Source organism: Melozone crissalis, unplaced genomic scaffold, assembly GCF_028551555.1.
Source record: "Melozone crissalis strain CALT ecotype California unplaced genomic scaffold, PUWL_Pcris_2 ptg000056l_1, whole genome shotgun sequence".
Classification (NCBI taxonomy): Eukaryota; Metazoa; Chordata; class Aves; order Passeriformes; family Passerellidae; genus Melozone; species Melozone crissalis.
Genome location: NW_026535834.1, coordinates 2,755,194 through 2,899,059, shown reverse-complemented (window position 1 = coordinate 2,899,059; position 143,866 = coordinate 2,755,194). Strand labels below are relative to the sequence as shown.

General features: G+C 44.1%; 1 protein-coding gene across 1 annotated transcript; it reads left to right on the top strand.

Moving 5' to 3' along the window:
* Positions 1-34,308: 34,308 nt before the first annotated feature.
* JAG2 (jagged canonical Notch ligand 2) lies at positions 34,309-102,548 on the top strand. Its single transcript, XM_054286935.1, has 26 exons — positions 34,309-34,656; positions 34,939-35,262; positions 60,062-60,116; positions 66,692-66,946; positions 67,908-67,968; positions 78,390-78,520; positions 78,892-79,011; positions 80,909-81,022; positions 81,866-81,979; positions 82,541-82,654; positions 83,183-83,229; positions 83,505-83,678; positions 86,041-86,191; positions 86,463-86,627; positions 87,205-87,318; positions 88,339-88,452; positions 88,819-88,932; positions 89,880-89,996; positions 90,655-90,682; positions 91,540-91,625; positions 93,826-93,939; positions 94,140-94,255; positions 95,452-95,697; positions 96,133-96,264; positions 97,271-97,427; positions 100,250-102,548. The coding sequence occupies exons 1-26, from the start codon at positions 34,309-34,311 to the stop codon at positions 100,720-100,722; spliced, it is 3,984 nt and encodes a 1,327-aa protein (XP_054142910.1). The 3' UTR covers positions 100,723-102,548.
* Positions 102,549-143,866: the final 41,318 nt, after the last annotated feature.

Sequence of the window (143,866 nt, the reverse complement as noted above, 5' to 3'; positions counted from 1 at the left end):
TGCATTGCAAATAGCAGTGAAAAAACTGACAGCAGGCTGGAATGCTGAGAAAATTGCTTTGCTAAACTAAAGTGTTTAAAATAAACTTTAATGTTATTGATTTTAACCCATGTCGGGAAGCTGAAGCAAGGAACATTCTTTCTAGTGTAAATGAGTTCAGCTTCAAGTCTCTGTAAAATTGAAAAAAGCCACAACACGGGGAGTAAGAATTAATCTGTGAAAAACTGGAGATGTGTGAGCACGTCAGGAGAAAATAAGCACAGGCTGGGCATCCCTTAACACTTGCTCTGCTTTTATTATTTTCTTTCACCAAGAAATATGAACATCCTAGCTAATGCTATGTGCCCCAGCTGGATGAGGGATGCAGGCAGCCAAACCTACAATCCACTGTCCTTTGGGCAGGGAGAGTTCATGTAAAGCTTGTGCCAGGCAGAACCAAAGGGTCTGTCCTGGAAGTGAGCCAGGAGCCTTCCAGAAAACGTGTTTCAGGAGACATCTCATTTGGTTTCCATTACAAAGCCACCTCCATGTCTTTGGAAGCTTCTGTAAGTGCCACAGGGAGATGGTGTTCCATGGTTCAGGCACTGAATCTGAGCTGGCACAAGCATGTTCATCACCAGGGAAGGGCAGTGGGGAAGGGAGGATGCTGAGATCACATGAAATTTTCTATTCAAGCTGTGAAATGAGAAATCAGCACTTTCTGGCCTTCATCTCCTCCCATCTCATCCCCATCTCGTTGGGGATGTGGGAGTTGTCTTTGCACCACTGCAGAGAGGGAGGAACAGCAGTGACAACCTCAGTGGGTGTGTGAGGTAAGTAAGTGTGGGGTGAGGCTTAGACCGAGCAGTGCCGGGGGTTCCTCAGCCCGGGGACAGCCCCGGGGCCTGGCAGGTCCAGCCAGAACCAGGCAAGGAGGGGGCGGTGCCGGGAGCAGCCGAGGGAGGGGCAAATGGCCCGGGGAGCAGCGAACGGGCAAAAATGGACAAAAAATGGACAAATGGCCGATGGGCAAAAGGGCAAGAAATGAACTCATGGGCAAATGGGCAAGAAATGGGCAAAAGGGCAAGAATTGGACTAATGGGCAAACAGGCGTGGCGCACGGCCCAGCAGCATGCCCTGCCCTTGGTCCAGCAGTTTGTAGGACAATTTGCGGGGCACTTTGCAGGACAGTTCACCTGGCAGTTCGAGAAGGGCTCCTCTCTGACCATCCCAGAGCAGCCAAGAGAGGCAGCAAACAGGCTCCTGGTCTGGAAGGATGAGCATGAAGAGCTCCTTCCAGCCCATCCCATTTGCATTCTCAGTGGAAGCTGCCCATGGATGCATGGCTGAAGGCTGTGCCACACTGGGATGAGAAATGGGCCTGGTGGGTCAGGCTCACTGAACAGCAGTCCTGCCAAGCAGAGTGGAGGGCAGCCGGAGCCATCCCTGGGATACCCCCTGTAATAGCTCTCTGTGTCCTCTGGATCATCCTTCTTGCCCCATCCTGGCACTGATGGAAGCTGCCAGGGCTTCTCCAGCCGTGTCTGTTTCTTATATAAGCAGCCAGTGACTTGCCTTCAGGGGTAAGAGTGGAACACATTACACTCTTCCAGGAGCTTTTCTACTTTTCAACCTTCCTCTAATCCCATACCCCCTTTCTGGCTGGGCAAGTTCCATTTCTGCTCAGGGCTTTTGTCATGGCCATCCACCTCCATTCGATGGTGACCCAAGCTAAATACACAACGTTTAAAGAGCCAAAGAAACTCTGGGAAATGCAGCCTCCTGTCCAGGCCATGTCACAGAGCTGGGCTGGGAGTGAGGTCTTTGAATTGACCTCGCATTTGAGACTTTAATGCCCCATCCTGCCTCATGTCCCAGTCTCCTTGCAGGGGCCCTGAACTGAGAAGAGGGTCAGATTTGAAAACGCTGCTTGCTTGCTTCTTTTTCCTGGAAATTTCCCAGCCAGCTGCTGCTGCGGCCTTGTCTTGTTTGGCTCACAAGGTCTGATAGGATCAAAACCCAAGATAGTACCCAGATAGGCCAAAATGACTGCTGTCACCTGCTCCTTGCTTGTAGGAACAAACTCTAAGACCTAATGGTGACAGGTCTGTGAGGTCCCTCTTTGGTGTCCCTCTGGCTGAAACACCCTTCTCTGCAGAGAGGATGTTGCCAACACATCTTCTGGGTCTCTCCTTTCAAAAGAGCAGAGAATAACCCTGCATTTATCTCCAGGCTTTAATAGACATTGTAATGCAAAGCAGCTGCTCAGCCCCTGAGGGATCTGTGCTCTCCTTTTGGCTCAGTCTCAGGATGTGAAAGCAAGATAAAACCAAAATCTCCTGATGAAACATCCCTGCTGGACTGAGGAACTGGGGACCCATGATGGGAGTGCAGGACACCCAGCCACAGCCCCTTCTTGGGTTGAGCAGCACAGTGGTGTCATCCCCTGTTGTGACTTGATCTCTCTCTGCCATAACTCCACTCCACTTTCCTGCAGCAGCTGAAGCTTTGATGCTTTGATTTTTGCACATACAATAAAACCATGCTGGATGTTAGATCCTACCTCAGGTCTGAGTTTTTTAAAATACATATCAGTGTGCATAATTTCTGAGAGCCTGTTTGCATCAGCAAAGCCCAGGTGTTGGATTACAGGGATGCTTGATAGGAAGATAATAATAATAATAATAATAATAATAATAATAATAATAATAATAACAATAATATCTCCAATAAACTTGTTTAGGATCAGGACTAGTCTGTGTGTGGTCACTGCAGTCAGGGCCCCATGTGACAACATCCCCCCCATCCTGTCCCATCCCAGAGTGTGCTTGTGGCTGTGGGACTACCTCCATTTGGAATCAAATTGCCAATTGTGGGCCAAAAGTGGCAGAGCACAGCATAAAAAGAGGGTGTGATTTGGCCCTGGAGATGTATTTTTAGACTTTCTATTTTGGACTACTCATCTCTAGCATAACATCTGTTGGATCATTTTATAGCTGTGATTGTTTACTGGTGACCGGGTGCCACTGACACTGCAGGGATTTGATAATAGTAGTTTTTCTGTGGATCTGTGGATATGTATTACTAGAAGGCAGTGGGGATGGATGAATGAGCTGTTTTTAAACACCACAGCAAAGGGAATAAATTTTTAAGTCAATCATTTTCTTGCTACTTTGTCTGCAAAAGACAAAAGAAGGGATCTTTACACTTATATTTGCTGTTCAGAGATTACCTTGAATTTGACCCTTCTGCTCAGTTTACTTTGTTGAAGCTGCTGAAATTGTCATGTCCTAATGCCACAGAGTCAATTAATCCCAACTGCACAGTTGCAACTCTGGCCAGGGACTCCATGGTTTCTGCACTGCCGGTTCCTGTGAAAGCCTTATCTGCAGGGCACATCAGAGAAAGGAGAGTGATGGGGTTTTAAATTATAAAATTGTGGTTTATTACAACAAAAATGAGAGATAGAGAGGGAGAAAGGAAGAGAGGACGGGCAGTTGCCATGAGAGGAGAATCAATCCGGGCAGAATTTCCAGCAAGGCACATTTAGAAGCAGTGTGTAATTGAGATTACATTGATTTTCCTCCATTTACTGTAAGGTAACTGCGAGTGAAACTGTAACAGGAAACTTAGAAATGCTCTTCACAGAAGCTATATTTAGGCAGACACACTGACATGATACCACTGAATAAAATAAACATGCAGGAGACAACCAGTCCTGAGAGACTTTCAGCTCCATCTGCCTGACATGAGCAAGGGGAATGCATTATTCCCAAGCCATCTATGTGACCTTTACAGTAGGAACCTATAGAAGCCAGCAGGCTGCTGGGCACTTTGGGTAAACTGGGAGGCATCTCCTTTAAACACCAGGGTTTTGCCTTTCCCTGCTAAAATAAAATGCCTGCTGGCTGATTTGAGCACAGCTCCTCTGGCTGCTGTTCCCTTTTATAATGGGATAATTTATGGCTTGTTGTCAACAGAAAGAGCAACAATTTGTTTGCTGCACAGGCTGGAAGAGATGAGTTTTCTCAGAAGTCTGGGTGAGTTTTGGAATTAGGGGGCAGCTGCTTCTTTAAAGTCCCTGGCACGGTTTCCTGGGTGCAATTAAGCCGTGCATGAGGTACAGTTGCCTGGTCTCACTGATGCTATCACAGAGTACACAAGGACCTGATTTTTTATGGGGCACCCAAAGCTTTATCCAATTGTCTATGCCAAATTCCCTATTGCTCCTTTACCCCTGGCAAGGGACACCATTTCCCAAAAGCGTGGCTCCCAAAGTCCCAGGGAAAGAGAGCAATCCTGTGCCCCAAGAGCTCTGATGGATTTCAGGTCCTGTTAGGGTCCAGATGAAGCATGGAAGTAGTCACTTAACTCCCCTGTAAGAGGGAGGGATGATACCTTCCCTCCTCCCCATCTACACGTGACACACACTATGTAAATATTTAGTATTTGAGCGTACTCAAGCTTGCCGGAGCAACACAAGTGAATATCAGACCTGCAAATATTAAATCCAGGAATGCAGCTGAGAATGCTGTTTATTTTTATCAGCTAAGTGCACACCTTCTCCCCTTGGCTGCAAAGACTGCTCTGTGATGGGAAGTGAAAGCATAAAATACCTGAAAAAAATTCAAGCGATTTTTCTTTGCAAAGTGCCCACACTGATCTTACCTTCCACAGGCTTCTCAGCTAAATCAACTCTGAATCAATAGTCTGCTTCTGCATCTGGAGGAAAAATGCAGCAGCAAATCTCACTGCTGATACAGCAGCCCAGTTTCTGTATCCAGCATGCCCACTTTGACACCAGACCCCTGGCAAGGCCATAGGATGACTGATGCACTAAAGGTAGAGAAATTCAGCAGAAATTAAACCCTAATGAGTTGCAGCTCATCATGTGAGATAAGATGGGCAGAGTGCAAATAGGTTGAATTTCTGATTAGAACCAATTCAGCACAATAGGGCTGGTGGACTACAGTAAGAACTTGCACAATCCAGATTCTGGAATACTATATTTTATTGAGAAGACAGGAAAGCAGGGATGAATACACTAACTCTCCCTACTGAGCATCTCTCCACTGACAGCATAGTAACTAATCAGTTGGTGGGGGATAAGTGCACTATCTACATATTGACTACTTAAACATGAACTACTCCTAATATACTAATACTAACCTCGTTAGGTGTGAGCCCCCACAAGCTCAGCTCTGTGTGTTGGGACTCATCTCCAGGACTTTCTTTGTCACAGCATTGTTTCCTTCGTCTTTTGTGGTCTCATCCACATTGCTGCTGGATGGATCTGGCCACTGCTCTGTGGCTCATGGCTCCTTTTCTGGAGGAGAAAGCAGAGCACCAAGAGCAGGACCAGGGCTGCAGCAGCAGCCCAGAGCAGCCATTGCTGCAAGGCAGCCCAGAGCGTGACTCCCCAGGAGCTGCCACTCTGCTTCTGCAACAGCTGAATCCTCTGCCACTCCTGGCACTTGCACACACTTCCATGCAGATATGTCTCCTTCTCCAGCCCTTCACCAACCACCTGTGCATACTGGATAGGGCTGTGCACAAGCCGGACCAGGATGATGATGGCCGCCATGGCCTACAGGACAAGGGATACAAAGGATGAGGGATGAGGATAAGGCTCTAAGGGATATAGGAGGAGGGGAAGTGGGAGCAGGAAGAAGAGAGAGAAAAGCAGCTGGCAGGCACCAAAGCCTGGCCACTGCTACAGCTACAGCCACAGCCACAGCCACAGCAGCAGCCGTCCTGAGTTGTGCCCAAGAAGCTCTTGTGAAGGACTGGGCTCTGGGTGCAAGAGGGGAAGCTCTCAATGCCCGGGTTTGTGCTCTGGCTGTTGTCCAGCTCAGCCTCCAGCCTGGTACAAGGGATACCATGGGCAGGCCAGCCCCACCCTTTGTCCCACCCCAGCTCAGCCCCTCACAATGGCCTGGAGCACCACATCCCTGACAGCCACCAAATGCAGGCCCAGCACTCCAGACTGGGCACCCAGGGCTTTTCTTTCAAAGCAGGATGAAGCCCCCGTGAAACCTTGTCAAATATAAAAGTGTACAATGTGACCCAGGGATGCTTTGTTCCTTGACATCCACTGCCATGAGACAGGATTGTTTCCCTTGGTGGTGATGTCTGTGCTTGTGAGGGTGCTCTTGAACTTTTGATACAAGGCCTGAGGTTTGATGCAAGGCCTCAAGTTTGTTACAAGGGCCTCAAATTTGATACAAGGACTCCAAGTTTGATAGAAGGCCTCAAGTTTGATAGAAGGGCCCAAAGTTTGATACAAGGACCCCAAGTTTGATACAAGGCCCAAAGTTTGATAGAAGGGCCCAAAGTTTGATACAAGGACCCCAAGTTTGATACAAGGCCCCAAATTTGATACAAGGCCCAAAGTTTGATATAAGGGCCCCAAGTTTGATACAAGGACCCCAAGTTTGATACAAGGACCCCAAGTTTGATAGAGCGCCCCAAGTTTGATAGAAGGCCCCAAGTTGATAGAAGGGCCCCAAGTTTGATAGAAAGCCCCAAGCTTGATACAAAGCCCCAAATTTGATACAAGGGCTCCAAGTTTTGTACAAGCCTCAGGAGGCCACTGGCAGAGGCAGAGATGTCTTTGCCACCTCTTTGGGACAGTGCAGCACCAGAAGTGCGATGCAAGCAGAACCCACTGATGGGGAGCTCACAGCCACTGGTGGCACTTGGACATCTTTAAAAAGGAGAAAGGGCATGCTCCAGTGGTAGCACCACCAAGAGATGATGTGATGGAGCACGATGCTGCAGGAGGGAGTTGGAGCTGCAGAAGGGTGAGACAGGCGTAAGGAGCTGCGGACACCACACAAGCCGTCGAGTGCCATCTGCTGCTGTCTGGAGATGATGTGAGCTCTGCGAAGGGCACGACACTTAGGGGTCTACCTAATATGGAAGAAAAACCAGGAATGAGCTCAGTGGTGCTGCATCTGCTCTCCCAGGCTAAGGACGAGGAGGGAAGGGGTCTGGCAATTGTATAGATCCACCAGCTGGCTCAGCACAGTCTCAGCGCAGACATCAGCCCTGCCCCAGCTCTGCACAGCAACATCTTTCCCAGTGATATTTTTCCTGCCACCAGACCTTAATAATGTTTTGAGGTTTTTGGAGACAGGTGTCTGCTGCCCTTTCTCTCCTCACTGCAAGGCTGTGTGGTGGCATTTCTTGCTGCTGCCTGGCTGGCTGGTTGTCTTGGCCCTCCCTGACCCTGCAGGGCCTTTGGCAGTGCAGAGAGCAGAGCATGGCTGGCAAATGGCTTGCAGGAGGACAAGGGGATCTATAGCTCCCCAAATAAGTGGATTATGCCATTTTGGTCCCTGTGGACCAAACCCAGATCCATACTGAGTGAGTCTGAAGCTGTTTCAGCAGCATTCCCTACTTGCACAATCCTTCTTTGCCTCCTCTGGATGGATGGAGCCTGTTGCACCTGGATGTGACCTATGGGTCACCAAGGGAACCTCGGTGGAAAAAGGGTGTTCAACACACAGGTGCCTTCCCTCCTCCAGCAGCCCACAGCTCCCAAATCGAACCTTGAATCATGGCTGGGTTTTGCCAGCAGACAGAGGAGACCTTCAGTAGCAACAAGCAGTGAAAATTCTCTCACCCATGCCTGATTGAAGGAAATGCAACTCTTTACCTTGGCTTCCTTCCTGCTTGACCTTCCCATAAATGCAAAGTGAGGTCCAGCTCTGGTGTCCATGCCTTGACTAGAGGCATGGTGAGCTCTACCCACAGGGCTGAGGCTGCTGGATTACTTTACTCTCAGGCAATGCTTGAGCTGCAATTTTTGAACAAGTGCTCCAGTGGTATTTTCATTACAGCATTGTGTGAGTTGGCCCCTCCTGTCATTCCCTTAAGAAAGACTGACTCAGGAGGAGAGCAGGTTCATTTGTCAGTGGTGTAACAGCTGCAGTTAAACACAGTTCTCATTCCCACTGTGCAGCTGACCAGCTTGTTCACAGGCCTGACCTGACCACCAGCCATGATGCCATTGCCCAATCTGTGCACTGAAAATGGTGATTTCTGAAATGTGGATGCATCACAGAAATGATGAGACAGTTTCTGGATGGAAAAAAATGATGAGACAGTTTCTTTGATTTCTTATGCCAGAACCCACCTTGTGCACTGCAAACCCTTTTCTTCCTCATTGAGGGAGAAAGCAAACAGGAAAATTGCTTTTCTTTCCCCACCTAGATGGGTCTTTGGATGTTGTGAGCTACATCACAGTGTAATTTCCCTGACCCCACTGGGAGCAGGACAGGTCTGGGCAGAATCCCTCCCCAGTGCTGGGGATGGGGGATACCAGAGGAGCAGGGCTGGGGCTGGGTATGGGGGCAGGGGTGGAGGGACCAGCACCTGCTGCCTCTGCCAGCAGCACCTGCTCACGTGTGAGTCAACTGCACGGTGGGAGGCTCTTGAGAGAACATAAGAAGAAAAGCAGATATTTAAGAAATTAGTCACAAACATAATGGCTTAATCAAGAGCTTGTTGGAGGCATTTGGGTTCCATTTCACCAGAGACTGCTCCAGCCACCCGGGCCAAGATGTGGGGATGAGGGGTCTTGTTCAACAGCGTGGCTGGTTCTTGACATTCCTGATCTCTCCACACGTCATCCTGCGCCAGCACCGGGGAAAATCCCTCCTGACACATACCTGCTTGTACAGCGTGTCTGTGAGCCAGCCTAGGAAACTGATCCAGCTGGAAAATAACACAGGGAAGGAGAAAAAAACACCACATTTTCCCCACAACCAACTCTGATCTCTGACATTGTCCTCTCCAGACTCCAGGACCCTTCCAGAAACATGGCCAAGAAGATGGAGCAAGTTGCTGGGAGGGAGAAGTGAGAAGGGATTTTCTGGCTGAAATTCAGCATGGCCAGAGCTAATGAGCTCAGAGAGGCAGGTTGTCACACTACCTGTGCCAAGCTGATACCTGGGTCACCATGCTCATCCATGTGGGCATCACCTTGAGGCCTCCAAAGGCTGCAAAAGAGGCAACACAGGAGTGGCCTCCCCTCCTTTGCCCTGCCTGATGCTCCTTTAGCTGCTGCTGTTTGCATAACAGCAAGTTATATTTGTATTTATAATGACAGCCTGTACCTTGACAAACCCAGGGAGCAGAGGGATGAGATGCTGAAAAGCATTTAATGTTCACACTATTCATATTTGGCAACTTCAGTGCAAAATGAGCATTAAAGGTAAACCAAGTGCATGTTCTGAACAGGAAAGGAAGGATTATTGCATGAACAAAGAAAATTCAGAGGGAATCAGGTGAACATAAGAATTCAGATGCTGAAAGGAGTTGTATTAATAGCTGTCTACTTCAAGTTCTGTCTGGAATATATTCTAGTAATAGATAGGAACAGAGGCACACTGCTATTAGTTAATTTAGTTGAAACATTTCTGCTGAGACACTTTTGCTATGAGAAGCTGGAAATTTTGCTATAAAAAAGTGCTGCTATATTCTATAAGAGAAACTAGGTTTTCCTGAGGAAAGCCAAAATGCTTCACTGCATCTAAAACTTCATTTTGTCAAAAAATATCTCAGTGGGAAAAGGGCAGGAAGAGATAAGGAGAGGATTTTCTTAGTCTGCTCTAGCCATTAACCACTTTGAGGCTTGGTATCTTGATTTCATGACCTCTAATAAAAAGTTAAGCTACAGGACAAGTCCCTGCATGATGGAATTATTTTTTTCTGTCTCTACAAAATTCTTCAGAAGATGTTTGGCACCATGCAAGAGGTTCTGATAAGAGCTACTGTCAATAAATTCCCAGCTGCATTAGGATGTAAACATAAAAGACAAGTCTTACCAAAAGAAAAATAAAATGAGAGTAACAATTTATGTTAAGAGCATTCAGAATAAAAAAAAAAAAAAAAAAAAAGAAGTTGGTGTAAACAAAGCTAGAGGTTTGAATTAGATCTCTAGTTTGGTTAGTCCAGTTACTTTGATCTGGCTCAGGAACTGAAGGCAGAATCTGGCTTTTTCAGTGTACACCTAACATTTGATCATCAGGTCTATGAAAATGTGCTATCAAATTTAAATTGTTACTTCTCATCTCTTGCCTGAATGCAAACCCATTGCACAAAGAAGTAAGACTATGTGGCTACATTTTCCTTACAGTAAAACAAACGGGAACAAGGAGGGAATAAAAGCCACCAGCAAAACCCACTCCTTCTGTTTAAAATTATAGATGTAAGCAAAGAGCCCAGGGAGCAGCCCATATTAGGCAAAGTGCACTCTTTTCTTGTAAAAAGTTTGAAGAATTGAAGGTCTGCTCTCCCCACTTAGGACCGTCAGTGCACTTGTGTACTGGGAATGAAAACAAGAGGAGATGTGAGGATACGGCAGCGAAAGGAGGGGCTGCCAGCTCCCAGCTGTGGGCACTGAGGGGAGGATGGGCTGATGAGACCTGTGCAGAAGGAAATCATGAGGCCACCTGGGCTGCAGAATGATCCCTGTGGCCAAACTGGGGTCAGCATCACTGCTGCACTTGCTCTGCCACCAAGGGGGACCTTGTGGCCAGGGCAAGCCCCATCCCAGAGGCTTGTGCAGCTTGCCCAGCTCTGTGCTGCTGGTGTCAGTGATGGGCCATACTCAGACCCATGCCAGATGGTGCTTTGCTTGGCAGCAGCACCAGACAGACCCAAGAGAGAGCACTCTGCCTGTGATGACCAAATCAAAACCTGTTTTAGCACTGAGAGCCTCACTGTACAGCACAGCACTGGGTAACCTAGTGAGGACACGGCGAGTAATCCAACCTGTCTGAAACACCGTGTAATGCTACACCTGGGTCAGGATCCCAGGTATGGCTTCTGCCAGCTCTGCAGCTGGAAATGTGCCTTCTGGTATCTGGTCTCTATCAAGCTTCACGGATCAGATTGGTTTATGAACCTGCTTATATTAAGAGCAAACAATTTATCACTGCGGATTTTCCATGGAGTTGCCCCACTGTTCCTCTGGTTCCACAGCTACCTGCCCCTAAGAGCTCAAACCTCAACCCACGGCTTCTGGGAGCTGTGCAGCTTGGGGTGACTCTGTGGGTACCTCTCTCTCCTTCTTCCCTCAAGGCACAACTCAGATCTGGCATTTTAAACTTTACTTTTTAATTTTTCTGTCATGCAAGGTGCTTTTGATCACAAACATCACATAAAGAGTTCTGGTGTATAATATGAGTGAGAATGGTGCACTGTCTATGCTTTACACAGTTTCCTTCTTTACCTGCCATGGCTTTTGGTTTGGTTACACCATGATCAATAAGGTGTGTTTTGTTCCAGATACACTCCACATACCATACTGTGTGTTTAAAATTGCTGCATCAACAAATCAAAGTAAACAACCTTCTCTCCCGTGTGAGATGATGAAAAACATAAATTATGTAGTCTTTAAACAAATGGTAAAGAGTTTCCTTATTAGGCTTCAGGGTCCTGTGTGTGTATATGCCCATTGTAAAATCCTTGTCATTCCTGGGTCTGTAGGTCTGTATAATGTTCCTCACAGGTTCAATTGAGTGGTCAGCATACCAGGCTTGGACTGGGGGATTTGACATTGACACACACACGCATCCATGCACATATATATATGTGTGTGTGTATATATATATATATATATATATATATACATTACAATGAAAAAGTTAAAATCTCCGCTGTTTCTTTTACCAAAAAATTCTTGATGGTGAAAGCTTGTCTTGCTTTCAGGAGAATTTTTTCTTCGGTTTCTCTTCTGTAGCATTTTCTCAATTTTTTGGTTTGCATAGAATTATCTCTTAGAATTTTGCTTTGCCAGGTAAAAAGGACAGATCATCCTTGGCTGGGGCCACAATGCTCTCCTTCCCATCCATGTGAGATCTAGTCCACCTCCATGTCCCTCAGATAATGGACCAGCCACATCCTCACCCACTGCCCTTCCCAGCCTGCCACCTTCTCCTGCCCACAGCCACCAAAACACCTGGAAACCAGGAAGGACCTTGGCTGAAAACTGAGAAAGGACACTGAAAACACAGACTAAAATTGAATCAGCAGCTTTGCTCAGTCTCACCATGGCCAGCTGGGCTGTGGCAGACATCTGGGTGAGCTTCCCAGGGACAGTGGATGGGAAGAGCCCTGAGGTGCTGTGCTCACTGGCCCAGGCTGGCCATGGCTGTGACCATCACCTACCTGAGAACACCTGCAGGTTACAGCACCACCCATTCCCTTCATAAATAATTTTGCTTAAACAAATAGCACCAAGTTCATTTTACTTGTTATGGGAATTATCTTGAATAAGGCAAATACTGAGGTTATCACAGAGATATGTCTTATCTAAGGCAAATGGCAATTTTTAGGGGGGGTCATCACTATTGACTTATAAAACATGTTCCTGATGGGATGTCTGGCATGTACTTATCTTTAGAAATGCCTCACTTTTTCTGAGTAGCCTTTGAGAACAAAAGCATGTCCTGGTCTCTTGCCCAACTTCTATTTCCCATGCAATTACCTGTTATCTCAAAGCAAATGTGCAATAGAGGAGGAGCACCAGCAAGAGCTTTCCAAACTGAGGTGCTGGGCAGCTGGGCCTTCAAGTGTTACAGCAACACAAAGAAGAAGTCTGTGTACCCAAATGGACTCGATATCTCACCATCCTGGCCATTCTTCATCTCCTTTCTACAGAAGCTTTCAGCCCACCATTCTGCTGTCTCATTTGAGATGTAACTGACATTAGAGATAGAAAATCTTTCAAGTTATTTTAACTGAGTCAATGAACAGCCATCCCAGGATCAAACCAATGAATTGCAATCTGAGGATGGTCTTTTTCTTTCCCTCTTACTTCTCCTGGACTGTTCATATCTTTGAAACTATAAATAGGACTGGAAAAACCAAGTACTGCACAGGTAAATCAGCAGCTTTAAGGATGTCTTTAACTACATCAACACCTCAGTTTTCATGAGTCATTCAGACTTTGCAGTAGCTGAGCAGGTTGCCAGCACTGAGGAGCCCACCTGCACCTACCTCCCTGAGAGACTTAGTGACATTACCTCTTTTGGAAAGCTGAAAAAAATTGAGAAACTAGGACATTAAGGTCAACTTTGCTACTTTCCAGTTGCTAAGAGTGCTCAGCCTGAGATTTTTCTGAATGTTTCATGTTTCATAGCACCAAGCAGACTTTGTGGTTGAACATAAAGACTTTGCACTGCCTCTGAGCATTCAGACATCAGAATACCTGAAGTATTAATGCAGAGCTTGCTGAAGCACAGCCAAATCAGTGGATATCTCCCACCTCTCCCCTCCCTTCCCACCTGAGGTGCACCTGTACATGCCTGTTCAGCAGACCCACAAAGGGACAGGAGAGACAAGAAAGCAAGAAGAAAATGATCATTCCTGTCCAAGGACTTCACCTTGGTTCCTCATGTGGAAGGCACTCAGGTGCTATAAAGGGTGGTGGCAATGTGTCACAGTAAAATAAATTAGTGTCTCATACTGTGCACAGTAAAAATAGAGGAATACATCAAAAAAGTGCGTGTGAATAGTTAGCCACAGCTTGTGCAGCTTGCATGAGGGAGGTGCAGGGAAGAGATGATTTCTCCAGCCTGGTGTAGGAACACCCTCCTCAGACCATCTGTTCTCCCTCATCTAACCCACCACCTGCTTTCTTCAGCAGTCACTGCAAGAGCCCCCCAGAGCCCTGTGTGCTCCCAGTGAGCCCCCAGCCCCTCCTGGAGTGCAAAGACTGAGAGCTGGAGGGAAATGGCACACAGCACATGAAGAGTGCCCCACCTCCTCTTACAGCTGGATTCACCTTCTGCCCAGGAGCAAAACAGAAGAAAGTCACCTCTGTCACAGGCACAGAGCAGGGTTTGCCCCTTGCCAAGCTCCCTGTTTGGCTGCCCAGGCTGTGGGAGAAACCAGGGAGTGCTTGGTACATGGACACAAAGTTGTTCACCATGCCATAGGAGTACTGGCCATGTGGGAGACATCCCAGCTGCTGAATACAGACTTGGCCAGATGGAACAGGGCTTGATGGAAACAAGTCTTTGAGTTTAGTTAAGGAGATTTATTTAAATTAAAAGTGTGTTTTCTGAGGTGATGAGTAATTTGAAGGTGATTATTGGCTTTGATGTCTCAGCACATACTGCAGTTGACTTCTTTAACTCCCTGCTCTTTAAGCACATCAAGGTAACACTATCTGTAATTTCTTCCCTGATTTTGGCACTATCAGTCTTTCCAGGTGTCACATTATTTTTATCTGATTACTCCCAATCAGATGCTCCTCCCCATGGCAGGGGGAGTGGAATGGGATGAACTTTAAGGTCCCTTCCAACTCAAAGTGCTCTGTTATTCTATGATTCTAATTTTACCTGTCCCCCTGAGTATCAGCCCTCACATCCTCACCCTTGGCTTTGAAGCAGAAAGGTTAATTATCTGGAAAAGTAAAAAAAAACTTATTTACTGTGTAAAAACAAAGAAACAAAGCAGCTCATGCAAGGAAAGCTGGAGATAAACATTTAAAAATCCTAAATACCTGACATTTTACCTGAGTTGAGATTTTTCTGCCTCAGCTAATTCAATGCAGTTTAACATAACATTAGGGACCTGACTCCTGTTCCATTTATCTCACTGAAATAAAAAAAAAAAGAATAAATCCATTCTATTCCAGGGAACAAAACCATTTTCAAAGGGCTGGAGGTCACCAGTAGGCGTATCAAATCCAGGCAAATTTACATGGTGTAGGAGTCCCCAGCTTTTGAGCCACAGTGTAGCTATTAAGTGAAGGATCAGGGGTTCATTATATTAATCTGGCACTCAGTACAAGGCAGCAGGTGACTGGGGAGCACGTTTCAAGCAATCACTGTGAGTCAGATTTAACTCAGCTTTCTTCTAGGGCTGCTCACCATTATCTCCCACAGAGACATTTTCAGGCATCAGGGTCAGGGGAACATGCACCAAAACACTCCCTCTCCATAGATGGAGGGATGGAGAAGAGATGGAGCAGGAGGTTGATGCCTGCATGCCCACATCCAGCGGGGCCAGGCTGGGCTCTGCAGGAGGCAGCCCCTCCATGGACCAACCTCAGGGTCTCTCACTGGTCAGAGTGACCCTAAGAAAGGTTAGAAAGCCTCTTTTCCCAGCCCAGTGCTCAAAGGAGTCAGAGCTTTTCAGTTCTCAGTCTCAAGGTTGTTTATTGCTCCTTATCTATAAAATATTTTCTCCTGTCCAGCTGAGGTCCACTCAGCAAGACAGTCCAGGGCACTTTGCCTGCCCCTGGGGTGGTGTTGCATCTTTATACCAAAAACTACGTGTTCAATGTTTACAATTACTTCCCAATACCAATCACCTATGTTAGACAGGGAGCTTCTACTCTAAACAGTCTGTAAGTGCCAACATCGCAGCAGAAGATGGAGGCCAAGAAGAAGAAGAAGGAGAAAGGCAGGACACACCCAGATCCCTCCATCTTGCCCCCTGAATCCCCATTCTAAAAAACCCCAAAACTACTTTTTCACCTTGTGATAAATTCACTATTATTCTACTTAATTTGTCATGGCCTGCAGATCTTCATCTAAGGTTGATCACTTTCTCCACGGGTCATAATCAAACCCACAGGGGCATCTTGGGCTCTGTGCCAGGGTCTGTGAGCTGCTCAGGACAGCCAGAGGGATGTCCTGGGTGCTGACAGACCAGCAGGGCTTCAAAGCCCCATTTCAGCATCTCCTACCCAGGGTGGGAACTGCTGCCTATCCCTGTCCTCCCAGGACTGCTCATGCTGGAACAGCACCAAGAAGTAGATGCTGTTTACATCTCCATTTCCTCTCAGGAGGGTTATGGGGTATATTTTGCTTTCATGTGCTGTGTTCCTGAGGTGCATCCTACATTTCCTGCTCTTGCTTTTGCCTGTGCATGCACTGGCTGTGTGGATATTGCCTTAGCTTTATCCTAGCTAAGCTTTTTTATCTGGACTCTACTGTTTATTGCTTAATACATCCCCATATAGTCATTTGGATGAACACAAGAAAAGAAGTGGAAGGGCACTTAAAGTAGATTTAAAGACTTATTACAGTAACCAGCAGTTTGTGCCAGATACTATATAGCCAAAGCACTGAAAAGGATTTCAAATCCTATCATAACCCAGAGATTTCAGGCTGATTTTTCTGATATTTCTCTATTCACCATTATTAGCTCAAAATAGTGCTTTTCAGCATATAGACCTGTACTAGTTCTTCTTTAAACTTGGGGGTTTAAAGAAAACCCCCAAGTACAAGTGCACAGTTCTCCCATGGAGATGTGAATTTGCAGGTCTGTGCTTCCATCAGGCAGTGCTGGAGGCTGGGGGAAATGCTTTCCTGAATGCTGAGGGAGGAGGAGCAGCATCCATGACCCAGCAGTCTGCCACAGAGAAGAGATGCTAATGGCATTTCTTATCTCTTGGCAAAAGCTGCTACTGATTGTAATTTCCATTTCCACCCATTCCAACCTCCTAGGCCATTTTGTCTCCTGCAGCAAAGCAGAATAACATATTTGTGATGCTGAAACACAGTCACCTCAGTGGCCAGCAAGCAAGCCCTGCAGTGCAAATTATTTAGAAAGTTATTGCCATTATTTTGAGATCTTCTGGTATTTTCTTTGCATCTTCCTCACTCATCCTTCTCCGTCCCTCTGTTTTTTGCCACCAGGACTGCTGTCATAATTCCTGGTTTCCACCAGAGGTAGAGGCACCTGTAAAGACCAGCTCTATCTTGTGTGTGGCTCAGTGTGAGCTGACACCTGCACAGCTTTTGGAGCAGGAATCTGCTCCATCAGGTCACAGTGCTTCCTCCACAGTCATGGGAGGACTTGGAAATAGTGAAATATTGCTGTGTCCCATGTTCAGATCTGGGAACAGGGCTGACAGTCCCAAATCAGGCACAGTACCTCTCCAAAGTGCTTTCTGAACCATCCCAGCTTGCAGACCCAGAGGGAAGCCAAGGGTTAGCATTGCTTATGCTGCAGACCCATGTCAGTGTTGTTTGGTGGTGAAGTCAGGTGTGCCAGCTCAATGGATGTATGGAATGGTGAGAGCTTTAGGGAGAAGCCTTTGGGGCGATGATGACTCCTTATGGTCACACTCATGTCACTTCTCCAGTCCCAGCTGTGAATCTCGGCATGTACCATGTTTTATCTTCCACAAGGTGTGTGCAAAAGGCAGCTCTCCTGATGCAGCAGCATTGCTCCTTGCTCTCTTTTGCTGGGACAGAAGGCTGGCAGGTGGGGATGGCTGCAGAGCCAGGCTGGGAGCCCCTCAGAGGGCACTGGAGTTCTGATGTCTGTTCCTTCAGCCTGCAGTGAAGGCAGAGCCTGTTCGCAAATCTGGATTTCAGCAAGGCTCAAAAAGTCACAAGTAAAGACATCCTGTGGTTTAAATAGGGCATGTCAGACTTAAATGTTCTTTTAGAAGGGAGTTCAGCTTTCCATCCTTCCTCCATGAGCCAGAAGGCAAGGATCAGTCCCTCAGTCCCATCCATCTTCCCTTTATTGTGCAGCCCTCTCTGAAAGATCATCAGACCCTCAGGGATGTTTATTTACACTGGTGATGGGCACATCTTGAACTCGTCACAAAAATAAATTTGCTGTGAGTATTATAAGTTAGTTGGGGATTTATTTTCTTTGCAGCCCAAAGCTCCACCTCTCTGGTGTCTGTGTTGGTTTGAACATGACTGGAAGGCCTAATGTCAAACCTGGGCTTTGAAAGGATCCCAAAAGCATTTGCCTCCTTCAGACCCCAAATGCGATGGCGAGTGCCCAACAAGTGAGTCAGTGAGGTTCTGTGAATCTGTTTATCAGACAGCAACAATCATTTGTGGAAATGGCTTTGGTAGCAACAGAAGAGTCTATTTGATGGTAGCACTGACTAATGTAAATGAGGATTAATTAATGTTTTCCTGCAGTGATGTTGGCACTGATAGTGCCTTATTCATGTAATTTAATTTCTATTGACAGGCTGCTAATGGAAATGGATAGCAATGGTTGTCTCTTCCATCAGGCACGCTCTGCCACAAAAATAATTCTCCAAACTGGCAGTTGGACTCATTCATTGCTGAAAACATGAGGCAGTAAAAGAGGATGAGTCAGGAATGGGAAACAAAGCAACTTATTGTCTCATTCACAGCAGTTGACTGCCAGGTGTTTGAACCCAGATAAATTTGGGGGTTCAGGTCTGGTTTGGGCTTAGCTGTCTGTGAAGCCCAGCTTCAGTTTAGCCCTAAAACGTGGACATGCAGCTTCACAGTGGGAAGGAGCATATTCCAAGTGGGCAGGTGGATGTGCCCACAGTCCCACAGCTCAGGGCACAGGGGGGGAGAGGCTCAGCTCCCTATGTCTGGCAGCCGAGTACAGGAGCAGGGAGGAAGGGTCTAGCAGGGTTAATGTGCACCAGGTTGGGTCATTCCCTCCCCCTGGAGGAACCCAAAGCAGTCTCTGCTGTGAACAGGGCCCCAGGAAAGCCACTGGTGTTATTCTAAGACAATAACCAGAAACAACTGCTGGCGTTTGGGGATGGTTTGAGCTCAGCAAAGACTCAAGTTGAGACACCCCTATGGATTGAGAAAAACAGTCTTCTGGTTTCCTTCCAGTGTTCAATTCCACAATGTCCTCAATTACTCCCCTCAGTGTTTGGAAGTGCAGTTGAAGAATTGCTGCTCATTAGAAATCATAGATGTTGGAAAGCAGAAAGAAATACTCCAGTGGAAAAATATCTTCCCTCTTAGCTAAGTAATGTACAAAATCTAATTGTTCTGGGTTAAATCATGACACATAATTTTTTTTAAAGTTTAATTTAATAATTTTGCATTTTGCTTATTTTTTGAGCAAAGACATAACTTCCAAGTCTACTTTGCCCATGGGATGAATTTCTATGGGACTGCAATTTTCCCCTGTATTGAGGAAGCTCCACACAAGGATGACTGAAAGGTCTCCTGGGAAACTGGGAAATTACCATTCCATCAGAGCCTGACACATGCCATCGCCCCTCTCCTTGCAGATCTGAATGGCAGGGAACCATCTTTTAACACCTCTGCATCTTCAAGCCCCACCAAATGTCTGACACTGAAGAAATTTTAGCTGTTGAAGGTCTTCCTATGATCGCCCTGAAATATTCATGACCACATTTTTGTCATACTCTTGCTTATATCACAGTCACTAGAAAAATACTTTGAAATGTGCAACGTGCCTGTTCATAATAAGTGGTAGGGCTGGAACAAGAGCAGCACAGAGCAGCCTGCCATGAGCAGCCTGGAAACAGCAGCACCTCTGTGAGGTGAAGAGCCCCATGGCCAGCAGCTGCCCCACAATTCTGCCTGTCCCCACATGCAAGGGCCTGCAGCTCTCCCTCTGATCTGATCACCCATTCACCTGCTCCCCATTAGCATTTGCTTAATCCTCATGCCTTCCCTGCACTCCGTCCTTGTCCCTTCAAAGCAGAGCCATAACCTCTCCCCTCTGGGCATGCTGCTGCTGCTCTCCCCATTCTCTGTCCAAACTGGAGGCTTTAGTTTGATGCTTCTGCTGTGGCCTCATTGCAGAGGGAGTGAGGAGAATCTGGCACCTTGGAAAATGAGATCTATGCCAGCTAAAGTCAAGCACCCAGGGAATACTGAAGCTGTGAGGGTCTGTGATGCCCAAGTGAATCACAGTGGTACCCTCTACATCAAAGTCTGGGTCTGGGTGAGATCAGCAGGGCTCAGAGCTGTGCCCTGGGTGGTGGCAGTAAAGCTGTGGTGGTTCAGCCTGCACAATCCTTCCCAATGCCCTGGTAGCTGAACCCATTGCTGCAGTGTCATTTATTCCCCACTGCCTTCTGGGCTCTCTCCTTGCTGCTTTGGACAGGGAGGAGGCAGCTGTGGGGCTCAGACTCCCTGGCTGCCACTGTGCACAATCAGATGAGGAGCCAAAGTCACTGAGGGTCCCCAGGAGGCCATCCACACTGGACTGGGATAGAGTGGTGTTCCCCATCCCTTCTGCCACTGATGCCAAAACAAAAATAACTGTGCCAGGAGGTGGGGAGAGAAAACAACTCCCCAGCCCCATGCTCCAGGCATCCCTAAGGAAAATCCTGTGCATTTAAAATTGAACAGATGTGGAAAGATTTGGGGGAACAGGGACACGAGCACAGGGCTTTCTTCTGCCTGCCATTAAGCAAGGCTAGAGTTTTATGGAAGTATAGTGACCTTCATCAGACAAACTTACATGGTTAGAGAAAACAGGCACATTTAGAGCTCTAAAATCCCTTTTCTGGGTTTGGAAAAGAAGTATAGTGACCCTCATCAGGCAAACTCATATGGTTAGAGGAAACAGGCAAGTTTGGAGCTCTAAAATCCCTTCTTTGGGTTTGGAAAAGAAGGAGCAGTTCCAGTCTAGGTATATCTGAGCACAACTTATGGAGTTTAACTTTGTTAATTACCCAGGGTAAGTGAAAAGAAGGGTTAGCACCTGCACAGAAGGGAGGGCTGTTTACAAGGTGATAAGGTTAGGGGGAAAAAAAGGCAAAAATTACTGCCTAAGGAAGGGAAAAAGGTTAGTTCAAGGTATGACCTGAGGAGAAGTGTTAATAACAGCATGCAGAATCCTCAGCCTTTTGCAGGCAGCAGAGCTGTGGGGGCTGGCTCCCAGGCTCACCTTTGTCTCAAAGGTATTTCTCCCCTTTGCCCTCCCTTCGTACAAGCCCCTGCCTGCACAAAGTCCTGAGCGTGCCAGCTGTGACCGGACACCTCTTGTGCTCCCTAAGGGGCAGAGGGGATGGTGTTGGGACCTGTCCCTCTTCTGAAATGCTCTAATTAGGTGACTGCAAAAAGGGACTTCAGTCCACCTCCTGCCCCCTCCCCGCCTGGGGCAGGGACTCAAGCAGCAGTCCTGGCCCCTTTTAAAGGGAATGCCAAATGAGGAATGGCCACTAGGACTTCTCTCTCCTCTCCCAGCATCTTAGAGCCACGCACTGCAGCTGCTGCCTGGAGTGGGGTCCTCACTGCCAGCAACATCCCAGACCTCAGGGGTGCTCTGGCAGCAGGCAGGGGCAAGCAGCAATTCTATCCAGACTGGAGCCATGCAGGGGGTGTGGAAGAGTGGCCAATGCATTCATGTGCTGGACAGAAACTTCAGCTGTGTGCCATGGGATACTGGGTGCTCAGCGTGCAATACTCCCAGTCCATGCTCTGGCCATGGCTTCATGTGCTCCTTCTCTCTGGATTTGGCTGTGCTGAGAACTCATTAGTTGATTTTAGAGGGCTGCCTGAAGGTTTTGTGACAGGGGGACACCACAGTGTGGAGATCTTGTGCTGAGGCTGAGCATCAGCCTGTTCCTGCCTGAGCAGTGGTGGGTGCCCAGCAGCACCCCTGTGAAGGTGCTGAAGCCATCACCCCAACAGAGACTGCCATGGAGGCTGGGCAGCTTTGTGGTGGGAGAAGAGGTTCAACTGTGGTGCTTCCTTTTATTTGTATCACCAGTATCCCTGCTGAAGAGCTGACAGCAGCTCTGCAGCAGGTGATGCCCCACTGGAAGCACAGGGTTGCCCAGAGGCTGGCAGATGCCACACTGCTGGAACTGAAATGGCTGCACAGACAATGGGATTTGTTTTCTGAAAGTCACTTTTGCACTCTTAGGTGGTTCTACATTTCAGGCATTGACAACCATCTTAAAAACCACTCCCACACATTTGATCCCTGAGAGGCAGAGCACTGAGCCTCTATCTGCAAGCTCCAGGGTTTTCTGCTGGTGTACCAATAATTTATCCCCCTGTGCATTTGCTGCTTGGTAACTCCATGTACTGACCCCTGTGAATGATCATTTAGCTCATCTGTCAAAGGGATGTGACTCAGGACTCTCTTTTTGCTGGATCCATGGAGAGCACGTAGCAGTGTCTGACAAGCACGCTCGCTGATCTTCTGATAATAATACCGTGTCACCCTGCATCTTCAACACTCCCATCCCACACAGGCTTCCTGTATCTGTTTCACTCACAGAACACAGTAATTATGTGTGCCACATGTGAAGTTACAGCATTGTTCAGCTGGCAGTGTTTCAGCTCTGGTTGTAGTCGACTCTCGCTGCCCAAGAGGTAAACAAACAGCCTATTTAATGAGTACCAAATTCTGTCAATGCTGGTAGTTGCTATGGTGAGAATTCCCAGCGCGACGCTGCAGCCCTTGGTCACTCCAGGCAGAACAACGTGGGCGTTTCGGATCACAACACTCTGTTTACCAAGGTAGGTCTGAAATGCACAGAAGGGCAGGGGCGGAGGCTGCTGGAACGGGGAGCCTGCTAAGGAAACTGCCAGAAACAAACACTCATGGATGGGAAGATTTAGAATAATCAGAAAACCAGCTCAGGTCAGCAGCACCGGATTCAGCGCTGGCTCAGAGCTGCTCAGTTGCCATTGCATTGGTATTTTTCAGGGCAACCCGGAGCATGCAGGGATCCAGAGCACAAAATCCCTGGCCACAGCAGTCAGCAAAGGCACCAACCAGCAGCTGCAGATGGAGAAATATCTGTGCTTTCAGCCCTGGGGGAAGGCTGTGCAGAAGAGATGAGAAGGCTGATAGCACTTTGCTTGATCTGCCTGCTGCATCCTCGCTGCTCCAGGAAGATTGCAGGCTCTGGGGCTGTCAAGCCGTCAACTTTCTCTTGGTTTGACAACAAACTCACTTCACATACATGGTTACACTTAAAGAAAATAAGAGGAAGAAAAAAAGAAAGCTGTTGGAGCAAGCAATGCCCACAGATGCTTCCTAGAAGTAGAATGTTATTTTGCGATCTGGCACCAACATTTTAGCAGCCTATAAAAGGTAAAGTTGGTACTACAGCCAGCCATTTGTACTGTACAAATAAGAGCTGTGAATATATTCTGGAAGTAATGTCAAAGAGGACCAGATGGGAAATGAGCAGCATTCATTCTAATTTAACAAAGACAGCTAACCCAGAATATGCATTAACATGTAGCATTTTTCATCTGCCTCCATTCAGAACAGATTCTCAGTAACATTTCCAAGGAATGGAAATTGAAGGAATACTTACTCCTTGGTGAATTACTGCTCTCTCATAATTGGAGAAGTTTGGCATCCAAAGCTAGGTGTAATATGTTTTCCCTGGAAATGTATGCAAAGACACAATACACCCACAACCCCCTGCATTCAGGCATGCAGCCAGCCCTGTGTTTTGGTCCATGCTGGATGGATCCAGGGTTTCAGAGGCCTTGGGCACATTGCTGGCCTGCAGAGAGAGGTGTCACAGGGCAGGGCAGTGAGGGGAGGCTGTGCCAGGTGTGCAGAGGGTCTGGTGCCACGGCTGGAGGGTCTCTCTCCAGCCCCAGGTCATTTTGCACATTTCAGTGACAGCAGGTCTGACTCCTTGTTTCTTTGCATAAGGCCAACATGGCTTGTGGGTGACATATGCTTTAGACACATGCTTTGAGGGCTGAACCCAAATTCGAAGGCTAACAAATCCTAGATGTAGACTTAAAAAATGCAAGCTCATTTTTCACTCTTCCAGGATGCATTGAGTAGGGTGAGCCTGTTTGAGGGGAGGGATCCCGGGGTACAATATGTTGAAGCATTCCTTCATGTGTTTAGGAGAACCTCTGATCCTATTTTTAAACAAAGCACTATTTCCATTCCCTCTTTTTTTCTTCCTTAAATATTTAGAAGGGATTAACCACAGAAAACAAGCCACATCCTGAACTTCTTTTTTCCAGCATAAATTCAATCTTTTTATTCAAAATTGTTCATTACTGGAACCTCTCTCAAATTCCAAGTTCCTTTGTGTAACATTTCTCTTTTTGAAGTCCAGAATTGCCACAGTTTTCTCAAGCCCCCCATCCTGACACATCACAAAGCCAAAGTTTTATGCCATTGCACTCAGTGGAGCTCTGCATTTAAAACATGCCATTAATTTAGAATGAACAAACAGGTATCAGCTCTGTTCCACAGCACCCTTCCCTTGCCAGGGAGAAATGCATAGACATAACCCATGCTGGTTCCTGGAGCTTTCTGCTGCTCAGCAGTGTTTTCTCAATATTTCTGGCATCCCCTGGGCCACATTCTGCCCTGTGAGCAGCCTGTCCTGATTCAGTCCTGGGGAGCCCTGCTGCAGAGCCTCTCTTTTAATACAAGCAAACAGAATGAAAGCCTGAAAACCAGTTGAGGTCAGACCAGATCCTGACCACCAAGTTCCTGTCTGACCTTGAAAACCTGATAAAAATGCACAGCTCTGGCTGCAAGTTGACACTGTACACAAAATGCTTTTTGTATGGCTGCAGTGCCTGGTTTAATGCATCCCTTCAGTCCCTCAGCTTTCTCTATGCACAATCCCATTTTAGAGAGACTACATGTAACTCCTGGCCTGTGATCTGCATCTGCACAAATCCTCTTCCTAGCTCTCTCAGTAATACTTACACTATGCAAAGAAGCCACTTTCAGAAGCAGAATAGGATCTCCAGCTTCCCAGGCTAAGGTTTGGCCCTCAATCCCTGGGACAGTTGTGCTGCTTTGCTTGCTAGCAGACCCTGTGCACCACAGACAGCCCAAACCCAGCAGCAGCAGTGCCTGGCTAAGGTGTGCAGCCAGCACCACACCATCCCCACAGAATCACCCCAATCTCTGCCCCTGCAGCCCCTGCTATGGGGTCACTGCACTGCCAAGTGTGTGCTGTGCAGTTTGCTGGGAACAACGCAGCAGAGGCTGCTGGAAGTGGTGGGAGCCTGTTTCACTCCCTGCTTCATCACTGTTTGTGTGCTGGGCAGGTGCAAACCTGGTTGTGGGTGAGGGAAGTGAGGCACAGGCTTTGAGGCTCACTTGTTCATGGCTCTGAGAGTTTTATACAGCAGTTCTGAACAATATGAGACTGTAGCTGTGTGAGTATTCCAGGGACTGTCACCACCAGGAGCAAATATTGCTGGAAACAAAATCTTAACCTGTAATTGCATGCAGTACAGTGCACCAAATCCTCTACAGCTCACAACCTTTCTTTCCAATGCTTTCAGCCTCTGCAAAGCTAAGGTGCAGGTTGTCCCCTGTTCATTAGGGCTGGAGTAATGACTTACAATGGCTCCTGAAATCCCTGGCTAGGCCAAGGGAAGCAGCATGAATTTTATAGGCAAGAAAGACTAATAATCTTTCTCCCTTCCTCTAAAATCCTCCCTCCCCTCCTCCTCTCCCGGAACAAACACACTTTTTAAAAGGCTTTTAAATAATCTCGTGTTCCTTAACAAAATTACAGCAGCAGTTTCCTCCTTTAATAGCACTCTTCTTCTTAGTAATCTTGTTTTAGCTGCAGTTTTTGATGGAGAGTGCTAGTAGATGAATCATCTCTCACCCCTCTTGGTTATTTTGCCTGGCTTCAGGAAGAAGGAATTCTGTTTTGGAGCAAAGTTTCCTGTTCAGAAGAGGAAGCTCCATTTATGTGTGCTTTTAACTAGGAGCGATAAAAAATTTTATTTGAATGGTTAATTGGGGCATAAATAGATGAATTGTGAAAGGCAATCTGATCCATCCCAGTGGATGAATTGAGCTGTCTTCTGCAAGCTTGAGGTCTGCACATCACCTCCTGCACATCACCTTCCTATGGAAAGTGCTGGAAGGCACTGGCTGAAGGGAACAGAGACTGACTGAGATCTCAGTGTTAATGCAGACAGGGGCACAAAGTATTTTAGTTTAAGAGCTGTGATAAGGACAATCACTTCTCTGACAATCTCAGTCATAAGAGAAGCCCTAAAAAGAAAACTTAAGTTTATTTTGCAAAACATAAATGGCTGGAGGTGTCAGTGAGAGAAACAGGATTGCATGAACATGTAATCAGATCAAATTGCACATTGAAGAGCAATTCAAATAAATTCATTAATAACTGGAAAAATTGATAAGAGTGTTGTTGATAAGAAATTTATTGTCCTTTTTTTTTTCTCCTTCTTTAAATCAGTGTCACTGTGTAAGTGCATTAACAGATCTTTGCACTGGAAGAGCTTTTCTGGTGCCTCTCTGCTGCTGAGGCTGGGCTGGCAGGATGCTCACACTGGGACATCCCCAGGTCATGCTCAGCAGTGCAGATCAGGTACAGATCTGCATTTCCTTAGGTCTGACTGCTCTAGCACAAATTGTCCTACAGCTGTCTCTGCATGACAGAGGATGCTAGCAAAAAGTAATTCCTCCTCCTCCAGTGCTGGGTAGGTTTTCCAGGTCATCAGAAATAATGAACATTATCAGCTGCTGGGAAAGAGCCTAATACCAGTGAGGAGTGCAGGAACCCTGCTCTGCTGACAGTGAGTAGGATGCTCTCAAAGAAGATGGGATCATAATTTTAAATAACTCATACTTTTAATTCCTCATCTACCATACTCTCCATCTTGCTCACACTGAGGTTTAACAAGGTGTGAGCTGGTCAAACCCAGCCACATGGCTAATGTGGAGAAAGGACTACCTCTGTATGAAGAGAAAATTACCATTTTATCTATGCAAATACACCACAATATATTGCACCATAGCAATTTATTGCATAGACAGATGTCTGCTTTTTTCCCTACTCGCTGAATATGTCCTTTCCACAGACACAAACATTTTATTACATTTTTCTGAATTCTGCCACCTCTTAGCAGAAAAACAGCACCTTCTGGTCAGTGAGAGCTTCTGCTCTGACAAGTGGTCCAGACACAGGAGAGGGATATGAGACCTCCCTGGTCCCACCACAGGTCAAAGATGCCAGTGGCTTAGTCTAAATCTAGATTAGGTTTCAATTAGATAAACTGCTAGCTGCATCTTGGGTAATTTCCTATGATTTTTCCATGGCAATCAGAGATCTGATGTGTTGGCAGCTGTCTAGACTCAGCCTATCCAGAGTGGTTTTCTTAGCACTGGTCAGGCTAATTCACGGATTAAAGGAGGAAGGGAAAATTCCTTCCATGAATAAAGCACTAGCTATTTTGGTCACGAGTGGCACCAGCTACTTATAACTCTATTCCTGGAAATGAATGCATGGCTGTGCAGGTGGTTTTGGCTTGCTTAAACCTGGATGGATGTTCCAAGGAAAAGAGCTGGTGATCAGAGCTAGCATCTCTGTGCCCTGACCTGCTGGATTAATGAAACCAGGATCCACAAGGACTGATTTCAGAAGTGAGCAGGTAAATACAAGCATCAAGTGCTTGGGCAGAGCCATTATAAGTGAGGGGAAATACCATTACTCATTAGAATATCATTGGAGGGCTGCTGAAGAGGATAAGGGATCATCTGATAGAATCATACAAACAGCATAAGGAATAATAAAAAGAGATTAAAATCTTGATACATAATCAAAATGAGAACTAAGTTTTCCAAACAGAGGAACCACTTATATCATGCAAGAGGAATGCAGCTTGGGTGAAAATGACCATGAAACAGCATAGTTAACAAGCCATAGGAAAGGAAAAAAGGAAAACAGCAAAATAAATACAATGGACTTCCAGAAACCATATTTCAAAAACCTTACAGTACTGATAATAAGTCTCAGAGAAAAGAGAATTCAGGAAAGTTTGCAGAACCTTAAAGAAACAATGGTAAGGGCATCAATTCAAACAATCCCAGCAGAGCAGGGAAAATAGCTTTTGTAAGGAACAAACTATTTTCTTAAAACATGACCACTTTATTGACCTGTAAAGAAAAAATGATTTATTCAGAAAATGGAAAAGAGATTCACTGGCATGGGAATGTAAATGTATAGGCTGAAAATGCAGGGACCAAACAAGAAAAATCAAGATGAAAAAAGAAATACAAGCCAACAGGTTCGAGAGCACATCAAGAAAACCTAAAATACATTATCAGGGACATTAAGGCCTTCTATCATAAGAAATATCCAACAAGAAAGAAAAACACCTGCCTTCCTTCACCACAGCTTTCAGTAAAAAGATCACTTGTACCCAGATTGCACAGATGGTGCCATGGATGACAGGAGAACATCTCAGTCTAGAAGAAAGAAAGAATAAGCAAAGAATCCTTGCCTTGATTACATCTAATGTGCTTAGACTGCTTGTTAAAGCAATCTCACGGCTGTTAACAGCTCTCTGGGATCCCACAGAGCACCAACAAGGTGTCAGAATACTGCAGAAGTGAGACATAACTCCTTTTTGGAAAAGGGAGGAGCTTAAGAATATGGCCCAAGCCAACACCATGGGAATTTCCAGAGAAAACTGGATTAAAGCAATGTTGTTGAAACATCTGGAAAATAACAAGGAATTGAGTAACGGCTAACACAAATTCATTAGATCACCTTAATATTTTTCCTAAAGCTCCAAGGCTAAAAGATGCTCAATAGATGGCAAAACCAAACTGAAGTCAACAACACTGTGTGTTTTTTGCACATTAAAAAAAAAAAAAAAAAAAAAAAAAAAGGAAAAAATTATTTAAGCAAGCATCATGTGGCATTTACAGCCAGGAGTGATTTCTGCCTGGCCTGTGATGTGTTCCTCTCATCTCATCCAGTGCTGCAAAGATCTCACTGGAATTCTGTGTCCCATCTGGGGCACTGGATTTTAAGTTAATTGAGGAACTGGGACAGAGAGACTACAATAGAACCACACAAATGATGAAAGGCCTAAAAAATATGCTCAACAATCATGCAAGACCCAAAAATTAATTTTTATTTCAATTGTAGAAAAGAGACATCAGAGAGAGGACACCAATAGTCTTCAAATACATAAAGGGTAGCAGCAGAGAGGAAAGGAATTTGCTGAGCTCCACATCCATTGCAAAAAGGGCAAGAAGTGGGATCAAAAGGTAGTAATGAAACAGCATGCATTTTCTAATGGTTAACCATTAGAACAGGCTATTACAGCTAAGAAATTTCTATCTGAGGATGTCTTTTAATCACTTATTATGCAAGAAGCAGGCACTGGTTTTCCTTCCTTGTGGAATGGGATAAACTAGGCAGTCTCTGGATATCCCTTCTGACCTTGCTCTCTGTGATTCATGCACCAGGAAAGCCATGGGCAGGTGTTTCTTTGAGGATGGCTGCAGTGAACCTGAGGAACAGAGGCTGAGTGTGAGCAGCAGACACAGCATGGTTCAGCCAGTTTTGAAAAGGCCTCTCTGATGGGCTGTTTTCTGAAAACCCACAATGAAGATAAACACTAGGAGAGCAAGAACTTCACTTTTAATAGAATGGATTATTTCTCAGAAGTGAGCTGAGCTGGTTTTCTATTTTTTTTTCCCAAGTGACCAGTTAACACCTCCACCCTCACCCCAGGTGTTCCCACTTTAAGCAGGGCTCACACACAGGTGGTGATGAGCTGGGAGTAACTCTCAAAGGCTGTGCTCAGTGGTTCTCCTTCCCTTTATCAATGTTGGTGGCCTTTAGTACCCAGAGCTGCACAAACTGTGTCCAACTGTCTTCTTGGGCCAGACTCAGCATATGCTTCTCTGGCAGAAGACCAGCCCCAAAAGCAGAAAGCACACCAGGCTGCAAAGTGAAAACAATAGGAAACCACCTCTTTTCTGCTCTAAAGCCCACAGAGACCAGTGCCAGATCAGAGCTGGGCAACCACTGAAATAGCAAAGGGTGCTGCCAAGATCTCAGCTCCTCCCCTGACACAACTTCCATCAGGCATAACTTTACTTTCATAGTAGTAGTCATGAAGGAGGACAAATATAAGCACTACCTTATGCCTTCTCCACCTGGTCTGTCTTGGGCTATACAGGCAGCTCAATCCCAACCAAGAGAAACCACTCCCAGGGCTTATACTGGATAATATTTTAAATCAACATCTTTGCAGTTTAGATCTGGTTTGCTTCCATGAAGAGCAAGCACATGCATGTACACCCTTATTAATGACATTACACAAGACATACAAACCCAACAGGAGTCTTCAGTCAAAGTCAAGGGACAAGACATGTCCTTGTCTGCCAAGCCCAGAGCAAAACTCAAAATACCTTGCTCCGGTCAAGTTACACAAAGAAGAAAAAAAGAAAATTCTTCTCTGCTGGTTACTCTCTCTCTCTGTTCCTCAGCAGTATTCTCCATCCATATTCTTAACCCTGACACACAAGGCTTCACATGGAAAAGGAAGGAGAGAAATTAATTCTTCACAGCTGGTTCTGTCCTGCAATGCCTTGCTCTCAAGGACAGGCAGCTGTAGCCTTTCTGGCCACAAAGGGAGGATTAACTCCTACCCTGCCAAATTTCAGATGGATAGCATCCAAAGTGATCTTCTTGCCTTAAACTTTCCCAAGTGAAGACATTCTGGCCTGGGTAAGTGAGATGTATGTCCATGTCCCTATGCATACAGATAAATGGCATTCCTGTCCCTCTAAGGCATATGGATAAACCCCACCACTTCCTAGCTGCTGAGATCCTCCAGGGATATTTTATGTAAATTATTTAATGAGCATACTTCCAAAGGATTTGCATGCAGGCATAACCTTAGCACAAGTGCAGGTCTAGAGCTCAAATGCTAAAATCCTGGCCCAGAGGGCTGGGAAGGAGGAGGTGTGGGTTGCTGGGACTCCACCCTGCCTGGGGCTTGCAGTGAGTGCATCCCTCCCCTGCCAGAGGGACCAATGTTCTCCAGTCCTGTCCCCTGTGCAGGATGAGTAACTGCTGGCTGCACGCTCAAACTCCTGTTAAAGTCAACCATGAATTTTCTCAGCCTTACTTCCACCCCTCTGTCATGCACAGCCCCTGGTTCCCCCTTGCTACCACCATCAGGAGTTGCCAGAGAAAGGAAAAGGAGCAGCAGCAGGAAGAAGCAAGGGACGAGCAATGGGAGGATATTTATGTTGGTTTTTTTTTATTAATTTGGATCTTGGCAGCCTTTGTTTTGGTGAGGAGGGAGCAAAAGAACAGCACCTCAAAGCTTGTATTCAGCATAGGGAAATTTGTATCAACTCCATGAGCAGTAGGCAGGTGCCTGCAGGCATGGGACTGCATGGACAGCCCTATGACCCAACACAAAGGCACAGGGACCTTCTCTGGGGAAGGTGAGGGGACAATGACCCCGCAGAGGGGAAGGAGAGGCCTTGGCCTCCCCCACTGGAGAAAGGATGGCTGCTGGCGCAGGGCAGATGCAGGATGGCCGAGGGAGGCGGCGGGTTGGGTGACAGCAGCCTGGGCTGCAGGTGTGTGTGTAAGAGGAGACACTGGCTTACACTTGGCAGCCCCGGGAGCGTGCAGCTGATTGGGAATGAGTTATGGAGGCAGCCGCCTCCTGCGGGGGAAGCCCGGCGCTGGGAGCTGTCCTGCAGCAGGAGGAGCAGGGCAGCCCAGAGCCCGGGAAATGCTGGGGGAAAATGGGCAAATCCTGCCACTGCACTCCTGGATGCAGGGGTTTGGTGGCCTGCTGGAAGCGAGCAAGGCACCGAACTTCCTTTCTCTCCAAAAGCTGGAAGGAGGCAGCCCCGGTGGGAAGGGAGGGACAGTTCCAGAGGCTGGACTGCCCTCCTCCAGGGCTGGTCACACACTCACATCTGATGCACATTCTCCAAGCTGCAAGGGATGTCCCCTCTAACCGTGCTCAGAATTCACCTCCAGATCTGGCCACTAGGCTTTTCTAAAAGCTCAAAGTTCATTTGCTAAGAAATATTCTTGCTGCATTACCTGAAAACCATCACTACCTTCACATAACTGCAATAAAACAGCTTTCCATACCCAAAGGAGAATAGAGTGAAATTCCACAGCACTCAAAAAATAATAACCACAGCAAGAGAACTAAGGAGTTCAGGCTGAAAACGGGGCTGCAGCACCAAGAAGAATAAAATGAAAATTTCCCCAAGCAGAGAGAATGGCAGGAAATAGCTGCACCTTCCCTCTCTGCTCCTGTGAAGTCAGGTTACAGTGAGAAAAGGCATTTTTAAATGGCACCAGAGTTTCTGAGTAGTGTGGAATATTTACAAAGGCAAAACCAAAGCAAAAAAAAAGAGCACACAGTGTGCTCAAAGTAACAAAGAAATTCTGTGATACAGCAGGTAACCGAGCTTGGCTCTGTAGAGACTGAGCATATGCTGTAACTACTGGATCATCTTTCTTCTGTATTACATTTGCTTAGCTTGGTGATAAAAGTATATGTCTTCCTCCACAGGCATATTGACCACATAGTGCTGAAGGTAGATTGTGAGGTTTTATGTTTGTTTATCATGATACATGCAAACAAAATACCTGTCTTGCAAAATATTTTGGCTGCCATCCACCACAAAATAATCTTTAGGCAGAAAGCTCATCTAAGAAACTCCTTCTTTTCAGCCACCAGAAAGAGTAATTAAAAAACTAAAAAGCATTTGCCTGTCCATTTGGAAGCCAGCGAGCAGCTCAGCTGGGCAAAGAACATGGCTTGGTGGAGTTTCTGATTAACAAAATGCAGCAACTTTAATAGGAGACTCCAACCCAGCATAACAACCCTCCCTCAGCTCTTCCCACTTTCCCCCTGCCGCCTTCTAAAGGTGGTTATCCCAGAGGTTATCTTAACCAAAAAAAATGCTTGAATGCAGTTATCTGGGGAGGCACAGTTTCAAAGAGAGGACACATAAAAATAATTAAAAGCAATATTCACCTCTCCACTTCAGAGAGCTCCTGTTTGAGCTCCAGAGGGATGAGAGGGAAAGTAAGGGATGCTTCCTAGAGAGCAAGTAAGGTGAACCAGGACAGCAGAGGGGTAGGCTCAGGACAGTGGGGAAGGTAGGAAACTGGAGCAGATTGTGGCAAGTGAGAGACGTGGTGGGGAAGGAGAAGCAGGTCTGTAGGTGGGGAAGCAGGAAAGCAAGGGGAGCGGGGCGGACAAGAGGATTTTGGAGAGCGGCTAGCCAGCTGGCACACACATAGCAGCTGCTGCTGTGTCAGCCTAGGAGAGTAGCTGCAGCTGCACGCTGGCCATGAATAGCAGAGGAGCAGCGTGCCGGCTGGCTGCTGGAGGGACGGGGGCAGCGGGGCGCTGAAAAGGCAGGGGGAGGCTCTCTGAAAGCTTTTCTGCACGGGGAAACTTGACAGCCCTTTGATTTCTGAGCTGTTTGTTCTCCAATTGTCCACTCCAGTGGATGAGCAGTACGAAAGAGTTAAACGGGGAGAGGGGGGAGGGAGAGAAACAGTAGGAAAACTTAGGTCCTAAATGCAGATCTGGGCTTTGATACTGTATCCATAGCATGCAGTTGTCTGTATGTATAGCTTTCATAGTTGTCAGCGGGGATCAAAATCACAGGGTGCTTAAACTAAAGGAGAAATCTCCGCGCAGTTACCCTTATATTTGCTTGAGCCACCACTGGAGGAGGACATGATCCAGCACTCGACCATCTGTTCTGTGTGCAGCACATGTCACTCCGCAAGCCCTCCCGTGTGAGCTCCTGCGGGGCTGTGGGTTCACGCACGCTTTGTGCCTCCCCATGAGGGTGGGTGCTCACACCCCGTGCACTGTGCCACAGCCGTGTGTGGTTCTGCACAGCTGCGGGTGCGTGCACCCCACACACTCCTCTGGGCCCGTGGGTGTCACCACCCCCAGTGTTCCTCTGGATCCACGCGTGGGAGTGTCCACCCCACACACTCCTCCACAGCTGTGGCTACACACACCGTGAGTGCTCTTTCACTGGCATGGATGATCCCATGCTCTGTTCTCCTCCATGGCTACATCTGCACATGCAATGCACATACATCCCTGGAGGCACAGCCAACCATTGCCATCGTCTGTGACTGAGTGCACAGTGTTCCTCCTCGTCTGTAGGTGATCAACCCTGAGCACTCCTCACAGCTGTAGGTGATCTCCCCTGAGCACTCCTCACAGCTGTAGGTGATCTCTGCTTGAGCACGTCATACAGCTGAAGGTGATCTCCCCTGAGCACTCCTGCACAGCTGAAGGTGATCCCCCTGAGCACTCCTGCACAGCTGAAGGTGATCTCTGCTTGAGCACTCCTTTAGAGCTGTTGGTGATCCCACCCTGAGCACTCCTACACAGCTGTAGGCAATTCCCCCCAAGCACTCCTGCACAGGAGTGCCAATTCCTGCATTGGGGTACTCCCACCCCAAGCATTCCCTGGCTGTATGTGCCCTTCTATGCCTGTGTGCACACTCCCTGGGCAGTTCCACCCTAGTGTGGGCGCACACATCGCCTGCTCCCTCACAAGCAGAGGTGCACCCACCCTACACTTTCTCTACGCATCCAGTGGCTATTCCTCCAACACCGTGGGCTGGGTGCGGGTGTCCCGCACCTCTCATCTCCCTCCAGCACCTGGCGGGCCCCGCTGCGGTCAGCGCAGGGCGGAGCGAGAGCCGCCCGCCGCCCTTTAAGAGCCGCGGCGGGAGCGGCGCTGGCCCCACCCGCCGGCCGCGGGGCCGGGCCGTCCCCCTCATTAATATGAAGGCGGCGGCCGCGGCGGCGAATGGGTAATGAAGCTGTCACTCCGGCACCTACTTGTTGGGTGTCCGCGGAGCCGAGGCGCACAGAGGGCGAGCGGAGCCCGCGGGAGGGGAGCGGCGGCGGAGCGCTCCGGGCGGCCCCGCCGGCAGCCCATGCCCTGCGCCCCCCGGCGCGCTGCGGGCGGCTCCCCCGCCGCCCATGCCGCGAGCGGCCGCCGGTCCGTGGCCGGTGGGCTCGGCGGGCTCCTCTGAGGCGGCGGCGGCGCGGAGCAGCAGCGGGAGTAGGAGGCATGCGGGGCGCCGGCTGGCCGAGCCGGGTCCCCCGCGCCGCCGCGCTCGGCCTGGCGCTGCTCCTCGCCTCCTGCGTGCAGGTAGGGACGGGGCGCGGAGGGGCTGCGCTCCGGCCGCGGGGCGCCGCGGCTGCCTTCTGCCTGCTCCCTTTGCACCTTGCTCGTTTCTTATTTGTATTTGTGTCTATATCTGTGTGCGTGTATGTATACATGTGTACGCATATGTATGTTGCCGCGGCGGGGTTCAACCCGCTGCCGGCCAAAGTTGTCGTGGGGAGCCGGGGACCCGCAGCACCGCGCTGCTGGTGCTGCCCCCGGCCGCGGTAGTAACGAGGCTGTCTCCCCTTCGGTTTTTATTTTTAGGTGTCCCGGTCCACGGGCTATTTCGAGCTGCAGCTTAACTCGGTGCGGAATGTAAACGGCGAGTTGTTCAATGGGGAATGCTGCGATGGCATGAAAAGCCCCGAGAACCTGGACTGCTCTCGGGACGAGTGCGACACTTACGTGAAAGTCTGCCTCAAGGAATATCAGGCCAAGATCACCCCGGTCGGACCCTGCAACTACGGATTCGGATCTACCCCCGTTCTCGGTGGAAATATTTTCTATTTGAACAGCAACAAATACTCGCACCAAGGCAGAACTCCCGAGACGGGCAGGATTGTTATTCCCTTCCAGTTCGCGTGGCCGGTAGGTCTTTTATCGCGTTCTCGTTATCAGCCTTTTTTTGTGTGCCGTTCCCCCGCGCCCGCTCCCGTCGGCGCCGCTCCCGCTCCCCCGTTATTGAGCGGGGCCAGCTGCCGGGGCGCTGCCTTGGGCGCGGCCGCCGCTTCCCGGGGCTGCGGGGCACGGCCGGCCGCGCGGGGAGCGGGGGCGGCTGCGCGGCGGGAGCCACCGCGGGTACTGCGGGAGGTCCTGGCTGGCTGCGGGAAGAGCCGCGTCTGTGGTGGCCGGGCCCTGAGGGGCTGAAGGCAGGCAAATCACAATACCGGGGAGAGCCCCCCCGTCCCCGCCCGCAGCGGAGCCCGACGGCGCGGCCGCGGCGCGCTGGGCTCGGTGCGGGGCTGCGCCGGCAGGGGGCGCTGGCGGCGGGCGCAGCGCGCGGGCCGGGGCGCGTGCCGGGGCGGGGCGCGCGCCGGGGGGTCCCAGCACCTGCGCGGGGCGGGGCCCCCGCACCTGGGCCGGGCCCGCGGCCTCGGCACCGCCTGGGCCGAGCCCGCCTCGAACCCCGACACCGCCGCTGTGCCTGAGGGGCTCGGTGTGCCCGCCCGCCCGTGCGGGATCCCGCGGCCGCCCCCGCGCCGCCCTGCCTTCCGCTCCGCCGCTTGGGGCTTTCAGCGTGTCGCCCCCACAGCAGCGCGCTGTCCCCTCAGGCCGCGCCGCCTTGTGCGCCGCATGCAGAGCGGTGCAGGTCGGAAGGGCCCTGAGGGACCGAACAGTGCGGGCTGGAAGGGACCTTAGGGACCGACCGGCGTGGGTCGGAAGGGACCTCAGGGCCCATCCCGTTCCAGCCCCGCTGCCGTGCGCAGGAACAGCTCTGCTAGCCCGCGTTGCTCGAAGCCCCGTCCAGCCTGGCTCTGAACGCCTTTCGGGATGGGGGACTGCAGGCAGTGCTGCTGTTGTCCTTGCAGCCTGCATGCATTGCATCCTCCTGCTTTGGGGGAGCTGGGTGCGGACAGCGCCCGGCGCTGGGAGCGGCCGCAGGCAGGGAGGGAAGGCTGGGCTCCCTGCCCGGCTGCAGGCAGGTAGGATCCTGCAGGGAGTTTCACAGCTGTTGCCCTCAGCCCGTCCAAGTGGGCCACGGGGTGGAAGCTGGCAAGTTGCGAGGTGCTGAGGAATGGGGATGGTGCAGTGCCCCGGCGCGGTGCGGAGATGCGTATCGGAAGCCTCGGTACCTGCGGGGTGCGTTTGGCACCTGGTGACTAAGAGATTAAATGGCCCTTGCTGACCTCTCAGACTGTAGCTGGCGGGATCTCAGTTGCTTGGAGAATGCCTGCTGGGAATGGTTAGGGACAAAAACGCTTCATTTACATTTCAAGCTAAAGGAAGCCAGTCTACATAAATCATTTCACTTTCTGTGCTACCAGGGACCCTCCAACCTCTGATGCTCGTGCCCTGCGAATTTAGGACTGAGTTTGCTGCAGTTAAATGTTTAAAAACAAGGAAAGTAGAAGATAATTTTTTCCATGCAGAGGCACTTAAGTTCTGGTTGCCAGGTTGGGGTGTTTTGATGGCCTTTGTTGGTCCTGTGCCCTCTTGAACTTGGAAATGTTCCTGTTAATGGGTATAGTCGATACCATAAACCAGGGTATTTAGAACTGTGTTCTTAAGTTATAAGATCAAAGAGAAAATTAAGATTCTTTCTCCTCTTTATTGGCCGTTTAATACAGACTTGATGAAATTGTAAACTCTTCAGCAGGAGATTTCAGTAACGTTAGCACCTCAAACTTTGTATGTTATCTGCATGAGGAAGTAAAGGTAATTTAACTCACGCTTTTATTTTGCCAGTTTCTAGTATTGCTACTTGAAACACAAGGAGAGTTTGATAATCCTTGCACTGCAGGTCCCTAAGCCCAGCCTTGTTTGAGTTTTCCTCTGTTGGAATAAGCACATTCTTACCTTGCAGCTGCTGGGTATTGTTCTGTACTCACCCAGTCCCAAGTAAGGCTTGTTTGACCTGCCTCTTGCAGGTGAATTAACTCTGTGTCCCCAGCCCACACTGCCCTGTCTGCTCCTGTTTCTTGTACCGTTGGCTGCAGCATTTTGAGGGAATTGAAATACTCAGGGTATTTCTTTTTTCCACCACTTTTTTCCCTGCAGCTGTTGCAGAGTGGGCTGTAATTTATTTAAACAGTGCCACTGCAGTCTAGTGGGTGGTTAGCTGATTTTTGGACGGTTTACTGAATACTCTCCCAGCCCACCCTGAGTTCTAAAAATAAGTTGTGGAGTAGTTTTACTTACAATAGTCTGTGGATACACCTATAGAAAGAGGTCCCTTTTGTATATTTTGTATATTGTAGTTAGATCTTGAACTCTGAGTTCAGTCTGTTGATGGGAAACACAGCATTTTTGTCAGAGCTGTGCATAAGCTGTGTAGGCTTTGCAAGGAGAGGCTTAATTGTAGTGCTGGTTTATCACGAGGGGGTTTTGAAGCAGATTGAGTTCCTGGGTTAGGTTTCAACTCCCTGGGGTAATTTCTAAATTACTCTTAAATAATATTCTTTCTCTATTCGAGTTTGCAACTGAGAAACAATAATATGGGCATGGTCTTTTCCTATGACTTTTATTTTTGGTGTACAACTGTAATGAAGTTACTGTTTCTTTAATGTGATGGGAAGGAGCAAGAGTAAAGAGCATTGGAAATAGTGTCCTTCACTTATGAAACAAATTTGCTTTGGTGTTGGCAGTGAGAAGAGGATTTATTTCAGTAGTCCTAGCTTGAATTTTTAAGCTTCATAGTAAGGAAAACCAGCACGAGTATATGCAGAGTTTTTTGTGAACCTCACCTGAGTGGTAACTCCCTCACTTAGACACTAATGCAGCAATGTATAAATTGCTCAGGGTGGGAGGGAGTTTCTAAAGTCTGTGTGATACCACAATGTCCCAAGCTAGCAGTAGCTGTAATGCAACTAATTTCTTGAAAAGTGATTTGTTTTACTGTTTTTTTCCTTTTTAATTTTATGAAGTAAATCTTTTAGCTTGGACAACTGTCTCTTCTGTAAAGCTGCAGTACCAGAGTTCAGTAACTTCCAGTGTTTGAAACAGTGTCAGCTATCCAGCTTATTCCTATTTCCTGTCCTTCTTTTTTTTAATATCATTAGTCTGATCTCTGATTTGCAAGAGGGAGCTTGGGATACTGCCAGAAAGTTCTTAAAATTGCTACCTTGGGATACATCATCCACAGAAATCTGGCAGTGGGAGAGGCTGAGGAACAGCTAGAACAATACAGCTGTCTTCTTCACCCACCTACCTCACATTTTTTTCTTTGCCTCCTGCTGTAAAACTTGAAGCTTAATGCTTGTTTGAGATTGTTAACAAACAAATGATGCAATTAAAATTTATGTGCAACTTTAAAACAAAGAAGACAGAAGAATTCAAGTAGCTTTGAAGTTGATTCTGATCAGTTACAGCTTAGGCTTGTTAAGTCTTGAGCTTTTTTTTTTTTTTCCCCTAACACGAAGTTGTTTGTTCAGACACTGAAGCTTCACAAATACCTGGCACATTAATATTTATCAGTAGCCATTGGCAGAATTTAGATTTGGGGTTAATTGAAGGTTGCTTCTGAAGATGGGGTTTTAAAGTTGGTTGTTCTGTGGGATGGGCTATGTGGAACCATTTCTTGTACTCCTTTGCAAGATGCCATGAAATGGAGTTGTGTGTGGTTTCTCCCTCCACCCTGTTCTTTCCCTCAGGGAATTCAGAGTTTTTCCTGTACCGTAAATGCTGGTATGGCATCCATGACTTCAGTTAATTAGTCATATAGAGGAATTGTTCTGACTAGTTGAGGATGCTGAAATCATGTATTGCACTATGCACCATTGGCTCCTCTCAGCCCCTATGTTTTTGAGATCCTGCTGTGACTGACAGCACACCCATGGGCACTGCATACTCTGAGCTCCCCAGGTGAACTTCAGTGTTCAGGGTCTTGGAGATAAGCAGAAACAAGCATTTTCACCTCTCCTTTTCCTTGGTGCTTAGCTAGGAGTCTGTAACCAACATGGAGGGGGGGTAGTAGAGGTTCAGGCAGCCCTTGCAAATTGCTTGGATAAAGGGTGCCTTCCTTGCTAGGATTTGGAAAGTAATTGATTTTTTTTTTTTTTTTGGCACTTAGTGGTTTTTCCTATTTAGAGTGTGACTGTAGCACCACTCTGTAACCTTCTGAAGTAATGTTAACTCTCAGGTAGATAAAAAATGTCAATAATTTTAAAGTCCAGGCTGTGTGTGAGTTTCATCTGTGTCCAGTCCATGTGTGGTTCTCATCCAAATACCTGGAGGGGTTGAGTCTTGATCTAAAGCATACACAGGAGTGTGAACCATCAAATATGTAAATCTGTTGAGAGGATAGCTTGGCTGCAGCAGTAAATGTTAAATTTCTTAGAAAGCAACCTGCCCCTTCCCCTGCCAAAACCTGAGCAGGAATACTTGACCTTGAAGCTTTTATTGCTTAATGGGTACAGCATTGTGCCTGGTATGTTGGCTGGTTAACTGTAGGACTCTGCATCAAGCTCTCCCAGTGCTTTTAATGTGAGACATGAAGGTGGTTAGGGCCCTGGAAGACATCTAGCCTTCAAGCTCATTATCTGGGATCCTTGGTGCCTCTAGGGAACCAGATAGCCTGGCTGTAGGAAATGCTATTGTCTATTTTTGTTTGGCTGGTAGACCCACAGTTGGTCTACCTCCTGTCTCAACACAGCCATCAGTGCTCTCTGATCAGGATCTTGAGGCTTTGTAATGAAAATATCCTGGATTAGATTACTCTCTGCTCCCTGATAGAGTAAACATGCATCCTGTCATCTTGGATGACAACCCAGCAGGACAGATATGCTTAAATTAGGCAGGTTAAAGTTAGGCCATTTAGCACTGGAAAAACTTGGGCATGGCTGTACCAGAGGAACAGGAGGTATGCTTTTTCTTATGAAAAAGATTACAATCAGGAGAGACACACAGCAAGCTTTACCTGTAATTAGTTGTTCTTTGCTCCATTAAAACTCCTTCTTAAGGAAACTGCTTGCAAAAGCATAGTTCTAAGCAAGACCTGAGGGCAGGGAATAAGAAGTGAGAGCCAGACCTTATGCCAAAATGTAAAATTCACCTGGTTGTGATGGGCTGTGATGTACATGCATCACACCTGGTTAGCTTGGGAAGTCAGAATAGAAAAAATAATCTAGCTGATAGCTGTATATTGATGATCTACATAAATGTTTAATGTCTTACTTACCAGTAGCCTTTTTTCCCCAGGTGGAAGGCTTTGCTTTGACTTTCCCTCCCCAAACTTGGTGCATGCTTCCTACCTCTGTCTGGTGGGCTTGTCAGCAGGCTCTGGGACTCCTGTGGAACTGCCATGCTAAAATATTTCATATTTTGCCAAAACACCTGAATTCCTTGTGCTCATAAAGCCTTCCCCTGCTTGTTGCAAATCATGAACAAATACACTGTGAATCAGAAAACATGGATCCATGTTTCCTCACTTTTGGGGAGGTACCTAATGGAATTTATATGCTTTCACCTGCTCAGTACTGCGTTTGCCTTGAAGCCTTTTTGATCAGAAACAAAAGGTTGAGGAAATGGTTTATTATAAAAATGATATCCATTTGGTCTCAAATGACACAAATGCAAAAGGTAGTTTTCAGGCTTTGTTTTGCTCTTACTTAAAAGAAGATAATGGGATGATGTTTTAGAGAGTGACTTCAGCAATGCTGGGAAGTGACAACTCCAGTTGATTTCAATAGCAGCTGCAGGTGTCACCTCTAAAAAAGAACCAAGGCCTTAATGGTGACCACTTCAGAACCACTCTTTGAAAAAGGGATTTATTATTGGCATGCTGTGTGTGCCAGCAACTATTTGCAGCTTGCCCAGAATAGAAAGTCTAAAGACTTAAGTTTCATGTAACTATAGGAAATCTGTCTTCTAATTTTAAGCAGAAGTGCTCTTTGCACTCTTAATCTTTCATGCATTCATGTCACTAAATCTAGAATTTCTTATGTCTTTGAAATAAATATGCCTCAAAGGACAGTATTCTGCTAACTATTTAAACTTTATACCTTGAAGTTCTGGGGGTTTTTTGAATGTCACAGAGATGGTCAGATAGTAAAGAACACTTCTATTTATACTCCTTGAAAGTTTCCTTAAATAAACATGTGCTTATTTATTGGAAACACTGAGGCTGAAGTCAGAACTTGCAGACGGAGTCCCTCACCTCCCAGCCTGACACACTGACAGTGTGCTTGTGCACCTCTTGTCAGCTTTCTAATCTTTATTCCAGAAGGTGCTCCAGGCAGCCTATCTGTGAAATGCTACACTCCCAGCCACACAGCTGGTGTGGGCATTAAATCTTTGACTGAAAATGGAATAGGTATTAAAGCAGTCAGGATTATTCTTACACGAGAGGATGTGAGGTAGAAGCAGAGCGTGTTTGATTCACTGCAGTGCAGTACAGGCTTTGTGTCTGGGCTGTTTAATGTTCCAAATGCTGTTTTCTCAATTCAAAAAAATCTGCATAGGAAAGGTTTGCTAGAGACATGACCACTTGTGGCTTTAATCTTTAAATAGTCATGTTTATCCTGAATGTAGTTGGGGTGAAATTGTAATTGGTTTGTGTTATATCAGACTTATGATATTTGGCCTAATTAGACTGTGTTCCCACTGTATTTTAGGTGGCTTGAGTGAGCCTGTGAAGCTCAAATGTGAGTGTAGATGTTGAGAGGCTCTGTGTGGCAAAAGCTGCCCTCTGTGTTTGAGGCTACTGCTTGTATTTCTTTTGCAAATGCAGCTTGCTTTGGGAACTATTGCAGGTTCACTGTTTTTCAGTACAAGAGCTGCAAAAAATTAAGCTTTTGTCAAACAATTAATAATGTAGAACAATACCTTTGCTGGATTTAGAGAATGCCAGAAATGGTCTCATGAATTTTTAGTATATTTGTTAATATGTATTTTTGTCACAAAGCTTTTCTTGTATGAAAGGAGATTTAAGACAGATGTGTAAGGTAAATCATGATTTTGGTTTTTAACTTTGAAAATTACTTTTATCCCCTGTGGCCAGCTCTGTTGAGTAATGCCTTTGAGTCACTTCATGTAGGTGAGATGAGTGGAATTCTTCTTTTTTTGTGTAGTCTGACTCCTTTGCTTGTTTTTCCTCTAGGTGTTGCTTTGTGTTGGCTCTGAAATACATGCTATGGGTGTACTTTAAAAACTACCCTAAGTTCATAAAGATCACACTGTATACTTAGTCATCTGCAGGAGCTTTAGGTGACTGTGTGCCAGAGATCTTCCCTCCCTGCTCTTCTGAAAACAGGCCCAGTGTTTTGTCAACTCTCTGTGGGTCCTGCTTGTTGCCTGCTCTGTGTCAGAGCTGCTCAACCTGAAGAGGAGACATCATCAGAAAGTGACCCTGCCTTTTCTGCCAGCATGCCCATTTGCTTTCCCTTTTTCCTCTGCAGTTCTAGCTCAGTAATTCTCAAATCTGGAAGGAGCTTGAGAGCATCAGTTGGGAAGGAGAGAGGCTGCTTCAAGGAGTGAGCAGTAATGATATACTGGCAGTGCTGTTCACTCCTTGATGCTTATCCATTTGCTTACCTAGGGGAGAGTTGCTGCTGTTCCTTGGCAGTAATTCCACCATTCCCTCCCTCTCCTGCACTGTGCTAAACCTCTGATGGGCTTTTTGCTAGAAATCTGCTCTGGCTTTGGTCAGTGGGTGTCTAAAACGGGTCAATCTCTGGTCAGAGGTGACTGCTGGAGGCATGTGCTGTGTCCATTCAGTGCTTTGGAGCTGCTCACAGGAGCAGGAGATGCAGCCTGACCACTCCATCCTGCTCTCAGGGCTGGGCCATGAACCAGTGTGGGTAGGTGAGAGCATCTCTGCCTGTTCGTGTTAGACACCACTCACCCCCTGCCTCCCTTGGGGTGGTGGGACACCCTGGGAGCTGCTCCTTCCCCTCTGTGCACCTGAGCAGACCTGTTGGGAGGGACAGAGCTGGGGAGAGTGCTGTGATGACTCTGGTGTAGATCATCATCCCTGATGTAACCACTCTTTGGTGCCTTTGCTAACTGGTCAGGAAAAATACTCTGTATAAATGATTGAGTGCTGTCTTGAGCAGTCTGTCATGTGCCCATTGATACTGCAGACAAGCAGCAGTGCTAGACTAGGACTGAACAGATGAGTTTATTTTCTGATTACTCCAATGCTTTTGCTTTTTTTTTATTTCTTCTGGTCTGACGGCCAGACTCTGCTTGAAGATAGTTGTTTTTAGAAGTCCAGTGTGTGCAACATAGTAGACAGATTTCAGCATCACCAAAGACTTAAATACTATTCAGCTCTGAGAGAAATGCTTGCTATTTACCTGAAATGTCATTACCACTGCTTTTGCTATTAACCATTTTTCCTGTTATTATATTTGGGGAATGATTTACAGTTATAAAATGTTGTTTAAGAATTGAGCTATACCTTATGCTCATTTGTTAAACCATTCCCAAGGGTTTTCTTCATAGTTACAACTAGCCCTTAATTTCTATATAAAGAAGAAAAATGAAATATTTTATTATTACTGTTTCAGATGCTAAGCAAAGTGTAAAAAGCATATTTAACGTAAGGATCTTCTGATAACAACTCTGAATCATGTAGTAAGCCTGGATTTTATCTCTGGTTGCAATGACTTGCTTGCTTCTCAGTAGAAAGCTACAGTAGATGGAAGGGACAAGGCATTTCAAGGCTAAATGACAATCTTAGTCTTACTTGATTAGAGCTTGCAGAGGTTGCTAAGAAACAGCCTAATAGTCCTTGAGTAACCAATTATATGCCCCTAGGACAGATGCACAGGTGCTCATTCTCTGAAGTTGTTTTTTTTTTTTTGTTTTTTTTTTGGTTGGGTTTAAATTTTTAAATCTGAGATAAGGCTGGAGTATTAGTACACAAACTGCAATCTGTTTACATCCTGCTTTGGGCTTGAAAGTCCTGGTTATATATATCTTGCTCCAGCAGGATGTGTTCTGGTGGGCTTTGTTTAGTATGTTACAATTTGATTATAATAACATGTAAATTATTGTTACAGTGCTTCTTCTAGTTCCACATAGTCCACTGTGTATCTAGTCTCTCCAGTACTTTCTAGTACTGTGAACATACCATCTTAAATAACTTTAGGCATATAATGTTCAAACTGGATAAATTTTACATTTTCAGACTCTTAGTGAATCTTAATACTGATGCAGTATCCTATGGTGGGTGGAAAAATATCCTTACCCCTTCATGCAAATTGGAGAGAATTATTGTATGAGCTAACACTTAACTAAAGCATCAAACAGGGTTCTTACTTTTTTTCTTGCTTTTTTTCCCTTTTCCTGAATATGTATGATGCTGTTTATAGCATTGCAAAGTTCAACAGTGTACTTTGCAGAGACAGAATCTACACTTTTAATGTAATAGGTCCTGGATTCCAGCTGGAGAACTTAAGATCTAATTAGGGAACTTGTTCATACTTGGAAGACATGATTGACATATGCTCTAAGCAGTAAGTTGAGAAATATTTAAATAGCTTAATTATTGATCTTCAGTTAATTTACTGAAGTAGAAGCTTTTTAGAGTGTGCAGTTTTTGGTACTATTTAGTGTTCTTCCTAATGACTGAGGACAATTTTAACAGCACTTGTCTGGTAACCTGTGCTACTGCTTAATAGTTTTAGCTGCTGTTCCTTTTTTTTTTAATAGTGGTGATTTTGACAGTTCTGATTCTCTTATCAATGACATGATTTTTGATGTGTCACAGCATGGAATTTCTGCTGTAACTGGGTACATGTAATCAGCAAAGTCTAAAAGTCAGACCATGCTTACTTAGACTGGTAAGGGCAGGTATATCCATGTGCTGCCCCTCAGTGTGACTGGTTTTGTACACCACAATGACCTGAGAGCACCCCTGTGTTGGTTATAAGCTGTTGTTTAAATCATATGTTTATATATAGGCCCAGAATATTTTAGTGTTGTGTTTGGCTGTTGGGCACCTTTGTAGAACAGTATTTTTCCATGATTCATCCACACATATTGGTGCTTTCTTCTATCAGAAAGTGAGGAAGGGAAGGAAGTTGGGAAAATGAAGTGTTTGGACTTGCACAGACGTGTAAGGTGTTGGCTGTCAGATATTTAGTGCTCCTGCAGTGCCTTCTGATGTTTGCTGTTGAGCTGTGATAACTTCAGGGTTGTGGGGAAACTACCAAGCTATAAACCACAAATTTCTTGATCTAGAAGAGTGAAGGTCAAGTGGTTGCCCATACCCAGCTGGTAGGATTTCTTCAGTGGTTAATTTGCAGAATTCAAATTCCCTTTATCTAACACTGTGTATCCTGGGCTTGGTCAGAATGTTAATTGTCACAGGCTCAAGCAGAAGTACAAATGTTGTGTATCACCAGAGCTTCTCAAGCTGCTCATATCTACTCCCAGATCACTGCAGATGTAAGGTAAACAAAATAAGCTTTGGCTGACAGGAAAGATAGTCTTGGCTTGTGGCAGCTTGCTACCAGTGATAATTTGTTTGTCCCTAAGCCATTAGAATGGATTTTAAAGATTTGGTACTCTGTGAATCTTCAGCTTGCCAAGGAATGTGGAGAAAGTTGGAACAGCAGGGAGTCAGTGGCAAATGAAGTGCTGAAATTGTAAAGTAGTCATTGGGACATATTTTTGATTTATGGCTCCAGCTTTGGACTTACAAAATTACTCTGGCTTTTTTTAATGTTGGCCTACTTTCCATGGCTTTGTTGTGTTCTCTATTGATAGTCATGCTTATGAGGAAAGCTATAACATTGTTACCCACCAGAGGAGCAACTGGGGGTCAGCAATGAAATAAATTTGAAGACTTGCTGACATAATGTCCCTTTCATAGCTCCTAGATCCATGTTAGTGGGAGGAGAAGGGGAAAAAATAGACGAGTGTTCTGAATTTACATGCTTAGAGTAAATTTGCAGGGCCTGTGCTTACTTTCAAAGGCTGCTTCATGTGTTTTTCTACCGTTGTTACAAAGTTTTCCTTCCAAAGGTGTTCTCATTTGTGGTTTTTCTCTGATTTGTAATAAAGTAAAGCTATATCAGATCCCCTCCAGTTTACAGGAATCTGAAAGAGATGATTGAATATTGAAGTTCTGATGCTGCTTTGTTGGGATTGATCATGTCTTGGTTGTTGTATATTCAAATAGCTTGGAATTATGTGCTACATAGGCTATTTTGTGCTGTGTTTCTTTGCTGCTGTAAGCAATTATTTTTAATAGTAATTAAATCCAGTGTAGTGGTTGGTGCTGCAAATGTGATAAAGATTTACTATAGCCACAAAGCACTGTTCAGAAGATTGTCCTGCTGCTGGGATGTGATTGAAGCATTTGTCTCAGGAATGTGTTTATGAACTTAGTTTTTTTACAGCTAAACTCTGACTCTACCTTGTATATTTAACTGTGTGCATAATCCTTGTTTAATCCTTTATTCAAGTTCCTTGTGTATGTTGATCTACATGAAAGAACTTGCACCCACTCTTGGATTGGTGACTCTTATTTTTCTGCTCAACTTATTCCTGTAAATTTGCAGAGAACTAAAATAAGGTGTTTTATTTCTGATTGCTTCCTTGCCAGCCTCTTTAGCATGTGCAGAAGTTGACAACTGAGCTGGTGTTTTGCTGGGGGCTGAAATGAAGGACAGATTAGGTGTGTTGTCCCTTTTTTTGCATTAATAACACTTCTGTTCCTAGCCATGAGCAGTTCTACACTGTTTGATAAGTCTCTTGTGGAAATGTGAAGTTCAAATTGACTGAAGCTGTTGTGTGACTCAATGTAGCAATAAAACAGAGACAAACAGAAACACAATATTTGTGGTTTTATTGTTGAGAGGGCCTGTGGTGATGCCTGTGCTGAGAACCAAAGCCATGGGAGGAAAAGAATGGATTTTGTTTAGAGTTGCATGAGGGTTTGAGCCATCAGCTGCTGCCACCACTGTGGCCAGTGGAGTCTTTGTTTGGTGTCCCCTTTCAGCTGTGGCTGCTGCTGCCCAAGGAACTCTGGAGGTGACTCAGTTGGGTAGGACTGATGAGGGAATTGAGGAGGACTTAAAAACAGTGCCACAATCTCTGCTCCCTTGGGAACAGTGCTTGAGTGTGGGCCTCTCCTCTTCCAAAGGCAAGACATCTAGAGCTCATTAGCTGCATTTGGTTTTGTGGGCATTTGCTTTTTCAAAAATGAAGGCAAAGATTGCAGTGCTATTAGCAGCTAACGTTATTTAAAAGGGTTAAGATTAAAACACTACTCTATCTTCCTGGGGTCTTTGCATACATAGAACTTGGGGACATATCTGGGTTTTTTATATATTTGCTTACCTTCTTAGTATGCATATTTCCAATACAAAAGAGAGTGCATGCAGGTGTTCTGTGTTTAGAACAATAATTAAAGTATGTTATTACATAGTTAGTTTAATTCCCTCTTGACTTCAAGCTGAAATTACAATGATGCATGGCTTCAAGTGCCCAGAGGACACTAATATCCATGCCACATGGAGTGCGGAGGGGAGGGGAAGAGCAGTATTAATTACTAGTTCATCTTTGAATTCTAAATATTAGCATAAAACAAGTCTTGCACTAACCATTAATGGGTCTTCATGGTTGTTACATCCACTTCAAAAGAGACAATCTAGCTATGCTTTCATTAATGCAACAAGAAAGTGTGTGTATAATGGGCTTAATTTATCTTGGACTTCTTCCAGAACTTTAGGAAAGGAGTAGGACGTGGATACTTGGTTAATATCAAGTTTGTCTGAAACAGTTCAAAGGTGGTAGCAAGGCTGAAAGCTTCCTCTTAAATCTAATAGAGTGATGTTCAGATGGTCCCCAAGTGTCTGCCTGGTACTGTTCTTGTACATGTCTCTTTATCTAAAAGTCTTTTTTCCTTGTTCCCTAATTTCATCAATACTTTCTTCTGTTCTTTGCTATTGGATTAACTGGGTGGATTTCTGGAAACTCCCAGTGCCAGCTCCAGCTGTGGTGGAAAGGACTGGAGCTCATGAGCTGTGAAGTCATGAAAGTATCTTAAGATGTAGCTGGATTATTTTCTGTAACATAATGATTGGGCAAAATGTGTGTTGATACTTAATCCTGTGATCCTCTGTCTAAACCAGTGGATTCTGATTTTTTGTTCTTTTGGTCCACTAAAACTGGATACTAGCAAACATCTACTGGAATTGCTACTCTGATCTTGTATATAATTTCTGATTTAATTTCATTTCTAGTCTCAAAAATCAACACCTTGTGTTCCCAGTGAATAGGATGGAAGGGTGTTATTTAAGGTTCAAGTGTGTTTTCAGGATTGATGCACGTGGGGTTAATTTCATTTTCCTTTCTGCTGCTTTTGCTGTAGAACTCTCAAAAAGAGAAATGCAACTGGGAGATGTTAACTAGGCCCTCCTGTTTGAGAGAGAGGCAGAATACAAACTGTGATATTTGTTTGACTGTTATCAGTAGGCTCAAAGGATGTTGTCTCTTCCTTTTATATGATTGTAGTGTTCCATACCAAATCCTATTGCTCTAGTTGGTAGCTGTTATACTTAAAATAGTGTTGGTAATTGGCTGCCTTCTCTACTTAATTTCTTAGGTATAGAAGAATATCTTGCAAATGCTATTTTATAATCCAATATACTTTTGAGAAACCTCACTGGGACAGGCACAGTAACACCCATATCAAAGGATACCCAAATATTTAACTTTTAATCAGACTACACAAAGGTTTAGTATATATAGATATCTTGGGTAAATTAGCAGAGGGGAGCTGTGCCTTTAGGAAGAATGACTAGTGACTCTTCTATAGCTGTTTTGTATTCTGTGCTCATCATTAGCTCTTATCAACTACTTGAAACAAAGCAAAGTGATGAGCAGGGTGGTTTAAGATTGTTTTCAGGTGGATTTTACCTTGTGTACCTGTCATTCTTCTCTATGGTGTTGATTTTTCTTCCCCAGTGGCAATGTATAAACAGAGCATTGCTGTGCTCAGGCTGCTGGGACAAGCTCTCCTTTTTTAAGGCTGTTTTCCACATGTCTAAAGCTTTTTATGGGATGTGAGGCTTCTGCCCAGCAGATCTGAGGAGGTTGGAATAGAATTGGCGAGTTGGGCTTCCTTTACCTGGGTGAAAAGCAGTTTCACAGAGCTTTCAAAGGTTATTGAGTTTCTGCAAGTCTTTTCTCAGGACTTGTTGGAGACCTGCAGGAGAAGGTCTTATGTGCTGTCTTGACAAAAAATTTAAAGGCATTTTTGCCTTACTGGAGCGTGTGGAAAAAAATCAAATGAAATGTTACCAGCAGTTGGTTTACGTGTATATAGATATGGCTCCAGGAGACCTGTGATATCTTAATTCCTGCTTCTCTACTCCTGTTTATTTTGGTCTAAAATGCAGTTCCTGAGGTCACTAAGAATCCTGATCTCTGCTCAAATTCCAAATTTGTGTCGTCTGAGGCCTGGGCTGAGCCTGTAGCAACTGCCAGGCATACAAATATCGAGGCCCACCCAAATGGCTAAAAGGATGTATCTACTGCTTCCATTTATCAGGAGTGCTACAGGGGTCCATGCAGACTATCTAGAAGCATCTTTTGGAAATCTAGCTAATTAACCTGGTTTGCTCTGAAGAGATTGGTTTGTCTGGGGTCTTGTGTAATGACAAGGATTCCATGGGTGATTTTAAGTTGTGTTTTATGGAGAGTAGTGTTGTATTTGGGGTGGTTCAGTGAAGTAAGGGAAGTCCTGCAGCAAGTCTGTGAGTGTTTTTTACTTTTTATTCCCTTTCATCTTTTAACTCCTAACAATTTTAACTGTTATTTCCAGACTGTCACAGATGCTCTTGCCTTCACAGCTTCTGTGCCAGTCATGCTAAACTAATCTTTGCCTTTCCTATTCTATTCTTCTCCTAATTCTCCCTGGAGAATAAAGATGCTGTTTTGTTCCTTAGGCTGGTTCCTGAGTGGCTGAGAGGCCCAGCTTTTAATGGGGGAAGTATTTCTTGCTTACTCTTCAGCTGGTATGGAATAACATGTGTGGCTGGTGTGACACTTGGCTCAGTGACACACGTAGACAGTGCAGAATCACTTTCCCAGTGGAGGAAGGTTAATTAGGAATAGCACTACCCTTCATCTGTGCCACATGGAAGCCAGTAGGGGTTGGTTTTAGCTAGTGTCAATAGAATAGCTAAAGTTTGGAGAGGAACTGTAAATTATTTCAGTTATTTTTCTGTGTAAATCTTGATTTACCAGTCTTCTCCAAAACAAGTAGTGTTTTTTCCTTGCAGTTAAACCAGGATTTTTGTCACAAATGCGCTGATGAATTTTTGTGTGAAAATTGCTATGAAATCATTAAGCTTTATTTTCACTTGACACTTGTCAATCTTCTTCTAGTGCAGTAAGTGCTTGCTGTATTTGAGCATTTCTGTTGTCTTGCCTTGAATGACAGTATGTTCTGCTTTGTGTCACCTGACTTAATCACTATTAAAAGGCTGTCTGGATTACCATTTCCTCAGGGGAAATTTCAGAAGCCTACATTCTCCTAAACCTTTATTCTAAATAATATCTCCCAGTTAGTAGATTTAGCTCAGCTTGTCTCTTTTATCTGAATAGCATTTGTTGCATTCACTGCAACAGGTACTTGACTGAATAGCATGCATGGGTTGGTGATTTCTGCATTTGTTCTGTTTCATGTGACATTTCAGTGCTGCAGAAAGGAGAATCTTGATTAGATTTTTCAATTATGTCGTCTTCTGTCATGGTTTTCAAATAGAAGTTCCAAAATAAAATTATAAATTTGATTTAGAATTGTGCTTTGTTTCTCTTGGTTTCCTTTTCTCCCTCAAACACTGCTTGGTCACAATTTTGATTATACTGGATAGATGGTAATGGCTCAGGCAAGTGTGCAAGGTTCCACAGTGTAATTGCTTTATTAATTTTAGCACTGTCTTGTGTTAATGTCAGCTATCAGAAAAAGTGAAATGCTTGCTTCAAAACCACACCTGTACTGGAACTGGAGCTCAGGGAATGTAAAACAATGTTCATAGGGTGTCAAGGGCAAGAATATAGAAAACTGCTTGTCATTGTCCCTAGCTTTGTTTTCAACATGAGAGCCTCCAGAAATAGTTGTGGTTGCTCTCTTCAAAGTATTTGTGCCAGTTTGCCCTTGGACCCACAAAACTCTTAAAACCACTTTTCCCTTGGGCCACCTGTGTGTAGATTTTGCCAAGTTCTGCCTAAAAGTCTTCTCTGACTTCATCTCTTCTGGCCATGACTCCTGTTAGCTTCCTTTCTTATCTTTTAGTTCTTGCCAAGACCATGGAAATAGATTATCTACTCCTGACCCATCCCCAGGGCCTATTGAAGCATTTCATCTTTGGTCACATACTCCTGTTGTGTCTTTTCCAGGGTGAGGAGTTTGGCCAATTCTTTCATTTCTCTCATGGAAATAACTTGATTCTTTGTTACTTCTTCGTGCATTTCTCTGGACCTTTGATTTCTACAATCCCCCTCCTAGAAGATTTTTGTTTTTCTCTAACTTCTTTTCCTATCCAGGGTGCTCTTTTCAACAGACTTCTAAATATTAAGTAGTCAAGACATGGATAAGAGTGGGAGGCAGATCACTTAACTGTGATCAAAGAACTTGTGTTGTGTTTGTGAAGGGAACTCGCTTAGCTGGGAGAAGCTGCATGGCTTTGGTGGATTGAAGGACTAGCTGGTTATGGTTATCAAAAGATCTATTTAGTGAAACCTTGCTTATCAGTTTTGCACAGAAGAACAAGGTCACAGGTGTCATTAACCCAGGGTTGTGATGGGCTCTATGAAAATTAGTTTACATTCAACAAGGTTGGAAGTTAAAATGAGATTTGCAATGCTGTACTCCTACTAAAGCAGAATTCAACAAAGAATTGTGCAAGACACCATGGAAAGAGATGAGAATAAGAAGTTTTTGAAAGACCACCTAGAATTTTATTGTTTTAGTAACTAGAATGAAGTTACTGATTATTCATCTAAGATGAAATTAATTATTTTTTCATAAGCATTAAACTTGCTTATTTATTTGGGGAAAAAATCATCTTTCCTCCTTGATGTATTGATTAGTTTTATGAGCCAATACTTTTGTTGAGACTTGTGTCACAGAGGAGGTGCATAGGAATGGCATAGACAGAAGGCATTTGCAGGAAAACAGAAGTGCTTCAAGAAAACTGACAACTTATAGCATGGATTGGTATTAAACATTGATATTCTTGTTTCTTGCTGGAAAATCTCAAGAAAGGCAAGTTATCATGAGAGTCCTGAGTAGCTGAATTTTTTTTGTTTTGTTCTGAAAGTATATGGCAAACATGATTTCTAAGTCAATCCCATGGTGTTTGCTGAAATTCAAGTGGCCACAGTTGGCAGCTCAGACTTCATAGTTGGAACTTAATCTCCCTGAACACAGCAGAGATGTGTACATGCTGGAATCAGGGGAAGGGGGATGGATAGGGTGGGGATGAACAGCAGACAGCTATAAAAAGCAGAGGCAAGCATTACTGCTGTTCCCTTGGACTAGCATTACTGCTATGTGTGTAATGGTGAAAGGCACTGCTTTAAAACAGGGAGGGGCTTTCCAGGAGCTGAGAGCAGTCAGCAGATGAGCTCCTCTTCAGATGAAATCCTCCCATGACTGCTGCCTGGTCACATCTCCTGCAGGTTTTTTAAATGAGAAGCTGATTTCTTGTTTCTGGTGCTGTGCAAACTGTTCCTGGGGTGCCTGTTTCCTTTTTCCTCAGGGATGCTGCTGCCCTGGCTGCAGCAGCTGTCTGACAGGTGCTATCAGAGGTCAGGGCCAGTGCTGAACCAAATGTGCCATCTCTGACTTGCCATTTGTCACAAGGTTGACTTGGCTGAGATGTGCTTTGAGTTTCTGTCAAGGGTGCTAAGTTACAGGAAAGTTGTGCAGTCTTTATTCCCATGGTTTAGCTTCCCATATGCAGATGGATCTCCTGAGGGCTCTCACTTTGCTTTTATGTGGTCTGAGGTGACTGCATTAATGTCCTGCTTTGAGGAGCTTCAGTCTGTTATGGCATTTTGGGCTTTTGTGAAAATGGTTGTTTCCTACAGGCATTAGCTAAAGCTTGTATGTGACTTGAGATGATTTTAAGAGTTCCACAGCCAAAATGTTTGATGTTCCTTGGTATATAAAGACCCCCTTCACACTGGGAAACTCCTGCTGCATTCTGCCACAGCAGGAGGATCAGAGTATCTTCAGACTTCTGAAGATCTTACTACAAATGTGTTCTCTGGTAAGATATGTCAGGATCCTGGTGGTTTGATCACCCTGGAGAGAAGCACACTGCTCCTGTTTTGTAAAACACTGGGCACTGCCAAATAGGTGTTGTAATACCCCTTTGAGTTCCTCCTTCAAGTTGTTTTATCTTTCAGATGCATGCAGCTGGTTGTTGATAGGATTACCTCCACCTAGTTGCTGGGTAATTTTCTTTACCTGAAGTGAGTCTCTACTTGGGTGTTAAATTTGATATATTAACTCCAGGACTGACTCTTATTCACCTGTTGTTTTTATTTATGCTCTTTTTGCAATGAAATTATCTTAATAGTCTAGATTTCCCTCTGCCACCCCCACATACACACACACATACACACTCCTCCAGCTTAGGTTTTGCTTAGTTTGGTGGAGGAGTGGAATGAGTGTTCAGACTCATGTAGGAGGAGATATCAGCCTGTTGTCTGTTAACCATGGCAAAAAATAGCCCCTCTCAGCCCTCCCTGGTTTTGCAGACTTCCTAAAGATTGTCAGGTGGGGCTAATTCACAAAGAGCTCCCCTCACACAGCAGTAGGGCTCCAGAGTTTGTAAACATCATCTTGCTTTTGTGACTGGGCCAAGAGGAGTATAACTGCAGTAATTGCTCTCAAATAGAAAACTTGAACTTGCTCAACTGCTTTCTGCTATCTGCTGCTGATGTTTGCAGGACTCTGACCCAGCTTTCCACTCCTAATAAAGTGGGGTTGTTTGGCCCCGATTTCCAATGAGAAGGTTTAGGACTCACTATGCTCACTCCTTAAACGAAAAATTAAGATGTAGAGAATGGTCATATTTCTGATTTTGGATGGTGGATGGTCTCTGAATTCAGCAAACAAGCTTCTTACGTGCAAGTGGCTGAAATATCCTTCAGGTTTCAGAAAAAGCCCCCTACCCTGTCCCTGTCCCCCAACCCCCATGTTCACCGCAAATGGGGATGATTTACTCCTTCAGTAAAGGTCCCTATTATGGCTTTATAATGTCTGTTTCTAAAAGATAAACCTGCAGCCCTTAGACTTGGATTGACTGTGAGTCCTAGATCATCTCAGAATCTTTCTTCATTTTTTCCTTATTCATTTTCCACCTCTGGGTTATTCATGAGGAAGTTGTATGAACTTGCTGCAGAGTTCCTGGGGAAGGAAATGAAATATGCTTGCCTTGAAGTCAGCTTTTTCCATGGCATGCAGGCTGCCTGGGGGAGGGGAGAGGTGCTGAAACAAAAAAAAAGAGGGGGCAAGCCCTTAGACCTGTGCTTGTCTCACTTGGCTCAAAGTTTCCTATGAAAGCAAGTGTGAGAATTGACTGTGCTGGTCAAGACTTAATGGTCTTGGCTGTGAGAGATATTGGTGGTGGCTTGTTCCAGAAGTTACAGAAATTAACCTGCAGTAAGACTATGCTATCCAGTGTTTGGGCAGTTGAAATGTTTGAGTACAAATGTTTCCTGTGCTTGATTGAAGCTTGAAAAGAAACAGTATTTACTGGAGATGAGCCCCTGCATTTACTGTGTGACTGTACAACAGGAAGACAAGGTGGGCTTGGGATTTGTTTAGGAGCAACATTTTTTCTACTTCATAGCTGGTTCTTAAAACCTTTTTCTGTGTAGACAATCCAATCAGTCCTTTTATTCATGTGAAATCAATAACTTTTTGTCTGTTAGCATAAAAGTCACAATAGAATGTTATTGATGCAGAAAACTTCAAGTATTGATTTCAGCTCACGCTTCACCTTTGGCATTTTTCAGACTGTGGGTTGGAGACTCTTAAGTTCTATACCTGACTGAAAATGCTGCCATCAGATTGATCATCTCTCTTGGGATGAAAATTCTGACATGACTGGTTTGCCAGAAAAGAACCCCTACCTTTTGAATGTTGATTTGCAGATACCAAGGTGATAGTAACAGTTCATGAAAAGACAGTGCCAAACCAATATTACAGGTCTTGTTCCCCCCCCTCCCCAGAAAGGAGGTCTCTGGGATAGTATGGGGAGTGTTTTGTTTAGTGTAAACAGAGGAATAATGCTTTGAAGTTGCTTGTGTCAACACCAATCCTGAGGGGAAAAAAAACACAACTGAGGCAGCATCACCAGGATCAACAGACTTAATTTGTATCTTTCCAAGCTACTTGGCATATCTGTTTAGTTAACTCCTACGGAGTGGCTCTTGCATAAGCTCTGCTCTTCTGCAGAAGTGCACTGATGCTCTTCTGACTTGTAGCCTTTAACATCTTCTGAGTTTTAATGTGATGAGCACAAATGATGATGTGTGTTTAATTCTTTCAAAAAATCACCAGAGTCAGTAGAATCAAGTCTGTTTCCAGTGCTGTATATTCCATATCCCTCCCCCCCAAATCAGTGCCATGGCCACTTTGACAATATTTTCCAAATATTTTGCTAGTACTGGTTGCAATGAACAACAGATAATACTTCACAAAGCTTTTTGTAGAGATCAGAGCAGACTGGAATATACATGTCCTGCTGTTCTATTAGCCTACAGCAAGAGTTGTGTGCAAGTTAAAGCAGAAGGTGTGGTGGTGTGTGTGTGTATTATGTGTCAGGCTCATGATTTTGGGACATTTTTAGGATACTTGTGTAGTGTTTTTTGTTAGATTTATACATAGACTTGAGCACACTTACATCTCTGTGGAAAACCTGTTCTTAAATAACTTTCAAGCAAGTCTGTTCATATTAAAGATACATCAAAAAGCCAAGACCCTGCTGGATGATGTGAGGGGTTAAATATTTGCTGTATAGGTACTCCTTAGGTTCTGGACAAGAGCTAAATTAATGCAAGTTCAGTTGCTGATTTCTGTAAGCACATTTTAAGAAAGATGTCAGGTGTTGATGTCTCTGCTATAGAGGAGTTACTTGCAGCTGGTGTCAGTGGATGTGTTGGTTAGTTTGTGTTAAGACTTGCTGTAGAAGAGTGCAGATGTGACTAATGTCAGCTGATGGTAGAGTTTTCATAAAATGAGTATGGCCAGTGTGAAGCTGAAAATATCCTTTAAAACTTATATCCATTAGTGTTATTAAACTTCAGTGCTTACTCTGGTTAATAGGTAAGGTTACACTCAGGGTGAGTGTATGGATGTTAAAATTTCCACTAATAAATCATTTTGGTAGTAAAATGTGTTTCTGATAATTGAGCCATAACTGGGAAGCTCTCAGTGCTGCATTTTATGAACATATTTAGTAACACAGATGCTTTTTTTGTAAGTTTTCAGCTGTTGTTTTACAGTGAAGTGCAAAATTCAAAGACATGTAAGCAGATCTAGTGCAAGACTTGGTACATGTGGTAGTGGGAAGACTGGGTTTTTTGAGCAAGTGGGTTAAGGACCAGTTTTCTCTTTTGAGGTGCAGTAGTTATGTGATGATCCACTGCACTACCACAGGGAGGAATTCCTCTTTCAAGTTATTGGCCAGCTGGAGACGAGGAAGGGTGACAGGTTGGGTTGGTAACCTTAACTATCTTCTCTAGAGGTATAATAAAAATCAGTTTTACAGTTGCATTCTTGCTGTGTCTGTTTGGGGCTTTTGAAGGGTGACTGTGTAACTCAGCAGAGAGCAGAAGTTGCACAACTGAGAACTGTCCCAGCTGAAGCTGACAGTCCAGTAAATGCAGATTTGTCTATCAATACTGTGTAATGTCATTTGATTTACATCTCTATCTCCTGCAAGTGTGACTGCAAGCCTTCCTGAAAGCTTACACTCCAAATGCTTGCTCATGTGTGAACAGCCAAGTGCCAGCCTGGTCACCCATAAAAGTAGACACAGGGAAGTGAAAAGATTTAAAAGGCTTTGTCTTGTGTTTGCTGTGTAGGTTCTTTAAACTTATCACATGTGAGCTGTGGTTCTTGACCAGTGGAAGGATGGTCAAAGAAAATGCTGGGGACCAGGCCTGTGGGACCTGGGGCTTGCAAAGCCACGAGGAGGCAGCATGAGCTGTGTGGGCTCCTCCACATTTTGGAGGAGCAGCTCTGCACCAGAGCCATAGCTGCTCATGATGTGCTATTAAGTTTTTATTAGATCATAAAGCAGTATTTTCTGCTCCAGAGACTATGCCAACTTAGACCATGAGGTTTGCCAGCAGAGCTGTGGGATTTCTTGTCTTAAGCATCTTAAAATGCTTATTTATCCTCATTCACACTGTCCAGCACAATCGTGCTGAAACAGTTCATTGCATGCAGCTCTTTACCCATCAAAATTCCTTAGCATCCTGAGTACAGATACAACTCTGCTTTCAAATGGTATGATGGGAAAGCATAGATGACTGGTCTGTTTCTTAAGACAGCACATCCATGTTAAATTTTTTGCTGCCTTTTGTGGGCAGTCAGATGTAACAGCCAATTTGCAGTAGGAAAGACCAGCCCTTCCATAAGTAAATGGACATCTGGAGGCACTTGAACACTGGTCTATACTTCTAATACAAATCAATGGAGCGCAGGAAAACTAAGGGATATGTTAGAAGGTAAGTAGCTAAAAGCGGAAGATGTGGATAACTTTGGACTTTGCATTGATTTGCAGAATTCTGAATTAGTAAATTTTTATACAAAATAAGGAGACATTGTGTTACCAGAAGATGATGTTAGGGCAGTATGATATAGAACTCATTTTTTCAGCTATTCAATGTGTGGGTGTTTCTTTCAGGTAGCAGTTAGGAAGAGGGGTTGCAGGTTGTGTTTTCAGAGTACAGTAGAATCCTGTCTGCTTCCCTAAGTGCTGAGACTGGGGAGTGCAGGGATTTGGAGGGTGAAGCTACTAAAATGTTCTGCGAATGTTTATCTTTAGAAGTTAGATGTAGTTGAGCTGTGCTGTCTTTTGCTGTCTTTTGCCCTTTGCTTTCTCAACTGATCTCTCTCAGTTGTCCATTTCCAAGGGCAGTACAAGCTCAAGTATGTCTCTGTCCAGTATGGTCACTGCTGAGCTCCCTTTCTCCTTCCTTTCTTTAGTCTAATCTAAATAATCACCACTAAACCTGTTTCTGTTTCAGTGATGTAAAATTATCTTCCCTAGTATATGTCTGAAGCTTAAAACACAGTAGAAAGACTTATTTTCTAAGGCTGAGTGGTGGTTTGTATGTTAATGTAACTGAGCAGTGGAAAATAAACACTTAAGTGCATTAGTTCTGAGTAGAATGATTCTGCTGTAGTCATGGAGGACCTCAAACAGAACCTTTCTGCTTGGGGAGCTGCACTGATCTTATTGCTGCTGCTGTTCTAAAATGGGGAGGTTTCAGTGTTATGATCAGCTCTCCTTGGTGTGGACTTGAGGGGTGTGTAAAGCACTTAAGGAGCTATCTCAAAATTAAAACACACTTCTCTTGATGTAACAGTAAAATAGTCCTAATAACCCTGTGAAAGATGGCTGAATTCTTACATAATCCTCTTCCAAAGAGGGTCCTTGCAATTTCTTGGCTGAATGTCCTCATACCCATGTGGATTTATAGATCATTAGGGAGTGAACTGTGCACACATCAGGGCTTGGCTCTGTATGAAGATGTGTCTAGGAGGATTTTAGGATAGTGCTGCAATGACTCTTTTCTGTTCTCAATGGTTTTGCCTTGATTTTGAATGTATGTGGGGTTCTCAATGTTACTTGTAGCACTTGGAAACTATCAAAGCTGAATGGTTTGACACCTATTCTTGTTCAACTCAAAGCAGTTAAAATTTACCTGTATGCATAACTTTTTTCTAAATAAGTTTAGTATTTGAATATTAACATCTGTCCTACATTTTTGATCATAAACCAAGGAAAATGCCTGAAGCCTTGGTTCAGTGAAGTAAAGGCTTCTTGTTTTTTCTGAATCATTTAGGAACTGTCTGAAATCATGGGTTTTTTTCTTTCCTCAGGGAAAAGTACAGTGCCAGGTGTGCTTACTGTAATAATTGTTTCTGCCTTTGTAGTTCTGTTTTTTATGCTACCCTTTCATGAGAAAGAAGTCTACATTTTTGATGGATGCAGGATGAATTGTGTGTTCTTCTTTAGATACGTTTTTCTGTAAAACAGATCTGGTACAGACTTAGCCTTTCATGTGCTTTCTAAAGGATGGCTCTCATTCCATTTTAGGGGAGGTGGTTCAGTTGTTTAAGTCTTAAATATCCCAGCTGTTTCCCAAGGTTCAGAACCTCATTTCATTTAAACCTTTTAGGGCTCCTTCTCAACAGCATTTCTGTGGCTAAGCAAAGCTGAGAATTAGATGCAGTGGGAGGAGAGTAATAATAATTCAGTCCTCAATATGTGTGAGTGCATGGAATGTTTTTGTTTTGCTGGTAGCATGGCTTGTCCCGCAATGTTTAATGCTGTTATATTTCATGCTTTTGAGAAGATGCTTTCAAGAGCATTCACATGACAACAGAGAAGGGAAATTTGCTACTGCTTTCAGTTGACTTTCTCATAGCAGTAATGTCTGCTTATTTCAAATCAGTTTGTCTGGTTATAACAGTTTTTTATTACTGTCTAATTGGTGTCTTGTTTTTTTTCAGAGGTCGTTCACATTAATATTAGAAGCATGGGATTGGGATAATGATACAAAAGCTGGTGAGTATTTTATGTAAAGCTTGGAGTTTGTACTTATTCTGTGCTGTATGTGTGCAAATTGTGCAAAATATATCCTGCTGCAATCAGCCATCCCTCCAGATCAGCTCTAGGCAAAGCTGATGTCAGAGTAAAAGGCATGTACAAATCCAAACAGTGAGTATTGGGTTAGGAACTGTGAAATATTATTGCTGTATAGGAAAAAGAATGGACAGTTGTAACAAAAGGATGTAATTACAATGACTCTTGATAATTAGCTCTAAAAATGTTTACAGATCATGCTAGACCCTTTATTTTTTTAGAAAAAGGAAGATAATCTGTAGAGTTGCACTTCAGATTCTCCTCAGTCTGCTTGTGATCAGGCTATGCAATAATTTCCATGATCATGTGAGCAATTAAACATTCTTGCTCCCCATAAGAAAAGTACTTCATGTTTTTGTTGAAATTGTTCTAAATAATGGTATGATCCCTTCTCTGTTTCTTCTCAAGTACTGGAGCTTAGCATTTGCAGATTGAAAATGCAAGGTAATACTCATTGTCAAGGCAGGGTTATTGATCTGAAGTGAAAGCAAGATTATTTTATAAATATTTCAAAATCAGATTGCCATAAAGCTGCTAAAGCAGGACTCCACCTTGAACCTACTCTTTGTAAATGGTTTACAAATATGTCCTAAAATAACTAATGCTTCTGGCTACAAGAAAAAGATGAACCTCAGGCTTGCATTGTGGTTATTGATGGACTGTTTCATTTCAGTTGGGATCAATGTAGGGGAAGGTAAGTGTTTGAACATTAAGATAGTGAAGAGGTTACATATGTCCCAAATCATCATCAGATTCTGTATCAGTAATGATGAATTTTTAGTTTAACTGCTACCTGGACCCTTCTTCTGTTGGAGTTAAACTTGTCTTGTTTAGCGCTCCTTTAGCCTTTTTCTATTGGCTATTTTTTCTTTACATCTCTGATTAATGTTGCTGCAGCCCTTCAGTTGAGTTTGTCCACAGCCTTCTTAAATGGCACTTCCTAAAGCTGGGTGTGGTATTCAAAATGAGATCTTGTGTGCTGAGCAGAGTAAGCCCATATCCTGAATAAATTTAGACATCCTACATAGTAACAGATTGGAGGAATCCTCTTGAATGCTTTGTTTAAAATATACTATGTGATGTTAATTAATTTAAATGGTTTCCAGCTTGGGAATAATTTATCTAGGTACAGCTAGTACAACAAATATTAGAATATTCATGTCCTTGTTACGGAGGGCAAATCAAGTCATGAGATGTTGTAGAAAGGACTGGACATAAAGAGACAGCCTATCCTGTAAATCATCTGTATGCATTCAACTGCTGGATTTCATTTTTTATTTAGCTTTGTAACAAATAATAGTATTGTTAATTTCTTAGAATGTGCTGAATCCTCTTGCAAATCTGTAGCTTTAAACCCCAGATTTCTTTTGAATACACTTGAAAAGACGACAGTCATCTCAGGCTTGTGTTAGGTCTTTGTTATGCTTTTTAGTTTAACAAGCTCTAACAAATCTCTTTACTTGCATTCTTTTTTTTTTTTTCCCCTGAACTTGAGGCCAACAGGATATAGAGTGTCTTCTGGAGGCCCAGTGTGCCATCTCCTTAAATTAACAGTTTCTATGAACTGTGAGAGAGTATATAAGTGTCAGATTACAGTTTAGCTCTATGAGAAACTGCTGATGGAAAGTGAACTTCCCTTTAATTTAGGCTGCCAGAGAGAGGTACTGCAAAGTTGCATTGCAGCTGAAAGCTTGAAGGCTTGTCAGGTGAATTTAGGAAGGCTTTCTTGGCCTGTAATTTGGCAGAAGACTAGCAAAGTGCTTGTCTTGGTTTAATGTTTCTGTAGTCAGTTTTCTGATTTTGTGATAGAGATGTGTTTCTTAGCTGTGCTTCAATTTAGATTTGCATATAGGATTCCTAGGAAGAATTCCTTAATGCTGAAGGTTTTCTCTTTTTTGAAGGATCTTGGCAGTAGGTTTTGCCTTGTGAATCTGTCGAGACGCAAAGATGCTTCAATTCAAAGAAGTATTTTTGCAAGCACCACCCAACTGCCAAACAGGCACAGATCAGTAAAAATTCACGTGTTAGAGAAGAGGAAAGGGAATACAGCAGCTCCTCCAGAGAAAAGACTATATCTGGTCCTGGAGGGGTGAAGTGAATGTCTGTGGAAAGCTTAACTCCCTGTCAATCCTGAGTGCTGTGCTGATCTGGAGATCAGGTTACATGGATCTTCTGTTGCTACTGTAAGATAGATTAATCAAAGTAATTGCCAGAGTCTGTTTATAAGCTGATTAATTAGTTCTAGAGTCAGGTTTTGCTTTCCTTTAATGGGGATGAGTAAGGCTGAAAGTTAAAAGTAGGGTCTGTGTTCCAGCTTGGATTCTAAAGTGGGTATTAAAAACCAAAACAACAGCAGCAACAAAAATAAACAACAAAACCCAAACAAGACAACAAGCAAACAAAAAACCTCCCCTAAAACCTAGAGAGGCTTTCACTGAACAACTTGAGGGTTGTAGAGCGTTTGTTACTGTTCCCTCCCTGTGTCCAAGCATCCTGCATTCTTCTTGCACTCAGTGAGGGCAGGGGGACTCAGAGCTGACCTGTGAGGTACCATCTCAGGAGCAAGACTGCCCCAGCAAATGTTTCTCCTGTACAAATTCCTAGAGGGTCTTTCACCCCCAATTCCTGAACTGCTGGTGTGTTTTTCTCCTCCTGTGTGCAGCAGGGTTGGCTCAGGGGTAAGCTTGTGGCAGTGTGGTGTTACCACTTGTTTGCTTTAGGAGGGTGGAAGAGGGGGAGAGGAAGCTGGCTTAGATACAAAGTCACTGCAGAGGGCCTGCTCACTGTCATCTGTCACAGCAGCTCCACTTTCCAGGTAAGTCACTTGACCTGGCAGACTTCAGCAGAGCTCTGGGCAATGCCCAACCCAGCCCTGCCTTGACAAAGCAAGCTGGCATCTTCACATGGGAAGTAACTTTCCATTTTCCTCTGTGTCTGCTGCAGGCATGCAGTGGTTGCTTTGGTCCTTCCCATTAACCTGTAGGAGATTCATCTGTCCATACTGCTCAAAAGTTATTGCTGAAGAGAATGTGCTTCCTGAGAGGGGCACCTCCTGCTCCTTTGGGTGTGAAGTTCATGTGATGTCACTGTGTTCCCTTACGAACAACTGCCAGCATCCCCTTTTGTACAGCCCTGTTGGGAATGTCTGACTCTGCAAAGGGTTGGGGTGCTCATGGGCAGTGTTATTTGTGTACTGCACAGTTAAATACTCTTCAGACAAGACTTTCTCTTCCAAAAATCAGATGCTCTGGGACCATTAATTAAAGAAATACCTTTTAGGCATCATCTCCTTTTATGCAAACATCTGTACCAGTATCTGCTTTTCTAGAGAGACTTGTAGAAAACCTGTTAATCAAGGAAATTGCTCGCGGGCTGTTTGTGTGTATGTAAATTTGAGCAATGAATGATGCTTTTTTGCAGAGAAATTCAGTTATGCCTTTACTGAGAGCTAAAACAAGAAGTGTGAACCTCTTAGGTGAACTTCTATGGCAGAGTCAGATGCAGGGAGCAAACTTGTCTCATCAAAACAGTTAGGTGTGAGAGGCTGGATCTCTTCAGACACGCTCTGGTATTGTGGGGGAGGAAGGAGAAACCTTGACAAACAAGTTTCTCCCTGTGTTTACAGATCTCTCTGGAAGATGCACCTTCTACTAGGATCACTGTTAAATTTGAAGTTAAACAGAACTCTCATACTTACTGTGGTACTTAAGAATTTAGTATTAGAAATGAAATTACTTGGAGCTGCTTCCCTCATGCTTTTTGTGGCTCAGGATAAATTATCTGGCTTGCTTATTTAGGCTGTTAAACCCTACTTGTACTGATACAAGCTTGAGGAAAAACCCTTAAGACTCTGAATACATTCCTTTTCAGAGGAGCTTGTGAAGATAAAGTTTGAGTGTTCAAAAAGATAAAAAGAGCACTCTTGGGTTATTTCCCTTGTTCTTGACCTCTGGTATCAAGAGGTCTGTTCTGCATAGGTATATTTGCAGTAGCTGTAATGCTTGTTCCAGTTAACTGGGTCTGATGAATCTCCATTAGCCTGAAGATGCCTGATAAGAATTTTATTATATGAGCCACTCCTTTAATCTCAGGACCTGTTCTTCAGTCCATCTGATGCACTTAGAGGAAACACTTTCACAGCAGTGGCTGCTGCAGCTGTTTATAAGGAGCCTATGTTGCTTTTACAGCAGAGAAGCAGCTCCATAATGTGTATTTGGTTCAATTTTCCTTGACCATCCAATGATTCAGCATGTTTTCCGTTATAGTTTCTCCATAGTCAATGGAGGAAAACAAGATTATTAAAGGGTGCTGAGATCTGCCCAGGGAAGTGGTGGTGTCACCATCCCTGGGAGTATTTGAAACACGTGTGGATGTGGCACCTGGGGACATGGTTTAGTGGTAGCCTTGGCAGTCCTGGGTTAATGGTTGGGCTTTGGTGACCTTAAAGGTCTTTTCCAACCTAAAAAATTCTGTGATTCTATCTAATAATTCAACTTTTAGTGGTGACTGGTGTGGTAAATATTCTGTTGATCAAAAATAAAATGCAGGCAGCCTTTTCTATCTTACACATGCTGCTGGATGACAGAGCAGCTTATGCACAGGAATGAGAGGTAAAGAAGAGAGGGATAGGCTTCAGTGTGTCTTGGCTAGCCATAAAATGTTCCATGCAGTCTAGTCCAAGCAAGCATGACTTACAGCTTATACATTGCAATACCACTTTTAATAATAAAGCAGAGAGATACTGTGAGATCTTAAAAACTGGAGTACCTTTCAATGCTTAGTTAAAAGGGATTCTTTTTAAGTTCAATGTTTTTTCATTTCAAGAGGAAACATTTTTATAGAAGCAAGCTTGGAAAAGATGCCAAGAGGGGAAGATACTTTGGAGAGCCTGATACTTCTGTAATTATTTTTTTCTCTTAATATTGGAGCAGCTGAAAACACTTTACTAAAAAATGACAGGATTCCTCTAAACTGTCAGTAATGTTCTGGTTGAGAAACAGTCACTCCTTGGGTTTTGTTTTCTAAACATAAGAGGTTAATGAGTTCTAGAAAGCAACTGGGTAGGTAAAATGAGTTTGCTAAAGGTGATAGCTTAGAATTGCTTGCTACCAGCTTGGCTTATTCTATATTGTTATTAATTTGAACTTCAGGCTTTATCTCACTATCATCTCAGCCTCTTGCTGTGTGCAGGTTTTTGATTATTCATTTCTTTTAACATGTATTTTACAGAGTCTTTATTTAAAGAAAATGAGTGCTGAAGCTCTAAGCTGGCAATATTACAGCTATTTCATAAATGTGTATGAAATTCATATGTTCAAATGAAGCTTCTGTACCTTTTTCTCATCCTTGAATAGCATTTGTAGTTCCAGATGCAATTTGCAGTCACCCAGAAAAGCTGTACAGCAGGGTGGTACCAGATTTGAATGGTGAACCCATTAGAAAACTCCTGCCACTGGGATTGCTCACTGTCTGCCTTTACCTCAATCCCCAAGCTTTTTTTATTCTTAATATTTGCTGAAGCAATTTTGTCATTTCATTGTACTGGCTATAATTGTCTCACCTCCTGGTATTGAAGCTTCTGTACAAAGAATTGCATGGATAAAGATACAAAATGGATATTTATGTAAATGACAATACTTATTGTTGGCAGTTTCTGTAGTGTTACAGCCTAGAATCCTCTTTTCCCCTGGGATGTGTAATTCTTTGTGCAGGTTTGGTCTCAGTGAGAGGAGCCTGGCAGTAGCAGAGCTGCTGCTTTCCATGGGGACAAGGCAGGATGCTCACAGAGTGTTCTGCAACAGGGATCACAGTTATCAGGAGTTCCCCTGGGGGTGAGGATAAGGAGGATGCAGAGCTGAGAATGGCCCTTGACAATCCTGGATTCACTTGTTTATTTCTTCTCAAAATGTCAAACACTAGCTGTCTAGCGTTCTATGGCAGGGTTGTTAAAGATGTTTTGCCTTTATTTTAAAGTGAATAATAAAATGGGAATAAGCTAGTTTATGTATATAATGCAAGCCTAGAGGAGCATTCACTAATGCTCAGTAATTTTGCGGCAAATTTAATATATTGTGTTTTGCTTTATTTTTTAAATTAAACTCACAGCAGAGAACTTTATCTCAGCTATGAAATTATGCAGATCTTGCAATTTTATAAGAACAAAAAAGAGGCAAGAAGAGCCTCAGATCAAGATAAAGCTGCTAGTTGTCAGCATGTGGGTGTGGTATGTTTGGCTGCCTTGAAAAATAAGCTATTTCCTATGGATTATGTTCCAGGGTTTTTTAATATTTCCTTTGGGACACTTTTTTAAATTGGCCTTCCTGTAATGAACTTTGCAAGGCAAAGGAAAATTCAGTTATACAGTAGATCTTTATCATCTTAACATTTTCTTTGCTTGGTTTTCCCTTAACCAGTTGAGTACTTCTGATTGGATTCTATATGTCCTTGTGTGCTGTCAAACTTAACCCCCTGTTGAATTTACCTTTCTTTCCAAAAAGGTGAAAACTTGTTAATAGAGCGAGTGGCACATGCTGGCATGATCAACCCTGAAGATCGATGGAAGACCTTGCAGATCAATGGTCCTGTTGCTCACTTTGAAGTGCAAATAAGGGTGAAATGTGATGAAAATTACTACAGTGCTCTGTGCAACAAGTTCTGTGGCCCTCGAGATGACTTTGTTGGTCACTACACTTGTGATCAAAATGGAAACAAAGCCTGCATGGAAGGTTGGATGGGAGAAGAATGCAAACAAGGTAAATATGTTTGTTTTGTCTTGGATTAGCCCTGGTGTATGTGGAATAGGTGTAAACTGCAGTAGGTATTTCTGTGGTGTCAGTGCTATAGCATATTAATTTTAGGACTTACAGACTTTGTCCTTTCAATACAAATTTTTAATTTAAACATCCTCAGTGGAAAGTGGAGCACAGGATACAGTGCTTCTGGTATATGCTGTGAACATACCTGAACAAATCTAGTATTCAGGCAAACATCCTTTTACTAATTGACTTTATTCAATGGTGGTGTTCTTTCAAAGCAAAATGATGCATTACATCTGTTAATGTAAGATTTTATTGAAGTGATATCATCACTTACACAGTAGACTTCAATGCTGTAACAATGCACCCATAACACTGTTTCTGCAAATGAAACAATTTTAAGTGAAAAGTGTGCAAATCTGAAAGCTTTTTGGTAGCTCTTAATGGGAACAGAAATTGAAGTGTAGTTGTGTCTTTAAATGTACCACTCAATCAAATATCTCTGCATTTCACCTTCAGTAATTAGTGCTAAAATTATTTGACATAGTCTTCTTTCTGCTGAGGGCTTTTTGGTTTTTTTTTCTGTTCCTTTTCAGTAAAATGCTTGTTAATGATGGGAAGGACTGTTTTTACAGCTTACTCAAGGTCAGGTATCACTTAAAGTTTGGGTTTTCCAGCATAATACCAGTCTTACACCAGGTTTTAAAAACAACTGCATTTCATAAAAGTTTGAGTGCTGACACTCCTGCTACAAAGCTTTTTGGCTGTAATGCTGCTGTGTTCTGTGAAATAACAGTCTGGGAGGAACAATTATTGGAACATGGCAAAGGCAATCTGCTTTGCCCACATAACAGACAGGCTAAATGACAGGAGCCCTGCCTGAGGAGCTCCAGATTGCTGCTGCACTAATGGATACCTGGCTGCCCAGACTGATGCCCAAATCTCTTTGTGTCTACAGCTGTGTGTAAACAAGGATGTAATTTGCTCCATGGGGGCTGCAGTGTACCTGGGGAATGCAAGTAAGTCTGCATGCTTATCTTTATTTTTTTTTTTGCGGGGGAGGGGTACTGATCTCTCAAGTATCCTCATTGTATATTGCTACTTCTCAATAAGTCTACTTTAAAATGGAAAAATTCTGTACAAGAACATGGATAGAAATGGATTTGAAGTAGCTGTCTTGTGTCTAAGAACTGCATATACTCTGAACTGTTTTGTGATGCTATGCTGTTTTTTGCCTATATAGGACTAAACAGATTTGCTTTATGTAGTTCAAAACTGTGCCTTTATTGCGTGAGAAAATCAATATTTTTATTATTATTTTCAAAATCTTTAGGATTTTTAATCTCTATATATTTGTTCATCCCAAGTGGAAAGGGAAAGCTTGCTCTTTGGACTGTTAGAGGAGCAAATCCTCAGTCCTAGAGCACTCAATTACATTTTGATGGCCAAAATATAAATGTTGCTGTTCCAAGAACAAAAGAGGTTTGGTAAAATAGAGACACAGTAGCAACCCCAGCCTCAACTTTCTCCCCCAGGTAAATTTTTCTGGTCCCTAAATGTGAGAGAACAGAGTGAAATGTTCCCTTAACTTTGTGATACAGCTGAAGCAGACTGTGATAGCAAGGGCAGTTGATTGTTTTCCTGTAAAGGTTCAGGCATTCAATGTAGTAGGTCAAGGGGAAGTGGGTGTTATTTTTACTCTGGCTGTTGAAGAAATGGGACAGGTCCACTTGCAAGTTTGGGATCCTGTGTGAAGTTGAGTTTATTTGTGGTCAGAGTGGTATGCACCATTGTAAAGGTGGATTCACATGATGGTTCCTGATTGAACTGTGTTGAACCTGCTTGATTGGAACAATGTGAAACTGAGCTGTGGCTGCCAGAACCCCTGAGAGCTGACAAATACCACTTTGTGACAAGCTGTGACAGTTTAAGGCAATTTGTCTTCATCCTTCTGACTACTGCAGCCTCCACAGAAGTGGCAGAAATGGGATGCAGATAGTCCAGCTTAGCTGGGCTTAGGGTTGAGCTGGGCTTGAGCTGCCAGTTCATGAACTGTGGTAGGTGACATGCAGATAAGTCTCATCCTGCTGCAGAGCCTCATGTTTTTAAAACTGGGGCATGGCAGATAACAAAGCAAACCTTAAATCATTGCAGCACTGAGTGGTTTCTTACTGCCCTGAAACTTGCATCAGATGCTGCTGACTTCTTGGAAGGTTTGTTGTGTTGTAGCCCCCTGGTGTGAGTGAGAAGTGTAAATTTCAAGTGCAGGGCTTCAGTTTGTGTGTGGTTTCACTTCTCAACCTATAAAAATGGCTTAAGTTTTTTTTTCAAGGAAGATGTTTAAATGATGAGTTCCCTTTTGTGTAAGAATATTTATATATAAAGTTGTTTGTCATTTTTGCATATCACTAAGTGTCTTCCTTGTGATTTCAAGTATTGGGTGCTCCTACTGCTATTGGGCATTTTTTGTTACAAATAGAGATTGTTGTTGAGAGGTGGACCAGTATCATTTCTGCCTGAAGAAGAAACACTCCTTCCCTCGAGCCTTCTAAGAATGCATTTGTTCCCCTTGAGCCTATTTTAATGAATTTTGATTCATGTAAGGGTTTGTGGTGTCCTGTAGGTGTCAAAGTAGCATCCTAGGAGCCTGTGAATATTTGCTTTTTGAATGCAAGAAGTCTTTGACTAAATATGTAAAAGAAACAAATTTAAACAAATACAAAGCAGTACCTTTGGTTGAGGTTTTTTTTTTTGAATGGGGGTTGGTGTAGTTTCCTTTTTAACTTCCTTTTCTCTGTGATACCAGCTGTATGTGAGAAGACAGAAGCTGGAGAGGAGGAGGGAGGTTTCAAGAAGGGAATATAAAACCTTTCAAGCTGAGAGGCTGGGTGCTGTTACCTTTTCAAGGGGGCTGTCAATAGGTGATCCCACATGGCAAAGCCTTTCCTTGCAGCCTGGAGCTGATGGGAAGAAGCATTTGGGGTTGTAAATCCAGGTGTTCCCTTGCAATCCACCCAGTTAAACTGAGCCCACAAAAATAACCCTGAATCTACTGAAGAACTCTGTCCAGTTATCTTGCTATTGTGATGGGTGATTCTCTCACCTGAAAGAAAGCACTGAGGGAAGGAATAGTGGATTATTGTGTGCAGTTTACCTCGTTTCTTGATGCCTGTCTGCTCAAGTCAGAGCTGTGGTCAGCAAACTGAAGGAAAACAATGGCATTTCTCTGTGTGGCCACTCTTTGTAATATTGCAGAAAGTTCTTAGCTGTATCTTTAATGGTGATTTGGTAGCTTAAGTGTGTTCACACATAAGGTTTAAATTGTGTTTTTAAATAGCACTCTGTCATAGTTATTAGACTATATTGGAAATGTTGCTTGTAACCAAAATGGATAATATTTTCTGTAGAAAAATGATGCTGGCCTAAAAATAAACAAGGCTTACAGACATGACCTTTATCTTCAGCTGTACAAAGGAAGCTGTTATTTAAAAGACACTGCTATGTTTGGTGCTATTGAATTTTAATCTAGATTCCTTCATCCTGGTTTCTGGACAGCTGCCACTGTAACTTAACAGGTGAAAACAATGTCCTTTTTTAATTCAGAAAGAAAATGAAAATGTGAGAAAAAATATGGGTGTGAGGTAGTTGGGAACCAGCTGGTGCCAAAAGCTACTTCATTGCCAAAACTTGCAGTGCTGTTAGTAAATAGAAAAGCTGGAAAATGGCTTCCATCTTCAACTTGCATGAATGTGGAGGTAACTTAGAGGTCCCAAGGCTTCAACCAAGGTCTCTAGAAAAGATCTGTCCTCCATCTTTTATGTTCCAGTGTAATTTAGAGTAATTCTTGGATTAAAAGTTACACTACAATCAGAAGTAGCTGAATGACCTGAGACTGTTAATAGAGGCTGTGTCAATGGTTCTGGGTGTGCATTATCTGTTGGTCAAATTCATGCACCCATATGCTTTCGCAGTTACAGTGTTGAAATGTTTTTCCATTTCTTCTTTGTTTCCATCAAATGGAAAATAACTAGGGATGACCAGAAATCTCAAAATGACCTGATGTAGGAAATGATTTTGTGGTGTGGCTGGGTCTAGGTGTTGTATTTTTGTCATTGTAGAGGCAATTCAGCAAAAATAAAAGTTTCCTGAATAAAGATGAAAAAATACATCTTTGAGGAAAGCAAAAGCAACTTAGCTGATATTGCAAGGATGGAAGAATGCCACCATCCTAAAGAGAAAACAAACCAGTCTTTACCACAGTGCATAAAGAAAGACAAACTTTGGTCTGTAGTGGCAGGATAAATGGTCTTTCTTTTTTATTGACTTCACCAGGCCAAAGAAGTAGGAGGGATTATCAAAGACACAACATTGCAGAGCCTTGATGCTGGTACTCTTTGTATGTTTTTGAATCATTTAAAGTACTTTGTTAAATCCCATTAAGCTGTCTAGAGGAGAATGAAGTTTGATCTAATGGCTCATATCTGGCTTGGGTTCAATGACCTCATGAAGTTAGCGGAGTTGAATGTAAAGAAACCACCAGTGACAGTCTCTTTCCTTGATTAAAACTGCTGACCTGGGTATGTTTGGTACCACTCATAAGCTGTCACTAGGCTTAACAGCTCAATCTTTCACTTCCTTGTTATCCAGAGTGGTATGGCTTTGGTTGAGGTCCAGATAGGCCTCATATCTGGCTTACATTGTCATAGCCCTGCCAGGATGTGGTATTTTCAGAAGTCTTTCTACTTTTCTCATTGCCTTTGAATGTTGGTTTCTCATCTGAAAACAAAACAAGAGGAGTTGAATCCCTAACACTGCTCAGCTTGAGTTCTGCAGCCATGGTAAGAGCCAGGTTTTATCCTGGGAAATGCCAGTCTTACTTTCTACAACTGATATGAAAACTTCTTTACAGTGTGCAGACTAACTGAAATGAATTATAAATGGGGTCAACTCTAATGTGAATTCTGTGCGAGGTGGACCAAGCAAGGGTACTATTTTTAAAAGAACTTTTAATATAAATTAAGGTTTGTGTGGTTTGAACTGACTTGTTCTAGAACTATCTGTGACAGTTTTAGTTTTACAGTTTTGGTGACTTTATGTTTGTTTGGTTTTGTTTAAACATGTACCTTATCTTTGCCCCATTGAAAAAGTTTTCTCAAGCTTTCTGCCTAGTGCCATGCCTTCTGTAGTCCTTGTGTTCCCCTTCAGCAGTCCTGCAGTGCCTGTAAGGGCTGTGGGCATCTCCCAAGTGGTTTTGCTCCCTTCATCTGTCACTATACACACTTTACACACCCTGCTCAGCTGTTATCCAGTACTTCCTTTAGAGATGCAGAAAAGCTGGAGCTGCAAAATGAGCTACAACTACCTGGAGTATTGGTGGTGTAAAAAGTGTTCTAGTGAGTCTTTGTTAAATCTTAGACTTCTCAGAGGCTATCCAATGTCACTGATGTCTCACTTGTGGTTTGTGATAGTTTGGTGGATAACATGTTTAACATCAATGCTGGGGAACTATGTCTAAACTTTTTATTTAAAAAAAACCCAACATCTGGATTCTTGTAAATTCCTTCTTGGGTATAAAGTGATCTGGTGAGGCTTTTCAAACCAGATTGTTATTGGAAGACTGTAGAGGACTAGCAGAGGTCCTATAGAGCTGAAAGAAAAAGGAAATAAAATTCCAGCTTCTAAAAATTGGGAGAAGGTAAGAGATGGGGATCTTCCACAGGTGTTCCTGAATGGAATTATTAGAAATCTCATAGGCTGCTCTGAGCAGTAAACTAGAAAAAACTTGGTTGGAGCAGTGTGCTTAGCTGCTTTGGCATCTGACCAGCTCAATTCCAGCAATGCTGCACTGCCCATGATCCCTAAAAAGTCTGAGGCTGCTCTTTGGCCCTGCATGAATGCAGTTGGTACCATGACTGGGACATCTCCTGTCTCCTTTTTGGTGTAAGATACCCTATCACAGCTTCAGGTCTCAAAGATCTTGTAAAATTCTTACCATTGCTGTGTCTTTCCTCATGTTGAGTTCCCCTGCCTGCTGTTACAACCAGTGTGCTTTTATTTTTTTTTTCTTTTATGTCCTAGTGGTGAGCCCTTAGGGAATGTTGGCAAACCTTTCACAAGTAGACACCTTAAGTTAGACAAAGAATCTCATGTTTTGCTTCTTTATTGGTCAAGGAACTGAGGCATGCTCTGCATGAGTGGGTTGGAGGGTATAGAACATATCCTAAAGGTGGATCTGCATCCAGGAAAGGTGAGTGGGTGTGCAGGAAGGAAAAACATGTAGTGCTTGAACTGTGTCTGCAGCAGTGTGGGGAGTGCAGCTGAACTAGAACAGTAGATCAAAGCAGTGCAGAGAACTCAGTATCACACTCCAAACACTTCAGGACTTTAAATTTTAGACTCTCTAGTCTGTTCTTGTGGCCTGAATGCCTGTTTGCAGCTGGAACACATTGGGTGTGCTCCTGGCATACATTGATGTTACCTTAGTTTAACCTAAGAGGAATCCAATTCCTTTGTTCCAGAACAGCTCTGTGATGTGAGCTAACACACCAGCAACAGGAATGATCAGGCAGTTCACGTAAAAAGCATGTTCCTGGTGTGAACTAATGCAAATGCAGGCACACCCTTAGAGCCATTTATGTAACTTAACTGAGCAATGTTTTGGCTAAAAATTTTTGAACCATCCCCTCTTCTAACTTGTTCTCAAAACTCTACAGAGTACTGGAGTGGGACTGTTAGCTTTCAATAACTTCCTTTATTAGAGGAGAAAAACGTTTGTAGGGAAAGGTTTGTGTCTTTTGGTGTGATAAGAAGGCTGGGGGTGAGAGGAAAAGATAACAAGCTTTCAGGTAATTAAATTATTTGAGCTCATAAATGAGTATGTTTTCCTTTGCTATTCACAAAATTATCTTGCCTATTTGCTATTCACAAAATTATCTTGCCTATTTCAAAGGTAGGAAAGTGGGCAAAGTGTTTCTGTGACAAGTTTTAGTGAATAAGTACTGTACTGCTTATTAACATTGAATCCAGATGCTCAGAATTGTAGCATCTAACAGCTGGGCAATATTGCTGCCTGCTGTGCAACAAGTAATCTTCTAAAAGTTTAAACAGACTTTCTTATGGTTATTTTAAGTAAATAACTAATATAAAGCTATTGTTCTGGCCTATGCAACACCATCCTGTTCACGTCATTAGAAAATTTAGTGGTTTTCTATTTAAGAGGGCTATTTCTCCCCCACCCCTGAATGATGCATTTTGCTTCTGCTCTTAATGTCACTGTTTTTGCTTTGTTTTCCTGTATTGAGTGTTTTGGCCCCAGCTTCCACTTGATTGGGAAGAGGCTCTTTCCAAAAAGTCTGCTTATCAAAAGGTGTAAGAAAACCTCACAATGATGTTGTCTTCACTCTTTGTATGATGAGCAATATATCAGTGAGGGGTAACCTGTGATATTTAATGGTTTGAACCGCATTGCCTACATCCTCCCTAAGATTTTTTAAAATTTATTTTTAGGCCCCATATTCTTGCAATGACTTCAGGAATAGATTTCAGTTTGGTGGCTCAGGTGTATTTTTGCATGAAGTGCTGACAAAGCTCTCTAAGTAGGTGTAGAACAGAATTTACAGAGATTTTTTTTTAAGGTTAACCAGCATAGATTAGTCATTGGATGAGGTGTGCAATACAGAGTTTCTCAGTTGATCTTTCTGCACAGAAGGATCAAGACTCTCAAATAACCAGAAGTGATTGAACCAGGAGAATAAAGCATGTATGAAGATAATACAGAAAAGCTGAGTTGAAGCTGACCACTGAGGGCATCCTGATTTTCTGCTGTGGTGGCAGAGGCATCCTCCTTTTGGATAAGGAAGAGTTAATCATTCAAGGTGCTGAGGGGCCATGGTTCACAGACCTTCAGGATCTGAGTACATCTCTTCACCTTTCCATATCACTTCTATAATTGCCACTGTAGGATTTGACATAAATTTATGGAGTCTGGACAACATTTCCAGGGTCATATACTCCCCTCTTTGCCCAAGGAGGTCTAGTTATTCCTATCTAGTTAGTTCCATTTGATTTGGAAATGTTCCGTTTCAACCTAGCTCTTACTAAATAAGAGTTGTTGTTATAACAAACTTCTTCAAAGGAAAGCAAAGGCCACTGTCAGCTTTTTCCTTAATTATATCTCTTTCAGAAGAACATAAGGAAAGCATATTTCTATAGAAAAATTCTGTATTAGACTTGATAAATTTTGGTTTTGAATGACCCCAGGAAAAATAAAAACACCAAATGTTCTGTTTCATGCTTTTTCCCCACTTTCCCCACCTCTGAATACACATGTGACTGTGTACTGTGTGTTCCAAGTTCTGACTTTGAACTGTGTGTAGTGATGAGTGCTTTTGTAGTATTCCCTGATGTTAAATTTACTACTTTAAATGCACTGAGATTTACTGTAAAACGTCCTCTCTCCTGAAATGGTAGAATTACCAGATCTCTTCTCCAAGTTGTTGGTTTCAAGATAACCAACAATTTTTCTCTCCCAATTACACTCTGTGTTAGTTGTGACCCAAGGGAGATGCTTTAGTCTGGGAGCAGATGCCTGTGCTTCAGCCTTCCATCAGGAAGTTACTAAACTGTAACAATCTATTTATGGTAGCTTCTTTGTACTGCTAATAACCCAGCAAGGGCTAAGATTAAGCCAGGTCTGATTTTTGTTTTGAGTGTGCTGGACTGTGAAGACAACTTTGAGCTGATGAAGTCAGCAGAGGGGAAGGACAAAGGAAGTAGAATCTTGATTCCAATAAGAATTTTCTTTGTCTGTTGAACAATGAGAATCCTTATAGATTCTCTATATTTGGCTTTCTTATTTTGTCAGATGTGAAAAATTTAGAATTGCTATTTAGTTGATTCTTGACTGGGATGGGAAGGCAGGGAAGAAGTAACTTTAGCCCACTATTAGCTGTGCTGACTGTTTCCTTTTGGCTTTTGCACAAGTAGTTGGTACTTGAAAAGGAATTCTGGTTTGAATTTTTTTGGGTTTTTTTTTCCTAAATGATGTTGAATTTGTGTTTGTACCATTTGGGCTTCTCATAGTAAATCATTAATAATTTTCATCTTTGTTTTTTTTTTTTTCTTGATATTTTTGTCATAAATGACACATCCATACCCATAAATGACATAGAACATACCCATTTCTGGGTAGGTTTACCTTTATTGATCCCATCTTGCTCTTGGGGTGGGCTGAGATTCATATCAGCATTATCTTTTCAGAAGGAAGTGGAATTAATGCTGCTCTAGCACCTGTTAATGTAGGATGCGACCAGACTTCCTGTTCAGGAGGAAATCCTAATTTACTCTTCCTTGTAAACTGGAGGCTGATCAGCTTACCACATAGTAACCTTTTGACTTGTAAACATTGTGTTCTTTTGGACTGCTTTTAGCTTCTAGAAATCATTTCCCTCAGGCATGGTGGTAACTCTAACAGTAAACTTTGACTGTGTTGAATATCATGAAAAAGCAGCAACTTTTTTTCTGCTGAAGTAACTTTAATGTCACCAAGCATAGCTAGAAACTCAAGTAGGTGCTTAAGATGCCTTCAAGTTCTAGAAGGTGGCTGTATTTTTCTTTGCATTCTTAAGCGCTGCTGCACTGTCAAACAAAGAAACTTGTTATCCATGGGCTATGGAGAATAAATTGAGTTACTGTGATTATTTGCTTTGTGATGCAGACTTTCAGCTCTTGAAAATGCTTGTTGTATGTGGGTGGGGAGTTGGCTCTGGCTGGGATAGTCATGGTGAATCACTGGCAGTAGTGCCAGGTTTGGCATGGATGAAGATTTGGGTCGGGGCCAGTAAAGTAAGTTGCAATGCTTTTTTTATTATTGCCATCCTCTGAAAAGATTTTTCTGTCCTTGAGGAGGAAGGAAGAGATCAAATTTAGCAAGAGCAGTATTTGTTTCCTCTTGCTGCTGCTGCAGCCAAAGAAAGAGGCTTCTAAAATGTGAGTGTTGTCCAGGTTTCTGCCAGCCCTGCTCAGAGGAGCATCAAGGCCTCTGGGCTGGGCTCTCAGCTGAGGCTCTCCTTGGAGATCTTGGAGCTTTTCAGGGCAGGAGCAGGTACTAGGACAGGAGCTCAAAGTAGTTCTAGAACTTGTATGAAAAGAATAGTCTTGCAGAGGTTCTGCATCTAGAGTCCTTACTTCCAATGTAAACAGTAAGGGTTTAAATACTGTGCTGCCATCACAGCTTGTTCTGCTCCTCTGGGGATTGATCCAGAATACTGAAACAGTGGAAGGGGATTGATTCACAAGGAACTAAGGCTCCTCATTTATACTTCTCTTCCTTGTCTTCTCTCACTTCCCCCCCCTGCAAAGACTTCATTTATTTGATGCTCTTTTATACTATTTAAATCACATGGATAACAGAATGGTAGTGTCAAATCTAAAAAATGTAGTTTCATTTCTAATGCTTTTTTTTTCCTCTAGGCAATAGGGCTGCACTCTTGTGCATGTGCTCAACTCTCATTCAGTGTGATCTCTTTATTGCTAGTATGTTTTTTGAATTCTGTATAAGAAATATTCTCTTAACAGACAGAACATTTGTTTTGTTGGCCCAAAAGAGCAAGCTTACTATTTCTTGGTACTTTAAATATATGTGAAATATAAATATGTTTTTAAAAAATCATTAGCCTATGCCCTTCCCCCCCCCCCCCCCAGTAGCATAAACAGTTGCTTCTTTTAAGGAGTTCTGATACAGATTAACATAAAGATACTGGTCTCAGAAGAAATCTTGTGGGGAAATTTCAACTCTAAACCAAATGAATTATTAATGACTTTTGTTTCTGTTCTCACTCCTTTCTCCAAAGAGTACTTTTTCCATAGTGCCAGTAGAGAACACTGAGGATGTAATGGAATAAATCTGTGAAAAAAGGTTTTCTTGAGAAACCAGGCACTGAGAAAATTGTCAAGACTGCTGCCTTTCTGGCTGCCCTGGCCTTTTAAGGCTGTAGCACTCTAGAGCAAATTGGCTATTATCTTGAAATCTCTCTTCACAGGAAAACACTCTGGTGCTCAATGCAGTAAGCCAGCAGTCTCCTGAAAATCAATTTCAGCTTTCTTGTATCAATCACAAGTTTTGTCCTAGTGTGAGATGATGATGTGAAGATGGGACTTCTTGTGAAAGACCAACTAATTCATGTCCAGTTCTCATAACGTGTATTGCTTGGTGGTGTTTGTTGCCATTGTGTGTAACACATCTGAGCAGGTTGAGTTCCCATAAAGGATGTTCAACAGGACTAGTTGTGTCCCTTCTAAACAGGATAAAGTGTTGTTATCTGTTGCACATTGAACAGTTGGCCTTGTTCTTGAGAATGGTAAGTGTAGTGTTGTAAATACATGTAATGCTGATGATGAAGCATCATGTTGCTAACTTTTAACATGTGAACTTACATCTTAGGTGTCATTATGGTTGGCAAGGACAGTTCTGTGATGAGTGTGTCCGCTACCCAGGCTGTGCTCATGGGAGCTGTAATGAACCATGGCAGTGTAATTGTGAAACCAACTGGGGTGGCCTGCTCTGTAACAAAGGTACTTAACATTAATGTACAGGAAAAATGAGTTAAGTTGCATGATTAACTGATAATTAACCCCTTTTCTTTTCTGCTAGTGTGCAACTACCTGAGTGTTTCTGTGCCTTAATTCTTGTGTGGCAGATGATGCCTAGGCATCAGAAATATAGGAAGTTCAAGACAAAAGGCTTGGAATTGTCCTGACTCTTCTAACTCCTGCGATTGTCTCTTGTTCATTCTTCCCTGTTCTGTGGATAGTTACCAGATCACAGGCTAGCCACTGGAATATGGGGATGATGTGGGTGAAGGATGTTCGAGCCAGGAAGGCATCTGTGTGTCTGGAATGGTGTGATGTGTGTTCCCTGCTGACTGAGCCTTTTCTCTGTGCAGATCTGAATTACTGTGGGAATCACCACCCGTGCCTGAACGGCGGCACCTGCATGAACACGGAGCCGGACGAGTATCGCTGCGCCTGCCCCGACGGCTACTCGGGCAAGAACTGCGAGATCGGTACGTGGGATACTCTCCTGGGACCCCTGCACTGCCCCAGCACTGCTGCATTGCACTGGGGATGTGCTCCACCCCTCATTTCTGGGGCCTGAGCATGGCTCTTCAAAATATCACCAAACACAACAGAAATGCTGCACCAGTTTCCCTTTAGATAAGACTGAGACTATTTCTTCCCTTTGACTTCTCTTCCTTAATCCAAATATGCAGTTGGGCTGTGGTCTTATGAAATAGGTCAGACATGTGGCTTTCCCTTTTGCCTTACTCTCTGCTGCCCATTTTCTTGTCTTCTGGCTTTCTGGCAAGCATGCGTCTTTTCCAAACTGGGGACTAAGAAAGGTGGAAGTGATGGACACCTCAATTTCTACTCTAATGTGGGGCTTTGGCCCTATTTTTAGTTGGCTGAATGTGTTGACTACCCTTTTTAATCAACTGAAACTTAATCTTTTAATGTAAGACTTCTAATATATTTGGATTAATAATGAAATGTTAACTCCTATGGAAATGTGCTGAAGCTCTCTTACAGAGTCACCTTGAGCAGTCTGAACAAAAAGTGTCTTCCTTGTGCCTATTGGCAAAATGAAGGAGAGCATTTAAACCACATTTATGAGGAAGAATGGCTTTGCCTTTAACAGATCTGTGTCTTGAAAAACTGCTTCCTATCTCAACCGCATACAAAGATAGCATGTTGCTTTTTTCTATCTGTGTATGTGTTACTGTGTTACACAAAGACCAAAATGTTCATGTTCTAGGGACAGTTTTGGTCTCTGGAGACTTTTCTTGGTTATTCTCACTTTTGAAATAAATGGACAGTGTGCAGTTTCTAGTTCTTTCATATTTTGCTTCATATAGTGGTTAGTTGGGTGCTCTTTTTCTTTATCATGATGCATTGTTTAATCCTTTTTTGAAATGTGATATTCATAGCTTCTCACTATGAATTTTGCTGTTCTTGATAGTTAAAATTTTAGGTGGAAAGAACATTTTTTTTTTCCACTTCATTGCTTGGCTTTAAGTTCACTAAACTATTATCAGCAGAAGGTTTTTGGAGTTAATCGGGATGCGAATCTTTGAACTTCCTAAAGCTCTATGTGGTATTAAAGATACCATCAAAACTTAAATTTTGCTTCAGCTGGTAGAACATGATGTAAGTTTAGGCTAAAATGGAGGAAATCTTGCCATAGCTTGTCCTGAAAGCTGTGGGGGAGTAGCTTGTCTTTTTAGTGAGGAGACAGTGAAAAGGGAGCCATATACTTGTTGAGATCTACAGTGATTTTTAACGGTAGGTTGGTGTGTGAGCTGCTTTAGGTACTGATACTAAAAGGCTTCCTTGGCTTCTGAGAGGGGAAGTTACAAAAAGCTTGTCCCTCCTCAACCTGATGGTTTTGTGCAGCCCCTGTACTGTTACAGCCCTACATGGAGTGACAAGCAGCATCACTGCCTGTGAGCACCTCTGTTCCCTGCTGTTTCCAAGAGCAGTGCTAGAATGAAGCTAAACAGACCTTAAACTACTACAACTCAGGCCTCTGCATACAGGTCTGTTTTTTCTCACTGAATTTAAAAGAAGTGCTGGAGTGCTCTGGAGGTGGAAGTGCATGGCTAGAAGCAGAGTGTCAGTGGGGAACTTAGCTGGAATTGAAATAGAGTGAGCTGTCTGTGCTTAGGCTTTCAAGTCATTAGGTGGGAAGGATGATACATCTTCAGTGAAATTCTGCTTCATTTTCCTCCTGGGAATCTTAACTCTCTGCAGGTGGGAGAGGAAAGCTCCAAACTTCTGTACTGGTATCTCTCCACTGTTATTTCTCTAGATTACTTTTACCCAATGCAACTTTTAACTGCAAGTTCTCCTTAATTGATACTGGAAGAGTATTTAGCAAGAATTTCTTTCCTCCTTTCTCCCCAGCTGAGCATGCTTGTGTATCTAATCCCTGTGCTAATGGTGGAATTTGTCACGAAATTTCGTCAGGCTTCAAGTGTCACTGCCCATCGGGGTGGAGTGGACCAACATGTGCTATTGGTGGGTATGGGTTTGCTGGTGCCTGACATGTTGGGTTGGAAGGGTTGATGCTTGGTGATAACATGCTCTGTGGGTGTGGAATTTGGTGGTAGTCTTTCACTTTCCCTGTCTTTTAACAGCTGAGCATTGGCAGAGTGAAAAGAGGAGGGTTCTGTGCAGCCCACAGTATTGACTCAATGCAGTTGAGATCTGTTATCAAAAAGTGATCAGAAGCATAACTGGACTCTATCCAAAGAAATGCCTTTTGCCAAAGCTTGTTTGTCAATTCCTGACTCAGCCAGCCTGAAGCAAAATACAGAATGGTTTCATTTTGAGAAATATAAATGTGAAAGTCAAAGGTTCTCCCCTTCTTTAATAGCAGAAAAGTAGATTTGCACACTTAAGTATTTAAGTGTCTGGTTCAGAGGACAGAAGTGGTTGAAATGTATTTTGGGACTGCATTAGGTTTGCATTGTCGCCTGTGATATGAACACAGGTGGCTTGCCTGTTTTCAAACAGCAACTATTCTCAAAAATAAATAACAAACCCCAAAAGCCAAACCAAAAAACCCTGAAAATTACCAACCAGTGAACCAAAACTGGCTAAATATGTGTCACAATATAAAGACATGACTTTCAATGATCATGCAAATTATAGGTAGGTTATTAGGTTATCTGATTCTTGTTTGCTGATCATCTCTGTCACAAAAATGTGAGAAATCCTAAGTAAAAGTTTGTTTAGCAATGTTAGTCTGTGCCTGGGCTTGTTTGCACATTCTCCCCCTTCATCTCAAGCCAACTTTGAAGCAGAACCTGTGAAGCCAAGCTTTAGGCTCTGTGATGGAGTCCCCCTTTGCCTTTGCAGATATTGACGAGTGTGCCTCGAACCCCTGTGCTCAGGGAGGGACCTGCATTGATGGTGTCAATGCCTTCGAGTGTATTTGTCCACAGCAGTGGATTGGAGCAACTTGCCAGCTTGGTAAGTAATTCTACAGCTTTGGAGACCACTGGAGATTATTCCTAAACAATGAATAACTCTGTGTGTTTCTGGCATGGTTTTTATTGAAGAAAATGTAGAATATGTGTGTTGTTATTGGTATCTTAGCTCCTCTTTAGCAGATCTCAAAGCCAGAAGTTTCAAGTGGATCTGTAACTATTTAAGCCCCATTTAAGCTTACTTGTAATAGGTCTTTTAGAATGCCCCATAACTTTTCTGTTGCAAAATGCAGCACTGGTGATGGTAACTCCTTTTCCATGGTGGCAGAACAGTGACTAAGCTTGTGGAGGCCAGAGAGGGATTTTCCCTGACTAACAAATTGCCTTTTTGAGTTTTGGCCAAGGGAAGAGTAAGATAACATGCATGTGCTACTATGGGCAAGTGTGCATTAAAATCCTGTGGTATGTAAATGGTTTTAGTGCCCTACCAATGTTTAATATGAGCTTCTGATGCTGGGATTGCATGGACACTTTGCTTGGTGCTGTGGTAATCTGTTTCTGGGTTTGTTCTTTATTCTATTCTTTATTTTCTCTTCTTTCACAGATGCTAATGAGTGTGAGGGGAAACCCTGTGTTAATGCTTACTCTTGCAAAAATCTCATTGGTGGATATTACTGTGACTGCATTCCAGGATGGACAGGAGTAAATTGTCATATCAGTTAGTATTTCTTTAGTATGTATGTTGACAGTAGGATGCTTTGTTCTTTAGAAAAATATATTATAAGTGATAGTATACATACTTTAACAAGAAGAAATACCTGTTGTCAGGATTTTTCTAACTTATAGCAATGTAAATTTAAAATAGTGTTTGAAAATGTATTTTGAAAGGTAATTGGTATTAAAGTGATCTTAGAGATACACTTTAATAAATATTTTGACTCTTACATGTTTCTGAATAATATATACTGATTCAATTTAAAATACTTTAAAGCTGAAATGTTTGATATTAAATTATATTGATATCTCATGTTTAGTACAATGTAGTAGAAGTATAGAATGTAATTTTCTATTGGTTATTCTCAAAAAATAAGGATCTTTTTAAGAATCAAGAATCTTTCCTTTCCATTGAAACATCTAGAAAGAAGCCTTTTTGAAAATCACTTGTTCTGCATTTTTATGCTAAACCTATACTTTACAGCTTAGTCTTGCAGTCTCAATTCTAATGCTCTGCATATTTTATCCATAGATATAAATGACTGTCATGGACAGTGCCAGCATGGAGGGACTTGCAAGGTAATTCTTGTTCACTGCATTCCATGTTGAAAATTAATCTTTGTCTGACTGGTTATGAGTTTTATAGTTTGCAATTACAGTTTGGTTTAATGAGTTAAAATGTTAAAGATGTAACACTGTACTTGCAGAGTCTTGCACCCATTTCACATAATAAAATTCTGTGGTGCTGCTGCTGTCTGCAAATCCAGAATACAGAAATAACGTGAAGTTTTGTGTGCCAATTTTGTCAATAAACAAATCCTTCTTCTTTTGCTTCTTTTCTCTACTCTGTGAAGGATGAAGTGAACGGATACCACTGCTTGTGCCCTCGTGGTTTCACAGGAAAAAACTGTGAGATAGAAACCAATGAGTGTGAGAGCAATCCCTGCCAGAACGGGGGCCGCTGCAAAGACCTGGTGAATGGATTCACTTGCCTGTGTTCCCAGGGATTCTCAGGAGTCTTCTGCGAGGTGAGGCCAGTGCAGACATTACTGCAATGCTTGTCATGGAGTGAATTCCTGAAAGAAATATATCTCTGTGTTTAAATGGGAGTAACCCAGGGCTGGAGCGTCACTGCCTGCCGTAGCTGTTACCTGATACTCTGAATAAGCAAATTTGTTGTGCAGCGCTGTCATAGTAGCTGGAACACTTGAATTTGCAGCCTGATAAACTGCAAGTTGTTGTATGTAGGTGTTGGCCTTCCTAAGGGTTTTAAGGCTGTGCAAGTATTCCTTAAGCTTTAAATGTTTTCTTTTGCAATTTGCAGGATCTTTGTCCTTTTGTTTCACTGGAGTGCTTTAGGTTCTCATCCTAATAACTCTGAGGCACATAATTGAATTACCCTTCAACTAATCCTACTGCTATTGGCAGGAGTAGAATAATTATATATCAATTATTTGTATTATATATAATGGTGATGATTAACATAATTACTAAAGGCAGGCAGATAGACAAGTATTAGCTCTTAAAACTGTCTGAGATCATTATAGGAACATGGAGTTCTAGTGCTTAAGGACTCAGATCTGAAATATTGAAGTCTTAGTGGTAATTCCTGAAGTAATTAATGGTAAAGATATTCCTCTTTTCTTGGGAGGACATTAGGTTTTCAGGGTAAAATTATTTTGCATGAAGTATTCACTTTCTGGCTTTTGCTGATAGTCACATTCATCTGGATGTTATGCTTAGTATCAAGTGGAGGCACTAGGCTAGAATTTTGTTGGATTTGCTCCAGAAATTTTTTGTAGAGGATATTGGAGTGATCTCTCTTAAACATTGAACTAATTTTATTCTATGTTATTTGCATTATTAAAGAAGTAGGGCCCTCATTTTAGTCAAAATTTAAAAGGACTGTAGATACCAACCAGTTTAATCAAACTGGTGCAGGACCTAATAGCTCATGAACTGTTTCTGCATAAGGATCATAACTTCAGTGCTCTACTCTGGGCTGATTCATACAATACTGTGTAATTAAAGTTTTAGCAAATGTGCTTGAATAATAGGGGGAGTTGGCTGCTTGCCTTGTGTGCTGCAGGAAATATCTACCATTGATTCCAGATGCTAAAGTACCAGCTACTGAACTTGCATTGGGAAGGGGAAATTTACACTAATGGAAGGAAACAAATGGAGACATCTGATAGAGGAGATCTGAGAATCTTTCTCAGACCATAGCTATTTTTTTATAGCTTGCTTTGAATGTTCTGTGTGAGAGCACGAAATGGTTTGCTAAAAATTTTCTGTTGTGACTGGAATTGTATGTGCTTCTCTGAATTAAATACTTAACACCATTTGTGTTCCTTCTCCTTTGGCTAGTTTGGCATTTTTCTCCTATTTAGGTACTGAACTGCTAAAAATAGGGATTAAAACCTCTATTGGACTTAGCTTTTCAACTTTACAGACATGAAATTATCTTTCTCCCAAGAGAGATGTGAAAAAGGAAAAACTAACTGGAGGGGGAGAAAAGCAGTCCTTAAGAAAAATAATTTGGAGGAAAGATATGTGATATAAAAATGTCCCTTTTGAGGCTGCTTTGTGGATTTTGAGACCAATTTAGGGCATCACGAATCAGTGATCTTGTGTGTCAGTCTAAAGCAGAAAGCAGCAGAATTGTTTTGCCACAGCAATGTTCATGTTAAATGTTGTATTGTGAAGGCAAGGTTTAAATTTTGCTCTCTGGATCAGATGGTCAGATTTCAAAGTGCATTTCATGTAACTATGTCTAAAGTGGTGTAGTGATAGTATTTTTTAAAATAAGGTCTTGAGAAGCTGAGTCTAACTAGACCTACTTAGAGCAGGAGGTGGGGAGTAGCTGACCTCTAGAGGTCCCTTCCAAGCTGTGTGGTTTATAATAAATTCTATGTGTTAATTGAGATGGGAAGAGAATTTGCTCTAGGGGATGGGATTTTATTCAGGTTCTGTGCATTTTAAGTCTCTTGCAGACAGAATGCTGACAAGTGCACTGGTGTTTAACTTGCCTTGTGGCACTTGCTACATGGGTGTGAAGGACAGAGAAGTGGCTTATAATGATCCAGAGAAGTTGCAGTAAGGTGTCTCCTAATGGCTTAAGTAATTATTCTCTGAGTTATTGCAAATGTGCTTATTCAGCCTCCTCCAAAGGAGTACTTTTTTAGCAGTGTCAGACATGCTTTGTATTAGGATAGACTAAAGTAAGCTGAAGTTTCTCTGTCTTGCAGGGTGGAATGCAATATTTATGATTCATAAACCTTAAAACTTGAGGTTCCTTGTACATTCATCTGTGTCTCTGGCAGAGCAGATAATGCTGCTTACTCCTGGGAAATGAAGCAGCTGCTGCTAACTGTGGTCTCTCTCTTACAGATGGATATTGATCTCTGTGAGCCTAACCCTTGCCAGAATGGGGCTAAATGTTATGATCTGGGAGGAGATTATTACTGTGCCTGCCCTGATGACTATGATGGAAAAAATTGTTCTCATCTCAAGGACCACTGCAAGAACAATTCTTGTAAAGGTAGTTGCTGTTGTCCATAAATCTGTCTTGGTGGTGGTACATTGAAAAAAAAGGCATTTTGGGGAATAGTATAATGCAGAAATGTTTTTATTTCACTCACTTAGACTTCATAAAATAGTGAGGCAGTGAGAGGAAGTGCTCTTCATTTATGAAGAGCTTGATGGTGACTTATAAAATCATGATTAGTTTTAATTCTTGTAAAACTTCTTTTAAAACTAAAATCTGGTGGGTGATAGAGATCATTAGTGTAAAGACCTCACTTCTTTTTCAGTAATAGACAGCTGTACAATAGAAGTCTTCACTAATGCTACCCAGGAAGGAATCCGTTTCATTTCATCCAATGTTTGTGGGCCTCATGGACGGTGCATTAGTCAGCCAGGAGGGAATTTCACTTGTGCCTGTGACAGAGGCTTTACTGGAACATACTGTCATGAAAGTAAGTAGGAGCTCGTAAAAGATTATTCTTTTTGCTATAAATTTATTTGAAAGTTAGTGTTATGAAGCTTTACAACATAAAATAAAACATTTAGATGTCAGTAAAGTTGCAGAAGGTGCTGTTTCAGATGTACTGCTTGAAATTGTTTCTTCTGGTAGCAGTCTTTGTAGTGTAGTGGTTTGCATTTCCTCTGTGATAGAAAACTGGTTTTAGTCCAGCTTCAGTGTAAATGTGTTTGTAGCCACTACCTTTATGCACAATCTTACAAGCTACAGATTTCTCCAAAATGAGAACACAAAGAGGGGACCAGAACTTGTATTGCTGGTCTGGGTGTTTTTAAACCCCTGAATATTCTTTCCAGGTAAGTGTAATGCTCTGGTTGGTCTTGACTTGTTATATGTGAGACAATACAGCCAGAAACCCTATCAGGCTTGAAAACAGGTGTTTGAACTTTTTTTTTTGCATGTACAAATGCAGCAATAACTCTGTGCTGCTTTTCCTAGAGACACAAATGTAGATCAGTCCTCTGAGTAGGTGAAAACAGCTTTGAGCAATAATTGTTGACTTTTTGTTGCAGATATCAATGACTGTCTTGGGAAACCTTGCAAGAATGGTGGGACATGTATTGATGAAATAGATTCATTTAGATGTTTCTGCTCAAGTGGCTGGGAAGGAGAGCTGTGTGACACAAGTGAGTACTGCTCAGTGTTGCAGGGCCAAATGATGCAGCCTTGTTGTAACAGAGATGGTTGGCATGTGCTTAAAAATGGGGTAGTTTCTCTGTTCCATAATTGTTTTATTTGCAGAAGCATTTTCAGAAATACCTTTAGGTAGCTGCTCTAAAAGCCTCAGCTCCTTTACTAGGAGCCGAATCTAATTCTTTGGTATAGTTCAGCATTTATTGCAGGAGGAGAAAACTTTTTGTCCTGGGGACAGGCAAGAGTGCTGGCCAGGAAGTGAACTGGGCCAGTTCATGGTTAAGACACCTCAGAGGAAACTGCAGTTGTTTCTTTTTCTGCTCTGAACGAAGCCTGTTCTAAAACATGATGGCAAGGACTTGCTGAGACTTATTACAGGACATGCATCAATTAAGATGTGAAATACATTCTGAGCAGCTTTTGGCAGCTATTGCTGTCAGAAGAGCCTTTTGTGTGGTCTGGATGAAGTTTGTTCTGGAATAGTTATGTTCCCCCTATTAAAATGTTTGTTTCAAGTGAAAGGAGCTTTCTCTAAAATCCATAATTGTGTAAGTGTGTCTAATGTGTGCACATAACATATGTATGTATGTGGTTAAGCCACCTCTAATGGCTGTAAATCTGTATTTTAAAACAGAACAAAGGAGCCTTAGCTGGCTCTCTCATCTCCCAGCATGTCCTGTGCTGGGGCTCCTTTTCAGGTCTTTGTGGTCCCTACTAGAAAGCTCTTTCTGAAGTTCAGAATACAGCTGTTTGTAAAAACCAAGCTACTTCTGGTGCTTTACTGGGAAGCCATTCTGAATATTCCTAAGCTGTCAGAAAGTCATAATTCATGTTGTTCTGTATTAAATCAAAGTATTTTCCTTGCTTGTATAAAGATAACCTCATAATAATGAGGATTGCTGTCTTCCTTGGTAGTACAAAATGTATTTTCCTTATAAAGAGATTTTGTTTTTTCTGTTTTCTCATGGCCTTGGCTGAGCTAGATCATCTAATTTGAATAACTTTTTTTTTAGATTTCAATGACTGTTCTCCTAACCCATGTCACAACGGTGGCCGATGCATTGATTTGGTAAATGACTTCTATTGTGAGTGCAAGAATGACTGGAAAGGCAAAACTTGTCACTCACGTAAGTGTTCCTTGCTTTGATCTTTAGAGTACCCAAAGATTTATTTTCTTCTCGTGGGACTGGAGTTCCTGAAATTTAAAATAAAACAATCACAGTGGAAAAAATAGGTGCACTTTCCTTACCCCTTCCAATTTCCCAGTCACAAAATGGAACATTTAAAAAATGTATTCCTTCATGTAGTGAGAAACAGTTTCGTGAGAGATGTCCTTAGCTTCCATTCTTTGGGTTGTTTATTGTAATGCAGCAAGCAGAACAATGTGTTTCTGATACTAGTGCATTTAAATACAAAGTCTCTTTAATTTTGTGATTTAAAAGTACCTTCAGCAAGACCAATGGAAATTAAAACTGCTTTGTTGTGCTGTGTAGGTGAATACCAGTGTGATGCAAACACTTGCAGTAATGGTGGGACATGCTATGATGATGGGGACACATTCCGCTGCTCATGTCCTCCAGAGTGGATAGGAAGTACTTGCAACACTGGTAAGCTTTTAAAATTTTCTACAGATGAAGCAGAGAAATGTTTAAATAAACAACTGTTTAGTAAATACACACACTGTTCTGACTGGCCAGTTCAAAGCTGTTCCAGTTGGGTGGTGACTGAAATTTAAATAATTTCTTCCACTCACCTGACATGACACTGATTTTTAGGAAGTTGTTTTCCTCTGGCATCTTATATTGCCTTTTCCATAGCTTCTCTCCTAAGCACTTTTTAGAAAACTTGGACTTGTGTATTGACTTTTCTATTGGTCTTTAGAGGCCCTGTGTAAAGATTTTCCTGGGAATTTAGTCCCCTGCTTGGCTTGCAGAGTCCCAAGGTTTGTGACCATGAGGTGTATGAGCAGGCATGCCCAGGAAAAATGAAATTAAGCAGTTCTTCCTGAGGGATTTGCAGAGTTAATGCCTGCTGTGGGGAACTACTTGATTTTTATTCTTTTTCCCCTTTGGAGACTGAATGTAGTAGCTGTGGTTCATCTTTCTGAGAATGAAACTTCCATTATGATCAGGGAGTCGAATGAAGATCATTTAATGCAGTTTTTCTACTTTTTTAGATACAATTGCAGCTTTTAACCAAAACTTGAGCTTTAAATACTTGTATTTTATTGCAAAGAACACCTCACGGCCTGGGTAACTCACTGCTAAAGTAATAATTTAGCAGTACTTGAAGAATGCTTACACAAATGGGGCAGAAAGGAGGTAATTCCTTTTTATTAAAATTTCATGGTTCAGTTAAACAATTGAATTGGGACCATGGTGAAAATGGATGAGAGACTGTCATGTGATTGGGTATTTCTGGATGGTTTTTTTTAATATTTTGTAAGTTTTTTAACTGCTGACTTAAATGCTGTTTAGGACTGTGACACTGACATATCCAGATGATAGGTACTCTTTGTTTTCTGGGCTAACAGACACTTTTTCTGTTTTCAAAGCTAAAAACAGCAGCTGTATTCTGAACCCTTGCATGAATGGTGGAACGTGTGTTGGCAGCGGGGATTCCTTCTCGTGCATCTGCAAGGAAGGGTGGGAAGGACGCACATGCACACAGAGTAAGGCTTTTCTCCTTCTTCCCCTGCATCCCCCTGGGATATTGGGAGTGTCTGGCAGAGAGCTGTTAACTGAAACAAAGCAAGTTTATGGGGTTCATGTGCCAAAATATCTGAATCATTCAGAGTGGGAGGTAGGTAAAGAAGACGATGCTCGAGTAATGAATGGAGAGTTTGTCGTGCTGCTTTTTGCATCCAGTCTCTGCCAAAATAAGACTCTCGACATTCTATAAAAATATAATTTTGGAAATGTGTGCAGAGCAGGAAAAATACTCACAGAAATAATAATTTTAATAATGAAGAGTATCTGGAAGGCAGGCAGTAGTGTATAAGCTGTTTTCTCTGAGGATAGCAGTTAAGTACTTTGACATACCAAGACAATGAATTGGCTAGGTAGAGTGAAGCCTGCAGCCTTGATTTTTATTTTTTCCCCCAAGGTGTGACTTTGGGAGTGGGAGGGAAACTCTAAATTTGAGTTCTGTTTTTATGCTGCCTACTGTTGATATATATGATAATTGAACTTTTTTTTCAAGTGTGGAAGAAAACACTCATTTCTGTATATTTCTTTATTTATTAAATATAGTGGCTTCTGAGCTATAGTGTTATATTTTAGAAAATAAATTGTGCCACTATTTACACTAGCCAATATTCTTTTTTCTAGATACCAATGACTGCAACCCTCATCCATGGTAAGTACATGAACTCCAGTCCTGTACCTATTGTGAAAATACAAATGAGCACGGTAATATGGATTTACATTACAGATTGGAACTAATTTTACTCTAAAATAATTGAAGCCAGCTTCTGTAAAATATCTTATAACCATTTTTTTTTTTGCTGTGCCATATTCCTTGACAGCACCAAAGACCACAAAACAAGCTGAGTTGATTCATGTATGAACAAATAAAGTATTTTAGTGTAGTCTCCATGGTGAAACTGACCAGTAAATTACAATGATAGGAAGTGAATCACATGCAATAACATTTGAAGCATTTGTAATTGGGTAGAGTAAAAAATGAGAAATCAAAGCATGTTAGTTTACCGTAAATAATTTTAAATAATATAAAAATGTCCTGTTGGACCAATTACTATGTATAAACATTTTTAAAAACAAAACTGAATTTTTTGGAGAGAAAATGGGAATATTTTAAATACAGAGGCTGCTATTTATGATTGAAGAGGGAAAAAACTGATGTGGATGAAACAATCTGCCTTATCTTTCTCAGTTATCTGCTTTGATGCCATCATCTGTGCTTCATGTATTAAAAAAGCAACTAAATTTAGAAAACCTTGGACTTTCTTTGTATTCCCTTGAAAGTGCTGTTTTACCTCCCTGAGTTCTGTGGATGTGCTTCCTCATGCATCTGTAGGATGTTGCTGTTTAGCTGCAGACTTGCTAAGCAATATTGTTTATCTAGCTTTATGCTTTTGCTCTTGATAGAAATACATTGTCCCCCTAAAGAGCAGCAGAAACTTTAATTAACAGAGCTTTAATTGACCAGTGAAGCAGTGTAGATGGCTTTTTAAGCACCTTTTTTATTCACAGTTACAACGGAGGGATCTGTGTTGATGGAGTGAACTGGTTCCGATGTGAATGCGCCCCTGGCTTTGCTGGTCCTGACTGCAGAATCAGTAAGTACCTGGCTGGTTGTACCACTCTGCACAAATTGGAAAGAACACCTGGTGAGCCTTTTTACATTAGCTCAGCTGAATTTCAAATAATGAAGCAGAAGCCACCTGTTAGCCAGGTATTGATACCTTGTAAATAATAGCAGGTTATGGTCTGTTACTCATTTCATTAAATGGCACTGAAATAAGTTAGCTTAAATCATGCTTCAAGACTTGATTGCTGGAGTTTCTTGGATAACTCTGATGTTTCTGGGGTGCTGGCTTCATAGAAGCTTAAATTTTAAATATTTCTCTGTTGATAAATATCTTGTTGGTAAAGATGACATCTATCTGAATGTGTTCCACCTAATGTAAGAAACCAGAATGCACTGAGACATTCCAAATGGAAACAAAAACATTGAGTGTAGTGCTGGCACATGAATAACAGAAGTATGATAAAGGTCTTTCAAAGCTAGAAAACAAACCTGTTACGCTGCAATTATTCTGAAGGTTGGAGGCCAAAAAGAAGGAGAAAAAAACAGACCCTAAAAGTATTTTGAAGTGTTGTGGAACAAGCTGGTGAGGGGGGGTTTGTTGTTTGGTTGGTTTTGTCTTTTTGAAGGAATTTTACCATTTTAACTTTAATGGATATATACCTTTTTTTTTTTTTTTTACTTTCTGCTTTGGAAGCTCAGACTTTGAATATTCTGTAGCCTCAAGGCTTCTGGGCTTGGTCCTTCCACTCCATCAGTATGGTGATGTGCTTTCAAGTTGAGACTTCATCCTCATTCTGGCATAGAGCAAACAAGCTAGCACTTCTGGGTGGAGGGCAGCACTGTGGAAGCATCAGCTCAGTGGTGTCTCAGTTCAGAACCAGGCATGGCAATCATTGCATGTCTAGATTCAGATACCCAGAAAGGGATATTGAATTCTCCTTGCCTGCTCCTTTTTCCCTTAAGGCTAGGATGTCACAAATACAAATACTGTGCATTTGTAATGGAGCTGCAGACATTTTTTTACTTGTTTAGACTGGTATAGATGGAAGGAGTAGCTCTGAAAAAATGCCTTCTGTGGCTGATTCAGAAACAGAGTTAAACCACCTTTTTTCTCCAGCATACAGAGGCTGGAGAATCTTAAACTTATATAGTGTGAAGACAGGAGGAAAGAGTAATTGAACCCTGTTGAAGTTTAGATCTTAGAAGATCTTAGAAGTTTAGATCACTTTTGAAGTGAAGTCAAAATAGAACCCAAAGCCCTCCCATATCTGTTGGATTGTTGTGCATTGCCTACAAGTGTAGCAGTCTCTCTACTGCCATTTTTCATGTTCATTTTCAAAGTCCTATTTTAAAATAAGCTGATAGTGTATTGGACCAGAAGTGATGTTTAAACAGTTCTCTCTGGGGTTAGAAAGGACGTTCATACTCAATGGAAGAAAACTTTCAAAAGATGCTTTGGAAGAGAGATGTTTCTGGTTGAAAATGAAGCAGTTGGTGCCTGTAGCTCACAACTTGATGTGCTGCTTTCTGTTGCATAAATCAGTATTGGTCACTTCCCCAGGATAACAAATGACACATTGCTGTCCCTCTGAATGGACCATGCTTCCCTGCCTTTTGCCATTGGTTTCTGTGGCTAAGCCTCTGAATCTTTGAAGATTTTAAAAAAAGAGGTTTTTATGCAAAGTATCTATGTATTAATCTACTCACTATTTCAAGGTTATTAATGTTCATCAAATGTGTGTTACAAACTAAACTGTTACTCTTCTGCCTTTTGGTCAGTTGTATTGCAGCAAGTCACTTCTTTGAGCATTGTTGAGCAAGATCATTGTTCAGCTCTTGCACTCTGATAACTTCATGAAAACACATGCTTTTTTTTGTGTGAAGCCTAAATGTCTGAGATTAGTGCCAGAACAGGATGTGGGACTTGTTCTGTAGCTGAATGTGGACAAGGCATTAACACCTTCAGCTGTCCAACACCTCTGCTCTGTGAGATGAGTCAGCATTTGACTGTTGTTTTGATTACCAGAACTTCAATTAGAGTGCAATTATGAGAAATCTGTTGCAGGGTATTGCTGAAATGGCAGAACTGCTTAATTACAAGATTAATTCTGTAGCCACACTGTCCTTTGCTTTTACAGAAAGAAGGTAATGTTAGATTACACCTCAGTAAATTATTAATTACTATGTCCTGTGTCCTTGTCACTGAGTTTTACCTATTTTCTGTCCAGATATTGATGAATGCCAGTCTTCTCCTTGTGGGTATGGTGCCACCTGTATAGATGAAATAAATGGATACCGATGCACTTGTCCCCCTGGAAGAATTGGTCCTAGATGCCAAGAAGGTATTCTGATATCTGCTATCAACCTTTACCCAAAACACAACAGGGCACAATGTAGCCAGTATAAAGTTTATACACAGTAGTCTGATATGTAAGGAATAGTAGCTAATATTTTTAATTTAAATTTTTTTTAGTAGTATTTATTATATAACTTGAAGAGGTGAATTGTCTGAATGTGCTTTTTGTTTGATTTTTCTCTTTAGTGATTGGAATTGGAAAGCCTTGCTGGCTGAAAGGAATGACCTTTCCCCATGGCAGCCGGTGGGAGCAGGAGTGCAACAGCTGCCACTGTTTGGATGGACGTATTGACTGCACCAAGGTAGGCATTTTGGCCTATTTTCTTAAAAGCTAAAACAAACTCATTGTTCTTGATGCACCAGTTAGTCTTTGTCTCCTCCAAATTTCCTTTGTTTTTTTTTTTTAAGTGGCTTCCTGTAAAAGTAGTTATGGATTTTCTTTAATGCATAAGTTACTGTCCTGCTGTCAACCTGCTAGAACAGGCTCTCTAGACCACTTGTAGGAAATAAAATATGACCTGGAATAAATAATAAATAAATCACACTGCTGAAGCTTTGCAAACACAGTTTTAGAACTCCTAATTCTGTGAAATTGAGTGAGTTCCATAGGTGGGGGACATGAAGATGAAGAAATTTTTCACTGAGTATTGACTGCCTTTTCGTATTGTTCTTCAGTAGCTTTATGAATTGAGAGCTTTCAACCTTTGTATGTTTAGTGTGAACTAGATCCTAGTGGTTTTGTGACTGAGGAAAAGACCTAAATGCAGATTGAACATGTGCCTTAAATTCAGCTCATCCATGTGTGGTATTTGATTTCTTCCATGTGTAATGGAACGCTTACTCACAATTGTGCTTTAAGAAATCCCTAAGTTCCTAATAGCTGTGCAGTACTATGTAGGATCTTAAAGGCTTTGTGGAATTGTAGAATATCTTGAGTTGGAAGGGATCCCCAGGGATCATCCAAGTCCAGTTCCTGGAATGGAGCTGTGTTTGGAAATTGCTGCACCCCAGTAATTTGTGGGTACCAGCAAACTGTTACCATTTGGGAACATGGTTGGAGTGGTTGTGCTTATCACCAATGTGCATCAGCTCTCAACATATTCTGCATTCTCTGGCAGGGTCTCAGTTGTGAATATCAAGGAAATTAATCTTCATGTTGATATTGCTCTTTCTATATTGTAGAAGCTCAGAGGACTAAATTAAAATAAATGCTTAAATTTCTGTATAACTCAGTTAAGTGGGACAAATCTATAAACTTCAAGGAGATATGCCCATTCAGTGGTTTCTCAGATTATCTTTGCACAGATTTTTACTCTTGTGTCTGTACTAAATGTCCTCATTTTGTGGAAGAGCTAAGTTCCATCTGCTAATGGAACTACAGCAGTATCAAAGACAGATATTTTTCTGTGTGAATTGGATTGGATTTATTTGGAATTATGTGGATTTGATGCATGAGAGCAACTACCTGTAACAGTGCTTCATTCTTTTTATTTCCTAGGTGTGGTGTGGAAAAAAGCCTTGTCTGTTACACAAATACTGGGATAATTCCAATAACCAGTGTCCCATGGGTCAAGAATGCCAGGAGAAATATATGAAATGCTTTCAGCCACCATGCACAGACTGGGGAGAATGCAGTGCCTCTGAACCTCTGCCTATCAATATCAAGTGTCTGCCTAATTCTGGGTACTTGGACAATGACTGTGCTAGAATTACTTTAATCTTTAATGGAGACAAAGTCCCCCAGGTGAGAATGGAATCCATAATGAAGTGTGGCAATATATGTAGGGATCTATTCTATGTCACAGCATGCAAGATTAAGGTTTCTAGTATGACTCCTTGCTATTATAAGCTTGGAAATTTTATTACTAGACTCCTGTTGCTTTTAATTGAGCTGTGTCTAAAGGGTGAGGCAAAATTTGGGTTTGTGCTGAATATTCCATCTTCTTGAGTCTCGAAGAACTATTTACATTTCAAGCTCAGACTGTACTAACATAATCATGCAAGCTCAGTTTTTTGCCCTTCATTCCAAAACCCTGTTCTTCACTTTTTTGCCCTTTCTTGCTCCCCTCTTTGCTGCCTTCATCAGTTCTTAGCAACTGTAAGAAGTCTGAAGATCCTTATTTTTACGTGCTATTTTTTACTTGAACTAAAATAACACAATCTCCCTTGCTCCTAACAGGGCACTACAACAGAAAATATCTGTTCTGAAATCCGGTATTTACCAGCTACTAGGACTGTTTCTAGGGACAGAACTCTGATAATATTGTGTGACCCATCTTACTCCACAGAGAATGCAGTGGAAGTTGCTATTGTAAGTATGAGACGTGTGTGTATATGTATACAAATATGTTTTCTTATTAGTTTTTGCTGGGGAAGAAGTTGTTCAAGCTTGTTTCACTTGAATGCAGGTGGACCAATCTGTGGCCTAGTCTTGTCTGCAAAGCAATTTTATGATCTCACAATTTCCTATGCTGCCAGAGAGCTGAAACTACAGGTTTTGTTAATGACAGATGGCTACTACAAGCTCATGATAAATTACTTTAAGGACCAGTTCAGCCCAAATTAGTGAACAGGTGCCTGCTTGTTCTGTCAGAAATCTTGGGCTTTTGACCTTCTCAGTAAGGAGATATGGTTACAGGTGGCTGGATTGTTCTTGTGAAGAGGTTTCTGCTGTGCATTTAGTGTATGGCTGCTTCAGGGACGTTCTTTAAACAAAAGGTACTAAGTGAGAAGTGAAAGAAGGTGCAAGTCAAGTAGATGAAAGTAACTTTTGCCCTAATGAACTAAAGACTTATTTTAGATGCATTTACAGCTCAATCCCTTCCATAGCTTAGTTTTCAAGAAAGAGTTAATCTTCGTGGTAAATGTTTATCCAGGCAGAAGCTGGACTGTATTTCTCTGCTAGTACTGTAAAGAACATGCTGAGCCATGACGCAAGGACCAGAGTGTATGGTATAAATAGAGCAGACTGTTACTAGTCCAAGCTTCTATCTAGATAATCCACATGTCTTGAACTGCTCCAAACTATGACTAAGTTTAGCTCATCAGTTTAAGTAACATGGAAGTCACTGCCTATGCTTTGAGGTATGTTAAATTAACAAGTAGGTGTGCTACCCACCAAGTCTGACACTGCATCTGCAGTTTGGGTAGAGCCAGCCATGCTGTTGCTGTGATAAGCTTTTACAGAACTGTTTGTAGCTACTGTCAGGCAGATTCAACTGCGTGAACTCAATTAAAATGTTTCTAGATTTAAAAAGTACATTTCCGTGGTTAGGTGACTGCAATAACTTCTTGCTTTCCCCCTTCACTCCCTTTAGTCCTTTGTCCCACACCGAGATGAACAAGATAACAGCCTCATTCAGAATGCTGCTAACACAATAGTCAATGCCATCACCAAGCGACAGAACAGCACGGTCATGCTGGCAGTAACTGAAGTCAAAGTGGAGACCATCGTTGTTGGGAATTCATCATCAGGTAAGGTTCCAGTGCATGCCTCCTCTGTGGTGTGTTTTTTGTTCCCCTGCTCTCAGACTTTTCTTATCTTTCTTTACATATTGGAGAAAATTATCCACTGGGTTGTGTTTTTAGTTGCTGTTACTAACTGAAGAGAAAGCACCTTTGAGATAAAGATTCTGTGCCTGTGTGCTCATTTAAACTTAACCTCATCCCTAAGTGACATGCTCAGATACTCTTGCCATGGTTTTGGCTTTGACTTCCAGCCCAAGCACACCTTTCATAAGATCAGCAGTTGTTGTGTGCAATTCCAAGCCTGTCCAATTCTCCTACATTAACCTTGAACCAGCCTCAGCCCTTGATGCTGCTGCACTGAGGCTGTGAGGAAATGAAAATTCGGGGAGGGAGAAGGTGTGGTGTGATCCCAATCTCTTCTGAAGTGCTCATGTGCTATTTATTTACCTTAACAAGAGTTAAAGATGTCTAGTTTCTTCCAATACTTGGCCATGATGTAAAACTTTGCTCTCTTTTTCAACATGTGTTTCTCACTAGTGCACAGCTGGCTTGAAATGTAGCATTCATTCCTCTTTAAGAGGATATGGTGTGATTGGAGAGCTTTATCTCCAAGAGCTGTGCCAAACTGAGTTGTTGGAGGTTTTGCATGCCTGTGTTCCTGCCTGGGGGAGGCAGGAGATGGGCTTGTGGAAGACCACTGGTGGGCTCAAGTTCAACCAAGCCCCAGAGTGAAAATCTTACAATGGTAGGAGGCTCTCCCAGCTTTTTCCTAGACCTCCCCAACATAATCTTCTGAAAGATCTTCCATCCATAGCCTAAACAATTGCCTGATTCCACTTCCCTTGCATTTTCCTTCTAGGAAATGCCTTTCATCTGTTAAAGTCTTGGCAAATGCACTGTTTCCTCAGCTCTACTGAAGGAGTGTGCTTGCCTTAAACAGCAGTTGGGTAGGAGATAAGAATTTGAGCTGGGATTTTGGCATGCCTCAGCCCTCTGGCTTTTCTGATTGCTTATTAAATTCTAGGGCTAAAGGGCTGCAAATTACTTTGCCTCCCACCTCAATGACATTTAAATGAGTCTCCCAAAATAGTGAATTAATTTGGGTTCTCTTGCAAAATGGTTTCCAGACTCCTCATTTTAACATGGGTGCTCAGTATTGACCACTAGCCCTTAGTTCTTAAGTGGAGTTGTTATGAAGCAAACTGTAACCTGTTTTGGGATTTTATTTATTTTACTGCTGCCCCTTAATTGGTTGAGGTGGGTGAAAAGCTATCAGAAAATGTGCTTGAGAGCCCTATGTGTTGAGAATCTCATTTCTGTGGGGTGCTCAAGTGTCTAGGTGGAGCTGATAATTCAGATGCTTCATTGGCTTCTCTAGCTTTAAGAAAAAGTAGTCTGAATTTAGAATCTGTATGCCAAAAATTCTGTATAAAGAACCTGTTATTAAGTGAACTTGGATCCACGGTCATATGATGAAGTAATAGATGTGATAGCAGTGAGAATGCAAGCTTTGTGTTCTAATCTTGGAGAAGCTGTAATAAAGAGCTTCTTTTTCTTTGAAGTATTTCTCCCATTCATGATTTAATGTTAGGTTGTTTATGAAAAATCAGGAGAGAATAGCAGTTACTCATGTGAGTGCAGCCCTTCCCATAACTGTTAAAATACAATTTTGAGATCCCTTGAGGCCAGCCATGTTGGCAGTGTACTCACCTTCCTGTACCAAAAGGAAATGTTTGAGAATGTGTCACATTCCACATAAGAATGTGCTCAGAAGGCACTTGAACATTGGAGGGAAGGACTGTGGTGTTGAAACGTTGGTTGTTTTTGTATAGTCATTTCCAGGTTATTCTGTAAGCAGATGTAAAACTGCTGAGGGAGTTTGTTTGGATCAGGCATTGGAGTGGTGGGTTGACAGCATTTGTCTGCAGAGCTGTTGAACAGCCCTGTTGCTCTCTATAAAAACAAAGCACCTCATCTGTTGTTGCCCCTTACCATGTGTGAGCTTTTGCTTATCAAGAACAGAAAAGAGCTGTTATTCTCTCCTAGCTGTACAGCTCTTGAGGAAGGGGGGCAGAAGAAATCCAAATATACATAAAATTTTCAGAAATACTTTCCTAGAGAAATAATCTGTGTCTATGTGGGAGAACACTATAGTGAGATTTGGATTGAGAGAGTGGAGAAAAGCAATTGCCTCAACAACTTTTGTTTGTTCATTGAACAGTGAAGACTCTTCTCCCTAGGGCAAATATTCTGGTATTTCATCCTGAGGTAGAACAGGAGTTTGCTGAAGAATTCATGGCCAATTTGGTTATGTAGCCCTAACCTGGATGTATTTGGAGATCATTGATACACAAATGTCTGTAGACACTGATGGTAAAGGACTGTTCTTTCTGATGATAAATGCAGGTGCAAGTGCCAGTACTTCTAGGTGCACAGTACTCCATTGTCTGCCTGCTGCTAGGATAAGGTTTTTCTTAGAAGAAATTAGCAGGATTACTCAGGTTTTCTCGACCAACTTTGCATATGGGCTAGAGAAAGATGCTACTTAACAAAACCAGTTTGTCTGTTGGAGAGGGCAAAAGATCTCAAATGGAACTTTCCTCCCTCATCATTAATCATGTAAAACTAAACTAGTAAAGAGCACTTTCAAATGGACCTGGTGCATTCAGGTAGTTGTCATTGTGCTGTAAAAACATCTTAGTTCCTTTCTCCTAAAAATGGTTCAGAGAATCACCTGTAGCCAAGTATGGATCCTTCTCTTGCAAATGTCCAATGCTATATATCTTGTTCTGTTAACACAAGATTATTTCTTTCCATTTGCCCTCCAGATTATTTGGTTCCAATTCTTTGTGCGGTGTTTAGCATTGTGTGGCTGACTTGTATCATCATCTGTGTGTGGTGGACTCGGAAGAGGAGAAAAGAGAGAGAGAGAAGCCGTCCTCCCAGAGAAGAGGGTGCCAATAACCAGTGGGCACCTTTAAATCCCATAAGAAATCCTATAGACAGATCTTACAGTAACAAAGACATTCGTTATGAATGCAAAAACTTCATATCTCCTCAAAAGAGAACTTGTGATGCGGTGGAGGAGTATGTAGAGTATGAGGAAGAGGAGGATGAAGAGGAGGAAAGAGATGAGGAAATGGACAAATTCCTCTCTCACAAACTCGCAAAGCCTTTGCCGACAAAGGTGTCTGACACATCAGAGAGCAGTCCAGTAAAGAAATCCCACCAAATAGGCAAAATGGACAACAGATCTGTAAAAAATGTGAATGCATCAAACTTTGAAGGCAGTAGAGACTAACCTGTATTTGGGATGTAGGCAGACTGTGCCTGCGCTTGCTGGGGAGGGGAAAAATTGACATCTCCACTTTGCATCAAGGACTAAAAATATCTGGAGTCAAATGTTCATAGTTTCTTTATTTTGCGTAAAAAAAATAAAAATAATAAATAAAATTTATTTTGTTTCTTTAGCCTTGTATAAATTATTCAATGACTGTCAGATGAAAAAATGAGTAATCTTTGATAGTTGCTATTTTTGTAAAGTTTACTTATAATACACTCGCTGTGTGGCAGAGGAGAGGTTGTATTTTCAATATGTGTAAAGTTTATTACAAAAGACTGTACACTGTTTACAGAATGTATTTCTTTTTATTACTTGCTCTAATTTAATGGTGGCTTTAAAACCTCCTGGTTGAGGAAATTGTGTGAACTTTAAACTGCTTTCTTGACTTTGAATCTCTATTAATGGCAGCTCACTGCACTTGTTACGTTAGTAGCTTCTGTAAGATTTTTTCCAAATTTGCCTTACACACTTTGTAATAGGAACAAAAAAAAAAATTATAGAGATCTTTCAACTGTGGTTTAAAAGTGGCCTTTTTATTTCTGTTGAATTACTTTAGAATTGCAGTATTGAAGCATGTGACAAGTGCCTTGAGATTAAACTTTTTCTATAGCAACTGTCAAAGACTGCCATATCAATATAGTAAAATTGTGAGAACTCTAGGTTCCCCAACTGACACAGTTTATTTTCTAATAGTGAAAGTGCTTTTTTGTAAATATGTACATATTAAATGAATCACTCTGTATATTTGATTTAATAAGTTAAATATTTTGGTCTTTTTTTTTTTTTTTTACATGTCATTCCTTTTAATTTATGTTGCAGAAAAGGAGGTTCTATGGCAGTTTATAAGACTTTTTTTTGGTATTATGTCCAGATTAGAAAATGATGTTAATACAATCAATGTTAGGAATCTGTTGGTCATTTGTATTTACATAGGAGCATAACCACTTACGTGTAAATAGATCCAGAAATGTTTGTTTATCCCCATGTTCAGCCCATCTCAAGAACACTAACGGGTGCATCTACTGTACAGTACCAACATAGAGAGGCATTGTTTTTTCTTTTGTGAATATGTTAATTACATGTGGTATTACTTTTTTTGCGTTTAAATACAGGCCTAATGAAGGGAACAATATTTTCCTCAGTCTTGTTTCTGTTGTGCTTTATTCATCTTTCGCTCTAAAGGAAAAAGGCTGGCAAGCTCAGAGGATGGGAGTACCTCAGTAGAAATGGTTAAATGTTTTGAAAGGCTTATGCTTTTTTTTTTTTTAAGGCTTTTATTATTGCTGTTAACTGGGCAGACTATAAGTTTATTTTAATTACTGAAGAAGCATAACACTACATACACCTAGTTACCCTACCACTGAGAGGAACGGATGTCTGAGAGTGTAAACTCTGGCCCACGAACAATGTAAACATGAATGTTTTGAAACCAGTTATTTTATACAGGAATGCAGGATTTGCTTTGCAGGATCATCTGTTTTAGTACATTTTTTTGACATGTTCTTAAAAAAAAAAAAACTTTCAGAAAAGAAACTATTTATTAAAGCATTTTATAATGATGTTTGTTGTAACTTTTTTACTTGTGCTAAATATTCAAAACTTATTTTGATAACCTGGTTAGGAGTTAGTTTAGGAAAGGGTACTATCCTTCTCATGTTCCCCAGTATAATCCTGAGTATTTAAACCAAAAACACTTTTTTTCTGCTACTCTTGTAACTTTTTGTACTGTAATGCTGCTGTCTTCCATAATCTAATAAAATGATTCCCTCATTGTGTGTAAGATACTTCAGATTGTTGTTTGCTTTCTAAGCTCTTGGAGCTCAGATGTGACCAGGGAAAAGAGAGGAGGAGTGAAAGTCCAGGTTTAATTCCCAGTATTTCCCATAATCCGAGTGTGCAGCACTGAACTCCAGCATTTCCTGAGCCACAGGCAGCCTGTGGAGGAGGTGCTGTCCTGGGCCCTGGGGACACCTCCAGCTCTCCCTGCAGAGCACAGGGCTGTGTTTGGCTGCCAGCAGTTGGACTGGATGGTCCCTGTGGGCACCATCCAGCTCGGGATGTTCTGTGTGTTCCACGTGCCTGTTCTGCAGTGATTCTCCTCCTGGCTGCTCAGTGAAGCCTTCTCTGAGCAGGGCTTGGCCTCCTGGGTGAGAAGAGGGCTGGCTGAGCATGCAGGGGCCTGAGGAAGTGTCCTTTCCCAACTGAGTTGGATTTTGAAGTAATTCCTTTCTCTACTGTGCAGCCATTCTGAGTTTTAGCATGTCATGCTCCAATCTCAGTTGAGGTCTATTCCTCTTTCTCTAACAATTCCTTTGTATATGATATTTTACACAGTAAAAGATGAATTCCTGTAAAATAATATGGAATATAAAAGTTGAATTTTTCCTAGTACCTATCAGCATTTGAGAGAGAATTCTAGATTCTAGCAAAGGTTTTATTTTAGTCATCATACAAATACTTTTTATTGCTTATTCTTGGAGTATTTGCTTGTCTTCATTGTTACAGAAACAACTCTCAGCTAACTCAGTCCACAAAATCTAATTCTGTTATCTTTCTCAAAAGAAGAAATAGGTTTACATATGTTTGGAATAAGATCACTGCTGTTCTGTCATCTGGTCATGAGCTGCCTGACTGCTCCCAAAGGTGCTAATTCTGCTTCTTGCCAGTACTGAAGTAGCAAGGGGGCACACCAGTGGTCATCACCCACTGTTTAAACAAAGGGACTGATCCCATGTCCAGGAGTTGTTCCTCTGTGGATTCACAAAAAAAAACACAGGCAAATGTTCAATTTTGTAGTGCTCTTTCCCTGCCAAAAGCAAGAATGATTTGATGCCTCCTTGATGTGATGAGTGAGTTATGTGCACTGAGATACGTGAAACACGATTAATAAGTTTAGGAGGATAAACAAACAAAAAGTAAACTTTCTGACTTCCACAAATTAACCTTGATCAATTTTATGCAGATCTTATTTCTATGCTGCTCTTAAATTGTATGTCTCCACATGCCTCATCTCACCTTATTCAGTAGTTCTGTTTCATCTTGATTTATTTTTACAGATGTTGCTCTTGCATCTCAACTTCTTGCTGATGCACATGTGCTAAGCATTATGGTGCTGCCAGAATCCTCTCTGTTACAAGAACTACATAATGAGGCACACTAATAAATGCACTCTTGTGATTTTTCTAAGCCATGAGTAGTTCTGGGTTAATTTTTCTTCCCTGATACTCTTTCCAAGACCTGATGTTAACCTGAAACACCTGCTGAGCTCAATTTTTCTTTTGGCCATTTGCTGTTGTCTGGTTTGTTCTCCAGCAGGCCTTGTAATTATTACTCTTCAGATCAGACTGTGCTTGCATGGCAAGTTAATTTATCCAGGAAAATCACTCACTTTGCCCATACCTTTTCAAGAACAAGCTAAGGGTTGAAAGGCATTTCGGTCACTGCCCTGAAAGCTGCAGAAGGCATCCCCATATCTGCAGTTCTAGATGTGGGGAAACTTAAACCAAAGGGATGGGGTTAGCATGTACCAAATTTGCAGAGGAATTTATGTTAGAGATATGATATGTGTGACTGAATTGAACTCTCATTGTCATTGAATACTGGTGGGCTGCCCTGGTGCTTTGGACGCACTGGAGAAAGGATGAGCCTGAAGAACAGTTCAAGAAGCTTGTGAGCTGTCCTGGGCAGCCTAGGAGTGACATTTAGGAGGTTTCTTGTGTCTGAGGGGAGTAGAGGTTGTCTTTGCTCTTCCTCTATCCTCAACACTAGGGCTGGTGTTTGTATCAAGCTTAGATTATTGCTCTTGCTGTGAAAAAATTATGTGACTCTCTGACCTGCTCTGTTTGGTGCTGCAAAGCAGTCTCTGACTAGCCCTGTGTTCTTATTTTACCTCACAGGTGGTGTGGTATAGAATGGGCTTATAAAACAGTAAAGGAACAAAGGTCCCCTTAAGAGATGACTAAATCCTTTCCAAGTCCATCCTTGTTTTTCTATGAATATGTGGAACTCTTTGCTTTTGCTCTGTATAAATGAAACTCTATATTTTTTCAGTGTGACAGAGACTTAATCTAAGTGCAAAAGTGTCTCTTCTTCAACCACTTGATTGTAAACACGTGCTTGCAATCAAAAGTTTGTAAATGAATGTCATAGGTAATATTCCAAAGTTGGAAGTTTTGGGTTTTTTATAGGAATCATTAAGTTTCATGGTTCATTGGGTCACCTTTTCCCTTTGAAAAGCTAGATTGCATCCATCTAGGAAATCTGGATGGTTTATACAAATCTCCTTTTTATACTGTGTTTACTATTTCTAGAGCAAGAAGAAACAGACAATGTACAGGGCAGTGTACATTACAAATGAGCTGAACTGAGACCCACCTGTCCTGCTTCAAAGTTAAATATCTGGAGTTTCCTGCAGATATCCAGCATGATTTTGTAGAAATCCTTCTCAAAGGATACTTTGCACTGTCTTTATGAAAGGAGTACATCAGTCAACTGCCTTGAGGGACCAATGAGCCAGTCTTTAGAAGTTCAGAAGAAAAGCTCTATTTATTTTTCCCTGGCAACAAAGCTGCTTCAGGTTTTGTTCTAGATGGGGAAAAAACCAGGGAAAACTTATCCAATATTGAGGAGATGTCATGTTTTTGCTCATATTAATGTACTTCATCCATATTACTCTTTATAAGCACTGAGACACAAGGAATGAATGTGCTTTGCTGAAGTCAAACTAAGACTTCTTGGTTTGCAGTGGTGGATAAGGCAGAAGGATCACTTTGGAGGTGTAAATGTGATATTCTGTAAGGATGCAAGACCATGATTAGGGAGGCACCATGTTTTCTGACCTTTGGGTTCCCAAGACGGGCTGCTGCTTTCACATATTCTGGCAAAAAGAAGAACCAGCCAGCCAAATGTAAATCCTTCAGCCCTGCTGGGTAGGGAGAGATTTGTTAACCTGTGGGTCTCTCAGCTGCTATCCTATCTTTTCTCCCACCCATCTGAAGGAGGCTTGGTTGGAGGGGATTCTCCCTGTGGCAGATGCGCTGTGCTGATAGGCTGTGAAAGGAGGCTGGGCAGGAGCAGTGGAGCAGGTTTGGAAAGTGCTGTGGCAGCGGTCTCAGAAGGCCTTTGAAGGCTTGGCCATCAGCCTGCAGGCATAACTCTGGGCATAACCCACCTGCTCATTAGTGCAGCCCCACCTGTGGGTGGAACAGCTGCACTGGTGCACATCAAAGGTCCGTCTGCTGTAGCATCCTCTGTCCTGCAGTGGCCGGTGGAAGATGCTTACAGAAAGTGCAAGGCAGCAGCAAATTGCAGCATGAGCCCTTCTCACACCATCCAGCTCTTTCAGTCAGCAGTTTAGGGTCATTCTTGATAGGCATCTCTCCTCTGTAGCATCATACCGTCCTTTTTGTGCTTTTTTATCATGTGGCAATGAGTTCCACAACTGCACCATGAATCGGGTGGAAAAGCACTTCATTCTGTTTGTTGTGAACCTGCTCCTCAATAAAGTGATGTAAAACCAGAAAGCAGTGGTTCCCTCTGCATCTCCACAACATTTGGGAGCTTACAGTGCAGACACCACTTTCTCCCTAAGTCTTGGAGTTCAAACTCACAGACTTTTCTACTTGCAGGCCTGTTCCAGGTCTCCAGCTGGTTTTCCTGTACGACCTCTGTGCCCTTCTAAATTATTCTCTGTCCCTTTAGAGTCAGGTTGACCAAACTGACCAGCATCTGATGTGTGGGCACCCCACAAAGGCCAGCACTGTTTTATACTCTGCTCAAATCCTTTCATGACCATCCCTGGTGCAATGGTTTCTTTTTGATCCATGTTGGCCTCAAGGCTGATGATGAAGAAGAGGTGGTTGTTTCATGCCTTGGCTCTGCATGCTCCTGGTTCTTGTTAGAGCAGAACTGTCTGAATTCCAGTGTTGTGGATGCTGGGATCCCTCCAGAAGCTCTCTCTGCCATGTCTGTCTGCAAGGAGCAGCACTGGGGTGTGGGGGTCCACAGTGGGCCTGGGAATTGTGATCCTGTGTATATTTGGGGCAGGGCTGGAGTGGGTGGATATGCCAATGACAAGGATTTGCAGAGGAACAAGCCCTGCAGCCTCCCCAGCAGCCAGGAGGCTGAAAAGGATGTGGGCATTAGTGAGTGTGGAAGAAGGCTGTGTTTTAGGGAATGCTACATCAGTAAGATCTAGAGGTGAGGGTTACATGGGTACCACATTGCACTGGTTCATCCCTCTTCAATTGCTCTGTGCCACAAGTCGCAGCTGGCAAAGCCAGTCCCCAAATGGTGAAGTCCCAACCCTGCACCCTTCAAGGTGAGGTTGAAAGGGCCACATTCATGCTGCACCACCATCACCATGTGTGGTTTGCTGCTGGGGAGGCAGCAGGGAGGAGGAGGATGACGAAGGGGTGGGTGGCTGGTGGCCACTGCCCTGTGCCCAGCCCTGGCAGACATGTGGCTGCTCAAGCTGGAGGAGCACAGCCCAGAGGCTCCTCCCCACCATTATCTATCAGCTCTGGTTCATCACTGGGCTGCCTCTTGTGGAAAGCTTACCCATGTGTGACAGCTGCTTCAGACAGCTCAGTGTTTTAGGAGCAGAAGAAATCCTCTGGCAGGGCTTTTCTAGATCCTGATACCTGCAAGTGCTGCAAAAAGCAGCTCAAAATTAGTTTTGCGTATCTCTTTTCAAATAAACATGTAGGTGTAGCATCATTTCAAAATAGTGCATGATAGCTGTTGGGAAGAGGGGGTTGTCCCTCTTTTGTACCTTTTTTAGCCGTGGGCCCAGGGCCTGGCCTCTCTGTGGGTTAGAAATTCTGGGACAGTTTGTATCTGTTTCTCCTTTTGCCACATGGCTTGTCTGAGTGCTTCCCTCTTTGGTGGTCCCCTCACTGATGTGTCTGCATGACTGGGCTCCTCTCCAAGATCCTCCATGTGTTACTTACAAGGAGGTGCAAAGGGCTGGGAGAAAGGGCTGCTCAATGCTGAACCCCCAGCCAGCCTGGGCAGGCAATGTGCCAACAGCCCTTTTTCTGGCTGAGCTGGTGTCCCTGTCCTGCTCTGCCTTCTGTGGGGCTGAAACTCCCCCAGGCAGGGTGTCCCTCCACAGGGCACTGCATCTCAATGGCTGCTGCATTTTCTCATCCCCACCTCCCAAAAGAAAACAAATGGTGAGTGCAGCAGCTTCTCAATGGGAGGAGTTGAACACTTGGGCAAGTTAAAAGGTGAGTGTGGTGAGGTGTGCTGAGTCTCTGTTTCTCTTTCTTTATTTTTTTTGTTTTTTTAATTAAATGATGTGGCACTTGGTGCCATGATCTAGTTGAAGTGTTAGAACATGGGTTGGACTGGATGATCTTAAAGGTCTTCTCCAACCTAAAAATTCTGTGATTCTGTGATAACCAAAAAGAAGAAAGAAGAGAAAAAATTGAACAGTGAAGAGCTCTGCTCTCTCAAGATATTCACTGGGAAGTGCAAGGATGCTGCCTGGGCTCCCTGGCCCACTGGGATGTGCCTGGATGCCACCCTCAGCCTGGTGAGGCTCCCTGGCATGCTGACACAGGGACATCCCTCGTGCATGGCCCCGAGGCCCCAGGACAGGGCAGGTCCCCAGGGAGGTTCTGACAGTCTGCTGACATCACTTTCAGTGCAGATAAAGCAGTGAGGTTATCTCAAGTGCAGCAATATCCTCTGCAAAAGTGAGGAGGAGAGCTCTCTTTGCACCGTGTCACCCTGGATAAAGCCTGTTAGTGGGCAGGGGTGGTGGGAGCAGGGAGGCAGCACCTTCTAGGGGCATCCTGAGGAGCAGCCTGGCTGTGTGGGACCCCCAGCACAGGACAGTGCAGGCAGCACATGGCAGACATTTCCCAGCCTGGCTCTTTGGATTTTGCTCTATATTTAGTGCCCCAAAGCAGTGCTTTGATTCGCAGTGCTCCCAAGCACCTGCTGCTCCCAGGGACTCTGGTGGTCTATATGGGTCCCAGCGAGGCTCGGGGTTCAGCTGCTCCCTCTGCATGCCTAAATTTGGGTACTAAAGGTTGGAGCTGCGGGTGCTATATTCTGCTGGGGTTTGTGTTTCTCCTGCTGGGGGGCACGGTGCTAATCTGGGGTTTGTGGGCAATGTGTTTTCAAAACAAGGGTGGCTTTGATTTGCCAGTTTCTGGTTCAGCTCATCTGAGCGATTAATCATTTTTCAGAGCACAGAGAGATTAAAATTTATAGAAATAAAATCTGAATATGACTAGTTGGTTCTTCCCAGCAGCAGATGCCTGACACACACAGTGTGTCTGGTGCAGGTCATCCCTCTTGCAGGGGCAGCTCTTTCCAAGGCCTGTTCCCTGCACACCAGTGGAAAGGCTGAGCTCTGATGCTGAGTGTGACCACCCTGCTGTCAAAACCTCCAGCTGGCTGTGACAGCTCAGTGGGACACTGCTACAAGTGGCCTTTTAAGGAGCCCTGGTCAGGCACTGGGCATAAACACTTTTCCCTTTCATGCTCATTTCCAGGGCAGGTAATTTATGTATCTTGGTAAGAACTGGCAATCATGTCCATGCTTCTGTCCCTTTGTAATATCCTGTTGTTGCTTTCCAGAGAAAAAATACCAGCAGACATCCAAGGTTACTTCCTTGGCATGCTCTGTGTGTTTTCAGCCTGATTGTATCTGCGCTGTGTGGATGTTTCCTGACATGCTGCATCTCCCCCGCTCTTGCATCACAGGCTGAGCATTAACCGTGCATGCTTTGCTGCAGCAGACCTTTCCTTTCTGACCACAGCTGCCTCTCACAGCCTTGCTCCAGGCACGTCCCCTCCTTTATCCAGCTCCCAGATTGCTCCTCAGGCTCCTCATGGTGCTGAATGGACCCTGGAGCAGAGCAGGAATGATGAGTGACTGTGGCACGGATCAGATGCCCACACAGCTGCTGGAAAGGGCCCTCACTTCTCTTATTGCAAGACAAATGAGGTGTCTCAAAGGTGGCTTTAAAAAGTGGCCCTCATGGCAGGCTGTCTGCTCCAGATGTTGTTCTGGGTGCCTGCAGCAGCTGGATGAGGAGCAGTGCCAGGATCCTGGTGCACGCCTGGTTCACTGAGCTGCTCCTTTTGCCCATCCAGACCCTGGGAAGTGTGAGCCCAGGTTTGTTCCTCATTGCTCCAGGATGCCTTGGCATTCCTTGAGGACATCAGAGCTCATTCCCCTCTCCACTGTCAGGCCTGGGCTGTGGCAGCAGGTCCAGCCCCAGCACAGGGCCTGTGTGTGATGCTGCAGATGAAAGCTGTTGTTTGTTTACAAGCTCTCCTCAATTAGAACTCATTTGCTGCTCACACACTATATTTAAAAGCTCATGTTTAAATCAGCACTGGTGATTTAGGAGCGCCTGTTTTGTTTTCTTTCCTAGATACATACGATAATTCCTCCACCTGTTAAAAATCTGTTGCTAATATTTGCCATCAGGTTTTATTTATTTATTTTTTTTTTTAGTCCCCTGCCAGGATAGCCAGAGGCCTGCAAGTGTTTATTTAACTCTAGTAGTTTACTTCTCATAAATTTCTCTGCCTGAAAATCCATTTGGGATCAGGCAGGAAAAAAACTTTGCAATCATGCTGGATTAGATTAAAATAGACAGAAAATTTCAGTTTGGGCATTTTGGCAGCTCTGGATCTCTTCAGAGCTACTCTCAGTGAGGCTTTCCAACACACAGCCCCATGGTATGGAGGGGATGAGTTCATGTCCTGGTGCCACTTTGTCCCCCAGCGTCCTGGCCAGTGCAGGTGTCCCAGGAGATGGGACAGGGCAGGAGCTCTGCCCATGGGATGCTTTCCTGAGCACCCTCCATCCTCAGGGAACTGCTCCAGGCAGAGCCACCATCCCACTGGGGTGTATGGGACCTGTTAGCCTTAATTTCTACAGGTCAGCTAAGTAAGGAAAAATAGGATTTTAAATTTTTTTCCTCAAGGTTATTGTTTTTTAAATTTTCCTGTATTTTTTTATTTTGTTCATTCTTCATTAATTTTGTTAATTCACTGCAAACTTATCATATAACTGATGTCTACGTATACCTTTTTCAGAATATCAAGTCAGTCCGATCAGATTCACCCATGGGAGGACAACTTTAGTCTTTCAAGGAAAGTTTTGTCCAGATTGCAAAACCCTTGCTATAAAAATTGTACGGGGTGTGTGCACTTGTTTAACTGCACCTTTACATGAATGAAATGTGTGAGAGCTCCTGAGCCAAATTCTGGTGTAAAGTTAGGAAACTCAGGGTAAGCCCAGGACGAGAAGACAAACTTCCTCACCGTGCAGATGAGCTGATCCAGCAACTTTCCAAGGAACAGGAGCATGCCCAGGGTTTGAAACCTGTGGCTTTGGGTTCCATCAGTCAAAACTTTCAACAAAACCCTGTCCTGTCACAGTATTATTTGTACAATTATCCTTTTCTATAACTTTTTGTCCACCTACTGAATTTTTATGAAATGGAATGTTTGCAGAGACCAAGATGAATTTTCCAAAGGGTTATGGACTGGGATGCTGAAAAAATGTTCCCATCTATGTATCTGAGTGGGACACACATTTCTTTCCTCCATGCCCCTGGGCCTTCCCTATATTTCATACTTTAGCCAAGGGCCAAATGTCAACCCCAATTTCCACAACTTCTACACTTTGGAAATCAGCAGAATCGTTCTGGATCTTCTGCAATGTGCATGAAAAAATTTCTTTTGTTCCTTTCACAATTTTAGAACAACTCAAATGTCTTCAGGGATTCAGTCAGGAAACATAATCTTGAATAAGATAGAAACAAGAAAGTCAAGTTGTTGTATCTTCCATGCTATTTCCATCTCCAGTGTATTTCCTCTCTCAAATTGCTTCTCTCCAGAGTCACACTCTGCCAGAGATAACTAGGTGGCAGTGAGTGAAGAAAGGAACAGCATTGTCTACAGCTTTGAACCATGAATAGCCCTTGGAAAAACAGCAGCAGGGAGAGATACAAGTTCAGGTTGATAAAGCAGGTTGCCAAGTGACCGAAAGCTTGATCCTGTTTCGCTGAAGCTGGCGGTGCACTCTCATGGATGTCACGTTTATCGCTGCTCCCAGCCCATCCTGGGTGCCATCCCCAGCAGCCTGGGCAGAGTGGGGCTGTCAGCAGCTCTCTGGGGATGGGGATGGGGCTGGGTTTGCTGGTGGAGCCTCCTCCTGCTGCAGCTGCTGGTCCAGGGTGCCAAGCACCCTCATGAAGCAAGGTGGGTCAGCTGAGGTTCTGCATCGTGCTGGTTCTGTGCAGTGCCCTCTGGCTTTGTGCTGTTGGCAGAGTGAGCACAGATGCACACACGTATTTACATCATGTTTATGTGTATCAGGGCCTCAAAGTTGTATGGAAAAATCCCAGAAACAGCTGCCATTTAGCAGAACCCAGTGATGAAGATTGAGACCCTTGATAATCCTCATCCTCCGCTCTGTCTCCATCAGCCAAAGCCCCCTGGCTGTATGGATCCAAGCCCTGGTGCACTCCTCAGACAGCACCACAGGCTGATCCCATGCAGAGGGATCCCCTCCTCAGCCCTGTACCAGACCCTCAGCTGTGCCTTCAGCAGGTGATGGAAGAAAATGAAGCCATTTAAGGCCATTTTGACAGCTGCCCTCTTCCCTACCACCCTCTTCTGCCTGCTTGGTGCACATGACATGAAACACTGGGCAGCCCAGAGCACAGCCCCTCACTGCTGTCACTGAGACCAGCTCTCAAAACCCTGCCCCAAAGAAAAACCACTTTATTTCAGTGCCTCCGAGGGGGCTGGATGAATAGCTGAACTGCAGCAGCCTAATGGCCTTTGGAGGGGGGTGGGAAGCAGGATGGGACACGCAGCAATTTGCAGGGAGGCGTGTGGGGAAATGTTGTTGCAGCGATGAGGAGCGGGAGATGGAGTAACAATGGCTCCAGTTTACATTGTGCAGCACCGGCGCTGTGATCTGCTGCCAAGATCAACCCTGCAGAGAGGAACTTGAAAATAACACGAATAGTGTGGCAAGAGAGATACCCTACAGCATATCCTGCTCCCTCGGACTTTGCCTTTGAGCCAGGAGTGAAATATTGGAGCTATTGTGGTGAAGGGAGACTTAAAAATAGAAGGAAAAATTGCCGCTTTTTCTTTTTATTTTTTTTTTTCCTCTCCAAGAGGACATTGTTTTTAAGCTGTGGTACTTCTAGTTTGAGTCAAGGAGGAAAACACTTGGAGGCATTGAAAGGGCAAGAAATCATGTCACTCATCAGCTGTGGTGTGAGAGCTGCCCCTTATCTCCTTGGCCATAGCGATGCTGCTGCTCTGGTTACTCTCCCCAGTGGGTTTCACACTGCTCCTGCATTACCCTCCACACTCAAGATCCTTTCAGAGGAGGCCTGGTTAATACCAAGAGTCTCACAAAAAACTGGTGCTGAAACTCAGGTGAGTTAGCAACATTTCTGTCTGCACATGTGTATTACCTGCAGGGAACAGAGAGAGGGCTGGTGCCCGGCATTCCTGCACAGGAGGTGAACCTGAATTTCAGACAAAACCTGGAAATTCTCCTCTGTCTTGCAAGAGCAACAGTCTGGAATCAAAGTGGGTTTAGGGACTTACAAAGTTTATATTTCTTGCAGGGTTTTACCTCATTTGGATTCTTTTGCTATTACAGGGATCAGTGGGCTGGTAAAGCTTAGGTCTCTCTGGGTTTTCTAAGAACTGCATTTATATCAATGTGAGATGAAGCAGAGCAACATCAGATCTGGTCACAGCCATGTGAATGCTGTTTATCTACTGCCTTCAGAAACAGCACTGCCCTCTGTGTTAGGCTCCTGGCTGGGTGCTCCAGGATGCTGCCAACGCTGGACCTATTGCAAGTGCCTTTCTGGGAGCACAGAACCCTCCCTCTCTGCCTCTGAGCTTCCTTGGGAGTGGAGAGGCCAGGCTGGGATGCCAGCACACCACTACAGCCAGACAGCTGTGGACAGCTTCCAGCCACGCTCCCAGGGACTGTCCCCCCATCCCAGACTCGCTGCTGGCCTTTGATGAGTGACTGCTGCCACATGGGGACAGGGCTGCTGCCCTACAAGGAGAGAGCTGCACTGCTTTGTATAAATATAGCACGTGACATGGATGTCTGAGTTTACCAAATTCGGCCCTTTCCCACTGGTAAACTGTGAGAACCAGCAGGGTTGTGGTGTTTATGGCCAGAAGGGATTGCTAAATCTGGATTTACACAGATCTCTGAGCTCAGGGACTCAAACCCAGCAGCTTGTTTCGCTGAAGCTCATGTTCCTCTGAAGGCAGTGGGAGATGGAGCAACTCTTTCTCTTTGTCCCACTAACTGGTCATCATCATTGTTCACTCATGTGCTTTCCTTCTGGCTCAAAAATCCTTCTCCTTCTCTGCCTTGGTAATGTTGCAGACCCCAGAAGAGCTGAATATATTCACCTCTTCAAAGCATATGTATCAGTGATTCTCTCAATCCTCCTTGCTAAAATTAAGGAGGCTATGAGCCCCTAAGGTGTGCCTTTCTCCCCTGCCTCTCATATCCCTGATGGATAGCATATATCCCTGCCAATCAGCAGCAGAAACCTGGTCTCCCACAAATTATTTCCAAAACTCAGGATGGTTCATCCTTTCATCAGACCTGCCACCAAACTTTGGGATAAGACCCTCCTATGGGCAGCAGGTGCTGGGCAGGCATCTCCAGGGTCAGTGGCCACCCTGGACAAGGAGCCAGGATGGTCTCTGTGGGATGGTGCCCAAGTGCAGGGTTCCTCCAGGAGCTCAGAGGAGCCACCATGACACGGCTCATTTCTGCAGCAGATTAAATCAGCAAAAGGAAATGAATAAAGAACAAGCAATGGGTTTCAAAAGATGGAAAGAAAAGATAGTTTTTTTATCTATGTGGAGCCTGACAAAATACCCGTGTGCTGCTGGGAGATGGCATGACTTGATAAATGTGATGAAAATACAACATGAGGCCAGCGAAACAACTCAGGGCCCAGCTCTGCTCTGGATATGGGTGTTGGCACCTCAGACGTTATCCCTGACCAGCCAGGACAGGTTTGAAGGCAGTGCTGTGGGGAGCAGCCTGTGGTGTTTTGAGTCCATGTTGGAAGGACAGGCATTGACTCAACACTGAAGGTGGAGCAGGCTCTAAGCATTACTGTAAGGGCTTTTCTAATGTCATCAAAAAGGAAAAGCATAAAAACACCAACAGCACCTGAATGCTGGAGGAACGATGTCTCTCCATCTAGAATCTGACTATTTGTGCACAGTTTTAGCAGTGCTTTTAGGGCCTAAATCTCTGAGAGAAGACTGGGAGAAAGTTCAAGATATAGGACTTGACAGCCAGCACTGCTCACTGGAGATAGAGGTCTCCTCTCCACGTGTTTCTTAGCTCAACACCAAAAGGAACCCCCTATGCATCCTTATTTTTGTGTTCAATTTGGAGAGCAGAGTGGGCAGACAGACACCTTCCAGCTCCCTTCCACCTCAAGCACAACCCAAGTGCTGCACTCACCTCACCGTGCCTTTGGCTTTGCCCAGGGTGGAGAAGCGCCAGGAGCACTGGTGGTGTGCACCAGGGACAGGGAGAAATGCCCCATTGCTCCCTGGCCAGCTACTGGTATCCACCAGGACAGAACAATTAGCAGCTCAGCTCATCTCCCATTTCTATTCCCTGGACACAAATATTGATCCTCACTGAATTGTCCTTCCTGCTACAGAAAGTCCTCTGTAAGTGCAGGTCCTTTGTGAAGTTTTATTCAGTTCAAACTTAGGGCGCATGCTGCATTTCTCATCAGAATGCACCTGAAATTCTGACAACAAACAAACAAAAAATAAAAAAAAATAAACAAAACAAACAAAAAAAAAGGAAAAAAGAAAGGAAAAAAAAGCCCCAACAAATCTCTCCACCCAACAAATCTCTCCACCCACAACTTGCCAAGAAAAACCAAAGGCCATAGTCAATAACTCCAAGGAATTCTGAGAGACCTTGCTCACATTCACCAAACAAATTCCTTCCTGGGAATTATTAGCTTGGTTGGAAGTGTTTTGTGTCTCTCTATGCAGTGTTGGGTCTCAATTTTTCAAGGTGACAATTTAAGAATCCTCTGCCCACAGCTGGCACAGAAGAACATTTCACCATTTGTTCCAGTGAAGAACATTTCACCATTTCATCCACAAATCCACAAAATAATGTCACTGAAAGGAGGCATTGTATGGGTTCTGTTGGGTTATCAAATCATTCCTCCTTTAAAATATAAAGCCTTTGCACAGAAATACTCACACTTACCTTGCTGTGAATCCTTTGGTTTTCAGAAAAAGAAACATTTAATATTTGTTGCTTTCAGTCTGGACAGGAGACCAAGAAGCCTTCTCCTGCAAAGCTGTTGGGATGCCACAGAGCAGCCCATGGCTTACAAACATGACAAAATTGTCTTCCTTATGAGTAATAAATAATGAAAAATACCTCTCTTGGGTAGAGGATGGAGGTGATTCAGCAAGCACTTCAGCAATGGCCTGGGTGGCATTAATCAGCTCTCATGTCAGAGATGTTGTGCATAGTCATCTCACAAACCAGGCTCGTGGCAGCAGCTCCTGCACCTCTGAGTCAGACTCAGTTTTGAAACCTCTGGGTGTGAAGTTTCCCAAGTGACCTCAGAGTGGTTTCCCAAATGGGGAGTTGAGTGCAGAGGGTTTGGAGCCCACACATCTGCAGTGGCACTGGGACACCATCCAGCTGTTGAGTCAGGGCTAAGGGGCTCTCTGTGCAGGACAGAAAGGCCCAGGAGAGGAACATGTGTTAAAAACTTACTGCATAAGGCCAGCTTTTAGTGCAGCTCCTTTCTCCACCTTCCCCATTCTGTCCAGAATCTGAGTTCTTGATGGAGAGTTAATGAGAACGTCTGAGAGCACCTGCTTGGCATCTGCCCATGCACAGAAACATTCCCAGGCTTGCTCCCTGGGCCTGGGCTGGGGTTTGGGTGTGGGACAGCTGTGAGGGAGGGATGGCCAGCCTGCCTTTGACCTCAGAGCCTGCCCAGCATCCCAGCTCTGTGCTGCTGCTGTGGGCCAGCCCTGGGCATGGGCACTGCTTTCCACAAACATTGTGGTATGCAGATGCTGTATTCATGGAAAGCCCTCAAATTCTGGAGGTGCAAATGAGAGAACCTGTCTGGCAAGTGTTCCACAGGCCAGGAATTTGGATCCTCTCTAATCAGATCTCCCCTGTGTGCCTGCACTGGCCCTTCAGCTGTTATCCTCTCTGCAGAGTCTCCTTCCTTCCAGTTTGTGCTGGACAGCCTGCAGTGAGTCCTCCCAGTGCCAGTCTGACATTTCTGGGAGTGCAGCCACTCCAGGAGCAGCTGAAGAAAAGGCCCTCTGAATATCCTGCTTTTCAGGAGTTCTTTCCTCCGTATTGTGTTGTGCCATGAAAATTGATATCCCCTGGCTCACTCTCCAGCCATCCTCTGCTTCCATTTCTCCCTACAGCTCCCCAGGGATGGCAGCCAGGTTGTCTCCTGTCAGAGGTCACCAACAGCAGGGTTAATACAGCCACAGATCTGTGGCTCAGCCCTCCTGAGCCAGAGCCCAGACCCCAAACAGCCTGTCTGGGGCACTGTTTGGAGAGAACATGGAGAAGGCACCAAGGGATGCTCACAGGGTCTCTCACCCTGCTGCCTCCCACTCTTCTCACACATGTTCCCCAAGGAGTTCTCCCTGCAATCATGTTGATGATAAGTCAAGTGGATGCACATATTTGCAGCCCTGTGTCCTCAGTTTGGATACCTGTGGCTTTTTAGTTTAAGAATGTCCATGAAGGGGGTGGGTGGTGCTTGTTTTCTTCTCTCAGGCTTTCCCATTCCTCCCAGCCCACAAGTGGCTTCTCTCAGCTCTGCCACTCCTTGTCCCTCCGCCTGGCAGCAGAAGTGATGACACACTTCACAGGTCTGTGGGAGAAGTGAGTAAAATTACACAGGACAAGAATTTCCTTTGCTGATGATATAGAGGGACACAATTTACTTGGTTTTCAAACCTATCTGAGTTTGAAATATTGTTTCCAAACCAAAGCATTATTAAAAAAAAAAAAGTTTGAAATCTCCTTGAAAAGGTACAAGTGGGACTTGAGATGTCAGAAGAACATTTTCCATCAATACAATCAATGCTCCTTATTCCAGGCTTACTTTCTGAAGTACACTGCTGTTTGTAATAGAATCTGCATTAAAAATTAATGAAAAGTTGTTTCAAAAGAAAAAAACAAAAAGAAGCCTCTTCTTGATAATCAAGATAATATCTTGACCTTGGCAAGAAAATGCCAGTGCAACTTCCTGCAAAGTCACTTTTGTTTGAAAGCTACATGTTCCCACAGAAAGTTTGAATTTATTTAAGGAATGGCATTTTCTTTTCCTTTCCTTTTTTTTTTTTTTTATGTTACTGACAGATTAGGACTCAACCTGATTATTTGCAGGCAGCTGTCTAAATAAGCTATGACAAAAATGTCTTCTTGTGACACTGAAGAATGAGCAAAAGTATTTTTAGTCACTGAAGTGGATGTACTTAATATCACACATTTTCCCTCCACACTTTTTCCAGTGTATTTCCCAAAGCTGCTGGGCAGCACATGTCTCTGCTCAGGAATTTCATCACAGGGATTTTTCTTTCCCACCTGAGCATCCTGCTGCCAAATTGTCCTATTCTCATTCTCTCTTTTCTGCCCCTATGTGAGTTGATTGCTTCTTCCCCCTCTTTTGTCAGCCTGATAACCTTTTCAGGATCCCAGCCATTTGTTCACTAAGTATGTATTGGTGCCCACAGGGAAATTTTAAGTCCCTAAATCCCCTCTTAGATGCCTCAGTGGTGCATTGAATCTGGTTCAATAGCCTCCTAAGAAACAGACCCTCCATAAAGAGCCAGGGGACAGGCACATCCCTTTCTTTCCACTGCAGTTTGCCCTCCAGGATGAATGGGAGCATCCCAGCTTGCAGCTGATTATTTTTTTAACACTTGCAGACATCTGCCTGGGAAAGTGACTGCCTCCCTGGGCTCTGTACGTGTTTGTGCACCAGATGTAAATCAATGGAGGGAAATTCTCCAGAAAAGATCCTGGGCATGTGTGTGAGAGAAAGAAATTGCAGGGAGGCCCTGATGAAGAGAGGAGAGGGGCCCATGAATGACCTTTGCCAGAGAAGGAGGAGGGGAGGGCAGTGGAGAAGAGGAGTGGAAGCCAGTTCAACCACAGTGCCCTTCCTCCTCCTGCAGAAAGGAAAGGCAAAGATGTGAGTGGGGGAAAACTCTGCTTTCATTCCCAAAGACAGGGCAGACCCAGTGCCTGAGCAACCCAAGCCCTGCAATTCTCTCCCCACCTTTGTGCAAACAGCTTGTCCCTTGCTCAGCATGTCCCCCTGTGGCTCAGCCACCATGGCAGGGCTTGGCAGTGGCTCTCCCTGCCCACATGGCTTGTGCTCACACACAATGCCTCAAAGGCATCTTATAAAAGCTGGAGCAGGGATGGTGTTTGGCCCTGCAACCCCTGACCCTCCAACAACTTGGTTAATGATTGTGGTTATCAGATACACTGGCTCAGCAGTGCATCCATCACTGGGCTGACAGGGATTCAATCCCACAAGGGGAGGCACTGAGCAAACACATTCAATCTCAGCCCGGCCAGCCCCCAGCGTGCCTCTGCCCCTAAATCCAAGAACAAACAGAGAGTTTCCAGGGGAAGAGCTGCTGTGATTTATTGTCAAATAATAGACAAGGTGGACCTGTGGATGCTGGCAATGCCTCAGAGGCAGGACCAGCCCATGAGATGCAGCTTAGCTGTTGATGCTCCTTGCAGCACACTGAGAGGGGGACAAACAAGCAGTGGTGCTTCTCTTTCGCTTTTGCTTTACTGGGTTCAATCCTGCAGCCCAAACCTGAAGCCAGCAGCTTGCTTTGCAGAACCTAAGGCTTATTCCTTGCATCTGTACTGTTCCAATGTCCCAGCTCTGCACTAAAACCTCCTGTCCCATTTTTTTCAGTCCCTGTCCAGGACACTGTGACCCCCTCTCCCCATCCTGACAGTTCTTCCACCCATTTTCAATAGATTATTCTGCAATAAATCACAGCAGTCCCCACTGATGATGGAAAACTGTTTGTTCTTGCATTTGGGGGAGGTCCATAAAGATGCTGTCAGCCACAGCAGCCCCAGGGGTACCAAAGGGAGGAAGATGAAATTGGTGCTGTGATAGCAAGAGTCCTGGGTCAGTTCATCCATAATTAGACCCAGCACAAAGCTTGCAACTGTTGGCTTGTCCCTGTGTTTTTGAATATCACAGTATTTTCATGGTGAGAAAGGTCTGAGGCAAAACACTGAAATACATTTGCTGAGCTCAACAGCTTTTTTTCTAAGAGGCTTGGAAAAATCTGGAAGCATTTCCACTGAAGAGGCAGTGCAGAAACAAGCCTGAACCCAGAGTTTCTAAAGACCAACCTCTCCTTCTGCTCAATTGCTCAGAAGTTCCCACTCCTGTTTCATTTTCTTGCCTCATCATGTCACACGTGCATGGAGCTGACAGCAGGGAAGCACTGGGCATATCTCAGAGTGGGAGTTTCCACCTTCACAACCCCTCCAGATGGAAAAGGAGAGGTCCAGATGAAGCAACATCAAACCTGGCTGCCCAGGAGCACCAGGAGACAACTGACAAAGTAGGGTATGCATTAACCAGCTTGGTGTGCCTCTGCTTTGAATAGCAATTATTTCAAATATGGCCAGGGTTAATGAGATGCTCCTGCTTGCCACTGCCTGGAACAGGCCACCTCCTGTGACAAGGGCTGAGTACAGAGCAGACCTGGCACTTGCCCTCACTCCTGATCAGAAACTGGGCAGGCAGCACCAGGCAGGATTTGGAGGGGTAGAAAACACTGTGATGAAGTTTTTATCTTATCTTGGATCCTTCAAGCAGTCCAAAACTCTGGCTCAGCTTTCTCCAAGCTCACTCCTCAGCAGATGACAGGAAAGCTGGCTGTAGGATAAGGCAGCACAGGCAGATCCTGGCTGATGGGTGCTCTATAAAGTGTCTCATGCCAAGGGGTGTTGATGCTCCCTGGGCAGGCTCATGGGTAGCCAAAACCCCCTTCCCTGGGGTTTACAACATGACCAAGTCCAGTTTTTGTATACTGTGCTGCTTGAAGGGAGCAGCTGGCCTCAGATTTGGAACACCAATGAATGCACAGGATTTCCCCTGCACTTCTCCCTTCCCTCCATGCTTTCGTGGGATCCTCAGGGAAGCAGAACACGGCTGTCAGCACAGGGAGGAGAGTCTGATCCATTTCTGGGTAGTGATGCTGGAGTCCCTGGTCCCACGCTGGAAGGGTCCCCGAGGATCCGCTGTGCTGGGGAAGCTGCACGGCAGCGCTGCGTGATAAGAGCAGATAAGAGAGTTCCTGCTCTGATTACAGCATGACCAAACAAGTTTCCTGATCCCATACCTACAGCAGCCACTCCTTGAGACAATACTGTTATCCCAGCAGGGAATGTGCAGGCAAGCAGGAGCAAACCAGAGCTGCAAGCCCCGATGCCCCATGGCAAACAAACGTCACGGTGTGCCCTCATCCCGGGCAGGGTGCAGGCTCAGGGACTCAGGCAGGAAGATTTCCAGGGGAAATAGCCTGGCAGGGCATCAGGCTTGGAAGAGACAGGGAGAGAAGAGCCTCAGTGAAAAGAGAACAGGATGTGAACCAGTGTGGAAAGTATGACAAAAAGCAGCTAAGATTACATGGCAGCAGTTTGCAGTTGGGTGCCACAGGGGAGCTGAGGCTCACAGCCATGCAAATCTTCTTCACTCCATCAGCTCTTCCCTTCTCCTCCAGGGATGCCATGACTGCGCCATTGGGGTGGTCCAGCACACCCCAAATAGCTGCAAACCACTATGGCCTGGCCACCTAGTCCAGAAAAGCTCTCTGCAGCTTTGGATGTGTGCTGTGGGCTTTATTGGCTTGGCTGCCAGGGAAAAAGCCTGTCTGTCAAACTAGATCAAGCTCTGTCACTGCAGTCCCTGCTGTCTCAGAACAAGCAGGGTTGGGGAATTCTCAGATATGGACTGTCCATTTGCATGGGCACTGAGCTGGAAAATGCTCTTACTCAACATTAGACACATCACAATCAGGCTGATATTCATATTTTAGGGTAGACCATATCCTGACCTGTGGAGAAAGACTTTGAGGAATTAGGACCTCACTCACAGGGTTTTGCCTGATTTCCCTTGAGTCATTGAGGGAAATCATCACTCTCCTTTTAAGTGATCACAGGGGTTTCTGGTACTTCATAGTGTGCTTAGCTGCTGTCCCAGCAGCAGGCTGAAGCAGAGAGCCCCAGACCTGCTCAGAACTGTGCCTCTGTTTTTTTCTATACAGTTACTTGAAGTAAACAGGTTTGATTTTAGGGGCAGACCTCTTGTACCACTGTTTTATATTCAAGTAATCACACAGACACTTCTTATGGGATCCTTATCATGTTTATATGGCAGTGAAGCCATCGGGCCTAAGGCAGTGGGAAACTTGGAGCAGAAGTCTGGTGAGGAGCAGCTGTGGAATCTGGAGTTGTTCCACCTGAAGAAAAGAAGGCTAAAGGGGGAGATTGTTGCTTCCTACAACTACCCAAAAGGTTGTAGATGGGGGGACAGTCTCCTTTCCCATTTAACAAGTGATAGTGTGAGAGGACAGGGCCTCAAAGTTCCATAGGGGAGGTTTAGATTGGATATTAGGGAAAATTTCTTCACTTAAAGGGAGCTCAAGCATAGGAACAGGCTGCCCAGGGAAGTGGTGGAGTCACCAACCTCAGAAGGAATTTAGAACACATGTAGATGTGGCAGCTGGGGACATTTTAGTGGTGGTCTTAGTGCTGGATTAATGGTTGGACTTGATCTTAAAAGTTTTTCCCGACTTTAATGATTTTACGACTTAATGAAACCAAGGCAAAAACAGCCCAAACAAGACCCATGCCTGTGTGACTCGATGTACAGCTGAAGGTGGTTTGTGAACCTCTTGTTCCCACAGGCCCAGTGAGTCTGTGCTGATTGAATTTGGGTGCCCAAGCTGCAGCCTGGACAAACAGCACCACGTCAGGCCAGGGTGCGCACCCAGCACGTGCAGCCAGGACAAAGGAGAGCCCAGGGGGCTGTAAGACCATGGAATTTAGCAAAGCCCACAAGAAAGAACTTTCCAGCTATCTCAGAGGGCTCATTTGCATTGGGAGAGCTGGATTCCTCCTCTGAGCTCTTCCTGGCCTGCCTGAACAGTGCCACCCCAATGGCTCCCCAGGAATGTTTCAACAGGGACCCCCTGGCAAGTCAGAAAGGTGACCAGAAAAAACACCTTGAAGTTGTTTTTTCTCCCATTAAGAGCTAATTTGCATACAAAGGGACCACCAGGGGTTTCTGCTGTTCCTCAAGCTGACTTCTGCAAGGGATTCATGAGGCAGAGACACTCTCTTCCCCTCAGCAGCAGTGAAAGTTCTCTGGTAAATACCTCTGCAGCTGTCTTGAGGTGAAATGGTTGAACACAGGCTTTGTCATTAATCCCCATGGGTTGCTTAGTCCTGTGAACACCTGCTGGGTGAGGTACCTCTTTCATCCTGAGAGCTGGGTCAGCAATTGTGGTAGACCTTCTCCTGGTGTTTTGTCTCTTGGGAACTGCACCTTGGCAAGGGCTTGGGAGGTCAGAAGAGAAGAAAATCGTGTGTGTCATTTGGCCAGCTCAGACCCAGGAGATGAGGAGGTGTGTAGAAGTAAAACACATTAAGGAAAGACTCAGATGGTGGCAATGATTTCTACTTTACTGAGGAACCACCTACTGAGTTTCCTGATCCCTACCACTGCTCAGCAGATAAGCAACTCCAGTGTCAGAAGCTTAGCAATGGTAATTTTTCATGTTTGAAGGTGCAATAGGTCTCTCTAGATGTAATTAAGTGCTCCCTCAAAGGAAGGGACTATTGCTAAGCCTTGCAGGCATGTTTACTTGACCACAGAAGGCCCTCATCAGAACATCCAGTACTAATATATTATCACTAATGATGACAACCAACAATTTCTTCTCCACATGAATTACAATAACACATTCTTACTTGGCTGGAGAGTCCAATTATCCACAAGGAAAATTTTTCTCTCATACAGGACAAGAAATATTAGCAATACCTACAGGTTGCTCTTTCCTATCTTCTTTTTTTTTTTAATTTGACTCTTTGTTTTCCACCTCTAATTTGTTTCAAATTATTTCCAGCATTATTAGATTGGTATGAATGATCATCTACCACTTTTTTCTTTCGCCAGCCCCATGTGCCTTTAGTTTCTCCACATTTTTACAGTTAGCCTGAAGGCAATACTTGATCTCTCAAACCAGCCACCACAACAGAGTTTACCAATCTTTATTTCATCACCAAACACTTCTTCAGCACAGCACTTGACATCTGAGCTACGTGCTCCTCTCACCTCAAGTTCACCTTCTCAAAGTGTTCCTTCTCCAACAAGCACATTTTAGGGACCCCTGCCCTGGTGTCCCAGGCTACATCCTACACTTGACATAACAAATTGCTCCATAAAGATCATAGGAGGCTGGAGCAGTTTGGAGGAAGGCTGCTTATCCCAAAGCAGTCCAGTGAGCTGGAGGAGGATATTCCCCATGTGTAGCCGTGATTCTGTGACAGAGCCTCCAAAAGCAGTGCCTTAGGAGGCCTGTGACCCAAAGGAACAGCAGCAGCTCCTACCTGTTGGAGGTGAAGTGTGTTAAGAGGCACGAGTGTGAAGGAGTTTTGATTAGACCACAAAATGGGTGAGCTGACACAAGAAGGAGGCACTAGGAAGGCCTGAAACTGCAGGAGAAAGTCATGGCAATCTCAGCAGCCTCTGACAGGCAGCACTGATTCCCTGAACTGATGTGGGGGAATGAGGAAGTGCTGTGTTATCTGGGCACAAACCACTTCCCCAGATCCTCTGTGAATCATTTTCAGAAGGGCACAGCCCAGAGCTCAGCAGTGCCTGCTGCCACATCCCTCTGGACTGCTCCTGAGGAAGCACAGAGGACTAGAACCACCCAGGGAAAGCGCATCACACCCAGCATGGCAGCCAGCACCTGGTCCAACCTCACTGTCCCTGATAATGAAACTCCTTCTGAACAAGATTTACCTCCCTATATTTGCAAGACAATCCCCAGGCAAGTCAGGTTTGCTCTGGTACTCTGCTCCATCACTCATCTGCTTCCATCTGAGGGATGGAAACACAAGTGTGTCTCCCTGTGACAAAGCTGCCTTCTGCTGTGATGCAGAGCCCACACCTCAGGTGTGCTCTGAGATGTAAACCCGCTCTTAGGTTGTGTGGATGCTCATTCTAGGCCTTTCCTAGTAAAACTCCTCTTTTATTCATATCTTCCCCACCACCCCCATGTGACTGTGTTCACAGGGGTCTCAGGTTGAGGGAAGAGACGAGGATTTGGCCCCATGTTTCAGAAGGCTTGGTTTATTATTTTATGATATATATTACATTAAAACTATACTAAAAGAATAGAAGAAAGGATTTCATCAGAAGGCTAGCTAAGAATAGAATAGGAAAGAATGAGAACAAAGGTTTGTGACTTGGACTCTCTGTCCAAGCCAGCTGACTGTGATTGGCCATTAATTAGAAACAACTCTATGAGACCAATCACAGATGCACCTGTTGCATTCCACAGCAGCAGATAATCAATGTTTACATTTTGTTCCTGAGGCCTTTTAGCTTCTCAGGAGAAAAAATCCTAAGGAAAGGATTTTTCATAAAAGATGTCTGTGACACCCCCAGATGGTTACATGACCAAAAAAATGCTTAATCAAGGAAACTGGAGTGGAGCCAGCACTGGGCCCGTTGCTTTACTGTTTTATGTAGTGAGGAGAGCTCATCTCTGAGGGCAAACTGAGGTTTATGCGTCCCCAGCACCCCCCAGCCACAGCCAATATTCCAGCCAGTGTTACCCTCTCTACTCTGAAGATTTTGCTGCATCCTGTTAATCAAACCTGCTTCTCTAACACTTCCCTGATTAACAAAATTCTGCAGCTTCATCCTGCCATCATTCCCACTTCAGTGCACTGAAACCTGCTGGCAACCCATCCCGATTTCAGCCAGGCAGCTGGCTCTGACCCTCAGAAACGGGGACATTGCAATCAGGAGGGGTTGTTGCCTACAAAACAGACCTGGATGTCACCCACATTCCTCTGGGAGCCTTCCCTTGGCTGGCAGGCCCTGCTCCAGGCCAGCCCGGGGCCTGTCCTGCCCAGCAGTGCTATGAGTAGAAAAGTTTCCCATTTTTTCTAAAGGTTGCAGAGTTCACAGTTTGGGCCAGTTGCTGCCACAGTGGAGTTCTAACTGGCTGTTGTTGTAATCACCTATTGTTAATTGTTTTTCTTTAACTACCTGTTGTTGATAGTTGGGAATTCTCCTTTTTGTCGAGTGGCACCCTGCTGCTTCCTGGAGGATGGCACCCGGGATAGTGAAGAGGAGGGGACATCAGGGTTGGCATGCAAATGAAGAAACCCCTCACCAAACCTAGCAAAAACCCCTAAAAACAACGAGCCAAGATGGAATTGAGAGATTGAAGTGATATCTAGACATGAGGAACAGAATCCAGTATCCGCTAAAACCCTTTTTACCCCTCACCCTAACCTAGGAAAGAGGACCTTGAATGAAACACTGGAAATCTCCTGATGCTCTCGTGAGGACGGAAGCCCCAGCTCTGTCTGCAGACCAGTGGACAAAGCTGCACTTTTCCTCCTCCTCCGTGCCACGCCTGGAAGCAGCGGCAGCAGCAGCATGAGCGTGACCTCTTGATTCTTCCCACCCGAGCTGATTTTTAATAAAGTCATTAAAAGGAGGAAGATCTCCTGCCCTGTTTATTTCAAGCAGTGCCCTCCTTCCCACCAGGCCGGGGCTGGGAGTGCTGGAATCTCATTCATGCATCTGCTGTGGCACCACTGCTGCCAATCCAGTCAGGCTTTAGGAGAGAAGAACATGATCACTTCATGGGAGCTGCTGGAGTCACTGCACAAGTGGAGGAGACCATCTAATCCTTGCATTCCTGCAGGAAAGAAAGCCCCCAGTGAGCTAAACATAAATGGCCAACGGTGTGTGTGTTATTTTTAAGTCCAGAAGCCTGAAGGCAAGGTTTAAAGGAGACTCTCATGGCATATTTTTCATGAGCTGTCTTAAGTCCCCTTGTCTCTTGCCTGGATTGCGTCAGCCAGCAGTGACATATTTTGGTGCAGGACTTGTCTCTGTCCCTGCTCTCAAGGCACTTTAAGCCTGGCTGGAGCAGGCAAACTGAGACACGGAGCAAATGCTGACTTCCATCTACATATCCTGTCATCCAGGATTGACAAAGACCGCAAAGTGGCCTCATAAAGTGATAAAGTCAAATGATATGGCTGCCTGATGTTCCCTGTTACACCCTGCCTCTCATCCCCAGAGCTGAGGGGAGGGTCACTGCGCCCGTGGTGATGCCCCTGCCAGCAGCCAGCTGTCCCTCTCCAGCCAGAGGCACTGAAGCAGCTCTGCTGTGCCACACTACATCCTCTCTGCCACCCTGAGCACTGACTGGGACCTGAGGATGCAAAAATTCAGCACATATCCTCCTTCCCCTGCCAGCTTTGCTGGCCATGGAGCACCAGAGCTATGCCAGTGTCCACAGCATCACTGCTCCTGCCTGCTCAGCTCCCACAGCTGCCAGAGCATCATGCATGTCCTGGCCAAGACAAAAACGAATGAATTCACACTATGGATGTGTCTAAGTCCCACGTTCAGCAGCTTTGTTGCTGTGTGGGGCAGAATTAGGCAGTAAAATGTGAGCTGCAGCTGCAGAAGGCTGAGGGAATGCACCCAGCCTAGGCAGCAGCCTGCTGTCCTTGTGCACTCTCAGCCATAACTGGGCATCCCAGGAAGGCACTGGCACTGCATGGCATTGAGTAATGGGTTCCTGTTCAACCTTTTCTCCACTGAAAGCAGCTGCAGAAGCAGTGGAATGGTCCCCAAAACTCTGACCCACTAGTGTTTCTATATCCCAGCAATAATTTCTGACAGCAACATTATTTTGGTGAGACGGCTTCAGCCAGCTGACATAACCATAAAGTATAACCAGCTTTGGCTTTTGCAATGTTTCCTGCTCTGAAATGAATATTTTTGTTACTGTGCAGATGACTCTTGCTGAAACAAGCAGCTATTCCATCTGGGATGAAATCCAGAAGGAAGCTGGGATTTTGGTTTTTTGGAAGGAAAGATGACTTCTGGAGACAAAGAAGCCCAGGTCTCTCCACATATAGAAAGGATTGGGGCTGAAGTCAGAAACTATCATGTCCCAATGTCAATGAATGTGAGAGCTGATGGGAGGCAGCCTCAGGGTTGAAGGATGAGTGTGATTTCAACCCATGTTTCAGAATGGCCTCACCAGTGCATACTCAAGCATGTGCTGACACTTTATCCTTAAATCCCAATATCCCTGCTCTGTGCATGCTGCTGCTCCCACCCATACTTCTCAGTATAAAGAAACAAAGACATATGACAAGGGAATTGTCATTAGTGCTTTGTTTTTGTATGACAAGCCTGCTCAAATGAGCTTTTTGATCTTTTTTAGCTTTGGCTGTGACATCCTCCCAGTTGCTCCTCTTTTCAGTGACCTCATGTTCATTTTTGCTTTTCCTAATCCACCTTTTTCTGTCCTGTCTTTGATCATCTGAAGACCCCAGCTCTCACAGTCAACACAGATTATAGGTTGGGAAATAAGGTACACATTGCTCTAGCATCAGACCAGCTTCTGAAATTCCCTTTCCTCCTCTACTGCATCAGGCTGGCACCTGTGGGGAAACTTTCACAAAAAGGGCTGATGTGGAAGCAGCATCCACAGGGTAAGAACCTGATCATATGGACCAGTCCTGGCATCTTTAAAAGCAGCAGTGACTCAAGGGTGGCAGCACAGTGTTCTGGAGAAGCACTAGAGCTTCTAATAATGGCCTCATCCCTGCTGGCTGAGACATTGGACATCATCTTCACACTCCCTTGGAACAGAGCACTGCTTCTGATAAGATGAAGGAAAAACAAAGGAAAGGAAACACCAGCATCATTTTAGGGACGGAGGTGAGAGGGCCTTGTGTCTGAGTTTTCAAATTAGTTGAGTCATGAGAGTGAAAGAAAATCAGTTTAAGGAAGCCAAACTGATTTAATTAGCAATATGATTGAGTGCACTGCCTTCCCAGGCATAGGAAAGGTTCTCATCTTCAGCAGTTTCATTAAAATAATGACTCATACCCCCTCTTCCTCCCCACCACCCTCGCCACAGGTCCTCCCTCTCCCATGCCTGTGACTGTGCTGGGATATGCCCTCGATAATCTTCTGCTATCCTGGGGGCCTGGGAGGCAGGAGGGCCATGGAAAGAATCCCAGCGTTTCCATCTGTCGAATTCCCGAGCGGCAGAAACCCGACCCCGCACGGAGCGGGGACGCTGCATTATTGCTGCTGCGGCAGAGAGAGCCCTTGTCATGCATTATTAAGTGAGCTCAGAGAGGGAGACACACCGACCAAGAGAGGGTGAGTGAACCTGAAAAGTGGAAAAGTCAAAACTATCCCCGCAATAAAATATAAATTTAAAAATAAATCCAGCCCCTGAGCAGCCGATGCGGCAGCTGCTCCCACGGGCAGGGCAGAGCAGGCACAGGGACATGACAGCCATGCTGATGGTTTGCTGCAGTAGCCTGGGGTTTTTCCATGGTTTTAGCCAATTTGTAGACAGGGAAGGAGCCTGTGTGAAAAATGAGGCAGTAAATGTTAAATTTGCTTTCCCCAATACACTTGTTTCTGTCCTAATTCGCTCAGTGCTGAGGGAGTGGGAATACTTTGCTATTGGATGAGCTGCTCCAAATCCAAGCCCCACAGACATGGGGTGGCACTGCTGTCACCCAAGGCTGCTGGACACTGTGGATGGTCAGCACATCCCCTCGGTCCCAAAGCACGTGTGGGAATGGTGGCAGGGCCCCTGTCCCTGGCAGAGCCCTACCATGGCCACAGCACTCCTAAACCATCTGCTGAAACTGCCTGGGACTCACATTTGCCTGTTCCCAGCCAAGCTGCTGCCCTGTGAAACTGCACAGTGTGAAGTACAGAGGAAGGGTGTGGATGCAGGGTTTGCCCTCTGGGACTCCATCACCCATAGAGGTGGATGGGATCTGATGTGGGGTGAAAAGGAGACCCCAAAATTCACCTGCTTCTGCAGCACTGATCAGTGTCACAGCACTGGGGGCTTCAGGAGGGCTTTAAGCAGCAGCCACCATTGAGCCCACCTGAGGAGAAAGGCCTGGACCAGCCATGTACTGTTGGGCAGGTATGCAATCTCATCCCAGTCTTTCTCTGAGCCTGTTTAGTGATGTTTTTATGGATGCTTTTGCCAATTTTCCAGCCCACTGGCAACTATTCCTTATATGGAAAAACAAGAGCATAGACAAACTTAATGTATTTCTAGCTGGTTTTAATGAAATTTAATAACTTCAGCAAGGAAGCAGAATCAGCCCAACTAGTTTTTTGTGAACCCAGAGCCTGTAACTGGAAGGCCTGACTGAAGCAGAGCAAAAATGGCCTCTCTTGTTATTTGCAGAAGAGGCAAAATTGCAGAGGGCCAAGTATTGCAAAACCCCAGGTTCTGCAGAAGGTGATTTATAGTTACCTGCAAAGATGTGACTAAGGGGCTCAGGAATCCCAAGCTGAACAACAGCCCATTGATAAGCCCCAAGACACTGCAGGCCAAACTCTTGGCTACCCCCCAGCTGACCCCTGGCAGTGTCCTGCACTTGCCTGAAAGGCAAATGTGTGCAGGGGAGAGACTGGGGAGCACAGGGCACTGCTGCAGGCCGGGGGCTCCACATGCCAGGCACTCCACATGACAGGGCTGGTTTGTTTTTGTCAGCAGAGGATGGACCAAACCCATTGCTGGAGGCAACATCTCTGTCAAGGGGCTGAGGGTCAGACCTTGCTAATAGTGTTGTGAGTTTTTTCAGGGATGTTTTCTTTCCACTTGTGCTCCTGGAAATGCAGAGGCACATAAATAGAAAAGGACAAATCAATAAGCCTTTATGAGCCATGAAAAAGCTTTCTTCTCGCTCAGGTAAAATCTTAGTTGTGCTCTTTATGTGGCTGGGATGATTCATTGAGCTTCCCTCTCCCCCACAGGCGAGCAGAAATAAACAAGAATGCTTTCCAAATTCAGGAAGGGCATCCTCCCTCCTTCCCTTCCTCCCTCTCTCATTTCCCCAGTATAAGTAGATTTTTTTCTGCAGACAACTCAAATGGTTCTCTCTGAAAACTTCTAAATTCCTGCTTGCTTCACTGCAGCACAGCCTGGAATACTGCTGGATGGTCATCCTGGCCATGGATATGTCCCTTCATCACACATTTCTCTGCATGCTAAAACACCTCTCCAATCCAGTCCAGTCCAGTCCAGTCCCCTGAGCTCCACTTTTGCTGTCGCTGTGGTCAGAGGCAAAACTTCCCCTGGCTGCAGCGGGTGCAGGAGCAGGTTTCACCCAGCACACCCACCCCTATCACCATATGTTGCTTTCTCTGCTGCTGTGTTTTCCTTTCAGCCCTATCTGCTCCATCAGATGGAGCTGGTGGCGGTGGCGAGCGCTGTTTGCACAAAGGCGGTAATTCAAGCCCTGGCGGGAGCTGTTTTGGCAGCGTAGCCAAGGCACTGCTCCTTGCTCCAGCTGACCTCTCCTCTGCAGCCCTGCCTGCCCTCCTGGCTGGGTGCAGGTGGCTCTCACCCCAGCCTTTGCCCCTGCTGTGCTTCCTAAAACCATTTTCCCGTGACTCACTTGCGGATGGAGCAGCTCCTGCCCTGCTTAGTAGGACACCTGAAGGTGCTGTCATGGGACAGTTCACACCCTCAATTTTTTTTTAAGACCCTGTGGGGCCAATTGTGCAAAGGCAGCAAACTGAGCCATTAACATAACACACTTATAACAGCACTCAGAGCAGGTGCTGACAGGGATTTGACTGGTGTAGGTCTTGGCTTGGGCAGGAGAGTCAAATGTTGCTCTCCGCACATCGTGACCTGCTATCGGTGCCTCCACCACCTCATGCTGCCAACAGGTATTACAATTCAAAGGAAATCATGGCTTTTTTGTCATGTGACTGCCCCATTTGTTGGTAAATCCTCGCATGGATGGTATCCAAGCCCTTTTGCTCATCCTTTGCAAAGGCCTGGAGCAGTGCTCCCTGGCCTTCCCTTTGCAGAGACTTTATTTTGAACCTCTTGCCACCCTCCAAGGTCTCTGCAGTGGATTTGCTGCTCCTGACAAGCTTGGAGAAAGTACAGAGTGAAATTCCCTTTAGCTGCACAGCTCAGTTCAGTTTATCCCTGCTGCAAGAATTTCCAGGATGGAGAACAGTCAGATCAAAGAGAGACAATCCCAGCTGAAACATGCACGATTTGCATATTCCATTAAAAAAAAAAATCAAAGGGGAGGGTGTGTAAAATATTTGCGCCCTGGAGCATATACATTGTATGCCCCAACAAGATGCTCCATGTAGGACTTATTTACTCTGATGCTTAATAACAAAAAAAAAAAAAAAAAAAAAAAAAAAAAAAAAGCTGTTGTAATTTGCACATCCCAAAAAATTCTGGCTCATCTGTTAGGCAGACCATCTCCTTGAAAGCACAGATACCCCTAAAAACCTCGGGCAGGCTTTTAACAAAATGCTTACTTTTGAAGGTCAAACTAAATACATTCCTTGTGCAGTGGGAGGTCCCCATTGATAGAAATCTTTATTGCTCTGGTTTTGCTGTTTCATTTAGCATTTTATAGGCTCCAAACACAGGGGAGATGAGTGGAGGATACATGGATCTTTCTCTGCCAAATTTTAGAATGGCACTGTGAAAAGTCAAATTGGCAAAGCTGAGTTGGTTTTAGGCAGAGGAAAGCGTGGGCTAAGAATGTAATTCTGCTTCTGGCTCTCTGGCAGCCAGCTGGATGACAGTGACAAGGTCACTGCTCTGTGCCACTCTTTCTCCATCTTTTAAAACAAAGTTATTGATCCCTTTTTATAGTATTTTGAAACCAACTGCTGGAAGATCTGTGGGAATCAGACACCATTACTGTTAGCATTAATATTGTTGCTGCCTTTTATTGCCCCAGCGGTGGCTTCTAAGGCTGTGAGCCCATGTTGCTCCACCCAGGAGTCTGAGCACAAGGTGGGTGATATTCCTGAGTCCAGTGACTGTGTCCTTCTTTCCACCTATCAATTCCATTTTCTCAGTCTGCACTGAGTGGCACTGCCTTCCAGCAGGAGACAACAAATCAAAGAGCAGGTTAACTGGAGAGGTGGGTCATGGGGCTGCTCTGCTGACCCCTCTCCAAAGCCTTTCTTCCAGCAGTGGTTTGCCCATCAGCAGGCCCTGGGAGATGCAGGAAGGCTGCAGGGTAGCACACAGAGAGGAGAGGCAGGAGAAGATGATGAGTGCATGCCCAGGTGGAAAACACCACTGTGTACAGAGCACCTCCTCCCCCCTGGGACTGCCCCAGCCCATCCCCAGGCAGGAGCACAGCCCTTGGCTGTCCTGTGCAGAGCTTTGGGCTGAAGGAGACACAGTTCCCCTTTTCCCTGTGGGGGTTTTCTCTGGGTAAAGCCCTCCTGTGCCAACACCCCACACTGAAACACCCACTCTGCCATGCACTCATCCTGCAGTCCCATGGCCCTCCTCCTTCCCTTTGAAGGGACCAGGCACTGCAGCCATGCATGGACATGCCCTGGGGAAGATGCTGGCTGCCTCCCATGAGTGTTCCTTCTGTTGGCACTCCACAGCAGCCCTGCATTGATTTGCTTGAAAGCGACGGTCGAGTCCCTCATAATTTATTGAGAAGCCGCCGGGTGCTTTTTGCTGACTCCCACTCCTTATGTGGCTCACATCAACCCGGTGCCAGAAACAAGTAATTGTTGGGAATACAATTCCTCTCACAGAGCATCTTCCAAGAAAAAAATAATACTCAGGAAGAATGTACCTTGAGACATCAAGCGTTTTAGCGCTGGTTTGTTTGCCTTTTCCCAACAGCCTGCCTTTAAGGTACATCATTTCTGGCATCAGGTTTCCTCACGTAGAGACCATTTAAGTACTTAAGGTGCTCTCTATGTACTCAGCCAAATGTTTTGCCAAGAAACCTAGAATTTCTTTACTTTAGAGGCATAAAGTCTTCCATCTGAGTCTTAATTACAGGGTTGAATACACAATGAAACGGCAGCTAAGCCCCTACATGTATGGAATGTAACACCACTTCACTGCGCCTCACCTGAAAGACAACTTGTAAAAAAGCCACAGATGAGTAATAAACTGGAAGAACACTAATAAGAAAAGAGAAAAGATTTAAACAAAAAATCTCCCTCCAGTAAATAATTAGATTTTTTTTTCTGATTTCGCTACTCCTGATAAAAGACAAAGAGCCCCGTCAGGAAGTGACTCCATCTGAGAATCTACTTCCAGAAAGTGTGGTTTTAGTGGTCTAGACCATCTTGTCATGGCCAGGGGAAGTGAGTCTAAAGCCATCTGCATTTGAAGCACTCTGATGTGGAGGGTGACGAAGCTCTCTTGAATCATGCTTCTGGAGTGGGTGTCCCAGGGGAGGCAGAAGCAGCAATGGAGTCCTAGACCTCCCTGAGGAGGAGGAAGACCAAAAGCCACTGCTGCTGGGATATGTCCTGGGTGCTGTTAATGATCTGCAGTTCTGGAAGTCAACAGGAAATTTTCCTGGGTTTCTGTGGGCAGGAGGTCAAACCAATCTTCAAGGCTCATTCTGCACCTGGGCAGGGGCTGAGATATCCTTGAGGATGTGGCAAACACAGATGCTGCTCCAAGGCTGTCCTGAGGCTCTCCAGGGCACAGCAAAGCTGTGGGCAGTGGTCTCATGGCCAAGCTTGGGCCAGCCCTGACCATGGTGGCACTGTGCCCACCTGCCTCTAATTCCCCACCACACCATTTCTGTCTCAGGAGCTGTGCCACAGCGTTTTGGGGTGATAAAACACTGTGGGTAAAAGGGATTGCCCAGCTCCAGGGAAAAGGAAGGGGAGTAGGGAGTCTCCTTCCCCTGGGAAGGCGAGGGGACAGGCTGAGCTGAGGCAGTGCATGGGTGGGGAGCTCTGGAGAGGCAGCTGGGCTCCTCCTGCCACGGCAGCCAGCTTTGCCTTTCCCCTCCTTGCGGGTGCTGTGCCACATGCCACAAAGAACCCAGTGCCAGAGTGAAGCCCCCTGGATAAACACCTGGCATGGCTGGCCCATCTGCTCAGAGTGAGGCAGGAAGACAACAAACAGCAAGATAAAGTTATTGCTTCACAGAAATGTGTGCTGCGTTTCTTAGCTGGAGAAGCCTCATCAAAGCATACCTTCAAGCAGGGAGCATGCTTCACCCAGAGCACACAGTCTTCATATTTAACCTGTAATTTAGTTGGGTTTTTTTTTTCCATAGAAAGATCAAATTAGTTGCTTTAGCTCCATCCCTAATTAAATGTCTTTCCTTTTTCCTTTTTCCAAATGGCAAATTCCTGCAAATTGAAACAAGTTATATCACCTGGCAGAATTAATTTTTAGTCAGGACATGCCTGTCATTCCAAACAAATTAGATATCTGAAGGGGGAGGGTTTAGCTGCATTTCTGTGCACTAACCAAACCAAGCAGTTATGATCCACATGGCGCCAAAAACTATATTCTTCAGGTGACAGTAACCCCTATGCATACCAGCACCTCGCTCAGTCAGAGAGTAAACACCCATTGTGCCCAGCATATGCTGCTGTGGGTCTCTGAACCCATGTTTAATGACCTTGTCAGGGAATGTGTGTGCTGCACTCTTACATTTTTAAGACAGCATAATGGTGCTTTTGTCTTCTGTTTTTTCCTGTGTGGCAAGTTGCAGCTAGTCTTCAAACTTAGCTTAAAAACTTCACTTATTACTTCTGGACAGTTCTCTAGCCACTTCTGTCTTTTCTTTTCTTTTCTTTTCTTTTCTTTTCTTTTCTTTTCTTTTCTTCTCTTCTCTTCTCTTCCCTTCTCTTCTCTTCTCTTCTCTTCTTTTTTCTTCCCTTCCCTTCCCTTCCCTTCCCTTCCCTTCCCTTCCCTTCCCTTCCCTTTTCTCCTTTTTTCCCATCTTCTTTTATTATTTTCTTCTTCAGCTGAGTGTCTTGGCAGATATCAAACTTTCTTTTTGGCGCTGTAATTGATAGTTTGGGGTCCAGCTGTGTGTCTGTGCACATGTGCATCTGCAGGCTCACAGTCTCCAGTCCATTGGACATCCATATAGCAAGAGCATAACCTGAAGACCTAAAATAAACACAAATGCTCCATTCAAAGGGCCCAGGTGTTTAGTGTCACATTCAGGAGGGAGGTTCACTAGGTGACTGACTTTTAACGTGTGCCAAAGTCCCACTAAGTTAAAGACTCTGCAAGGTTTTATAGACACTGAGAAGACTGAAAATGCCAGATTCATGGCTGAAGTGAAGTTTTCTCTCCTCCCCACCTGTAGAGGCTTTCAGGAGAAATTTGAATATGGAATGATAGGAAAAGGGGAACGAGGGAGAATGGCCTCAAGCTGACAGAGGGCAGGTTTAGATTAGATATTAGAAAGAAATTCTTCCCTGTGAGGGTGCTGAGGCACTGGCACAGGCTGCCCAGAGCAGCTGTGACTGCCCCATCCACGGAAGTGCCCAAGGCCAGGCTGGATGGGGTTTTGAGCAATCTGCTCTGGTGAAAGCTGTCCCTGCCCATGGCAGGGGGGTTGAGGCTGGATGAACTTTAAGGTTCCTTCCAACCCAAAGCATTCTGAGGTTCTTTGATGCCCTTTTTGCTTGTGTTTGTCCTGGTGTGGACATGGGTGTGCAAAGCACAGGTACAGCTCATGAGCCTGCCCTGAATTCATGGCACAGACCTCAACAGCTGCTGTTTCAGGCATGCAAACCTGCAGTTCTGCTAGAGAAAAGGACACTTCATTACAGATAAGATAACAATCTGTGTGCATAGCCCCAGAAAATGGATACAGAAACTCCATAAATTTCTTGGGGCTGCCAGTGGAACTGGGAGGTTCAAGAGGATGTTTGGAATTAGGAGGAAATAGGAACTCTTCAATCGGAGCAATGAGAAAGAAGACAGATCCTTTGATGACTTTTCTTAATGCAGCTGGGGATTTTCCATAGATCCTTATATTCTTTTTAAGCAGTTTTAATTACCTGAGAACATGAGAGTGTTTGTGATTGTGACATGAGAATAGGATCCACCTCACAGCATTTCAGATGTTCACACCGCTGCTGTCCTATCAGAGCTCCCTCCACAGCCCTGTAACACAGACTAAAGGATGGCACTTATTTCAGCATGAGATAGATCCTTCTTGAAGCCATTGATTCTAAAAAGACAACAGCAGGTTAGATGGTAACCAGATAGATGGAGGCACCTGGAGCTAGGGAGATGAATTTCACCCTAGGTACAATTTAGGTGTTGAACAGGTCTACCAGCCAACTGCTTTGGCTGCAAAATTTGTAGGGAAATTAGTCAGGGAGCTGGAGGAATCTGGCTCTAGGCAAGGAACATTTCCATCTCCTGGCAGGAAGAGAAGGCACTGGGAAGCAAACAATTAGGAGAGTGGATTAATATTAAAATCCTAATGGTTCCTGAGGTGTCTGTTAACTTTGCTAAAACTGAATGCAAGGGAAGACAAAAAATGGGCTTCATAAAGAGGATGACTATGAAGATAAAGGGAGCTTTTTTGTCTGCTGATTTTGCTTCATACCCTCTGATGCCTCTTGGGAGCCAGCATCCCACTGGAGGGGAGCTGAAGCAAAAGGACCCAGAGCTGAGTCTCAGCCCTGGAGGGCTGCTCCCCAAAACCACCTGAGAGCATCCTCAAGCATGCTGAAGTGAGGGAGGGGGAATCCTGGGAAATCTTCTTCTAGGATATGAGATTAGCAGTGATGAAGTCCCAGATCAGCTGGTTTGCCTGGAGACTTTTGCTCCCGTTGCCTGCAGGACAGCTGTGCAGGAGGGAGGGAGGAACCAGAAAGGTGGGCTGAGAAACCCATTTCTGTGCTCACTGCTCCACCATAGAGTCTCCTGAGTTGAAAGGGACCTGCAAGGATCCAGTCCAGCTCCACCACATGCCCTAAACAGGGGTGTGAAACACAAACAGCTCTGCAGGACATAGGCAGGAGATGAGGTGGAGGATGGCAGGACAAACGTGAGTGTGGGAGCAAGGCCCTGAGAGGGTGATTTACCCTACTGAATGCTGGGAAGAGGACAGAATTCCATCACTCACACTTCAGCTGAGTTCTTCACTCCCAAAAGCCCCACTCTCCCCTCTGGATCAGGAGCTGCTGCCCCCACACACCACAGCCCCTTGCTGCCCCATGCCAGGAGCACCACACCAAGCTCCAGGGATGGACACACAGCTGGGCCCTGAGACAGGCACTGTGGACAGGATGTGTCCCTTCCCCCAGCTGGGATGCAGGTGGCTCAGCAGCCCCCACATCCAGCTCTCTGCCTGCTGGTCACACCCCAAGGCTTCCCATCTTCCAGGGGTCACAAAATGCCACACCAGGCAGTCTGCACCTGTGTGTGAGCACAAGGCTTCCTACATATCTACAGACAGAGCTTTTCAGGTTTATCGAACCAAAAAACCCCTAAATCTTCCCATAGTGCTATAGGAGACCATTAAATATCAGGTCAGTGCTTTGAGACCCTGCGCAAGTGCCCCACATGAAGATAACCCTTCCCATCCCAAAGCACTTACAATGGAAACATAAGAGCAGAGGCAACAGGTGGGCACAGACAGCCAGGCTGGAGGGAAGCACTCAGCAAAAAAGGAAATCCAAAAGTTCAGGAGGTGCTTATGAAGCTGCACATCCCTGTATTGAGATTGCTTCTGCCCATTTCATTGCATCAAAAAATTCACACGCTGCATTCTGGGTTGTACAGATAGTGCTGGAGACAAAAATGGATCAGCCATCACCATATGCTCAAATATGGTCAAACACTGGCAACTCATAAGGATCCTGTACAGGAGATCCCAAATTAGCTATTTTTGTTTAAATGACACTTCTGCCCTTCCAGCTTTTCTCAGCAGCTGTCCCTTGCAGGACTGTGTTCTATATCAGTTTGTTTACCTACTCTGCTGTAGGAACCGTTCCTATGACAGCTCCTGTTAGAGGGAACACCTGCAAGTCTCAAACCCTGTGCCCCTTGGCTTGGAAATTAATTGTTCATCTCTATGGGCTGAAGCCTGAGTCATTTAAAAAAGGGAGAAATGAGAATTTCCAAAGAGTGGACAGAACTGCATATGGGGAGCTGCATCTAAAAGATGGCAGCTTCAGATAGTGATATGCAAAATTACCCTCTGCCAGTGTATTAGGTGATGGATTTGAGATGGACTTCTGCAGTTGCCTTCCTTTGTTAACTGTCTGATGATAAACTTTTCAGGATCCCTGAGCTTGCTCTAGCACACACTCTGCAAGCATATAGAAAGGACATAGCCCAGAGTTTACATTTTCTTTCTTTCTTTCTTTCTTTCTTTCTTTCTTTCTTTCTTTCTTTCTTTCTTTCTTTCTTTCTTTCTTTCTTTCTTTCTTTCTTTTTCTTTCTTTCTTTCTTTCTCTTTCTTTCTTTCTTTCTTTCTTTCTTTCTTTCTTTCTTTCTTTCTCTCTCTCTTTCTCTCTTTCTCTCTTTCTCTCTCTCTTTCTCTCTCTCTTTCTCTCTCTCTTTCTCTCTTTCTCTCTTTCTCTCTCTTTCTTTCTCTCTTTCTCTCTTTCTTTCTCTCTTTCTCTCTTTCTTTCTCTTTCTTTCTTTCTCTCTTTCTTTTTCTGCTCATTAATAAGAGCTGTGAAAAGGTGACTTGCAGCTTCACACAGCTCAGGTTCTGTGATTCTGTGACAAGGCAAATCCAGAAAAACAAATCTCCCACTGAGATGTTCCTTCTGCATTGCTGAAATTAAACTGAGGCCAAAGATATTTCCATAATTTCCTAGAGTACAAAACCAGGAAAACACTTTTAGATTTTTTTTTTCCTTGTTTGTGGCATTTTCCACATGTTAGAACACTGCCAGCACATCTCCAGAAGGATGTCATGACAGGAGTTTTATCAAGCGCAGGTAACAGGAGAACAACCCTGATGGGGACCTGAGCAAGTCAGGTGAAAGCAGGGTCAGGATGCTTTCAGTGCCCCATTGCTGCTGTGAGGTAGATGAAGGCAGATTGGGCATTTTGCAGTGACCACCTTGCTCTGCAGCCTCCCCCAGTGTTTCACCTCTTGGCTAGAACCTCCTCCTCACTGGGGCTTTCTGTGCTCCCAGACTCCCAGGTGGAATGCTCTCCTCCACCACCTTTCTTGTCACTCCTGAGTCCCATGGAGGGAGTAAGCAGCAGAGAAAAATACCATTCATGTAAAATTCTGATTTCTGCTCTCACCTGGTAGGGTTCATGGCCGAGCTCCTTAGGGCTGTGTCTGCAGCTGAGCAGCTCAGGGCTGACACTTCTTGCTGGGGGATGACAACAGGCTGAGAGCAAATGAAGCTTCTGCAAACAAACTCTTCTGTCTTAGAAGCACACACCTAGGCATGTTATTTAACATTTTGGCTGTTAAAGTGATACTTCTGAGTCTCAGAAGCATGAAACACCTTGACCAGGGCTTGTCCCAGAGCCCAGATTTCATGAATGACCCAAGAGGTCCCTTCAACTCTATTCCCTCCTGCAAAAGCCAGCTTGGGAAAATGAGACCTAGATATCAGAGTCAGAACCATGTGTTTGGATGCATCTGGTGGCCCAGCAAGCTGCTAAAGCAAACACAGGCAGCAAGCACTACCCCTTGGCTTGTCCTGTAACACAATACAGAGAGCTCCCAGCACTGATTGATGCTTGGCAGTCACCCGAGGAACCACTGGACTCTGCTGGAAAATTATTCCTTGTGGTGAGGCCAGGGGGCAAAGGGGAGAGGGGCTCGCTGAGGAGGATAATCCCCACCTCCTTTAAAAATTAAACACTGTGTTTCACCTCTGGGTAGCACTTTGTTCTGTGAGAACACTCACAAGAGCCAGGAAACTTTAGGTGTGCAAGCTGTGTGGGTGCTACATGTAGAGCCTTGCCTGTGTCCTATGCAGGCACCATGGAGGACCCCATGGTCCCAAGGAGGAAAAAGGAAAAACCCCTCCCAGAGAGACCAAAACATGGAGAGACATCCTAAATCATCTCTCCCACCCATGGACAGTAAGAGCCTGCTTTGCTCAGAGAGCTCTGTATTTCTAATTTCCAGTATCTTATTGGCACCAGTGCTTTGAGTGACACTTCCCCACCAGGTCTGTGGCTTCAAAGCCTGTTCCACAAGCAGTGCTGGAGATCTTGCAGTGCAGGGATGGCAGCCAGGGCTCAGATGGGACCGGAGCTGTGCCATGTCCGGGGTAGCTGCCCCTCTCCAGCCTTTCACAGGCTGCCACATCACCCAGGTTATATTTAGTGAGGCATCTGCAATGACAGTCATTTTTCCAGTATTTAGGAAATGCTAGTGCCGTCTTCTGGTTGGCTGCCAGGTGCTGGGAAACATGTGTTGGGATTATTTTCAGTGCTCTCACCAGCACAGTGCACATCAATCACCCCCGTGGGGCTGCTCCGAGTCTGGCTGGACCAGGGCAGCCTCACAAAGTCCTCCTGCCTCCCCAGGGCGGGGGGAGCACAAGCATGAGGAGGCTCAAGGGGAGCATGCAGATCATTTCTTAAGGGATTCCTGTCACGCCAGGCTTGGCTGAGCCTACCCAAGCCTGCTGCAAAGCCTGGGGTGACGTTTAAAAAGAGTGGGCCAGAGCTGGGGACATGCTCTGGCTTCATGGTGAAGGCTTCCTCCAAAATGTTTCCCAGGAGGAAAAGCTGAGTGAAATGCTCTTTTTCCTTGATGTGCTGGCTTACAGCAGGGGTTTCAACAACTGGCGTGTTGCTTCACTTCACAGAAGCTTCTCCCAACAAGTAGCTCTGAGTTTGATTTCTGCAGGGATCTTCTTGCTCCTCAGAAAGTAAAATGCACCAGGCAATTGCTCATGACTAAGTGAAGATTCAGAGACCAGCAGATGGTTTTATAAGCATTGTCATTATATAATTGATACGCTCTGTTAAGCCCTTTATTTTCTGTTAAACAGGGTTTTTCTTTTCAATGTACTTTGGCCACAGCAGCATCAAAGAAGTACAGCTTGAACAAACACTTCTGCCAGGTCTTGATTGCTCTTTCTGCTGGATTGCAAAAGCTTTCCCCCAGCATTTGGAGGATTCAGTCCTGCCCCAGTAGCCACTGCCTAGCCCTGGAGCTTTTCCTTCAGGCTTTTGATGGTCATGGATATTCCATCCCTGCCTCTCCCCTTCCTCCCAGCTACGCTTTCCCTTCCCTGCCTGCTCTCCCACACACATTTCCTTGCTATGGGCCAACTTCATGCTGAGATCAGCCCAGGAATGAACTTCAGGGAGGGCTTTTGCTGCCCTCAACCCTTGGCAAGGTCTGGTTTTCCTGTGGGTTCAGCACTGCTGGAAGCCCCTGCAGGCTGGGATGGGGGTAAGTTCTCCATCCCAAACCAGGGCACCCCATCAGCTGGGGAAGGGGGGCAGCAACAGCAGCTGCCCCCCTGCACTGCTCCATGGGCTCCTGCCTTCTGTGCAAAACCCTGGGAAAACACATTGCAGTCACAATGTTTAAGGAATATCTGCACCCAGGGAAAAGGAGAGGGTTTCCCAGCTGGAAGAAAACAGCAGAAATCACAGTCATGGCTCAAGTCTTTGCTCCAAAATGTCAACTGAGATTTCTCTCTTTCTTCCACCAAAACTTTTTTCCATTCCTGTTGTGCCTCAATAGTCCTAAAACAACATTTTAATCTTTGTGTTTTGCTTGGCTGCTCCATTATTTTTTTCACTGGAATATATACATATATCAAGCTGCTGGTAACTGCAAAAATATCTTGTGAATAGTGTCATTAACAGTCACAAAGTGATGGCTGTGAATTAAAAATTATTTACAAAGGAAATATGGGCACTGTTTAGAGCAACTGATAAGATACAGAGTTTTGCAATAGGTGAGACAGAAAAAGACCAAAAAATTTCCCAAATACATTGCTGGCAGTGGATGGATGGATTCATGACTGTATTGTCTCTCTTATTCCAGATTCTGCTTTATGTGGGCACAGAGAAACACCTCTTTATGAAAGTGCTTATAAGAGTGTTCAGGTTTCCCTGATGGGAATGCTGATCTGCATTACATGTTATGGCAAAAGCTGATAGGGGATGGATTATTTGGATGCTGGGGGTGGTGAGGTCCTGTTTGTGCCAAGAAAGACATTAGATGCAAATCCCCTGCAGCTGATGTTTTTACGATTCAAGTGGGTATGCAGAGGTCCCTTTAGCTATGTGTGGTGTGTGCCAGTGTCACAAACCAAACACACTGTGCTACTCCCAGCAGACATCACTGAAACACACAGTTTGCTCTATTTAAAGCATCCATGCAAGCACTGAAGCAGTTTCCACATCACCTTTCCACATCTAACACTGATTCCCACATCTCCCTTCTGTTTTGTTCTTGACAACAAATCTCACCAGTTAACAGCTTTATATGAAAGGCTCCTTCTCTGACCAGGCAGGCAGAGGCACTACGAGGGACAGAAAGATCTGTAAAAGGGTGAAATTTGTACCTGTTTCCCACATCTGAGCAGCACGAATGATCATCCCTCAGCTTGTGGGTCAGAGCAGTTGTTCAAAGCAGAAGATGCCACCCAAAGCATCTTTTTAAGGTGTGCCCAACACCTTAAAAAATTTCTGAGAAAAGTCAGAAACCCCAGTGTGCCAGAGGCAGAAAGCAAGAGGAAACAAGTTGTCACCTCTGTCCTGGCCCCACAGAGTAGGAGGGCTTTATAGGTTGAAAGTCAAACTAGTGAGTTTTGGGTTTGACCCAAAAGTCATTGCCAAACCTCAGACAGAACCAACCCCTCCCTGGTTATCATTCCCCCTGGGATTTTTGCTGAACTCTCAAGAAAAGAGTTTCTTATCAGCCTCTTGCCACCCCTCCCCGAAATGCAGA

What these genes read in the sequence shown, in the direction of transcription:
- JAG2 (XM_054286935.1), top strand. Translation starts at nt 34,309, where the DNA reads ATGGGTAATGAAGCTGTCACTCCGGCACCTACTTGTTGGGTGTCCGCG. An exon ending in TCTCAGGAGTCTTCTGCGAG is followed by an intron (nt 83,679 to 86,040) that starts GTGAGGCCAGTG and finishes TCTCTCTTACAG; the next exon opens with ATGGATATTGATCTCTGTGA. An exon ending in AGGAGAGCTGTGTGACACAA is followed by an intron (nt 87,319 to 88,338) that starts GTGAGTACTGCT and finishes CTTTTTTTTTAG; the next exon opens with ATTTCAATGACTGTTCTCCT.